The 140,796-nt window shown below is 49.2% G+C and overlaps 10 protein-coding genes across 11 annotated transcripts; 5 read left to right on the top strand and 5 right to left on the bottom strand.

Moving 5' to 3' along the window:
* Nucleotides 1-3,009: 3,009 nt before the first annotated feature.
* TBCB (tubulin folding cofactor B) lies at nt 3,010-14,877 on the bottom strand (the record flags this gene model as incomplete). Its single annotated transcript, XM_080704578.1, has 6 exons — nt 14,761-14,877; nt 14,254-14,397; nt 8,536-8,632; nt 5,566-5,757; nt 3,338-3,410; nt 3,010-3,124 (listed from the first exon to the last, which is right to left on the bottom strand). Exons 1-6 carry the CDS (start codon nt 14,872-14,874, stop codon nt 3,010-3,012), a joined length of 735 nt encoding a protein of 244 aa, XP_080560704.1. The 5' UTR covers nt 14,875-14,877.
* A 692-nt stretch (nt 14,878-15,569) lies between these two features.
* POLR2I (RNA polymerase II subunit I) lies at nt 15,570-16,690 on the top strand (the record flags this gene model as incomplete). The annotated part of the gene is made up of 6 exons (XM_080704253.1): nt 15,570-15,628; nt 15,704-15,758; nt 16,007-16,080; nt 16,172-16,246; nt 16,338-16,389; nt 16,628-16,690. The coding sequence occupies 6 exons, from the start codon at nt 15,570-15,572 to the stop codon at nt 16,688-16,690; spliced, it is 378 nt and encodes a 125-aa protein (XP_080560379.1).
* Nucleotides 16,691-16,767: 77 nt separating this feature from the next.
* On the bottom strand, nt 16,768-18,880 carry OVOL3 (ovo like zinc finger 3; the record flags this gene model as incomplete). The annotated part of the gene is made up of 4 exons (XM_080704163.1): nt 16,768-16,976; nt 17,581-17,782; nt 18,651-18,715; nt 18,787-18,880. 4 exons carry the CDS (start codon nt 18,878-18,880, stop codon nt 16,768-16,770), a joined length of 570 nt encoding a protein of 189 aa, XP_080560289.1.
* A 9,277-nt stretch (nt 18,881-28,157) lies between these two features.
* WDR62 (WD repeat domain 62) lies at nt 28,158-80,072 on the bottom strand (the record flags this gene model as incomplete). 2 transcript variants are annotated; one of them, XM_080703387.1, is made up of 32 exons in its annotated part: nt 28,158-28,421; nt 28,501-28,658; nt 30,212-30,883; nt 31,049-31,109; nt 31,189-31,330; nt 31,448-31,559; nt 31,871-32,005; nt 32,268-32,378; nt 32,694-32,794; nt 33,088-33,215; nt 34,510-34,728; nt 37,772-37,824; nt 37,956-38,089; nt 39,340-39,468; nt 40,091-40,154; nt 40,245-40,356; nt 40,882-40,957; nt 41,725-41,846; nt 41,927-41,994; nt 46,915-47,040; nt 50,550-50,641; nt 53,743-53,921; nt 54,482-54,619; nt 65,818-66,007; nt 68,043-68,203; nt 71,255-71,437; nt 71,781-71,918; nt 73,357-73,527; nt 73,737-73,794; nt 75,400-75,462; nt 76,816-76,907; nt 79,896-80,072. In XM_080703387.1, the coding sequence occupies 32 exons, from the start codon at nt 80,070-80,072 to the stop codon at nt 28,158-28,160; spliced, it is 4,629 nt and encodes a 1,542-aa protein (XP_080559513.1). The 2 variants fall into 2 exon arrangements, with proteins under 2 accessions (XP_080559513.1, XP_080559512.1); XM_080703386.1 differs by having other exon boundaries at nt 31,871-32,049; nt 32,297-32,378.
* A 708-nt stretch (nt 80,073-80,780) lies between these two features.
* Nucleotides 80,781-96,726, top strand: THAP8 (THAP domain containing 8; the record flags this gene model as incomplete). Its single annotated transcript, XM_080702938.1, has 4 exons — nt 80,781-80,863; nt 93,535-93,727; nt 93,969-94,346; nt 96,586-96,726. 4 exons carry the CDS (start codon nt 80,781-80,783, stop codon nt 96,724-96,726), a joined length of 795 nt encoding a protein of 264 aa, XP_080559064.1.
* LOC308267969 (ATP synthase subunit ATP5MJ, mitochondrial) lies at nt 83,747-83,923 on the bottom strand (the record flags this gene model as incomplete). Its single annotated transcript, XM_080702939.1, has 1 exon — nt 83,747-83,923. One exon carries the CDS (start codon nt 83,921-83,923, stop codon nt 83,747-83,749), a length of 177 nt encoding a protein of 58 aa, XP_080559065.1.
* A 3,920-nt stretch (nt 96,727-100,646) lies between the features above and the next one.
* Nucleotides 100,647-119,420, top strand: CLIP3 (CAP-Gly domain containing linker protein 3; the record flags this gene model as incomplete). The annotated part of the gene is made up of 14 exons (XM_080703300.1): nt 100,647-100,816; nt 101,119-101,348; nt 106,244-106,383; nt 106,466-106,559; nt 106,754-106,915; nt 107,169-107,287; nt 108,139-108,375; nt 114,937-115,072; nt 115,219-115,347; nt 116,882-117,025; nt 117,093-117,216; nt 117,412-117,476; nt 118,966-119,038; nt 119,366-119,420. The coding sequence occupies exons 2-14, from the start codon at nt 101,183-101,185 to the stop codon at nt 119,418-119,420; spliced, it is 1,644 nt and encodes a 547-aa protein (XP_080559426.1). The 5' UTR covers nt 100,647-100,816; nt 101,119-101,182.
* A 1,933-nt stretch (nt 119,421-121,353) lies between these two features.
* Nucleotides 121,354-128,122, top strand: ALKBH6 (alkB homolog 6; the record flags this gene model as incomplete). Its single annotated transcript, XM_080703572.1, has 7 exons — nt 121,354-121,397; nt 122,307-122,383; nt 122,686-122,754; nt 125,009-125,069; nt 125,422-125,573; nt 125,797-125,913; nt 127,859-128,122. The coding sequence occupies exons 2-7, from the start codon at nt 122,330-122,332 to the stop codon at nt 128,120-128,122; spliced, it is 717 nt and encodes a 238-aa protein (XP_080559698.1). The 5' UTR covers nt 121,354-121,397; nt 122,307-122,329.
* A 595-nt stretch (nt 128,123-128,717) lies between these two features.
* On the top strand, nt 128,718-132,400 carry SYNE4 (spectrin repeat containing nuclear envelope family member 4; the record flags this gene model as incomplete). Its single annotated transcript, XM_080703571.1, has 8 exons — nt 128,718-128,845; nt 129,031-129,169; nt 129,766-129,909; nt 130,102-130,296; nt 130,372-130,620; nt 131,359-131,436; nt 132,075-132,133; nt 132,223-132,400. The coding sequence occupies 8 exons, from the start codon at nt 128,718-128,720 to the stop codon at nt 132,398-132,400; spliced, it is 1,170 nt and encodes a 389-aa protein (XP_080559697.1).
* A 6,149-nt stretch (nt 132,401-138,549) lies between these two features.
* SDHAF1 (succinate dehydrogenase complex assembly factor 1) lies at nt 138,550-138,906 on the bottom strand (the record flags this gene model as incomplete). Its single annotated transcript, XM_080704577.1, has 1 exon — nt 138,550-138,906. The coding sequence occupies one exon, from the start codon at nt 138,904-138,906 to the stop codon at nt 138,550-138,552; it is 357 nt and encodes a 118-aa protein (XP_080560703.1).
* Nucleotides 138,907-140,796: the final 1,890 nt, after the last annotated feature.

Below are 140,796 nucleotides of genomic sequence, written 5' to 3'. Positions count from 1 at the left end.
TTAAGTTTTTTCTTTTCTTTTTTTTTTTTTTTTTGGTATTGGGGATTGAACTAGGGGGCATTCTACCTTTGAGCTATCCCTAGCCCTATTTTTTATTTATTTATTTATTTATTTATTTATTTATTTATTTATTTATTTTTGCGATACCATGGATGGAACCCAGGGGCATTCTACCTCCGAGCTACACCCCCAGCCCTATTTTTTATTCTTTATTTTTAAACAGGGTCTCACTAAGTTATGGCGGGCCTAATTAGCTGAGTAGGGAACCACTATCCTCCTGTCTCAGCCCAAAAGCTGGGATTACAAGCATGTGCCACCACACCCATAGCCTGGCTCCTAGTTTATCTTTAAAAAGGGTCTCAATAGCTGGGCATGGTGGCACACCCTTGTAATCCCAGCATTTGGGAGGCTGAGACCAGAGGATTGCAGTTCGAGGACAGCCTCAGCTACTTAGTAAGGCCCTCTGCAACTCAGTGAGACTCAGTTTCAAAATAAAGAATAAAAAATTGGGCAGGGGGTGTAGCTTGGAGGTCAAATGCCCCTGGGTTCCATCCCCAGACCGCAAAAAAAAAAAAAAAAAAAAAAAAAAGGGTCTCAATAGGTTGATAAGATACTATTTGCTGAGGCTGTCTTTGAACCAGCATTTCTCCCATCTCGCCTCCCAAATACTGGAGTTATGAGCGTGCGCCACCATGCCAAGCCTAGTTTTTATTTTGAAACAGGGTCTCACTAAGTTGCTGAGGTTGGCCTAAAACCTGTAATCCTTCTTTCTTAGCTCCCAAATACTGGGATCAGACATGCGGCACTACATGCCCAACGAACCTCATCCTTTTTTTTTTTTTTTGCGGGTCTGGGGTGGAACCCAGGGGCATTCGACCTCCAAGCTACACCCCCTGACCTATTTTTTATTCTTTATTTTGAAACAGGGTCTCATTAAGTTGCAGAGGGCTTCACTAAGAAGCTGAGGCTGTCCGTGTACTACGATCCTCAGGTCTCAGCCTCCGGAATGCTGGGATTGCAAGCTTGAGCCACCACACCCGGTTTTAGCTTCATTCTTAACCAAAGTTCTTTCTGCTGCTTCTTCCTCCTCTGGAGTTATAATTAAATAACTGCAACAAGCAAGCAGAAATCTCCCACATAATCACCCTACCAGGAATCCCTTCCAGGAGCTAATGAGGGCTTCTCTTTGCACATGTGGACACATGTGTTGTGACTCAGCCTCGCAGGCTATGTGGACTGCACACGTATATCACATACTGCAGCTACGGCAGTTTGCCAGGCTCTATGGTGCTATGAGGACCAGCTTCATGCTACTTCTAGTCTTTCTATTTCTTTCTTCTTTAAAATATGAAGTACGCCGGGCGTGGTGGCACATGCTTGCAATCCCAGTACTTAGGAGGCTGAGACAGGTGGATCGCAGGATTGAGGACAGCCTCAGCAAGTAGTGAGACTCATCAACCTAGCAAGACCTAGTTTTCAAATTAAAAATAAAAGAAAATAGGGCTGGGGAGTAGCTTAGAGGTAGAATGCCCCTGGGTTCCATCCATAATATGCGCCCCCCACACAAACACACACATCAAGTGAGCAGGTAAGGTGCCCCATCCACAGGGACTGTGGCAAGATAACTTGATGGATCCCAGTGGCCCTCCCTTCTCCCCTGCTTATTATTTGTGAACTTGTATGTGGCTGGGAACATGGCTACCTAGAATAAAGACTGTGCTTCCAGACTTGGCAGTTACATGTAACCACATTTAAAAAAAAAAAAAAATTCTAACCAATAGGTTAGGAATAGGTTTGTAGGTAGTTCTAGGGGACTGAACCCAGGAGCATTCTACTAGTGAGCTACCTCCTGCCCCTTTTTATTTATTTATTTTTTATTTTGAGACAGGGCCTCCCTAAGTTATCATGCGTTGGCTTTGAACCTGGAATCCGCCTGTTTCAACCTTCCAAGTATTGGGACCACAGGCATGCACCACCACACCTGATTCAGGAATAGTTTTGAGTTATACATCTTCCTTAAAGGCAAAGGGCATCTCCTCTTCTTCCTGGTGTCTGGAGCTGATGAGGTGGGAATCATGAAAAAATGGGAGACAACAGGACATGAGGTAGAGTGGCCCCTCATACGGGGGAGTCACTATATTGGCTCTTGGTGACTGCGTGAGAACTTAAACAAAAGAGAATTAACCTTTCAGTCGGGCGTGATGGCTCATCTAGTAATCCCAGTACTTGGGAGGCTGAGACAGGAGGATCACACAGGTTCAAAGCCAGCCTCAGCTACTTGGTGAAGCTCTCAGCGACTTAGTGAGATCCTGTTTCAAATAAAATATAAAAATAGGTCTGGGAGTGTAGCCCAGAGGTAGAACGCCTCTGGGTTCCATCCCCAGTACCACCAAAAAAAAAAGAAAGAAAAAAAAAAGAATTAAACTTTCATCTGCTTAGGATACTATCTTTGTCCTGGGTGTTGTGATTCACATCTGAAATACCAGTCCTTGGGAGCCTAAGACAGGGGGATCTCAGGCTCAAGCCAGAGTCGGTAATTTAGCGAGACCTCAGCAACTTGGTGACCTATTTCCAAACAAAAACTAAAAAAAGGGCTGGGGGTGTAGCTGAGGTAAGATGACTCTGGGTTCAATCCCAAGTAAAACACACGCGCACACGCGCCCTCCTATCTTTGTTATAGCAGAACATTATTAAGTAGCAAAGGACAAAAAGCTATCACATGGGCCTCCAGCTCTCATTTCAAGGATAAATCTTTTCCCTGCCCAAGATCTACTTTGTCAGGCCCTTGTTTCACCCTCATTCACACAGGTGCTCTCAGCTGCTCCCAAAAGCAGAGTCCTCTACACACTTCGGATTTAATGTTTCTGATATATTTAATGCATGAATCTCTTAAATCCATGGTAAAGTTGAGTAAAATCAAAACAGGGTCAGGGAAGAGGGCCGCGGGCGCACATACACGAGGGCAACGAGTGACGGAGTTGGGAGCCATGGCAGGGAGATGCTCTTCCTTCACATCTCATCCAGCCCATAGTCTTCCTCTGGGAAGTCCCCCACTGTCACAGCTGATGGCTTGACGAAGGCGCCGTACTTGGCCTGGCATTCGAAGTAGCGTTTCCCGTTCACGCTGCAGAGTGTGACAGGGAGGCCATGGTCAGAGGACCCCAGTGTGGGGTGTCCCCACTCTAGATGCCAGTATGGGCAGGCTCACCCGGCAACACGTGTGCAATTACACCTATGGTTACACATATGCATTGGTACACACACACACACACACACACACACACACGCATACACAGGCACACACAGAGGCGCAGACACTGGTGGGAAGACTAGTTACCTGCCATCATTTTTCCCTAATGGTTCATCATAGCGGACGCCAACCCAGTAGCCAGGCTTGAAATCTGTGAGTCCTGCCCGGAGGAGAAATTCCAATGAAAACTCTGGACAAAGCTCGCCCTGTACCCATGACTGCCCATCCGGTGAAAGCCTGTCCTGCTGCAAATCTGTCCTTCCTACCTCCACTGCTTCTACCCAGGACTCCCTCCATCTCCTGCTGGACCAAAATGGTAACCTCTTTACTAGCCTCCTTGCTCCCATCCCTGCTCCCATTCCCTCAGCATCCCCAGCTAGACAGGGCTTTGTGAAAACCTATGGGGATAGCACTGCCACGCTGCCACCAAGGGAGGCCGCAGAAGAAACCAGACCTGCTGGCAGTTTGACTTTGGACTCCCAGACTCCAGAGCGGTGAGAAATTTCTTTTTAATTTTTTTTGGTTTGTTTTTTTCAGTACTGGGATAGAACCCAGGGATAGTCTACCTCCAAGCTATACCTCTAGCTGTATTTTCTATTCTTTACTTTGAAATAGGGTCTCGCTAAGTTGCAAAGGGGCTCACTAAGTAACTGAGGCTGGCTGCAATCCTATGATATCAGCTTCCCAGGTACTGGGACTACAAGCATGTACCACCATGCCTGGAGAGAAATTCATTTCTATTGTTTTAGCCACCCCATGTGATATATTTCATTAGGACAGTTCTAGTAAACAAATACAACCAACAACAAAAAGAAAAAATCCAACTGAGAAAAGGGCAAGGGAGCCGGGCATGGTGGTGCACTCCCAGCATTCGGGAGGCTGAGACCGGAGGATTGCAGTTCACAGACAGCCTCAGCTACTTAGTGAGGCCCTCTGCAACTTAGTGACACCCAGTTTCAAAGTTAAGAATAAAAAGCAGGACAGGAGCTGTAGCTCGGAGGTTGAATGCCCCTGGGTTCCATCCCCAGACCTGCATAAGGAAAAAAAGAAAAAAGAAAAAAAGAAAAAGGCAAGGGATATGAACAGACATGTCTCCAAAGAAGATGTACCAATGATTAAGAAGGCATGAAAAGATACTCGTGAGCCAGGCATGGCAGCACTTGCTTGTAATCCCAGCATTTGGGAAGCTGAGACTGAGGATCGCAGGGCCAGCTTCAACTACTTAGTGAGGCCCTTTGCAACTCAGTAAGACATTGTTTCAAAATAAAGAATAAAAAGATAAGGCTGGGAGTGTAGCTTGGAGGTAGAATGCCTGGGTCCCATCCCCAGTACCGCAAAAAGAAGAAGAAAAAAAGATTGGAAATCACTGAAATTGCTGGTGAGAATGTAAAATGGAACAGTCGTTTTGGAAAAGGCTTGCAGTTCCTCAAAAGGTTAAGCACAAAATTACCATGTGATGCAGAGAATACTATCAGGTATAAAAATGAGAACATATACCCAGGCACAGTGGTGCACACCAGTAATCCTAGTACTTGGGAGGCTGACACAGGAGGATCACAGGTTCAAAGCCAGCCTCACCAACTTACCAAGGCCCTTAAGAAACTTAGCAAGACCCTGTTTCCAAATAATAAATAAAACAGGGTTGGGGGTGTAGCTTGGAAGTAGAATGCTCCTATGTTTAACCGCTAGACCACAAATCCATACACAAAAAAATGTTCACACAAAAATTTACTACACAAAAATGTTTGTAACAGCAATATTCATAATAGCCAAAAAGGAAATAACTCCAATGTCTACCAACTGATGAATAAGTTGTAGTATAACTACATAATGTGCTCTTACTTGGTAATAATAAAGTACTGATACATGCACAACATGGCTGAACCTTGAACTATATACTTCTTTTGTGGAATTAAGAATTGAACCTAGAGGCATTCTACCTCTGAGATACTTCCCTTCCCTTATTTTATTTTGAAATAAGGTCTCTCTAAATTTCTGAGGCTGGCCTTGAACCTGCGATCCTCTCATCTCAGCCTCTCAAGTACTGGGATTATGGGTCACCACTCCTGGCTATGAACTATATACTGAGAAGAATGAGTTGCATAATCCACAAATTGTATCTGTGCTTCCCACTTCTCTACCACCAATATCCTGGGTGGTTACCCACAGCTGTCGGGCCTCTACTGGACCGGGCTCTCCTTGAGTGCCAGGACCCCAGCGCCGCCCACCTCATGGAGAACACAAGGTCTCAGGGACTTTACTGAATGGATGGTATCGCTCAGACTTGAGACCCAGGAATCCTGTGGGCCACGTACCTACATACATGACGGTGCCCCGGCGAGGGGCCTGTCCGGGTGCCCGCACCTCACAGCGGCTGCCCACAGAGATGGCGCTGGCTTGGGCCTGCTCCTCGGTGAGGCGCTGGGTGGCCTCAGTCTCTTGCTGTGCCCGTTCCTCTTCACTGTATCGGCCGAGCTTGCTGCGCTTCAGGAAGGAGCGAATGGAGTCTGCGGGGGTACAGGGTTGGACCTGATCTCTGAGGCCATGCCTCTGGCCTTTCACACAATAGTCCACCCGTGAGGGGCCAACATTCTCAAAGGGGTTTTTCTACTGTCAAAGGGCTGTCCTCCAAACTCAACTCGCCCACCCAAACTTTGGTCTCCCTAGGACTCCTGGGGTCTTTCTACAATCCAGAAACTACAAGTATGATGCCTTACCTCCAGTCCTTCATAAAAACCTATCTTGAGTTGCTGAGGCTGATACCAAACTTGCAATCCTCCTGTCTCAGATTCCCAAGTATTGGGATTACAGGTGTGCACCACGTAGCCAGGTGTGGTGGTGCACGCTTGTAATCCCCACGCTTGGGAGGCGGAGACAGGAGGATTGCCCAGGTTCGAAGCCAGCCTTGCTGGCTTAACAGACCCTGTTTCCAAAAATAAAAAAGTATAAAATAGGTCTGGGAGTGGAGCCTGGAGGTAGAAGGGCTTCCAGGAACCCCAGTACCACAAAAAAAAAAACCCCAAAACAAAACAAAACAAAAAAACAGGTGTGCACCACCAAACCCAGCTACTTTTGTTGTTGTTTCTTTTGCTACTGGAGATTGAATCTAGTGTTATTCCATCTCTAAGTTATATCCCCAGCCTTTAATTTTTTTTTAAGGTTTTAGAGCTGGAAACTAGGCATAGTGGTGCACACGTGTAATTCCAGTACTTGGAGCCTGAGACAGGAGGATCACAGGTTTGAGGATAGCCTCAGCTATTAAGTGAGGCCCTGCACAACTTAGTGAGATCCTGTTTATTCAAAATAAAGAATAAGAGCTAGGCATGGTGGCACACACTTGTAACCCCAGCGTTTGGGAGGTAGAGGCTGAGACTGGAGGATCGTTGACAGCCTCAGCTACTTAGACCCTTTGCAACCAGTGAGACCCTGTTTCAAAAAAAAAAAAAAAAGACTAAAAAATAGGGCTGGGAGCTGGGCATGGTGGCGCACGCTTGTAATCCCAGCATTCGGGAGGCTGAGACCAGAGGATCACGATTCACGGACAGCCTCAGCTACTAAGTGAGGTCCTCTGCAACTCAGCCTCAGCTACTAAGTGAGGTCCTCTGCAACTCAGTGAGACCCTGTTTCAAAATAAAGAATAAAAATTTGGGCAGGGGGTGTAGCTCGGAGGTCGAATGCCTCTAGATTCCATCTGCAGACCCGCAAGAAAAAAAAAAAAAGGGCTGGGAGTGTAGCTCAGAGGTACAATAACCCTGGGTTCCTTCCCTGCACCATAAAAAATAAAGAAGAAGAAGCAGGGCTGGGGCTATAGCTCAGAGGTAGAATACCCCTGGGTTCAAATGCCAATATAAAAAAAAAAAAAGAACTGGGTGTGATGGTGCATGCTTGTAATCCCAGTACATAGGAAACCAAGACTGGAGGGTCACAGGTTTAAGGACAGCCTCAGGCTTTCTGCAACTTAGACCCTGTTTCAAAATAAAATAATAAAAAGGGATGGGGGTATAGCTCAGAGGTAGAATGCCCCGGGTTCAATTCCAGCACCAAAGGGGAAAAAAAGAAAAGAATTTTAGCCAGAGATGGTGGCATACTAGGGTGTTGCTCAGAGGTAGAATGACTCTGGGTTCAACCTCCAGTGCCAAAAAAAGAGTTAGCTGGGTGCGGTGGTACATGCTTGTAATCACAGTACTTGGAAGACTGAAACAGAAAGATCATAGGTTCAAGGACAGCCTCAAAAAGTATTGAGACATGCCAGTCGTGGTGGCGCAGGCTTGTAATCCCAGCGTTTGGGAGGCAGAGACAGGAGGATCGTGCTGGTTCGAAGCCAACCTCGCTGGTTTAAGAGACCCTGTTTCCAAATAAAAATAAAATAGGGCTGAAGGTGTAGCTCAGAGGTAGAATGCCCTGGGCATTTAAACCCCAGTGCCAAAAAAAAAAAAAAAAAAAGTTTAAAAAGTTTATTTATTTGTTTATTTATTTATTGTGGTACTGGGGTTGGAACCCAGGAGGATTCTACCTCCGAGCTGCACTCCAGCCCTATTTTTTATTCTTTATTTTGAAACAGGGTCTCACTGAGTTGCAAAGGGCCTCACTAAGTAGCTGAGGCTATTGGAGAACAGTGATCCTCCTGTCTTAGCCTCCCAAATGCTGGGATTACATGTGTGCGCCATCATGCCTGGCTCAGCCTCCCAAGTTTGAAGATAGAAGTATGTGCCACCACATCCAGCCGACCCCATTTTCTCTCTTTTGTTTGTTTTTGGTAGTAGGTGTTGATGTCAGGGGCAGTATATCTCTGATTTCTACCCAGCCCTTTTTATTTTTTAATTTTGAAACAGGGTCCCCCTACATTGCTGAGGCTGTCCTTGAACCTGTGACCCTCCTCCCAAGTACTATCCCCATGCCTGGATTGACCCTATCTTCTCTGGTGTCCTGTCTCACATTCGCCTTCATGCAGCCCCTGCAATCCCACATATTCTGATCTGCCTGTCCTGGAGGCCACACTCCCCATCCTCTTCCTAGCCCACCACGTTCGGTCCCTGTACCCTATGGGCTCCACCCATGCCTCCATCTCACCCTGACTGCCTCCCTAAACCAGCCTCCCCCCACAGACCCTCCCTTCCTAGCCCCCCTCCTGCCCCCTTTTCTACTCCATGCCCTGTCTGCTTCAACTGCCGCCCCAGCAAACTCACCCTTCCTCCACCCTCCAAGCCCTCTGCCCCCACTGCAGAACTCCCCGCGCTGGCCCCGTCCCCCCCACGCCTCGGCCATGCTGTCCCTTGCGGTCGTACCTTGCCTCTGGTCGTAGGCTTCTTGTGAGAGCTCATACTTCTCCACCTTGGACACATCCTCGTACTCCCCGAGGCGAGCCCCACTGTGGTCAATGACCTAGCGAGGGGAGGTTGGTCAGAGGGCCAGGGACGCCTGGGGTACCGCACTCTCACACTCTCTAGAGCCACTCTCTTCCTTTTGAAAAAATACACATTCTTCCACTTTCACCTTTGTCCCAGCTGACTCCCTTCCCCTGAGCTCAGGAGGGACACAGCAAACACCAACCCTGGCCATCCTCCCTCCTCACCCCCTTCCCAGCCCCTGGGGGTGTACCTGCCCCAGGTGTTCCCTACATGCTGGCATCAACATCACTGATGGCCCCAAAGTCACTGAACCCCACAGGCAGAGCTCAGACCCTGCTCACAGCCTCTGGGCGGCACTCCCACCCTCCCTGGTTCCTGGGGACCCTCCTGAGATGGCCCCAACTTCTAGGATCTGTCTCTTTCTGTGCTACCATCATTATTCACCCCGGCTATGGAGCTCATTCAAAGTGCCCTGTGCTGGGCACCAGAACATGAGCAAAAACAGACATCCTCCACTCAGGCGGTAGCCAGGCTTTTTATATGTACGGTACTGGAGATTGAACCCAGGGCACTCTACCATTGAGCTATAACCCAGCCCCCCCCCCTTTTTTTTCATACTGAGTATGAAACCCAAGGGCTTTCTACCTCTGGGCTACACTCCCAAACCTATTTTATAACCCCCCCCCCTTTTTTCAGTACTGAGTATGAAACCCAAGGGCCTTCTACCGCTGGACTATACTCCCAGACCTATTTTATATTTTATTTGGAAACAGGGTCTCACTAAGTTGCTGAGAGCCTCACTAAGTAGCTGAGGCTGGCTTTGAACCTGTGCAATCCTCCTGTCTCAAATTCTCAAGTACTGGGATTACAAGCGTGCACCACCATGCCCGGCTATTAACCTAGCCCTTTTTTTACTTTTTATTTCGGGAGGAGGGGGGTTGCTGAAGCCAGTGATCCTTCTGCCCCAGCCTCCTGCGTAGCTGGGATTACTGGTGTGCACCACCATGCCCAGCCGACAGCGCTGGTGGGTGAGACCAGCCACAAACAAACATATAGACACATGTACTAAACACCGGGTGATAATAAGGCTGGAGAGAAATAAACAACAGAGAAAAGGAGCAGGGGATGGTGGCCTGGACAGGCTTCCAGAAGGAAGGGACTTTTGCACCAAGGCCTGAGGGATGAGAAGGAGCGACAGGTGCAAAGACTGGAAGCAGGTGCCTCCCCTGCCTTCTGGAGGAGCATTACAGGCTGGTGTAGGTGAGTGGAGTGAGCGGGTGGAGAGTGGGAGACACAACAGATCATGGAAGACTTTGTGTGCTTTACCTGGAGTGAGATGCAGAGATGGTCTCATGACTCAGGGGTTCTCACGCTCCCTCCGGCTGCAGACTGTGGGGGCAGGGATGGAAGCAGGGAGGCCACAGAGGATGCTACTGGGCGTCCAGGTGAGAGGGGTGGAGGCCGGGCCAGGGTGTGGGCAGTGAGGGTGGGGAAAGAGCTTAGATTCTGGATAGGTTTTGTAGGTGGAGCTGACAGGGTTTGTGAAATACTGGATGTGGGTGTGAGGGGAAAAGGGGCTGAGGACAACCCTGAGGTGTACGACCTGAACTGTGGGGAGCCATTAAGGTTTTCCCCTACAAGAATATTTCTGATTCAGCTGACTGTCCTTCGCCCAGAGTCAACAAGGTTTGGGGTCATGGAAGGTTCAAAGTGAAAGGTCTGAGAGAAGATCAGGTGGTGATGGCACGAGGGTGCTGACTGACCTACCTATAATGTGTGTGCTTTGGATTGGTCTTTATTGTATTCTGATGGTGAAAGCACATGGATGTTGATTAACCTGTAACTCTATAAATACCCCAGGAGTGGAGAGGCCGAGAGAGATGATATTGACCCACAAGTATGACGGCCAGTAGGTCAGCCCAAGAGAGAGATGCTACTGACCCAGAAGCAGGCGTCGGCCAGTAGGTTGGCCAGTAGGTCGACCAGTAGAGATATTGACCCAGAAGCAGGAGTCGGCCAGTAGAGATAGTAGGCTGGTGGCCCCCCGACATTAGAATTTAAAAGAAATTCTTGGAATCAAACTCTTAAGAGTTTAATTCTTCATCCTCATGCCTCTCTTTGGAACCCATACTTTTGCCGGCTGGCTCTGACACTGAACCACTAGACCAATGGCACAATGCAAATGGACCTACCTCTGTGTCAGGACCACTAAGAATTTCTACTTCCCATGTCAGGGGCTTTTTTAAGTTTGAAGTGATTTTAAGTGATGAATGTGCCTGATATTTATTAACAGAAGAGGAATTTCAGAAAACCCTCCCCATATTCTCCAAGGTTCCAAATCTGAGACTTCTCTTGAATGGCCTGGGATGTCAGAGACCTGTCTGTACTTGAATCAATTGGCCACTGCCCAAGACCTGGGTCATCTCAAAGTCTTAGTTCTGCGGGCCCAGCAGAGCCCTGACCCATACCCATTATGGGCCCGGCCTTATCACCTCATCTGGACTCTCGCAGCAGCCTCCTTCCTGGTCTCCCTGCTCCTCCTGTCCTTCATTCTGTTCTCCACCTGCAGCCCAAGGGAGCTCGTGAACACCTGAGTCAGAGCAGGCCCCTCTGGCTCAGAGTCCTCCCCAGCCTCCCCTTCCTTCTGCCACAGTCCCTGACACCCTCTTGCCTCAGGGTGCTCACACACACCATGTCCTTCTCCTGGAGCACCTTTCCCCCTCTTTGGTTAACTTTCTACTCTTCAGGACTCTGCTCAAACAGCAGCTGCTTTAGGAGTCCTCTCAGACCCCAGAGGGTTCACCCTAGCAGCCTCTGGATTCATGATCTCCTACGTGGCCCTTGTCTCTATGGACATTTTTTTGGTACTAGGGGTTAAACCAAAGAGTATTCTATCTTCAAGCTACACCCTGGCCCTTTTTTTTTTTTTTTGGTGCTACTGAGAGTGGAACCTAGAGGCTTTCTACCTCCAGGGTATACTCCCAGACCCATTTTATATTTTTATTTTGAAACAAGGTCTAAGTTGCTGAGAGCCTCACTAAGTAGCCAAGGCTGGCTTCAAACCTGTGTGATCCAAGCACTGGGATTACAAGCGTGCGCCACCATGCCAGGCCTAGCCCTTTTTATATATTTTCTAAATTTTGAAATGGTCTCGCTCAGTTGCTGAGGCTGGCCTCAAACCTGTATTTTCTTGTCTCAGCCTCCCAAGTACTAGGATTACAAGCATACAGGACCACGCTTGTCTGTCCATGGACTTTTTCACAGGCCCTGTGATTATTTGGTGAACATCTACCTCACACACTGGACAGAGCTAAATGGGACCTTCTCAGATGTGGCGCACAGCTATATCCCAGGCACAACATGGATATTCAATTAACAGTTACTGAGTAAATGAAAGGGAGAGAAAAAGGACCAGTTCTCTGGGCACAGAGACTTCTGGAGTCAGGCAGACCAAAGTCAAAATTCTAGTGACAGTTCATCCTCACAAAGTAACTTCCATTTGAAGCTAGATTTTCTTCTGTAAAACAAGGATGATTATAACATCTCACTGGTTTTATATGATTCAACTCATCACTCAACAATGAATCATGGAGCGCTTGTTCTGTGCCAGGCATCATTCCAGCCACTGGGGACATAGCAGTGAACTAGAGTGAGAAAATTTCTGCTTTCCTGGTACTCTAATCAGGGAGACACAATAAACCAGGCCAGTGGGAAAAACCCAGAGTTGTCAGAAAGCGATAAGAGCTAAAAGCCAAAATTTAAAATACAGAAAAAAGCAGAAAGGGATGGGTTTACAATTTCAAACTGAGACCAGTGAAGGAGTCACTTAGAAAGTGACATTTTAAGTAAAGATTGGAAGTAAGGGATGAGCCATGCAGGCATATAAAAAGAACTATTCCACTTTATATGGTGGCACATGCCTATAATCCCAGTACTTGGGAGGCTGAGACAGGATTGCAGGTTTGAGGACAGCCTCAGCAACTTAGTGAGCCTTGTTTCAAAACAAAAATAATAATAATAATAAAGGGCTGGGGGTATAGCTTGGAGGTAGAATGCTTCTGGGATTAATAATCCCCAGTACCACCAAAAAAAAAAAAAAAAAGACAGAGAGAACTATTCAGACAGACAACATTATACAACATGTGCAAAGGCCCTAAAGTATGCCGGGCGTGGTGGCGCACGCTTGTAATCCCCATGCTTGGGAGGCAGAGACAGGAGGATCACGCTGGTTTGAAGCCAGCCTCGCTGGCTTACAAGACCCTGTTTTAAAATTAAAAAAAATATATATATAAAATAGGTCTGGGAGTGTAACCCAGAGGTAGAAGGGTTTCCAGGAACCCCAGTGCCACCAAAAAAAAAAAAAAAAAAGCCCTAAAGTGAAGCTCACCTGTATGTCTAAGGAGTAACGTGGCTGGTACAGTGAGGTGAGCAGGTTGGGGACAGAAAGAGCCATGTGAGCTGGTGCTCACAGTTCCCTGTGTTCTAGCTTCGCCACCCTGTCCAGCCTCATTGCTTATAGTGGCTTACCTCATGCTTTAGGCTTCTGTATACTTTTTTGACTACCTGGACTACTTTCCTACTTCTCTCTCTCCTCTTTCTTCTTCTTCTTTTTCCTGTGTGTGAGTGTGCGCGTGCGCGTGTGTGTGTGTATTTGGTACCCGGGATTGATCCTAGGAGGGGTTCTACCTCTGAGCTACATCCCCAGCCATTTTTATTTATTCATTTATTTATTTTTTGTGGTACTGGGGGTGGAACCCAGGGGCTTTCTACCTCCAGGCTATACTCCCAGACCTATTTTACATTTTATTTGGAAACAGGGTCTCACTAAGTAGCTGAGGCTGGCTTCGAACCTGTGCAATCCTCCTATCTCGGCTTCCCAAGTGCAGGGATTACAAGCGTGCAACACCATGATCGGACATTTTTATTTTGAAATAGCATCTCATTAAGTTTGCTGAGACTGGCCTTGAGTTTGCAATCCTTCTGTCTCATCCTCCCAAGTGTTGGGATTAGAGGTATACAACACCACATCTGGCTCTCCCTACCTCTTCTACTAGGGTGCCTTTGCTCATCTTTTAGGTGTCAGGTCAAACATCTTTTCCAGGAAGCCTTTTCTTTCTTTTCTGTGGCGAGTAGGGTACTGGGGATTAAACCCAGAGGCATGCTACATTCCATCCTGAGCCCTATTTTATTTTATTTTGAAACAAGGTCTCACTAAGTTGCTGAGGCTGTTCTGGAACTTGCAATCCTCCTATCTCAGTCTCCCAAGTACTGAGATTACAGGTATGTGCCACCATGCATGGCTTCTCTCAATCTCAATCAATCTCTTCCTCTCACTTTCTTTTGAGGTACTAGGGATTGAACCCAGGGCTTTGTGCACGCTAGGCAAGCACTCTACCACTGAGCTACATCCCCAGCCCCAGGAAGCCTTTTTTTGATACTCCCAGGTATATTCAGGCACCACTTCTGGTGACCCCATTTCCCTGGGTTTTCCCCATCTTAGCTCAGACCACTCTGGGCTGTCATTGTCTAGAGATGGGTGCATCCATGCTGAACTGGGGGCTCCATGAGAGAAGGTCATGGTTATCACACAGGCAAAGCACAACAAACATTTGTTGACTAGATGAATTAATGGGGTCCCAGATAGGGTGGCCTCACATGGATACGACAGCCATCATCTACAGGATACGAGCCCAGCAGTGCATCCTCCTGATCCAACTTGCTGTAGAACTTGTTATCAGCTCCATACAGCTCCAGTTCCATGCAGGAAGCAGGACTGCCCACCACCAGCTCCAGTTTACACTGCAGGGAAAGGCAGGGTGAGGAAAAAGGCTGTTAGGAGCCCCATCCTTTGCCCTAATGCCCCACTCCCTTCTTGTATCAGCAGTCACCTCATTCCCAGATTCTTCAAAATACCCAAGGGCTCTGCTCCTCCAGAGAGCCCAAGCTAGGCTTCAGCCCATGCCCTGGGGCGCATCTAATTTTCCTCCGGCCCCGCCCCTACTCTCGACTCTCAGGTTCTCTCAGGCCCCATCCCGCGGGGGCCGGGTCCGCAGTCTCCGCAACCAAATTTATGGCTCCGCCCCTACCTCGCAGGCCCCTCCCCGCACGCAGGAAGCCCCCCATTTTCTTTGCCCCGCCCCCGCCCCGCCCCCACGGCCGCACCTTGAATTCCGCAATGGTGAGGCTGCGACTGTACCGCTTCTCAGAGCGGAAGCTGTTGAGGGTGCTGCTGATTAAAACGGTCACGGTGGGCGCCGACAACCCCGTCACCTCCATCTCGCCGCGCCTCGTCGTGGCCACAGTCCCGCTCTACCGCCCCACACCGGCTCCACAGCCGCCGCCGCCGCCGCCGCTTCTGGGCTATCAGCCCCGCCCCCTGCTCCCAGGCCTGACCAATCCACGAGCGCCTGTGAAACGGGCCCGCCAATCGCCGCCGTCCCTTCGCCGCCTTTAGGCGGGCTCTCGCGTATTCCTGGGTAGGCCTAGCCAATCCCGGGAGGCCTTCCTCGGTTCACGCTCGTCCCAATAGCGGCACGCGAAGCGGCCTGGGCGGGCGCGGAGGCCGAAGCCGGGGCCAGGACTGGCAGGAGTTACGGCTCTCGGCCCAGGGTAGGCTCGGCGCATGTGCACTGGCTGAGTCCCCGCAAAGCGCAGGTCTCCTTCCGTTTGTGCTCAGCCTGGCGGGTTTCGTTGCGCGGCATATTCCCGGCTTTTGTGCTACATCTATACCATCCTGTCAACTGGGGAGGCGGAGCCCCGAACATGGAAGCAATTACCCTGGGATATTAAAAAGTCCTGTTTAGCCTCAGCCAAGCCTCCACGCGGAGGAAGTCCAGCACCAGGCCTCAGGGAACCGGCGTGCGCGTGCGCACTCGCCCGTTTTGGGCGCAGCGGCGAGGCGTGACCCTTCCTGCGACCTGTAGCGCGTCCGAGCAAGCGCGGAAGGCGGGCTTGGCGGGCCTTACGTCTCCATGGAGCCCGAAGGGACCTACGAGCCGGGCTTCGTGGGCATTCGATTCTGCCAGGAATGGTGAGGCCGAGAAGCAGGCGTGGAAAGGGAGTAGGAGTGGCTCTAGGGCTGACCTCTGACCTCCCCTCCCCACAGTAACAACATGCTGTACCCCAAGGAGGACAAGGAGAACCGCATTCTGCTGTACGCGGTGAGCGCGAGCCCTCGGGGCGCCCCCGCGGCCCCCAAGGGGCCCACCGGCTCCCCCCGCGGCCTCGGTGCCCCACACTCCCTGTTCGCATCCGACCTGTCCAGGTCTCGCCTCCTGTCACTCGAGTGAACTCGAGTTTCTTGTCGAGACCACATCCCGAGAGACCCCCCTCTGCCGATCACCCTGCCCTCCCGGTCCTGCGGGGGAGCCTGCGTGACCGCCTTCCCTCCACACTCGCCCTCTGGCAGTGCAGGAATTGTGATTACCAGCAGGAGGCCGACAACAGCTGCATCTACGTCAACAAAATCACCCACGAAGTGGAGTGAGTGGCTGGCGGGAGCAGGGCTGCGCGGCAAGGTGTTGTCTTAGGAGGCCCGGTCTGAGCCTATTTATTCACCTCCCTCTCTTTGCAGCGAACTGACCCAGATCATCGCCGACGTGTCCCAGGACCCCACGTTGCCGCGGACCGAGGACCACCCGTGCCAGAAGTGAGCGGCAGCTGGCCGTGGGGAGGGGGCGAACAGAGGAGGGAGGTGGGAAAGGTGTGCCCAGCCCCAAGTGACTCCGCCGTCCGCTCAGGTGTGGCCACAAGGAGGCGGTGTTCTTCCAGTCACATAGTGCCCGGGCTGAGGTGAGTGTCTGGCCCTCTTCCTGGGAACTTAGGTCTTTGTCCTTCCCCGGGGGAGGGGATGGGGTTTAAGGTATCAATTTTGGGATTACCCTGCCCTTCCCGGGATCTTGGGCTGGACCCCTACAATTGAGAGAGTTCCCTTAACTCTTCATTTGGGGTGAGGCCATGTTGGGTGGAGGGTTTCGTGCTATATACTTCCGTCTCTGGACCCTTCCCAAACATGCAATTTTCATGCCAGGATGCTATGCGCCTGTACTACGTATGCACTGCCCCGCACTGCGGACACCGCTGGACCGAGTGACATCTTCACCCCCCTCCTGTAATAAATGGCAGGTTCTGTGTGTGTGTGTGTGTGTGTTCTGTGTTTATTTGCCTTGTTCAGGCTGCGCGGTGCAGGGAGCGGTGCTGCGCGTAGGCGTCGGGCCGAGAGCTGGTGAAGCCGCAGTCCTCGCACACGTGCAGCTTCTCGCGGCGCTCGCGGTAAGCATAGCTGGCCGGCTGGCCGTGCACCTTGGCGAGATGCGCTTCCAGCGAGCAGCGCTGAGTGAAAGCTTTCCCGCAAGCTCCACAGCGGAATGGCCGGATCCCTGCAAAGATGGGGCCAGATAGGGGCAGGACAGTGAGACTCCTACTTTTTTTTTTTTTTTTTTTTTTTGCGGGTCTGAGGATGGAACCCAGAGGCATTTGACCTCCGAGCTACACCCTCTGCCCAATTTTTTTATTCTTTAATTTGAAACAGGGTCTCACTGAGTTGCGGAGGGCCTCACTAAGTAGCTGACACTGTCCACGAACGGCGATCCTCCAGTCTCAGCCTCCGGAATGCTGGGATTACAAGCCTGCGTCACCATGCCCAGCTGTGAGACTCCTACTTATGACCCACCATTTGCTACACCCTCCAGTAGAGACATGGTTAGCCCTTTGTGCCTTTACCATCTCTCGAAGGGAAGTTCTTTCCCTTGGAAAGGGAAGTGCAAGAGGTGATCCTACACGGCAATCTAGAACCTGAGTTCTGTAACAGGTAGCCAACTACTTTACCTCTTACCAGCGTCCTGCCTTATACCCACCTGCCCATCTAGCCGTGCCTCAAGCCTCCTGTTGCCCATGTCCCTGGCCACTGGAAACTCCATATCACACCCTCTTGCCACCATTTTATCCCATCACCACCCTGACCCCGTCCCTGCCACTGCTCACCAGTGTGAGTCCTCATGTGGCGCTTGAGGTCGAAGGCATCATGAAAGCCCTTTCCACAGCAGCGGCACACGTGGCGGCGGGCAGGACTGTGGCACTTGAGGTGCCGAGTCAGCATGCGCTGCAGTGGGAAAGCCTTAGGGCAGAGAGGGCAGCCGAGCCTCCCGGGGTCCCTGGGAGCAGTGGCCAGGGCTCCTTGTGTGGGCTGCCGGGGGGATGCAGGAGTTAGTCCCTCCAGCCAGGCCCTTCCCAGGATTCGTACTCTGCAAACAGGTGTCTAGAGTGCCCAGAGCCAGGGAGGACTAAGAAAACTGGAACATAGTGTTCACACATGCCACCCTATCCACCTTCCCCTAACCAAACCCCATCACTCTCACTACTGATATTTCTACATAGCAAGTACCATTTTCAACATACTTTCTGAGCTTTTGTTTTTGTTTTGATACTGGAGAATGAGCCCAGGAGCATTCTACCTTTGAGCTGTACCCCCAGTCCTTTGGGTTTTATATATTGTTTTGAAACGGTCTTGCTAAGTTGCAGAGGCTGACCTTGAACCTACAATCCTGTTTTAGCCTGCCAAGGGCAGGTATTGCAGCTGTGTGACACCATGCCTGGCTCATACTTTGTCTATTCCCCAGGCCCAACAGCAATAAGCTCCATAAAGTGGGGTTTTGCCTTACTCCTGCTATACACCCAGCACCTGGCTCTCACTGCATACCGAAAGAACTTCAAGTACATTCCCATTCTGGCTAGTGCTTCCAGAGGTTCCCATATCCCTCACCTCCCAGCCTGCACCTGTCACCTTGTCTGATGTTCTGACATACAGCTTGTCACCCCCACTTGTGGGCTGAAATCCTGTGCTGTCCCACTGGACATAGAGGTCCCTGGGGCAGGGTCTGCAGCTGCCCACCCTGGGAATAAGAGGCTTAACAGACCTAACTGAGCTCATGGCTAGAGGATAATAGCAGGTCTGGAGGCCAGAGGGCCTGCAAGAAGAGCAGGAAGGGTGGTCGGCTTTTTAGAAGTGCCGACGGGTGAAACAGCCCAGTGTTTGGGGCCAGCTGCAGACTCACCGTTGCCCAGGAGTCCTGGAGGTGGGAAGACTGGTGCGCTGGAGGTCCTGCCAGGCTGCTGCAGTCTGAGGAGAGAAGCAGGCGGTGAGGCCTTGCCTCTCCTGCCCCGCACCTCCAGGCCCAGTGAGGGGCCCACCTGGAATGTAGGTGTCTCCCCGGAGGTGGTCAGGCAGGTGGCTCCAGTTGGACGGCTGTGGACGCCGACTTCTGACCAGGAAGACACGGGGCATCACCTCGGGAACGGTGGGATGACTCCTCACACACACAGCTGCGGCCTCCACCTGCTGTCAGACCTCAAGCCCAGGATACTGATTCCAGGTGGGAAGGGAGGGGGAGCCATGGAGGAGCCTTGTCCTCTTTAGGCAAATTTTGTGACAAACCCTGGAAACTGACTTGACTGGCTCATTACCTCCGCCCTGGGGCCTGCCATTCATCTCTCAAGCCAGGAGCTGAGCGAGCATGAGGACCCCCAGGGAGGGTCAGGCAAGTGGAAGAGAGTGCAGGCAGTTCTTGGGGATGGGGAGAGGAAAGAAGCATGGCCTCAGGCCTCAGTGCTGACCCCCTCCCCCCCCAGGACTTGAAGGTATGTTTGCCAGGCAAATCAGTCACCACCGGACATCCAACAGCCTGCTTGGTTATTCAAATCACAGCAGCTGTGTGGGGAAGCAGGAGGAGGGGCAGCTGTGATTGTCCAGCTCCAGAGGGCACAAGGAGACAGTAGAGTCAATAGGTAAGGGGTGGGGGGTTAAAGATCCAGACTGTGTGCCCTCAGACAGAAGGTTCTACCTCTCTGGTCAACAGGTGCCGAAAGCTGATGTAGCCAGAAGCACTAGTGAGCATTAAAATACTGGTTAATGGTCAAGCCCCCTAGTGACTGCCTGGACAGCATTTCTCCCCTTTTCCACAATATGGAAACTAAAGGGGATCTCCTAATAGCCAGAGGCTCTGAGAACCCGTCCCTAGCACCCTGGCCAGGTTCCATTCTAGACTGGTCCTTGTCTGGTCCCTGACAAGACTTAAGAATTTTGGCTGGGTGTGGAGACACACACCTGTAATCCCAGTACTTGGGAGGCTGAGACAGAAAGATATTGGGTTTGGTGCCTGTGTGCTGAGCTTAGCAAGATCCAGTTTCAAATGAAAAATAAAAAGAGTTGGGGATAGAGCTTTGAGGTAGAAGCCCCTGGGTTAAGCTGGGCATGGTGGCATATACCACATGCATGCATACACACACACATGCACACACGCATGCACACACAATGCATACACACAACTATGCATGCACACATAAGAATTTTTGAACATTCCCCATGCAGTTATTTCTCATATATTTACCCAACAACTTTCTTTTCTTTTCTTTTTGCATTATCGGGGATGGAATTCAGAGGCATTCTACCTCTGAGCTACACCCCCAGCCCTATTTTTTATTCTTTATTTTGAAACCGAGTCTCACTGAGTTTCAAAGGGCATTACTGAGTAGCTGAGGCTGGCTGTGAACCACAATCCTCAGTCTCAGCCTCCCAAATACTGGGATTACAAGTGTGTGCTATCACGCGCAGCTACCCAACAATTTTCTGAGCTCCATTTCTAGGCTGAACCTAATTCAGCACCAAAAATGAACACTTAAGTCCACAGGGGAGCCGGCAGTGATGTCCAAAATGATCAGGACCATGAAGAACAGGGCATGATGGCTCACTCCTGTAATCTAGTTACTCAAGAAGCTGAGGTAGGAGGATCACAAGTTCCAGGCCTCAAGTTGGGCATGGTGGCACATGCCTGTACTTGAGAGGCTGAGATAGGAGAATGGCAAGTTTGAGACCAGCATCAGAAACCTAGTGAGATCCTGTTTCAAAACCAAAAGAAGTTAAAAAAAAAAAAAAAAAGCGGGGCTGGGGATGTAGCTCTGTGGTTCCATTCCCAGCACTTCAAACAAAACACAACAAAAAAGACTGTGAAGGGGAAGCGCAGGCAGTGACCCCAGATGTGAGGGGGGAATCCTGGAGGGCTTTGGGAGCTCAGAAGAAGCTCCTGATCCAATACAGGGGTTCAGGTGGCCTTCTGAATGTGAGACCTGAAAGAGGCACAAAGGCTGGGCAGGGTGAGAGGGGATATGTTTTCACACTGGGTGAGAGTCAGTCTTGCTGGTTCATTTGGGGGAGAGAGGCGGGCAGTGAGGAGGGTCTGCAGATCACTTCGCCCTGACCTCAGATTCTTCATCTGGAGAATGGGACCCAGGCGTCTCCCTGTCAAGAATTGTATTGAAGATGGCTGTAGATCACATGCAGAGTGCATGGGGTTTGGCAGGCACTTAAATAGGAGTAGTCAGGAAGGCTCAAGTAGTGAGGCGGCTAGGAATGTTCCGGTCTCAGCTGACCACCCTGTGAAATGTGCTTTAAGAGGTATCTCCACCGGGCGGGGTGGCTCACACTTGCAATCCCAGCATTCGGGAGGCTGAGACAGGAGGATCGTGGTTCACAAACAGCCTCAGCTACTTAGTGAGGCCCTTTGTAGCTTAGTGAGACCCTGTTTCAAAATAAAGAATAAAAAATAGGGCTGGGGGCATAGCTTGGAGGTAGAATGCCCCTGGGTTCCATCCCTAGTACCGCAAAAAAAAAAATAGTGTCTCCATCGCTGGGTGTTATGCAGCCGTGACCAGTGTGCCTGGCGTGGGTCACAGCACTAGGAGCTCTTGACAGCGTCTGTTCCAGGGAGGCCACGGGTAGCCATGGGCCATAGGGCCAGTAGCAGGAGAGGATGGGCTGGCAGACCGGGAAGTGCTCTTTTCTGTCCCTTCTCAGGTGCCCAGTTTGCTATCACCACATCTCCTTGGGGAAACTGTTTTCTCTGTTTCTCCTGGAAACACGCTGAGGAGGAAATCTGGTGCCTGCATCGTGTGTCCCCAGACCCCGCTGACCTGTAGCACCTAGCTCTGTGTCCTGGGCGGCTGACTGGTGAGGAGCCGTGCTCTTTGGCTTCAAAGAGGATTTAGACAATGTGGTGCCCTGGGAGGTGGGGAGGAGAGTAAAGTCGGGGTGTGGACTCCCCTAGCATGCGCCTGTGCAGTGGCCAGGACCACACTGCCCTTGGGCAGCCCTTCCCCGGAATTTGTTTTCCTGAGTTCTTGTTCCCTCGGGCCTTGTCTGGGGTGGTGAACGCTTCTGTCTGGTGCCAGCCCGGGCTCTGTACCAATCCTAGTGTTCCCCAGGCCCTGCCTGCCTCTGCAAATGTTCCCTTTGTTACATCTTTGGAATATCCCACACTAGCATGCATTGTCTCCCTGCTGGGACTGGTTCATCAGTCGAGAGCAGAACACACACACACGCACTTCTGCAATCCCCTTCCCTCCCTTCCCCTTCCTTCTTTCCTTCCTTCCTTCTTCCTTTTTGTGGGGATTGAATCCAGGAGCATTCTACCTCCAAGCTACACTTCCAGCCTGATTTTTTATTCTTTACTTTGAAACAGGATCTCACTAAGTTGGGGAGGGCCCTCAGTAAGTAGCTGAGGCTGACCGTGAGTCCGGATCCTCCTAGCTCAGCCTCCCAAGTGCTGGGATTACAAGCATGTGTCACCATGCCTGCTTCCTATTTTATTCTTTATTTTGAAACAGGGTCTCATTAAATTGCAGAGGGCCTCACTAAGTAGCTGAGGCTGGCCTCAAACCTGCAATTCTCCTGTCTTAAAGTCTCCCAAATACTGAGATTATAGGTATGCACCACAATGCCCAGCTCTTTTCTTTCTTTCTTTCTTTTCCTTTTTTTGTGGTACTGGGGATGGAACCCAGGGGGTATTCTACCTCCAAAGTACACTTCCAGCATTCTACCACTGAGCTATACCCCTAGTCCATTTATTTTTTATTATGTATTTATTTATTTATTTATTTATTTATTTATTTTGGTACTGGAGATGGAACCCAGAGGCTTTCTACCTTTGGGCTACATTCCCAGACCTATTTTGTATTTTATTTGGAAACAGGGTCTCACTAAGTTGCTGAGAGCCTCACTAAGTAGTTGAGGCTGGCTTCGAACCTGTGTGATCTTCCTGTCTCAGCCTCCCAAGTAATAGGATTACAAGCGTGCGCCACCACGCCCGGCCCTAGTCCTATTTTTATTATTTTTTTGAAACAGGGTCTCACTAAGTTGCAGAATGCCTCGCTAAGTAGCTGAGGTTGGCCGTGAACCTTTTATCCTTCTATCTCAGCCTCCCAAGTTCTGGGATTACAAGACCACACCTGGCTCACCTCTATTCTTATTTTATTCTTTTATTTTGAAACAGGGTCTAAGTTGCTGAGGCTGGCTGCGAACTTGTAATCCTCCTGTCTCAGCCTCCCAAGTACTAAGGTTACAAGCATACACTGTACATGACTCCTTTGTATTTATTTTATTATTATATTATTATTAATTTTTATGGTACTGGGGATTAAACCCGGGGGTATTCTACCTCCGAGCTATACCCCCAGCCCTATTTTTTTTTTAATTTTTAATTTTGAAACAGGGCCTTACAATATAGCTGAAGCTAGTTATGAAACTGAAATTCTCCAGTCTCAGCCTCCCAAGTACTGAGATCACAAGCATGCACCATCACATCTGGCTCCTTTTTTAAAAAAATTTTTGAGGGCCTCACTGAAGTTACTTAGGCTATCCTTGAACCTGCAATTCCTCTTACCTCAGCCTCCCATGTTGCTGGGATCTCAGGCACGCACCACCACACCTGGCTACCAGTGGTTTCTTTCTTTTCTTTTTTTTTGTGGTACTGGGGATGGGATCCAGGAGCAATCTATCTCTGAGCTACACCCCAACCCTATTTTTATTCTTTATTTTGAAACAGGGTCTCACTGAGTTGCAAAAGGCCTCACTAAATAGCTGAGGCTGGCCACAAACTGTGATCCTCCTGTCTCAGCCTCCCAAATGCTGGGATTACAAGCGTGCACCAGCCACCATGCCCGGCTCAACCAGTGGTTTCTTAACTGTATGGTTTCTTCAAAGAGAAAACTCTGGTCTTTTCAGGGCTTAACAGTTTGGCATTTAGCCATGATGGTGGCACACACCTATAATTGCAGTATTTGGGGAGGCTGAGACAGGATGTAGGTTTGAGCCCAGTCTCAACAACTTGATGAGCTTCTCAGCAGCCTAGTGAGACCATTTCAAAAAAAACCAAAGCTTGGCATTGGGGCCAGGCATGGTGGCATATGCCCCTAATCCCAGCAACTCAGGAGGCTGAAGCAGGAGGATTGCAAGTTTGAGGTCAATGTGGACAACTTAGAAAGACCCTGTCTCAAAACCAAAAATAAAAAGGGCTGAGATGTAGCTCTGTGGTAGGGCGCTCCTGGTCCATCTCTAGCATCATAAACAACCACGTAACAAACCAGGCGTGATGGCGCATACCTAAAATCCTAGTACTTGGAGGCTGAGACTGGAGGATCACAGGTTCGAGGATAGCCTCAGCAAGTAACGAGACTCTCGTCAACCTAGCAAGACCCTGTTTCAAAATAAAAATAAACAGGCTGAAACAGGAGGATTGGGGTTCGCGGCCAGCCTCAGCAACTCAGTGAGACCCTGTTTCAAAATAAAGAATTAAAAAATAGGGCTGGGGGTGTAGCTCAGAGGTAGAATGTCCCTGTGTTCAATCTCCAGTATTGGGGGGAAGAAAAAAACAGGGCTGGGGGCATAGTTTGGAGATAGAATGCCCATGGGTTCAATCCTGAGTACCACAAACAACCAACCTGTAACAAAACAAAAAACTTGGCATCTGGAAAATGGGCTGGGTCCTTTCTAACTACCCATCCATTTTTGGTACTGGAAATTGAACTCAGGGACATTTTGCCTTTGAACTAAACCACCAGCACTTTTTAGTTTTTTAATTTTGAAAGAGTCTTGTTGCTGCTGAGGTTGGCCTCCAACTTGTGACCCTTCTGTCTCAGCCTCCCAAATACTGGGATTGTAGGTGTGTGCCACCGGGCCCAGCTTGCCCACCCTTCTTTATTGCTGAGAACCCAGTTTGTTTCAGCAGCAACATGCCCAGGATGGGAGAGATGGTCCAGAAAAATTGAAGCAATCTCCATTCCTGTTGCCTGTGACTGATCTGAAGGGGAGCCCTCAGGGAGAATTTGTACTTCTCTCCTGCTATCCTGTTTCATATCTTTGCTCCTGGTTGGATGAGGACGTACTGCTGGGTGCAGCTTGCTACAAGTGAGGCCCTCAGCTGGAAAGTGTAACTGACCCAGAGGGTGATGGGCAGGAAAGGACAGGAAGGGGCCAGGCCCATGAGGACTTAATCAAGACTGACAAATGTCCCTAAGCTTGAGTTCCTGTAAACCAGGTGATTGAAGCTTAAAGTTGGAGCCTGTACTCTGATACAGAGTGGAGGGAGGCCTAATTCCATGAAGGACAGAGACCCGAGGTGGGCTCTTGGATATCCAGGGGTCTGGATAAAACTTTGCCTCATGGATCTTGGGAAATAGTGGTCAAATGGGCCACCATTCTTATGAGGGTGCTCTAGGGCCTGGAGGGAGGCCCTGGGCCAAGGTCAAGCCTGCCTTGGAGTTCTGGTCCCCCTGGGTTGCCAGAAGCAGGAGAGGGAGCCTTGATAAATAATACTGGACATCTTCCAAAATACCACGAGCAGAGATTCTATTTTTACTTACTTTTTTTGTGGCACTATCTGAGTTACACACCCTAGCCCTATTTTTTGTGGAACTGGGGATAAAACCCAGGGGAATTCTACCTTTGAGCTACACCCAGTCCAATTTTTTATTCTTTATTTTGAAGCAAGGTCTTACTAAGTAGCTGAGGCTGGCCACAAATCCAGATCCTCCTGTCTCAGTGTCCCAAATACTGGGATTATAAGTGTGTGCCACCAGGCTTGGCTTCTATTTGTGTGTGTGTGTGTGTGTGGGGGAGGTGCTGGGGATTGAACCCAGGGCATTTTCCCTCTGAGCTATACCCCCATCCCAATTTTTTATTCTTTATTTTAAAACAGGGTTTCACTAAGTTGTGGAGGGCCTAAGTAGCTGAGGCTGACCATGAACCCAGATCCTTCTGTCTCAGCCTCCCAAATACTGGGATTACAAGCGTGTGCCACCACACTCAGCACTGGCTTCTATTTTATTTTTATTTTGAAACAGAGTCTCACTAGGCTGATGAGTCTATTTGCTGAGGCTGTCCTTGAACTTATGATCTCCCTGTTTTAGCCTCCCAAGTATTGGGATTACAAGCATGTGCCCCCATGCTCAGCTCAAGAACAAGGATTTTAGGGGAAAAAGTTTTGGACTCAAATGAAGCAGCAACAAAGCCATGCCTGGAGGACCTCATTACTCCTCCCACCTTGCCTCCTCCACTCCCCTTGTTCCCTCTGTTCCACCCATCCTTGGTGTTTTTTTGTTTTGTTTTTGTTTTTTGCGGTACTGGGATGGAACCCTGGGCATACTACCTCTGAGCTACACCCCCCCAGCCCTGTTTTTTATTCTTTATTTTGAAACAGGGTCTCACTGAGTTGCAAAGGGCCTAAGTAGCTAAGGCTATACTGGAACCTCCTGTCTCAGCTTCCCAAATGCTGGGATTATAAGGGTGCGCCACCATACCTGGCTCCATGCTTATTTTGCTACCATTCCTATACATTCCTGGTCTGACCTCACATGGGCCTTTGCACTGACTATTTTGCCTGCCTCTGTATATTCCTAAAATGTCTTCTATCAAGCATCAGCTCAAATGTCACTATGAAAGGCCTTTCTTTGCCAGGTGTGGTGGCACAAGCCTGTAATCCCAGTACTTGTGAGGGTCAGACAGGAATATTGTAGACTTGAGGACAGCCTCAGTAAGTAGTGAGAGTCATCAACCTAGTGAGACCCTGTTTCAAAATAAAAATTAAAAATAAGGCTGGGAGCCAGGCATGGTGGCGCATGCTTGTAAACCCAGCATTTGGGAGGCTGAGACAGGAGGGTCAAGGTTTGCGGCCGGCCTTAGCTACTTAGTGAGGCCCTTTGCAACTCAGTGAGACCCTGTTTCAAAATAAAGAACAAGCCGGGTGTGGTGGTGCACGCTTGTAATCCTCGTGCTTGGGAGGCAGAGACAGTAGGATTGCGCAGGTTCGAAGCCAGCCGCGCTGGCTTAAAAGACCGTTTCCAAATAAAAATATAAAAATAGGTCTGGGAGTGTAGCCCGGAAGTAGAAGGGCTTCCAGGAACCCTAGTACCACAGAGAGAGAGGGAGAGGGAAAGGGAGAGGGAGAGGGAGAGGGAGAGGGAGGGAGGGAGAGAGAGAATAAAAAGTAGGGCTGGGGGTATAACTCGGAGGTAGAATGCCCCTGGGTTCCATCCCTAGTTTTGAAAAAAAAAAAAGGGCTGGGGGTGTAGCTGGGAGGTAGAATTCCCTGGGTTCAATCCCTAGTAACACACACACACACACACACACACACACACACACACACACACACCCCTTTCATCTAGCATGGTGAATCCCAGCCTCCCTATAATCCACAGAGTGGTTCTAATTCTGTGTCTGCTGCTTTCTGCCATGAGGGGGATGTTTTGCCTGACCTGGTCCTCACTCTTCTAAAGGGTGGGGAACAGCGACAGGCATGCAGGGCTGGCGGGAGTTCCTGATCCACTACATGATGGTTCCGATGATGTGTTACATGTTATGGGAGCACAGGGTCATGTCCTTATTTTAAAGGGTCCCGCTCTGCCACCAGGGAAACTTAGGTTCGCATCTCAGTTCAAGGACTCTGGCCAAGAAACTGGATCACTCTGAGGTTATTTTTGGTGGGCAAAACAGAGTAGTAGAGCAAGTCACGAGGCGGGGCATTAGGAAAGGGCTCAGCCTGTGTTGGCTTCCTTTTCACAGGGACTTGGGACTATGGGGCACTTGTGGTCATGAGAGTGGCCTTGACAGACACATCAGGTGGCCAGATACCTGCTGTGTGGGGAGCTGGAAGCCCAGGGAAGGCTGAAGCTGGGCTCAGTCCTTCTGCTAGAAAGGCATCTCTGGTCCCTGCTGCTGGGTGTGGCCTGGACAGGCTGCCAGGACTATCCAGTGGGTGAGCCTGCTTCTCCCTGTTGCAGATGGGACGACAGCAGTCCAGACATTGTAGGATCCAGTGTGGGTCTGACCCAGGGGCCATGAACCAGTGACATGGCAAGTGGGTAAGGCTGGGCAGCCCCATGGGTTTACAGGCATCAGTAGTGGGTAGAGGAGAAGGGCCAGCTCTTTTCTGAGACACAGCTGGGCCCTAACAGGGAAGGCCACACATGACACCTGCAGATGCTCAGTGGATGGAGACAGATGATGTGGGAGGCCAGGCTTGGGGGTTATTGTTACTGCTGGTCCCATGATCCCTGTTGATAGAATCCTGGAAGAGGGCAAATGTGGTCCCTAGGCAGCTCTCCCCTCCCTCCCTGCATTCCTGAAGAGGGCTTTGTGGATGAGCCAGGACAGATACCAGGAACCACTACTGCTCAAAGCTGTCAGTTTATTTGCTTAAAATACCAGTTTTTCCAGTATTGCGGGGCTGCTGGCCTCAGTCCCTCCATGCCTTCCTCCGCACAGCTTGCACCAGCAGCTCTGAGTAGTGTTCCAGCAGTGCATGTAGGTCCGGGTTGGCCAGGGGGCACAGTGTGGGTGGGGATGGGGGACCTGGGCTGGGCAGGGCCTGGGCCGAGGCCACGTGAGTCCTATCTAGCCAGTCGTTAGCTTCCAGCTGGCTGTGGATCCAGAGGAAGGTGGAGGCCAGCTCAGCCTGCGCCTGCTGCTGCTCAGTGCTCACCTGGTTGCTGGAGACCAACTGCAAGAGATGCCAACCTAGTCAGGGGCATCTGGGCCTGGCAGTCCTAGGCCCCTGGGCCTGAGGCTCATTGGCTTACCATGCGGTAAAGGTCGAGGGCTTCTTGGAAGGCAGTCTGCAGCCTGTGCACAGTGTTCCCCACGCTGCTCAGCTCAGGAGGAAGTGGGGGCAGGCCCTCAGCGGACAGCCTGGGCTCCCCCCAGTGTGTAGGGCTGCCCTGCGTCAGACCGGGTGCATCTAGGGGTAGAGGAGGGAAGGAGCAAGATGCTTTGACTTTTTAGCTGGTAAAAGAGGCCAGATGGCTAGGCCGATTCCAACTGCTGTCCCAGTCTGGAACATTTCCCCTGGTCCCCAACACTCTCCCGCCCTGCCCTTTGCAGGTCTCTGCTAAATGGAATCTCCCTGAAGCTTTTCTTCATCATCCTATTTATTTATTTATTTATTTTTGTTTTTTTTTTCAGCACTGGGGATAAAACTCAGGGGCATTCTATCTCTGAGCTATACCCTCAGCCCTATTTTATATTCTTTATTTTGAAACAGGGTCTCACTAAGTAGCTGAGGCTGGCTAAGAACCTCGATCCTCCTGTCTCCGCCTCCCAAGTACTGGGATTACAAGCATGGGCTAACACACCTGGCTCTCATCATCCTTTTTAAAACTGCAACCACTGCTGGGCGTGGTGGCGCACGCTTGTAATCCCCGCGCTTGGGAGGCAGAGACAGGAGGATCGAGCAGGTTCGAAGCCAGACTTGCTGGCTTAAGAGACCCTGTTTCCAAATAAAAAGTATAAAATAGATCTGGGATTGTAGCCTGAAGGTAGAAAGGGTTTCCAGGAACCCCAGTAACACCAAAAAATAAAAAATAAAACTGCAACCACCATCCTTCTTTTCACTGCTCAGCCCTTTTCCTTTCTCTTTTTAGCAGACATCACTTTGTGATGTGTTCAACACTTCCCTTACGTTTTGTCTGGGTAGCCAGGCGTGGTGGCGCACACTTGTAATCCCAGCATTTGGGAGGCTGAGACAGGATTGTGGTTCGCAGACAGCCTCAGCTACTTAGTGAGGCCCTCTGCAACTCAGTGAGACCTGGTTTCAAAATAAAGAATAAAAAGCCGGGCGTGGTGGCGCACGCTTGTAATCCCCACACTTGGGAGGCGGAGACAGGAGGATCGCGCTGGTTTGGAGCCAGCCTCGCTGGCTTAAGAGACCCTGTTTCAGGTATTCATTTCGAGTCACCCCCCCATGCCATTTTGGCATGGAGCTGTATTTCTATCTTTCTAATAAAACTTTTTAAAATCTTCTTAAAACAAACAAACAAACAAAAAAAAGAGACCCTGTTTCCACATAAAAAAGTTAAAAAAATAGGTCTGGGAGTGTAGCCCGTGCGAGTATATCCCAGAGGTAGAAAGACTTCCAGGAACCCCAGTACCACCAAAAAATAAATAAATAAATAAATAAATAAATAAATAAATAAATAAATAAAAAATAGGGCTGGGAGCATAACTTGGAGACAGAATGCCCCTGGGTTCCATCCCCAGTACCACCAAAAAGAAATGACAACATTTTGTCTGGGTATCTCTCCCAATTAAAATGTCAACACTCGGTTGCTTTACCACCATGCCCTCTGTCCCCAGGGCCTAGAACAAGCTTAACATACACAAAGTGCTCATTAAATATTTAAATAAACGAATAAACAGCCTGTAGCCAGGTCAAGTGCCCAACTTGGGGGCTGAGCCAACTAGTAAAGGGGACAAGCTTAAGGGCCAGTCCCTGGTTCCAAGGGTGACACTTACCAGAGGTGGGCTCCAGGGGGGAGGTGGTGCTACCAGGGGCCCCAGGCCTGTCTTCTGGAAGCTGAGGGCTGCTGGGGTGGATAGGAGGGGTGAGGGCCTCAGGGGATGACAACTTTGGGAGAAAGGCAGAGCTGTGGAGCCTTGAGGGGCTCACATCCCCAGGGCTGGGGGCCAGGGAACTGGCTGCTGTGACTGCTGTGCCAGGGTGGGCATCAATGGGCTCCTGGGACCAGACGCAGATGGTGGGTGGCTCCAAAGAGGGCGGGGGTAGGAGGAGCCTATCATAGACATTTAACAGGGTCAGTCTCAGGTTGGCTCGGGCCTCGTGGTTGCCCCAGGAGGGCAGGGCAGTCTTTTGGTCCTCACTGTTGGACTTGGGTGTTGTCTGGAGCTCCTGGCCCAAGGAAGTCAGCTCCCCCATGGACAAGGGCCTGTGGAGGGGCCTGGCTAGCTCGGCCATGACTGGGCTCTCGCTGTCTCCAAGGGAGACGCTGCGTAACATCTTGGCACGGGAGTTGGCAGTAGTCTCCACAAAGGAACAGGTCCTGGAGGAGGCACAGACACCCTGAGCCAGGCCTGAGGCAGGTACAGATGTGGGTGCTGGAGGCCTCCTGTCTGTGGGTGGCACTGTAGAGGAAGGGACACAGGGCGCCAGGCCTGCAAGGCAGGGGGCTGTAAAGGAAGCAGATGGCTTACTTTCACAGCCCAGTTACAGAGCTCAAGGATGGCACCCCACCCCAGGGGGCCACAGGGTCTGAATGGACGCGTCCTATAGTTCAGCTGGGCACCCAGGACCACTGCTGAGAAACCTAGGACACCATGGTTGGGGATACTCACTCAGTGGGCACCAGGCCTCCAGGGTCACTAGGGACTCCTTGGCCTTCCCTCCAGAGAGGACCTGCAAGTACAGCTGCGAGGTGAGGGTGAGGCCTTCCAACTCTCAGCCTCATGCTGAGGGAGGCGACTCTAGTACTCACGTTGGCCTCATCTGGGCAGGTGTGGCCAGTAGCTGCTCTCGGGGGCTCTGCTTTGGGCTGGCTTCCCTCTTGGCCTGTGGGCTTGAACTCTGGAGACGTCACAAGGTGCAGGGGCAGCCGGGGAGGGAAGGCATGGGTGAACCTGAGGGGAGGAAGCCAGGTGGGAGAGGGCCATCATGCAGCCTGCCCTTGGGTGTCTGAGGGACACAGCTCTGCTCGGGTTGCAGGGATGGAGTGGGTGGGGGTTCCTAACTGCTACCTGGATGTCTTCTGGAGACGTGAGAGAAACTGGGCTGAGATGCTCAGCCGGGGATTGAAGAAGTCCTCAGCCTCAGAGACCTTCAAGTCTCGTAGGGACCCAAGGAAGAGCTCTAGGGGAAGATAACAACAGGTTCTCAGAATGCATCCAGCCAACCAGCCCTGCATGTGGGGAGACCCACAGACCAGCCAGTGGGTCCCCAGAGACCCCCCATCAGCATGTTCAGACACAACACATATGCCTCAGGAGTGAACAGGGCAGGGAGAGAAACAAGCATGCAGTTGGTCCTTAAGAGGTCTGCTCTCCCACTGTACCCTGGCCCTCTCCCACCCTGCTAGGAAAAGCCCCAGCCCAGGGATGCCCACACTGTGCTCAGCACTAGACATACAGCCTAGGCAGGTTCAGTGCAGGGCTGGGCCCTACCTTCAGGGTGGGCGTCAGTAAGTGTCTCAAAGTGGTGGCGGAGAAACTTCTCCTGCTCAGGGGTCTGGGGCAAGGAGCTGTTGGTCAAGCCTGGTTGCTCAGGCCGAGATGACTCCTCTGCTGTACCTGGGCACTCTGGAGAGGAGATGGGAGGCAGGGAGGGAAGGGGAAGACACCAGCTGTCAACACCATGAGTCATGGCTGATGCCACTTGACAATGGAGAAAGCTAGACCCGCCTGTCACACACCCAGCTGCTAACCAGGTTGAGAAAGAGAGGCTTCCTCTTCCTGGCAGGGAAACTGAAGCTCAGGCTAATGTGGGGCCAGGGGTTGCTTGACGTTGTGCCTATCCCTTAGCCAGGTCCATACCCTGCCCTTCCCCATGGGTCTGCCTCACCTGGCATGTGGGGCTTCATGATGGTGCACGGAGGGCCTGGGTCAGGCCGTGGAGGAGAGGAAGGAATGCTGTCAAAATTGGACTCCAAGTCAGCCTCTGACTCCCTTGAGTCTGAAGGAGCAGAGCATGGGTCAGCAGCCTGCCGCAGGGGCCTTTGCTGGGTGAGTAGGGCCTGTGGCTCAGCTCCTCTAAGCCATAGGCTTGGGTTTCTCTATCTGAAGAATAGGGGTGATAATAGCTTTGCCCCCTGTTTTTATAAACTAGCAAGTGGGTTGCTGGGCTCCAGAATCCTTTGGGAAAGCAGAGACCGTATCTGTCTTCTGTGGCAGACTGAGCTTCAGAAGGATGGGCCAAGGGCACTATCAGTGTGTGGAAAAGGGCCTGGCTGAACTAGACTACTGCAGGATAGCGTCAGCCCTCACTCACCTTCAGGCAGGCGCTGATCCTTGGAGCTGGAGGAGGAGACCCTGAGGTAGGAGTCACCTTGCTGGTCTCCAGACCCTGCCTCTGCCTCCTCGCAGTACTCGCTGCAAATGCCCATGGGGTGAGGTTACACTGATAAGGAAAGCTACCTCCGACTCCTCCTCCCCTGCCTCCTTCAAATGTTCCTTCCTACATGGCCCCCTGAACCCCACCTGGGGCCAAGGAAACAGACTGCAGCTGAGGCCACAGGGCTGGGCTCCTCCTACCCCTTGTGGGCCTCACCCGTCCCTACTCCCACAGGCCTACTGGGAAAGCACAGCACGGTTCTTCCAGGGTGCCTGTCAGAAGGGGCTTACTCTCTCCAACTAACACTCCCCTCGATACAAGGGGTACCCACCTGTCTGTCTCTGTGACTGTCATTCCTGCCTCCAGGGAGTAGATGATGAGCCTGCTGGCCTCAGACGACTCCTTCTGTAGGGACAGGAAGGAGAGATGCCCACAGCCGTCCTTCTGGGGACTCTCTGACTAAGGGTGAAGAACACAGCCATTCTGAGGCAGCTGTGTCACTGAGGCCAGTTACACCAGCTGGGGCAGAGCGGGAACAATGCCTGCAGCGTGGAGCCTGAGCTCAAGCCAAGTGTGTGCTCCCACCCCCAGTATCCCATGTTATCTGTCTCTTTGCAGATGAGGAATAGGGATGCAACAAAAATAGAGGCAATCCTTGAAGAGTCTGTGTGGTATTCGAGAACAGGCAAACCAGTCCTAGAGGAACAGTCAGAATACTGGCTCCCCAGATGGGGTATTAACTGGAAGGGGAACAAGGTCTTCCAGGGGGGTAGAGAATGCTCTATATTTAGACAAGGGTGGCAGATGCATGTGAACTACACAGGTAATCAACCCAGCTGTATACCTAACATCTATGCACTTCTGTATACATAGTATACCACAATTACATATTAGAATAAAAAAGAATGTTCTAGGAAATAATAGGGTAAGTGTGAGAGCTGCTTGAGTATCTCTAAGGGTCCAGGCTCTGTTCTTTATATGTTCTACAACTGGGTTTTACTCCCAGCCCTATTTTTTTTGGTACTGGGGGTGGAACCCAGAGGCTTTCTACCTCGGAGCTATACTCCCAGACCTTTTTTATATTTTATTTGGAAACAGGGTCTCACTAAGTTGCTGACAGCCTCACTAAGTAGCTGAGGCTGGCTTCGAACCCGTGCGATCCTCCTGTCTCAGCCTCCCAAGTGTGGGGATTACAAGTGTGCGCCACCACGCCCAGCCCTATTTTTTTTTTTAAACAGTGTCTTGCTGAGTGGTTGTGGGTTTTGCTAAGTTGCTAAGGCTGGCCTCAAACCTGTGATTCTCCTGTCTCAGCCTCCCAAGTACTAGGAGATTTCAGTTCCTGTTTTTAGCACTGGATTTCTGTAAAAGTCCACTGAAGCAGTAAGTTTGGTTTTTTGTTTTTCACTAATTTATTCAGAGATCATTTTTTTAGAAAATGGAGGCCCAGAGAGGAAAGCCTCTTATTCTAGGTCACACAGCCAGGGAGGTATTAAATCAGGGCTCTATCTATTAGAATGGCCCTCTACTGAAGAACAGGCTTACTCCAGGACTCAAACTCTTAACCTCCAAGTGGCCTCCTTCCCACACTCTCTGCCCTAGGAAATCTGTGTACAGGCCTGGAGTTCACCCTCCTGCCCACCACCTCCCATAAGTCCTCCACAACCCTGGAATAGGACAGTCACCCCTGTTTTTAAAACGAGAGAGCCAAGGCCCCAAGTCCTAGGCAGTCATGGCTTGGGAAGGCAGGACGCACCTCGCTCAGCAAACCTGACAAGTTCTGTGGCTCCACTGTGTCTAGAATGGAGTCCTCCAGACTTTCAGGTTTCATGGGGGTAAAGTAGCAGTCCAGGTCCCGGGCATCCAGGATGGTCTTGAGGGGCTCCTGGTCAGCCCGCTCTGCCCAGCGACCATGTGGTTGGTAGCTGCGCTTGCTGTGGAAGGCCGAGCCATCTGCCACATCTTCATCTCCTAGCTTGGAGAACAGGGGACAGTCAGGCAGCTCACTTAGTGCTCATCCACTCCCAACGAGGCCCAGGGACACTGCCCAGACCTCATCCGGTCTCTAGGCTTTAACACCTTTTAGAAAATATCTTCGCCGGGCGTGGTGGGGCACTCTTGTAATTCCCGTGCTTGGGAGGCTGAGACAGGCGGATCGCGAAGGTTCGAAGCCAGCCTCAGCTACTTAGTGAGGCTCTCAGCAACTTAGACCCTGTTTCTAATTAAATATAAAATGGGTCTGGGAGTATAGCCCAGAGGTAGAAAGCCCCTGGGTTCCACCCCCAGTACCACCACCAATATATATATATATATATATCTGGGCGTGGTGACGCACGCTTGTAATGTCAGCATTTGGGAGGCTGAGACAGGAGGATCGCAGTTCGTGGACAGCCTCAGCTACTTAGTGAGGCTCTTTACAACTCAGTGAGATCCTGTTTCAAAATAAAGAATAGGGCTGGTAGTGTAGCTCAGAGGTAGAATGCCTCTGAGTTCCATCCCCAGTACTGCAAAACACACACACACACACACACACACACACACACATATATCTTCCAGAAGTATAGCTCTGGGTGTAGTGATGCACACCTATAATCCCAGTACTTTGTAGGCTGAGACAGGAGGATTAGAGGTTCGAGAACAGCCTCAACAAGTGGTGAGACTCATCAACTTGATGAGACCTTGTTCCTTTTTTGAAATTTTTTTATTTTGGGGGGGTCTGGGGATGGAACCCAGGGGCATTCGACCTCCATACCCCCTGCCCTATTTTTTATTCTTTATCTTGAAATAGGTTCTCACTAAGTTGCAGAGGGCCTGAGTAGTTGAGGCTGTCTCGGCAAACCGTGATTCTCCTGTCTCAGCTACTCAAATGCTGGGATTAAAAGCGTATACCACCACACCCAGCTGAGACCTTGTTTCAAAATAAAAATAAAAATAGGGCTGGGGGTGTATCTTGGACATGGAATGCCCCTGGGTATAATCCCTAGTGTCACACACACACACACACACACACACACACACACACACACAGCATAGCTCCAGCCCCAATCAACCAATTTGCCTACCTTCATTCCTTTTTTTTGGGACTGGGGATTAAGTGCAGGGGTGCTACCTTTGAGCTACCCTCCCAGCTCTATTTTTTATTTTTATTTTTATTTTTATTTTGAAACAGCACTACTTGCTGAGGCTGTCCTTGAACCTGTGATATTACTGTCCCAGCCTCTCAAGTAATGGGATTATAGTGTGCATCACCATGTTCAGCTACTCCCAGCCCTTTTTAATTTTGAAACAGGGTCTCACTAAGTTGCTGATGGCCTTGCTAAATTGCTGAGGCTGACCTTGAATCTGCGATCCTCCTGTCTCAGCCTCCTGAGATTTAAAAATCCCCTAGCAGGGATTTTAGGCACACACCAACCACCATGCCTGGCTATTCATTCCATCTTAACATTATTTGGTCTTTCTCTCTCCCTTGTATCCAATAGATTGGCTCCATTTCTGAAATGCATCTAGAATCCAACCATCTCTTCCTCCTGGGCCAGCCTCCAACCTCTCCTGCCTGAATTACTGCAGCAGTACTCTCCCCACTGGCCCTCCGTCTGCTTCACATGTGCAGCCACAGGGACCTCCCTCAGTGCCTGAGTTAGAGGACAGCCTTTCTCAGCTCTGAGCCCTCCCAGGGATCCATCGAACTCAGCACTACAGGGACAAGTAGAGCAGAACGGGTGTTGAGGGACCTCACCTTGGCCCACATGCCTTGCACGATCTGGCCCGTCACCTCTTTTGAGCCCTTCCCTTTTCTTCTCTCCCAACCCAGATACCTCAGCCTGCCTGTTCTTCTTTGTACTTGCTAAGAACAATCCTGCCTAATGGCCTTGGCATTTCCAGATTGTTCTGCCTAAAAGATTCTTCCCCAGTATTTGCATGTGTTACTTGCTTTGATTCTATTCAAATATCTAACTAGTGAGGCCTCTTGTTTTCTTTGTGGTACTGGGAATTCAACACAGGGACATACATCATACCTTTGAGTTACACCCATTCCTATTTTTTTAATTTTTATTTTGAATCAGGGTCTTGCTAGGTTGATGACAGTCTCTCTACTTACTGAGGCTGTTCTTGAACCTGCCATTCTTGAGTTTCAGTCTCCCAAGTACTGGGATTACAGGTGTATCCCACCATGCCCACCTATGAGGTCTTTTCTGTTTGCCCTAACATTGCCATCCCCAATACCTCTTATTTTCCTTCTCAATATTTTTTCCTACCTAATCCTTATTAGCTCACAACTTACTACACAATTTACTTTGTGTGTGTGTGTGTGTGTGTGTGTGTGTGTGTGTGTTACTGGGGATTAAATCTGGAGACATTCTACCTCTGTGCTACACCTCCAGCCCTATTTTATTTTTATTTATTTATGGTACTGAAGGTGGAACCCAGGGGCTTTTCTACCTCTGGGCTACTCTCCCAGACCTATTTTATACTTTATTTGGAAACAGGGTTTCACTAAGTTGCTAAAAGCCTCACTAGGTAGCTGAGGCTGGCTTCAAACCTGTGCGATCCTCCAGTGTCAGCCTCCCAAGCCCTGGGATTACAAGAGTAAGCCACCACGCCTGGCTCTTATTTTTTCTTGGGAGCAGGGTCTCACTAGGTTGATGGGAGTCTCATTACTTGCTGAGACTATCCTCCACCCTGTGAGTCTCTGTCTCAGCCTCCCAAGTATGGCGGTTACAGTGTGCACCACCACATTAGCCAGTTTCCTTATTTAATGTGGATACTGGCCCTCTCCCACATTAGCGAGGAAGCCTGCTGAAGGTGAGATTTTGCTTGCCTTGCTCACTGCTATGCCTGGCACAGGGCATACGTGTTATGTAAACCAAGGGCCGTCTGAGCTGACACTTAAAGGACCATGAGGTCCCAAGGAAAGAAAAGACTTTGGAAGGGGAAAGTGTTCCCAGAAGGAAGAATGCGGGGGAGGGCTCCTCCTCCTCTGCTAGCCCCTGCAAGTCCTGCTCAACTGGAACACTCACCAGCCGCTTGGCCCAGAGTGGCAGCTTGCCGTTGGTCAGCAGGCACTGAGGATCTGGAGATACATGGAATGCATGAATAGGACAAACAGCTCAAGAGAAAAGCAAGGCAGTAAGCAAGCCCCAGCAATGGTTCCCTACACTGACAGAGTTCAAAACGGGCCCCTCCAGATGGGCCCTTCCCAACCTGGGTCCAAGCTCTCCTTGGACGGCGTCTTCAGCAGCTCCTCTGGCTCACACACTTCTTCCAGCTCATCCTCTGTCTGCTCTCCAGGGTTCAGGGAATGAATCTCGCTGGGCATGGATGCATATGTCTCCTGCCTAAAGCCAGGAGGGAGGAGAGAAAGGAGAGAAACAGGTAATCAGGAGAGGTGGGAGAACCTGCCTAGCGCGGAGCCCTGAACTAAGCTGCACAGGAACATACTTCCAGCTTCTGATTGAGATGCGGCCGGAAGGCCTCTCACTGACACACCCTCTCCACTAGAAACCTATCAAAACAAATGAGACATGACAAAAGCCTGGTTCAACAATAAGCCTCTCCCTGAGCACAGCAATGGGACAGAAAGCAGAGCAGACAGTGAGGCTGTGGTAATGGGCGCTGCGCTCCTTCAGGTGGGAGCAATGAAGTTTTGGCTCCTTTGGAGTATGGGACACTAAATCATGCTTGACAAGTTGGTGCTGGAACCGGAGCCTGCCCACAGCCCCACAGCGGGGTGTGAGCCTTAAAATTAAGAGCCAAAGGGAGCCGCCCACTCCCTTGGTGCCTAGGCCTGTGACACACCCAACACCACCTCAGGAACAGTGGCCATGTCAAAGCCTGGTCTCCACGGGCCCTGGGGGTATGCAGAGAGGCAATGCTAAAGCTTTCAGGAGGACAGGCACAGAAAGGACAGACCCAGAAGGAGGAGAGAGGAAAATCCCCAATCCTTCGTCTCAAATTAAACACTCGCTAAACCAATATTTCAAATAAAAAACTGCTACCCGAGTTTGCTCCAAATAAGGCTGGTTTGTTGCATAGACTTACAAAATATACTTTTAGGAGACTCAAAGAAATAAGTAAAAGAATAGTTTTCTCTTAGAGAGTAAGAGGACATGCATCTCTATTGTACTTTTTTGTGTGTGTGTGGGTCTGGGGATGGAACCCAGGGGAATTCTACCTCCGTGCTACATCCCCTGCCCTATTTTGTATTCTTTCTTTTGAAACAGGGTCTCACTGAGTTTCAAAGGGCCTAAGTAGCTGAGACTGTCCACAAACCATGATCCTCTGGTCTCAGCATCCCGAATGCTGGGATTACAAACGTATGCCACCACGCCTGGCTTTCCACTGTACCTTCCCCCTGGCACCCGGCCTCCGGGGACTCCTTAACCACAGTGCTCAGAGGCTCATCAAGCACACTGCTTCTATGCTTCAAAACACTTCTCAGATGTTGCTGGAACTTTGTTTTAAAGGCCTGTCTCTCCCACTGGACTCTAAGTGCACTAAAGGCAGGCCTAGGGCTATCCTCGCCCTGGCCAGGTCCCTAGCATCACTCTTCATGGAGCTCCCGGGGGACAGAAGGGCCCACCAGGACCTGGGGTGGCTGCCCCATTTCCTGTCCTTGGGCTGCCGCTGCCGCTGCTGCTCCTGGTGGTCGATCTCCAGCAAGTGCTGCTTCATGCAGGAGGTCATCTCTGAGCCCAGGTGCCAGATGAACACACAGCTGCAGAGGTCAAGGAGACATGGAAAGGGGAGAGTGAATATGAGGGCCACTGCTACCTCTGATCCTAGTCACCCAGGTCACCACGGCCAAGACCCCATTCCACAGACACCCATCAGCTTACGTGCTACAGAATTTGTATATAAGTCATCCTATTCAATTTTTCTTTTTATGGGTCTGGGGATGGAACTAAGGGACATTCGACATCCGAGCTACACCCCCTGCCCTATTTTTTATTCTTTACTTTGAAACAGGGTCTCACTAAGTTACGGAGGGCCTAAGTAGCTGAGGCTCAGCCTCCCAAAAGCTGGGATTTACAAGTGTGCGCCACCATGCCCAGCTGGATCATACAATTTTCAAAGTAGGACTTGTCACCTCTATTTTCTTGTCACTTATTTTCTTGTGACCTTGAGCTGGTCAAATAAGTGACAGCTCTCAGGTCTGAACTCGGGCTGGGTGAGATGCCTCAATGCACACTGTCCAAAGTGGGAGGAAGTTGGAAAGCTCAGCAGTGCTCTCCGCTGGGGTGGGCTGAGCACTGCATGGGCAGAGCCCCACTCTCCCTACGGTATATTTGCCCTACACTCTCAGAGGGTGGCACACATAACCTCCAGGGCTGTCCCACCTGTCTCCAGATACGGTGATCAAGTGACGACAGTCATAAGTGAACTTCATGCCGGTGACAATTTCTGCAAGCAAAGCAGAGAAACTGCCCTCACCTCTGACTCAGAGAGGCTGTGGCTGGCTTGGGAGGTGGCTGAGCAGCTAGGCACACCCACCTGAGTGGCCAAACATCTTGGCGACGCACTCGCCTGAGTAAAAGTCGATCACTGAGATGCTTTTGTCAGAGCAGCTTGTGGCCAGGAAGGTGCCAGAGGGGTCCACGTGGACCTGCCGTGAAAGGGACCCGCAAGTCTCTCAGGCTGCCTGCTTTGTCCCTGCTGTGAGGCCTGAGCCAAACATCCCAGCCCCCCAACTGAGGACACTCTTTGTACTAGACGCCTGGCAAAAGGAACCATCGTCTCAAGAGATGTACCCACCCAAGGCTGCAGTCAGTTCAAGGCAGAAATGGGATATGCCTCTGGAGCCTGAACCCAGAACAACTCTACTTGGCCAGAGGCGCTAAGAAGTACGAGCTTGTCCAGTGTCCGGTGAGGGGCAAGCCCAGAGAGGAGTCCATGCCCCTCTGCTTCCTCCCACCATGCCATGTTTCTAGGGAAACCCAAACCCACCCAGACACTCCTGCCCCCTTCCCCACACCCCTCTTAAGCTTCCTTGGCTAACTAGGCCCAAGTGGGTGATACTCTGATTAGGCACCCAGGTCATAGGTCTTTGGAGGCCCATCAGGGCAGCAGACAGACTGGAAGTCCGGCAGGGGAATCTGTGCACTCTCATCCCAGGGCCCCCATTCCTCACCTTCAGCAGGGACCCTTCATCACCCTGGGAGCCCTTGTAGCACTTCTTCTGCTTCCCGTTCGCTGTGTTGTAGACCCTGGGGAGGCGGCACAAAGTGCAGCATAGGAAGACCCTGCCCCGCCCCCCGACTCCTATTGCTTTTTTTCCCCTGGAAGCATGCTACGACCTCTCGTCCCCATCTGATGTCTGGATAGAAACCCTGCCTCCATCTGAACTAGTGGGGGTTACATACTGGGTATCTGCTGCTAGTGCCCATCACCCTCACACAGCAGCTTGGTGCTGGCTCCTAATCTGAATGCACCCATGGAGGTGGAGGATGTGCCCTTCCCAGGGTCAATGCTGATGTTCCTTCCTCCGGGAAGTTTCGCTTGATCCCAGAGGGGCTGAATGTCCCCACAGGCCCCCACAACCCCCTGGGCTCCCTCCACCTCATCCCTGACCACTCTGCATATCATTGTCTGGTGAGATGGCTGTGTCCCCTCCACTAGACTGTGAGCTCCAGGAAGGAGGGCCCAGGATGCCCAGGCGACTATTATGACCCCAGCACTGTCTAGCCAAAATAGTCTCAGAGAAAGTGGTAAGTTTATGACCTCCCAGTTACTCCACAGAGGCTTCCAGGAGAGCCACAAGGGAGCCCTGTGCAGACCTGCTGGCTAAGCCCAGAAGAGCCCGGTTTCTTAGAAACACCTGCTGGATCCTTTGCCTCTCCCAGCCTCTCAGGGGCCAGATGAGCAGGGGAGGAAAACAGACAGCTGGAAGGAAGACGGATCCAGCAAGGTCTCATTCAGGCTTGTTCAGAAACCAGCCCAGGCCAGGCCAACGAAGGCACAGGCAGCTCCTTACCTCACATTACGGTCCTGGCAGGCCACAGCCACATACTTTTGTGTGATGTCAATGTCCATGTCATACAAAGTAGTTTTCTCTGCTACATGGTGCGTACGGACAAAGTGCAGGCCATCCGAGGCCTGGCAGGGCAGATAAGACTTTAGAGGAGGTCACTGACAAACCACCTCCCCCAGCCCTCAAGGAGGCCACCCCACCCTACCCGCTGGGCACTGCGAAAGTAGATGCTCTTGTCGGCCCCGCAGCTAATCATCTGGATGTCTCTGTTGCCTGGGATAGGAGAAGGCAGTGAGTTAGCCAGGGCTGGCCTGGTAAGGGGGTAGCTAGGGAAATATACCGCAAAAGCAATCGAGCAACTCTGCTTCTCCATGGTGAGGTGGGTACTGATCTGAGAATCTGCAAGACGTAAGCTAAATGTGTTGGGGGTACAGATGGAGCCCCGGCTGAGGCAGGCCTCTGCAGAGTCAGGGCATATAGGGAAACAGAGACCAGGGACAGCCAGGGGTGGCGGCACATGTTTGCAATCCCAGTAACTGGGAAACTGAGATAGGATGACAGTAAGTTCGAGGTCAGCCTGGACAAATGAGTAAGATGTTGTCTCTAAATAAAAGAAGGGTTGAGGGGGTATCTCAGTGATGGAATGTCTCTGAGTTCAATCCCCAGTATACCCCCCCAACCCCCCCAACACACACACGATGGGAGACACCAAAGGAAGACCATCTCCAATGTGGGATTTAGATGGGTGACTTGAGCAAAAGGCTGGGAGGTTCATGGCTTTAGGAATAATCAGGAAGCAGGGCATGGGTGCATGCCTATAATCCTAGTACTTGGGAGGCTGATACAGGAGGAGGATCTTTTTTTTTTTTTTTTTTGGTACTGGGAATAGAACCCAGGGGCATTCTACCTCCGAGCTACACCCCCGGCTCTATTTTTATTCTTTAAAACAGGGTTTCAAAATTGCAAAAGACCTCACTAGCTGAGATTGGACTTGAACCGTGATCCTCCTGTCTCAGCCTCCCAAATGCTGGGACTACAAGCATGCACCACCACACCCAGCTGGAGGATCACAGTTTTGAGGACAGTCTCAGCAACCTAGCAAGACTCTGTCTTGCTAGAACAAAGGACAGCTTCAGCAACATAGTGAGCTTATTTCAAAACAAAAAATAAAATAGGGCTGGGGGGGGTAAGCTTTAAGGTAGAATGTCCCTGGGTTCAGTACCATACACACACAAAAATATAATAAAATAAAAAGAACATGTGTGCTGGCACAGCCTGTAATCCCAGCTGCTCAGGAGACTGAGGCTGAGATCACAAGTTTGAGGCCATTCTGGGCAACCTGGTGAGATCCTGTCTCAAAATAAAAAGCACTGGGAATATAGCTCATTTGTAGCACTTACCTAGTATGCACAAGATTCTAGATTCAATTCTCAGTACCTCAAACACGAAAGAAAAGGACAACCACGTGAATCTTGGGCTAGGCCTTGTTCATGTGCCTGATCTTTTTTTTTTTTTTTTTTCTGGTACTGGGGATTGAACCCAGAGACATTCCACTTCTGAGCTATATCTGTAGCCCTTTTTGTTTTTATTTATTTGGTACTGGGGATTGAACCAGGGGTGCTCTACCTCTGAGCTAAACCCCCAGCCCTATTTTATTTTTTATTTTGAAATGGGCTCACTACGTCGCTGAGGCTGTCCTTGAACCTGCAATCCTCCTGTCTCAGCCTCCCCAGTACTAAGATTACAGGTGTGCACCACTACACCCGGCCTGATCTTCCTGAGTGCTCACTAGTCATGCCATTGTATCCATGTGAACACAGGGACTCAGAGACAGAGTCCTTGTCCCAAAGTACACAGAAGGCCAGGATGGGGTTAGGATTGAACACAGGCATTCTCTGGTGCAGGAGTCAAACTGTTCCACCCTGGACTCCAAACCTGGGCTTCCCTGCTCAGCTTCAGCTTCCTGTCCATACAGGATATACAGGGCCAGATAACATTCCCTCCCTTGTAAAGGTATGTGAAGGCTTTGCAACAAGACTGCCATGTAGAAAGTATTATAAGTGTTCTTGTTTTTAATATTCTCATGTCTTTTTTTTTTTCTTTGTATGTAGGAGGATGTACTAAATATTGAACCCAGGGGCATTTTGAACTATATCTCCAGCCCTTTTTAATTAATTAATTTATTTATTTATTTAGTGTGTGGTACTGAGGGTGGAATCCAGGGGCTTTTCTACCTCTGGGCTATACTCCCAGACCTATTTTATACTTTATTTGGAAACAGGGTCTCACTAAGTTGCTGAGAGCCTCAGTAAGTAGCTGAGGCTGGCTTCAAACTTGTGTGATCCTCCTGTCTCAGCCTCCCAAGCACTGGGATTACAAGCGTGCACCACAACACCCGACCCCCTTTTTATTTTGGTGGTACTGGGGTTCCTGTAAACCCTTCTACCTCCGGGCTACACTCCCAGACCTTTTTTTTTTTTTTTTTTTTTGAAACAGGGTCTCTTAAGCCAGTGAGGCTGGCTTCAAACCTGCGTGATCCTGTCTCTACCTCCCAAGTGTGGGAATTACAAGCGTGCACCCCATGCCTGGCCCCTTTTTATTTTGGAACAGGGTCTTGCTAAGTTGCTGAAGCTGGCCTTGAACCTACGGTCCCCCTGTCTGAGCCTCCAACTACTGGGATTACTGGTGTGTGCCACCATGCTTGGCTAAGACTGAATCCTTCTTTAGCAGGGCAGCTTCCAAAAGGTTCTAACTGGCCAGGGTCTAGTTCATACTGCTGATCAATGATTTGTGCATTGCTGGCAGGGGATGGGAGCGGGCCTCTAGTGAAGGGCTATGACCTTCAGATGATATGTGAACTTCAGAATATAGTCTTAAGGAATGATTCCAGCCATCCCCATGGCCAGTCAGTACCACTTCTGGATCTAGAACATTCATTAAAAGTAAGGCCACAGCCAGGCAGGGTGGTACCAGTCATTCCAGTACTGGGGAGGTTGAGACATAATAATCACAGGTTCGAGGACAGCCTCAGTAAGTAGGGAGACTCTTATAAACCTAGTGAGACCCTGTTTCAAAATAAAAAATAGGCCTGGGAGTATAGTTTGGAGGTAGAATGATGCCCCCCAGTTCACTCCTTAGTACCACCAAATTAAAAAAAAAAAAAAAGGATGCCTGATAGGCTTTTGTTAGGTTTTCATCAAAACCTGTCACATATGAATAACTATCTGCCCAGCTCCCCTACCCTCAGCTATAGAGATAGGGCAGAAAGCGAGAAAGACCAAGGGACATCAATACATTCTCATTTACAAGATTATACGTAAACAATCTTCATAGTCAGGAACCTAGAGTCAATGAACATATAATATCCTTGAACAGATTCTTTTTCAATACTGCTTTTCCTCCCTCCTTTTTTCCCTTCCCTTCCCTTTTTCTCCTCTCTTTATTCCTTCCTTCCTTCCTTCCTTCTTTCCTTTAAGCTACAGCCCAGAACTTTTCACTTTTATTTTAAAACAGTCTAAGTTACTGTGTGCTGGCCTCAAACTTAAGATCTCCTGTTTCAGCCTCCCAAGTAGTGGGATTACAGGTATATTCCACCATGCCTGGCTAGATTCGGGGGTTTTGTTTTTGTAGTACTGGGGATGGAACCTCGGACCTTGCATATGGTAGGTAAGTACTCCGTGATTAAGCTACACCTCCAGCTCCCTTGCATATAGTTTTAACATGTTCTTGGGTTTTGATCAGTTAAAATTTCACAGGGCCTGTCTCTCCTCCCCTGGGAATCCTTTTAGGGCCAGGGATCTTCATACTCAATCTCTCCAGTCCTTTGATTTCCTGGCTGAATGTGGCTTTGGAGAACAGCCTTCGGGAAGATCCTAGGCTCTGCACTTTCTCCTAATATGGCTGCAATTGTAAAGTGGGGGAGACAAGGAAAAGGATAAATGCTAGGATTCAGCCCAGGGGAGCGCTACCACTCAACTATACTACGTCTTTAGCGCTTTTCATTTTTGTTTGGAGATACAGTCTTGCTAAGTTGCCCAGCCTGGCCTTGAACTTGTGATTCTCCTGCTTGTGTTTTCTGAGTAGCTGGGATTATAGGTGTGCACCACTCAACCTGGCTAGTATTCTGCTCACTTTGGCTAATTTATTTTTTTTGATAGGGTCTTTTTGTGTTGCCCATGCTGGTACTGAACTCCTAGGCTCCTGTCTCAATCATACAAATAGCTGGTACTACAGGCATGTAGCACCACCCTTGGCCCTATTCATTTTGTAAAATAAATCTGAAGACATAAATTTTTCTCTGTGTGAACTGGGGATTGAACCTCGAGGTATTCTACCTCTGAACTACACCCCCAGGCCAATTTTACTTATTTATTTTATTGTGATACTGGGGATTGAACCTAGGGGGCATTCTACCTTCAAGCTATACCTCCAGCCCTATTTTTTTTTTTTTTTTTTTTTTTGGTGGTACTGGGGTTCCTGGAAGCCCTTCTACCTCCAGGCTACACTCCCAGAACTATTTTATATTTTTATTTGGAAACAGGGTATCTTATGCCAGCGCGGCTGGCTTCGAACCTGCGCGATCCTCCTGTCTCCACCTCTCAAGCGCGGGGATTACAAGCCTGCGCCACCACACCTGGCTCCAGCCCTATTTTTTTATTCTTTATTTTGAAACAGGGTCTTACTAAGTTGTGGAGGAACTCACTAAGTAGTTCAGGCTGGCCTTAAACCTGTGATTCCTGTTTTAGCAACCTCCTAAGTAATGGGATTATAAGCACGTGCCACCACATCCGGCTCCTATATTTATTTATTTATTATTTATTTATTAATTTATTTATTTTGTGGTATTGAGGATCAAACCCAGGGGTATTCTATGTCAAAGCTATATCCCCAGACCTTACTTTTTTTTTTGTTTTGAAACAGGGTCTCACTAGGTTGCGAAGTCTCCCTACTTGCTAAGGCTGTCCTGCTCTCCTCCTGTTTCAGCCTCCCAAGTGATGGGATTACAAGTGTGAGCCACCACACCTGGCTGAACATAATTTTCATAAGCAAACAAAGCCTAAAAATTTAGTCTTTGTGTTCAGCCTAATCTAGAGCTTGCTTCTCCTTTTCTGCTTAAGATAAAAGAGTTCTTGCTGTTAACTGGCGAAAGGGCCCATGTGAGCAGGTACAGGAAGCAGGAAGGGAGGGGCTCACCAGCAAACTTAATGGCCGTGATGGAGGAGGAGTGGTCATCCAGGGTCTGCTCCAGGTTGTAGTTCTTCTCCACATTGAGCACATGGATCAGGCGGTCCCTACTGGCCGAGGCCAGCAAGGTCAGGCCTGTGAAGGGAGAGAATGAACCTGCGTTCCCTAAGGCTGCCTGGATTTGTTGGCCTCCCAGAAAAGCAACATGACTGAGCATCCACTCTTTGGAGAAGGGTCTTTGATTCCAGACTTGGAGACTATGCATCCCAAACCCAGAAAGGGCCATGCCTCAGCTCTGGGGGTCTTTTCCCAGAGGCTTGATGTACACATGGATGTCCCCCCGCCACATGTCCACAGTAGTAATTGTGTCCCAGCACCCTTTCCTGCCCAGTCCAACTCTTCAGCATGCTATATGAAGTGCTGGCATCATTTCAGCCTTATCAGAAACTACTGTCCCTACCACCCAATCTGAGCTCTGGCCACCCAGGCCTCATCTGAACTCTATTAACTGCCTGCTACTATACTCCTTCTGCCACCAAGCCTTTCCTATTGGTCCCTCAGATAGTATCTACCCTGGTCATCTGGTGTGGCTGAAAGATTACAGGTGTATGCCACTATGCCCAGCTGGACGTAATTTTCATAAGCAAAGAAACCCTAAAAACTCAGTCTTTGCATCTAGAGCTTGCTTCTCCTTTTCTGCTTGCTAGAGATCTTAATATTAACTTGAAAAGAGGCCCATCTAACCAGGTACCTGAGGTGGAAAGGAACTCAAGAAAGGTGTTAAGAGGGATTTAAAGAAAATTTGGTGGGCCGAGGGTGTGTGTGGGGGAAACAGAAGAATAAAAGAAGACAGTGGGAAAAATCATTCAATGCATCAGGACATTAACTCCAGCTACATTGGATTCCTGTCAAAAATGTATTATCTGCATCAAATCATGAGGAAAACAGAAAGAAATTCCAAAAAATGACTGGCCTGCATTCTGTAGAAAGCCAAAGTCAAAAAGACAAATTAAAATTGAGAAACAGTCGGGCATGGTGGCACATGCTTGTAATCCCAGTACTTGCGAGGCTGAGACAGGAGGATTGCAGGTTCACAGCCAGCCTCAGCGACTTAGTGAGGCACTCTGTAACTTAGTGAGACCGTGTTTCAAAAGAAAAGAAAAAAATAGGCCTGGGGGTATAGCTCGGAGGTAGAATGGCCCTGGGTTCAATTCCCAGTATCACACAGAAAAAATGTGAACCCAGATTGGTAAAGCAAAGGTGCTATGATAGACAATACTGGGAGAACTGGAAAAATTTGAATAAGGACCACAGGATAATGACAGCACAACATCAAAATGAAATCCCCAGATTTGATAAACATGCTGTAGTCATGTAATCCTTCTTCCTAGGATTAAAAGCTCCCAGAACATCTGAGGAAGAGGAGGCATCACGCCTGCAACTTACTCTCAAAATAGTCCATCATAGCTGGTGTGGTGGTGCACGCCTATAGTCCCAGTACTTGGGAAGCTGAGACAGGCAGATCACAGTTTCATGGTCAGCCTCAGCAAGTGGTGAGACTCAGCTACTTAGTAAGATCCTGTTTCAAAACAAAAACTAAAAGTACCAGAAAACAAAAAGCAAAAATACCCCCCAAAACCAATAGTCCATTAAAGAAATATAATAATGTATATGCTATTTTTATTTTATGTATATACATATAGGTACACATCATATACAGAGAGAGAAATAGAGGGAAAACAGAGGAAGTTACATATTATTACAAGTATAGACTGGATTGATTGACTGATTGAATGATTGATTTTTGGTACTGGGGATTGAATCCAGAGGTGTTTTACTTGGGAGCTATACCCAAACCCCTTATTTATTTATTTATTTATTTATTGTTGTGGTACTAGGGATTGGGCCCAGGGGCATTCTGCTTCCGAACTATACAAAGCCCTATTTATTATTTATTTATTTATTTATTTATTTATTTATTTATTTATTTATTTATATATTTTTTACAGTACCAGGGATGGGATCCAGGGGCATTGTACCTCTGAGCTACACTCCCAGCCCTATATTTTAGTCTTTATTTTTTGAAACAGGGTCTCACTGGGTTGCAAAGGGCCTCGCTAAGTAGCTAAAGCTGTCTGTGAACCGCGATCCTCCTGTCTCAGCCTCCCAAATGCTGGATTTACAAGTGTGTGCCACCACGTCCGACTTATTTATTTATTTTATTATTATTATTATTATTATTTTTTTTTTTTTTTTTTTTTTGGTGATACTGGGTTTCCTGGAAACCCTTCTACTTCCAGGCTACACTCCCAGACCTATTTTTTTTTAAAATATTTTTATTTGGAAACAGGGTCTCTTAAACCAGCAAGGCTGACTTCGAACCTGCACTATCCTCCTGTCTCTGTCTGCCAAGCACGGGGATAACAAGCATGTGCTACCACGCCTGGCTTAGTTTTTATTTCGAAACAGAGTCTTACTAAATTGTAGAAGGCCTCTCTAAATTGCCGAGGCTGGCCACAAACCTACAATCCTCCTGTTTCAGTCTCCCAGTATTAGGATTACAGATGTGCGCCCCGATACCCAGTTCCCTTTTATTATTTTAAGACAGGGTGTTGCTAAGTTGCTTGGAACTTGTGATCCACCTTTCTCAGCCTCGCAGGTACTGGGATTATAGGTGTGTGCCACCACATCCATCTTACAGTGGATTTAAAAAGAAAAAAAAATAAAAGCCGGGCGTGATGGCGCATGCTTGTAATCCCAGCATTCGGGAGGCTGAGACTAGAGGATCGCGGTTTGTGGACAGCCTCAGCTACTTAGTGAGGCCCTCCGCAACTTAGTGAGACCCTGTTTTAAAATAAAGAATAAAAAATAGGGCAGGAGGTGTATCTTGGAGGTCAAATGTCCCTGGGTTCCATCCCCAAACCCAGACAAAAAAAAAAAAAAAAAAAGCCAGGTGTAGTGGCACACACTTATAATCCCAGTACTTGGAAAGCTGAGGCAGGAGGACTGCAGGTTTGAGGACAGCCTCATAAAGTAGTGAGACTCTTATCAACCTAACAAGACCCCATTTCAAAATAAAAATAAAATACAGGCCATTTATAGTGGCGCATGCTTGTAATCCCAGCATTTGGGAGAGTGAGACAGGAAGATCTCATGTTCACCACCAGCCTTAACTACTTTGAGGCCCTCTGCAACTCAGTGAGATCCTATTTCAAAATAAATAATAATAATTAATAATAATAAAAAAAGCAGGGCTGGAGGTGTAGCTCGGAGGTAGAATGCCCCTAGGTTCCATCCCCAGTAGCGCCAAAAAAAAAAAAAAAACCACAAAAGAAGAAAAAACAAAAAAAAGCTCAGCAATCAATCTTGTCCTCCAGTAGCAGACGAGTTATTCAGACACCCACCCATTCATTCACTCACTGACCTCCTCTTCAGCACAAGTAAGATGAGCTGAGCCCTACCTGTAAGAGTCTTGCTTTACGAAGACCCAGCCACCTTGGTCCCCAGGTCCAGCAAGTGGGGCCCTTACTAAACAAAGGACTCCCAGCTGTCAGCCATAATCCCAGTAGACACAGATTACCCCTTTCTGTGGCTCTGCCAGGGGGGATGCCCTCTCTTCCTCCCACCACCTGCCATGGGCTCACCTGTCTCAGGCTTGGAGTACTCCAGGCATAGCACCTCAGCATCATGGGCCTCCACCTTGACCAACTCATCCATGAAGTGCAGCTCGTGGATCCTGGGAGACATACAGGGCCCGCTCTACTCTGCTCGGTGCCCCACACCCAGCCCCATGTGCTTAGTCACTGCCAGAAAAGGTCTCCTGCCTGAGCCTCCCAAGTACTGGAATTATAGGTGTGTGCACCTATATTTTATTTTTTGTGTTACTGGAGATTGAATCCAAAGGGTATTCTACCTCTGAGATATATCCCCAGCCCTATTTTATTTTTTATTTTGAAACAGGGTCTCTCTAAATTGAGGGCCCAAGTTGCTGAGGCTGGCCAAAAACCTGTAAATCCTCCTGTCTCAACCTCCCAAGTACTGAGATCATGAGCATAATGCCACCATGCCAGTTTGGGACTATTATCTACTACTATTATTATTTTTTTTCAGTACTAGGAATTGAACCTAGGGGTGTTCTACTTCTGAGCTACACCTCAGTCCTACTTTTTATTCTTTATTTTTTGTGGTGCTGGGGATTGAACCCAGGGGCATTTTACCTCCAAGCTACATGCCCAGACCAATATGTTATTCTTTATTTTGAAACAAGGTCTCACTGAGTTGCAAAGGGCCTCACTAAGTAGCTGAGGCTGGCCACAAACCCGCCATCCTCCTGTCTCAGCCTCCCAAATGTGGGATTACAAGCATGTGTCACAATGCCTGGCTTATTCTTTATTTTTAAAACAATGCCTCACTAAATTGTGTAGGGCTTCACTAAGTTGCAGAGGCTGGCCTTGAACTCGTGAGTCCTCCTGGCTCAATCTCCCAGGTACTGGGATTACAAGTGTGTGCCACCATGCCTGGCTTGGGATTGTTATTCTTAAGGGGTCTCAACTCCAGACCTTCCTCATTCTTTCCAAATTAAATTAATCAAAAGGTCATCCCAGCTCCTCCACTGTCTACCTATATAATTTTAGGTTAGCCACTGGCCTTTTTAGTCCTAATTAACCCATCTCTGAAAAACAGAGCTTAAATAGATTTAAGTCAGTTGACACAATGCTCAAGCCAGCCCCTGGCATGGGACAAGAGTGCAGACCTACACTGGTTCTTGTTACTGTTTCCCCATTCATAGCAGAGCCACATTCACTTTGCTTCACTCAGTGGCTGACACCACAACAGCTGCCTACTTAAAAATCATGCTGGGTGTGGTGATGTGGGCCTGTGATCCTGTACTTAGGAGGCTGAGACAGGCAGATCACAGGCTTATGCCCAGCCTCAGCTACTTAGTGAAACCCTGTCTCAAAATAAAAAAATAAAGCCGGGCGTGGTGGCACACGCTTGTAATCCCAGCATTCGGGAGGCTGAGACCAGAGGATCACAGTTCGTGGACAGCCTCATCTACTTAGGCCCTCTGCAACTCAGTGAGACCCAGTTTCAAACTAAAGAATAAAAAATAGGGCAGGGGTTGTAGCTCGGAGGTTGAATGCCCCTGGGTTCCATCCCCAGACCCGCAAAAACAAAAAATTAAAAATAAAATAAAATAAATTTTAAAAGGGGGAGCTAGTGGTGTAGCTTGGAGGTAGGATGCCCCTGGGTTTAATTTCTCACTATAAGAAAAAAAATCACAAACAACAAAAGATCATAGAACAGGGGGAAAAAAAAAATCTGTACTTCCAACTCTCCTAAACAAGAAGCAGGACAGCTTGGAGCCTGTTAGCCAGGTGCTACATGGTAGTTTTCCTGTCTCTTTCATCTCCTAATAGCTCCAACACCCAGATGGCCAAGGGCTATCATCTGTCATCTTAAACCTGGTCCCTGTGAGAGGGCTCATGTTCTGTCAGCACTTACTAAAATACCACCCCAGGCCAGGTGTGGTGGCGCACACCTGTACTCCCAGTACTTGGAAGGCTAAGACAGGAGGACCACAGGTTTGAGACCAACCTCAGCAATTTACTGAGACTCTCAATAACTTAGCAAAACCCTATTAAAAATAAATAAATAAATAAATTAATTAATTAAGGGCTGAGAGAGAGCCGGGTGTGATGGTGCATGCTTGTAATCCCAGCATTTGGGAGGCTGAGACAGGAGGATCTTGGTTTGTGGACAGTCTCAGCTACTTAGTGAGGCCCTCTGCAACTCAGTGAGACCTTGTTTCAAAATAAACAATAAAAAACAGGGCTGGTTGTGTAGCTCAGAGGTAGACCGCCCCTGGGTTCAATTCCCAGCACTACACACACATACACACACATAGAAGAAAAAAAGAAAGAAAAAGAAAAGGAAGAAAGAAAGAAAAAGAAATACCCGCAGCAGGTAGATAAAGAGCCTGAGCCCTCAATGTCCCACCCTTTTGGCTCCTCTCAGGGCCAGTAGGACCACCCTTCTGCCACTGGCATTTTTCACTGATATTTTTTTTAGGGTACTAGAGATTCAGCCCAGAGTCATTTTTTTTATTTTTTGTGGTGCTGGAGATTGAACCCAGGGGATATAAATCTCCAGTTTATATCCCCAGCCCAATTTTATCTTATTTGGAAACAGTGTCTCACTAAGTTGTGAAAGGCCTTACTAAGTTGCTGAGGCTGGTTTGAAACCTGTGATCTTCCTGTCTCAGCCTCCCAAATACTGGAATTACAAGTATGAACCACCACACCCGGCTCTTCACTGACATTTAATTAATTAATTTATTGTGGTACTGGAGATTGAAGCTAGAGGAGCTATATCCCTAGTCCTATTTTATTTTTTTATTTTGAAACAAAGCCTAAGTTATGAAGGGCCTAAGTTGCTGAGGCTGGCTATTAACATGTGATTTTCTTGTCTCAGCCTCCCAAGTACTAGGATCACAGGTGTGCGTCACCACGCCTGGCTCACTGACATTTAGCTTTGGGCCACATGGCTGGTGAAAGTGTCACTTTGCCCTAGAATCACGACAGTCTGTCCCTTCACTCTGCAAGCAAATCGTGCCTGCTCCCCTGCTGAGGTCCTGGTGATGACTCTGATCTTAGCCTTTCTGGAAGCTTCTTCCCACCTTAACCTCCCAGGAGTGTCTGGTTCCAATGGTTGTTCCTCACAGCCCCTCATTCCCAATGAGCAACTGGAGGTGCCAAGTCGAGGGCTCCTCCTGTTTCCCTGAGAGCCCGCGCCAGGGCTAGAGGCATACACTAGACACTGCCAGGGCCCACTTGCCTTAGATTTCCACTTCGGTCGCCTGAAGCCAAGTGCTGGCCATCAGGACTGACCTGCATGACTCGCACCCCGGCCTTCACATCCACAGGTGTCCCGTTTTCGTTGCCTCGGTCTGGGAAGTGTGATGTGTCCTGCAGGTGCTGGAGGTCATTCTCCACATATATTACCTTCAGCAGGGTCTGCAGGAAAGAGAGGGCCAAGGTCAGTGCTACAAGATGCATAGAAGTGCCTCAGGAATTCTATGCCCCCACCATGCCACCATGCTAAACTATTATTTATTATTATTATTATTATTATTATTATTATTATTATTACATTATTATTTTTTGTAATTCTAGGAACTGAACCTAGGGGTGTTCTACTTCTGAGCTACACCCCAGCCCTATTTTTTTTCTTTCTTTATTTTTTGTGGTACTGGGGATAGTACAAAGGGGCATTGTACCTCCAAGCTACACCCCCAGCCCTATTTTTTAGTATTTTAATTTTTTGAAACAGTGTCTCACTGAGTTGTGAAGGGCCTAAGAAGCTGAAGCTGTCCGCAAACCGCCATCCTCCTGTCTCAGCCTCCCAAATGCTGGGATTACAAGCATTCGCCACCAATCCCAGCCTCAGGTTCCTGGTTCTTTTTCTCAGTGGAGCCTAACATCTACATTCCATAAGATTTCCTTCTGTCCTTGTATTCTGGTTTAAAGTAGGTCTTTATTCTTTCTAAAAGACAGATCACAATAATGCCACTCACATTGCTGAAGATGTTTTTCTGCCAGTGAGAGTCACAGCAGCTATCCATATTCCAGAAGCGGATGGTGTTGTCTGAGGAACAAGTCAGAAAAGATCCCAATGGCAAACAAGCTCTCTGATCTTCAAATTCAGGATATACCTACATTTCCCAGAGAAAAAGACAAAGGGTGACTCATTATGACCACCTCCATGACAGCCTGAAGACATACTGATGCCAAAAAAAAAAAAAAGGTAAGCTGAAGACAAACAGCATAGTTTAATATCTTCTATGTTAAAAATAAATAGGAATAGCCGGGCGAGGTGGCTCTCGCTTGTAATCCCCGCGCTTGGGAGGCTGAGACAGGAGGATCGTGCAGGTTCGAAGCCAGCCTCAGCTGGCTTAAGAGACCCTGTTTCCAAATAAAATATAAAATAGGTCTGGGAGTGTAGCCCGGAGGTAGAAGGCCCCTGGATTCCATCCCCAGTAGCACACACACACACACACACACACACACACACAAAAAAAAAACAAAAAAAAAAAACAGGAATAAAATGCAACCATATATCGTTCACCTGTCACCTTCAACCCAGAGCCTGAAACAACCACACAAATTTCCCAGAAGAATGAACAGTTCAGTCAAAAATCACTAAGCACAAGCCGGGCGTGGTGGTGCACGCTTATAATCCCAGCATTTGGGAGGCTGAGATCATAGGATCGCGGTTGGCGGACAGCCTCAGCTACTCAGTGAGGCCCTCTGCAACTCAGTGAGACCCTCTGCAACTCAGTGAGACCGTTTCAAAATAAAGAATAAAAAATAGGGCAGGGGGTGTAGCTTGGAGGTCAAATGCCCCTGGGTTGGCCAACGAGGTCAGGATTGGAGCCTGCCGTGAGGCAAGACCAGTGCTGGGGCCTCCGCAGCCGGGATTGGAGCCTGCCGAGGGGTCAGGCCGGTGCCAGGGCCAGCGTGGCCGGGATCGGAGCCTGCCGTGAGGCAAGGCCGGTGCTGGGGCCTTCGAGGCCGGGATCAGAGCCTGCTGAGGGGTTAGGCCGGTGCTGGGGCCAACAGCCGACATCAGAGCCTTCCGTGAGGCAAGGCCGTTATTGAGGCCTCAGAGGCCGGGATTGGAGCCTGCCGAGGGGTTAGGCCAGTGCTGGGGCCAGCGAGGCCGGGATTGGAGCATGCTGCGAGGCAAGACCAATGCTGGGGCCTCTGAGGCTGGGATCAGTGCCTGCTGAGGGGTTAGGCCGGTGCCAGGGCCACTGGCCGGCATCGGAGCCTTCCGTGAGGCAAGGCCGCTACTGAGGCCTCCGAGGCCTGGATCGGAGCCTGCCGAGGGTTAGGCCGATGCCAGGGCCATCGGCTAACATCGGAGCCTGCCGTGAGGAAGGATGGTGCTGGGGCCTCCGAGGCCGGGATCAGAGCCAGCTGAGGGGTTAGGCCAGTGTCGGGGCCAGCGAGGCCAGAACCAGGGCCTTCTGTGAGGCAAGGCCGCTGCTTGAGCCAGTGAGGTCTGGATCAGTCCACCGGGTAGCCAGGCCACAACTGGGGCTGTCAAGAGTGGGATCGGTATTTGCAATGCGGCATGCACAGAGAAATATCACAGAAAATTAAAACCAGATGCTTCCCCTAATCAGCAATAACTAGGAGGAAACAGGCAACAGGAAGTGGTCGAGCTATAGAAAGGGCCCTATAGTGAAGCAATTAAGGTGACCAATCAGAGGGTATGGAATAGGGGAGGATGGAGCCTCTTTAAAATGCAGGAGGTACATAAACACTTGTATCAAAGTTAATCACCAAACAAGCATGGGATCGAGGGAGGGGGAGGGAATGGGATGGGAACTGGATGAGGGCTAATTGGATGATGTGTGCTTGTATATCCTCTCAAGTCTTATATTCCAATGTGATGTATGATTACAATGCACCAATAAAAATAAATTTAAAAAAATGCCCCTGGGTTCCATCCCCAGACCCGCAAAAAAAAACAACAACAACAAAAAAACACTAAGCACAGCCGCGCGTGGTGGCGCATACTTGTAATTCCAGCATTTGGGAGGCTAAGAAAGGAGGATCGTGGTTCACGGACAGCCTCAGCTACTTAGTGAGGTCCTTTGCAACTCAGTGAGACCCTGTTTCAAAATAAATTATAAAAATAGGGTTGGGGGGTGTAGCTTGGAGGTAGAAGGCCCCTGGGTTCCATCCCCAGTACTGCAAAAAATAAATCACTAAGCACAAAAGGAAACAAAGTGTCACATGAGGAAGAAGCAGCAAAAACAGGTCTAACCTGGGCAAGGAGATGCACACCTATAATCCCAGTACTTGGGAGGCTGAAACATGAGGATGGCAAGTTTGAGGCCAGCCTCTATAATTTAACAAGACTGTTTCTTTTGCTTGTGTGTGTGTGTGTGTGTGTGTGTGTGTGTGTGTGTGTGTGTGTGTTTTATTGGGAATTGAACCAGAGGCATTCTATCTCCAAGTTATATCCTCAGACCAATTTTATTTCTTATTTGGAAATAGGATCTCACTAGGTTACTGAGAGCCTCACCAAACTGCTGAGGCTGGCCTCAAATCCATGATCTTCCTGTCTCAGCTTCCCAAGTACTAGGATTACAAATATGTACCATCATGCCTGGCTGTAAGATCCTGTTTCAAAATAAGAAACAGAATAGGGCTGCGGTGTACCTCAGAGGGAGAAAGCTTCTTGGCTCAATCCCGAGCCCCCCCCCCCATTACACACAAAAAGAACAAACATATAGCAAACCCTACAGCTCCTAGACGGCATTTACAATAAAATTAGGTGGTAAAATATTCCCATAACCTCCAAATTACAAGCAGGTAGAGACTTACCACTGCTACTCACAAGATACACATGTTACCAACATGTATGTGGAAGTAAGCACAGAGAAGCAAAGAGGTGCCTGAGACCCGGGAACAGGGTCACCTCAGAGCAGCCAACAGGCCCGCACTGGAAAGCACAGCAGCGAAAACTGGGCAGGTCTTATCCACTCCAATAGTGACCGAGTGAAGGGCCTGGCGGGAAGGCCAAAGGGCCATGGCTCTGTGAACTTGGAACTGGGCTTCCAGGGATCCCTTCCCAGACACAAGTCCCATACTGAAGGGGTTACACTGCCGGGAGTGGAACACAATGGGTCAACAAAGACAAGAGAGATACTGTAAAGAGATTCAGATCAAAGTACAAACTTAATGTATAAATAAAAACATAAAAAAGTAGTATAGAAGCCAGGTGTGCTCCTGTAATTCCAGTACTTGGGAGGCTGAGGCAGGAGGATAGCAGGTTCAAGGCCAACTTCAGCAACTTAGCTGAGTTAGAATGCCCCTGGGTTCCATCCCCAGTAAGTACCACACACACATGCAAAAAAATAAAAATAAAATAGAAAGGACCTGGAGGTGGTGGTGTATGCCTATAATCCTAGTACTTGAGAGGCTAGACAGGAGGACTGCAGGTTCAAGGACAGCCTCAGCAAGTAGTGAGACTCTCAGCAACCTAGTGAGACCCGGTTTCCAAATAATAAAAATAAAAATAAAAATAAAAATAAAAATAAAAATAGGGCTTTGAGTATAGTATGCCCCTGGCTAGGTTCAATCCCCCGTACTATAAGTAAACAAATAAACAAAGTAAAATAAAATAAAAAGGGCTTGGAACATAGCTTAGAGGTCGAATATCCCTGGGTTAAATTGTAGTATTAGCCGGGCGTGGTGGCGCACGCTTGTAATCCCCGCGCTTGGGAGGCAGAGACAGGAGGATCGCGCAGGTTCGAAGCTAGCCCCGCGCACTGGTTTAGGAGACCCTGTTTCCAAATAAAAATGTAAAAATAGGTCTGGGAGTGTAGCCCGGAGGTAGAAGGGCTTCCAGGAACCCCAGTACCACCAAAAAAAAAAAAAAAAATTGTAGTATTAAAAAAAAAAAAAAGAAAAAAACCCAGGAGATGGAGTTCTTTGTTGTGAACTTAGAAAACCTGTCCTGAGCTGGGCGTGGTGGCACACACTTGTAATCCCAGTACTTGGGAGGCTGACAGGAGGATCACGCAGGTTCGAAGCCAGCCTCAGCTACTTAGTGAGGCTCTCAGCAACTTAGTGAGACCCTGTTTCCAAATAAAATACAAAATAGGTGTGGGGATGTAGCCCGAAGGTAGAAAGCCTCTGGGTTCCATCCCCAGCATCACACACACACACACACACACACACACACACACACACACACACAAACTGTCCTGAAGCACATTAACTTCTAAAAATTCAGAAAAACTAGCATCATGTAAACAACAAAAGTACCAAGGTTAAATCCAAAAGGTTACTCTTAGAAGAAAGCACAACCAGGTCTGGTGGTGCACACCTGTAAACCCAGAACTTGGAAGGCTGAGACAAAATTATAGGTTTGAGGCCACCCTCAGCAACCTAGAAAGACTCCATTTCAAGCCGGACATGGTGGCATTCACTTGTAATCTCAGAATTTGAGGAGGTTGAGACCAGAGGATTGCAGTTCGCAGACAGCCTCAGCTACTTAGTGAGGCCCTCTGCAACTCAGTGAGACCCAGTTTCAAAATAAAAAGAATAAAAAATAGGGCAGGGGGTGTAGCTTGGAGGTTGAATGCCCCTGGGTTCCATCCCCAGACCCGCAAAAAATAAATAAATAAATAAATAAATAAAAATAAATAAAATAAACCGTAATCCTCTGGTCTCCACCTCCCGAATGCTGGGATTACAAGCATACGCCACTATGCCTGGCCCATAGCCTAGCATTTTATATCCAGCAAAAGTGACTTTCAAGTAGAAAAGAAAAAAAATATTATCAAAGCTGGGCGTGGTGGCTCACACTTGTAATCCCAGCATTTAGGAGGCTGAGACAGGAGGATTTGGGTTCGTGGACAGGCTCAGCTCCTTAGTGAGGCCCTTTGCCACTCAGTGATACCCTGTTTCTGAATAAAGAATAAAAAATAGGGCTGGGGGTGTAGCTAGGAGGTAGAATGCGTCTGAATGTCATCTTCAGTACCACAAAAAATATTATCAACATATAAAACTTCACATATTAGAAAATATTGTTCCTGACCAATCTACTAAAAAATCCCCAAATCTTCAGGTCATGTAGTAAAACTGTTAAAGGAGCCGGGCGTGGCGGCGCACGCTTGTAGTCCCTGCACTTGGGAGGCTGAGACAGGAGGATCGCGCAGGTTTGAAGCCAGCCTCAACTGGCCTAAGAGACCCTGTTTCCAAATAAAATATAAAATAGGTATGGGAGTGTAGCCTGGAGGTAGAAGGCCCCTGGGTTCCATCCCCAGTACCACCACCAAAAACAAACAAACAAACTGTTAAAGAAATTGGAGAAAACATACAAAAAGTTGTTGCAAATGTTTTTAGAACTGAATAATTATCATTCTTGAGTTTGAGTATGTGATGTAGAAAAATGCAAATGAATAATGGGATATTCTAATTCTATTATTCCGTGTCCTTGGAAACCAGGATTCTTAAAAGGATCAATTCAATAGCCATGACCATCCTTAGTACTCAAAGCATGTTTTCTTGTGTTTGTTTATGGTACTGGAGATTAGAGATTCTGGAATACCAATTTGCAGTTGGGTGTGGTGTATGCTTGTAATCCCAGTACTTGGGAGTTTTTTAAGTTTGCAGCCACCCTTAGCTACTTAGTGAGGCCTCCACAACTTAGTGATAGCTTGTTTCAAAATAAAAAATAAAAAATAGGGCTGGAGATGTAGCACAGAGGTAGAATGCCCCAGTTCAATCCCCAAATCCCCAGCATGGCAAAAACAAAAAAACATAAAAAACGTTGGAGGTGTGGCTTAGAGATAGAATGCCCTTGGGTTCAATACCAGGTACCTGTGATCCTCCTGTCTCAGCCTCTCAAGTACTGGGATTACAAGCTTGCACCATTACACTCAGTTAACAGGGAATTTTCAAGAAATGGCTGATTCCAGGTCTGGGACTGGAAATGTACAAATGAGGCTGAATCATCTTGGCATCTCAGGACAGCAAGGTAGCTATCAAAGGCTACATAGGATCATGTCCAAAGGACCCAGGGCAAATGTGAAGAGGCTCCCATTGGCTGAAGATGGATTTGAACCCCAGTAATATCAATAACTGCAATGGATTAAAACATCCCTAATACATCCAAACATGAGTTTAGAGTGATATAAACAACTGGTTACCTTTAGAGTATAGGGAACCAATTCATTATCTTGGAAACTGGTAAATAAAGGGAAAGACTCAAGCATTTATCCTGCCTTTCCTGTATGGGTGACCAAATGGTAGACTAGGGGAAGTGACTCTTCATATAAATGGTCCAACTAATAAAATAAATTATAGAATTAGAATATCACCATATTGCAAACCCCACTCAATAAATGGATCTATAGCTGCTAAAACAATGATAAACTGTACATATCTTTTGTGTGGTTTCCTTGTTCTGTTTTTTTTTTTTTCTTTTTTTGCGGTACTGGGGATAGAACCCAGGGGCATTCTACCTCTGAGCTACACCCTATTTTTTTTTATTCTTTATTTTTGAAACAGGGCCTCACTAAGTAGCTGAGGGCCTCACTGAGGAGCTGAGGATGTCTGCGAACTGCGATTTTCTATCTCAGTCTCCCAAATGCTGGGATTACAAGTGTGTGCCACCACGCCTGGCTCCTTGATCTGTTTTAAGAATGAAAAACAGAGATAAGACATTAGAGTTACAGAAAAGAGAAAATGGGTTAAAGTAATTCTCTTTTTATTCTTGTGGTACTGAGAATTGAACCCAGTGCATTCTACCTCTGAGCAACACCCCAAACCATATTTTTTAGCTTTTATTTTGAAACAGGGTCTCACTAAGTTGCTGAGAGTTCTATGAACTTACTGAGGCTGATCTCAAACCTGCAATCCAAGAGGATTGCAATCTCAGTTTCCCAAGTACTGGGATTACTCAGCAAGTACTAGGATTAGGCGTATGTGCCACCACACCCAGTTCTAAGCAAAAAAAAAATTTTTTTGTGGTACTGGGAATGGAACCCAGGAGCTTTCTATCTCTGGGCTATACCCCCCAGCCCTATTTTTTATTCTTTTTTTTGAAATAGGGTCTCACTGAGTTGCAAAGGGCCTCACTAAATAGCTGAGGCTTTCTGTGAATGATCCTCCTATCTCAGCCTCCCAAGTGCTAGGATTACAAGCATGCGCTACCATGCCCGGCTAAGCAATTCTTAAATCAGTATTGGGTGAGAATGTTGAAGAACTGATGCAAAGATCCATTCACAGATATTTTTGAGGAAAAAATACATACATATATATATACACACACACACACACACACACACATTTATATAATAGTATGTCATATATATGTATTTCTCCACCAGTTTACACATATATGGGTATATATATGTAGATGGAATATATGTTTATATATATGCAACTTATATATATGTGTAGATGTAAAGAAAATGAACTGAAGGAACACATAATAAACTGTTGATAGTGGGTGAAAGTGAGAGGGAGCAGAAATGAGGGTAGAGAAGTGACTAGCTTTATGTGTAGTATTTCATCCTTTTCCCCAAATTTAAAAAATCTTCATCCAAATTTCATATACAAATTTTAAAAGTTATTTTAAGTCAGGCATAGTGATGCATGCCTATAATCCTAGTACTTGGGAGGCTGAGCTAGGAGGACTGTAGGTTTAAGGCCAGCCTCAGCAACCTAGCAAAACCCCGTTTGAAAATAAAAATTAAGCTGAGCACGGTAGTACATATTTGTAATCCCATTACTTTGGGAGGTTGAGACAGGAGGATCCAGGTTCATGGCTAGCCTCAGCTACCTAGTGAGGCCCTCTGCAACTTTGTGAGATCTGTTTCAAAATAAAGAATAAAAAACAGATCTCGGGCTGTAGCTTGTAGAATGTCCCTGCATTCAATCCCCAGCACTGTGAAATAAATAAATAAATAAATAAATAAATAAATAAATAAATAAATAATAAATATAAAAAATAAAAAGAACTGAGGGTGTAACTTAGAATTAGAATGCCCCTGGGCTCAATATGCAGTACCAAAAAGAAAATTATTTAAAAACATTCTTGTAGGCCTGGCGTGGTGGCGCACGCTTGTAATACCAGCATTTGGGAGGCTGAGACAGAAGGATATCGGTTCGAGAACAGCCTCAGCTACTTAGTGAGGCCCTTTACAACTCAGTGAGACCTTGTTTAAAAAATAAGAATTTAAAAATAGGGCTGGGGTGCTCAGAGGTAGAATGCCCCTGGGTTCCATTCCCAGTACTGCAAAATAAATAAATAAATAAATAGATAGATAAATAAATAAATAAAATAAAATAAAAACATTCTTGCTAGCCAGGCATGGGGGCGCATGCTTGTAATCCCAGTACTTTTGAGGCTGAGACAGGAAGATCACAGGTTCCCAGCAAGTCTCAGCTACTTAGGTGACCCCTCTACCCCCACAACTTAGTGAGACCCTGTTTCAAAATAAAAGATAAAAAATAGGACTGGGAATGGTGCTTGGAGGTAGAATGCCCCTGGGCTCAATCCCTAGTGCTCCAAAACAAAACAAAACAAAACATTCAGGCTAAGTGAAAAAGTGCTGTCAACAAAAATGTCAAATCTACATATACAGATGGATTCAGGCAGAGCCAAAGGGCTGAATAGTGCCTATCCAAATGGGCAAAGTTCTTTCTCTCTCTGTGTGTGTGTGTGTGTGTGTGTGTGTGTGTGTGTGTGTGTTATGAGAGATTGAACCCAGAGGCATTCTACCTTCAGGCTCCAACCCCAGCCCAATTTTATTTCTTATTTGGAAAAAGGGTCTTGCTAGCTTGATGAGCATCTCACTACTAGTTGAGGTTGTCCTTGAACCTGTTTAAAAGTTCTTTCTTAGCTGGCGTGGTGGCACATGCCTGTAATCCCAGCGCTTGGGAGGCTGAGACAGGAGGATTGCATAGGTTCGAAGCCAACCTCAGCTACATAATTAGTGAAGCTCTCAGCAACTTAGTGAGACCCTGTTTCCAAATAAAGTATAAAAATAGGTCTGGGAGCATAGCCCGGAGGTAGAAAAGCCTCTGGGTTCTATGCCCAGTACTACAAATAAATAAAGTTCTTTCTTAGAGTCCTAAATTGGACTACTGAAAATAATAATTTTTTTCAGTACCAATGATTCAACCCAGGGACATTCTACCACTGAGCTATACCCCTAGCCCTATTTTTTAGTCTTTATTCTTTATTTTGAAACAGGGTCTCACTGAGCTGCAAAGGGCTTAAGTAGATGAGGCTGTCCGTGAACGATCTTCCTGTCTCAGTCTCCCAAATGCTGGGATTACAAGCATGTGCCACCATGCCCAGCTTATTTTTTTTATTCTTTATTTTGAAACAGGTCTCACTAAGTTGCAGAGGACATCACTAAGTAGCTGAGGCTGGCTGCAAGCCTGTGATCTTCCTGTTTCAGCCTCCCAAGTACTGAGATTACAAGCATGCGCCACCATGACTGGCTGGAAATATAATTTCTGCTAGTTGTGATGGTGCATACCTGTAATCTCAGCTACTTAGGAGTCTGAGGCAGGAGGATCACATGTTTGAGATCAGCCTGGCAACTTAGCGAGATCCTGTCTCAAATTTTAAAAAGAGATAAACTTGGCATGGTGGTATAACCATGTACTTTGGGAGGTTGAGACAGAAAGATTGCAGATCTGAGACCCAGCCTCATTTAGTGAGGCCCTCTGCAATTTAGTGAAACTCTGTTTCAAAATTAAAAAAAGAAGCCAGGCATGGTGGCACATGCTTGTAATCCCAGAGCTTGGGAGGCTGAGACAGAAGGATCGCACAGGTTCAAAGCCAGCCTCAGCTACTTAGTGAGGCTCTCAGCAACTTAGTGAGACCCTGTTTTCAAATGAAGTATAAAATAGGTCTTGGAGTATAGCCCAGAGGTAGAAAAGCCCCTGGGTTCTGCCCCCAGTACCACAAAAAAGAAAGAAAGAAAGAAAGAAAGAAAGAAAGAAAGAAAGAAAGAAAGAAAGAAAGAAGGAAGGAAGAAAGGAATCCTAGCATTTGGGAGGCTGAGACAGGAGGATTGCAGCTCACGGACAGCCTCAGCTACTTAGTAAGACCCTCTGAAACTCAGTGAGACCGTTTCAAAAAAAGAATAAAAAATAGGGCTGGGGTATAGCTTGGAGGTAGAATGCCCCTGGGTTCCACCTCTAGTACCACAAAATAAATAAATAAATAAATTAAAAAAATAAAATAGGGCTGGGGGTAGAGCTCACAGATAGACTACCCCTGGGTTCCATCCCCCAGTGCCACAATAAATAAATTAATAAATAAATAAGGGGTGGGATATAGCTCAGTTGTATAGCACTTGCCTAGCATGCATGAGACCTCTGAGTTCAATCTCCAGTACCAAAACCAAACAAACAAGTGCCCCATAAATTCTACAGGACAAACATTCCCAGAAGTGAGAAATTTCTAGAAAAAAAAGGTAGAATATAATTTTCTCTACATATTGTTCTTATACAAACAGGAGTACTTAGAACAGTTTTAGAGAATGAAAAATACATTCATTCTCAGAAAATAGAAAATACTTTTTAAAAATTCAGTAAAATATACACTGATTTACAGCAAGCTGATCTATAGCAAGTTCTCTCGGGTACACATGCTCCTGCCACAGGCCCTGCTTTCTCCCCAAAGGTCACTGCTTTACTCCCTCACTTCCTTGAGGTCTCTGCTCAATGTCACAGTCTTGGAGGGTCTCCTGGCCACTCGCCTTCACCTCCTTTGCCATTCACCTTTCTTCAGAAAGGCACTGCTACTTGGCATGTTATATACTAACAATGCTTCCAAGTTTGTTGTTCTACCCACATGTGAGCTCCATGAGGGCAGGGTTTTTTGTACTCTTCCTTCTCAGCTGTGTCTCCAGCACCTAGAAGAGGGCCTCTGGGCTGTACTCCCAGACCTATTTTATACTTTATTTGGAAACAGGGTCTCACTAAGTTGCTGAGAGCCTCACTAAGTAGCTGACACTGGCTTCGAACCTGTGCGATTCTCCTGTCTTAGCCTCCCAAGCGTGGGGATTACAAGCATGTGCCACCGTGCCCGGCTAGTATCTTTTTTTTTTTTTTTTTGGTATTGGGTACTAGGGATTGAACCTAGGGTTGTTCTACCTCCAGGCTATACCCCTGGTCCTATTTTATTTTGAAATAAGGTCTTTAAGTTGTTGAGGCTGGCCTTGATCCTCCTGTCTCAGCCTCCCAAGTACTGCACCCCCAAGGCATGCCTCAATAACTATCTTTTAAAGGAATAGCTGGACGGGTTCCCTAAATTTTGGAAGTTTTCACTAGCTAGAGTGGAAGAGAGAAAGAGGCTTACCTCCACATTCCAGACATAGGAGCTGTGGAAGAGTTCCGACCACATCTTGCCCACTCTGTTGATGTCCTTGACATCCCAGACGTAGATGCTGTGGTCCTTATACACGCAGGACAGCCACTGGTGGATGGGGTCGAAAGTCAGTGCCACTGTATCTGGGTAGACTGCTTCTGCCTTCCTGTGGAAAAGGAAGCTAACAAGACCACATGGGTCACCAATCACCATCAATGTCACTGTGAGTAGTAGTGACAGCCATGTCTGGCGACACAAGAACTGCCTCTTCCCTGGTAATGTCATCCCTTATGTATTTGTGGCATCCCTCATGTATCTGTCTCTCCTACTCCAGCTCTACTTCCTCTTCCCTCCTCCTCTGCTTTGCTTCCAATAAGGCTGCCAACTGGAAGCATCTACCTGGCCTCTGAGGGCATTTTGAGTTTTGTTTTTTTGTTTTTTGGTTGTTGTTTTTGGTTTCTTTGTGGGTCTGGGGAACTCGGGCATTTGACCTCCGAGCTACACCCCCTGCCCTATTTTTTATTCTTTATTTTGAAACAGGGTCTCACTGAATTGTGGAGGGCCTAAGTAGCTGAGGCTGGCTGGGAATCGCGACCCTCCGGTCTCAGCCTCCCGAATGCTGGAGTCACAAGTGTGCCACCACTTTTTGAGTTTTTGACTCCTATTCCATTCCACCCAAGCTCCTCCCCCTCTTTCCTTTCAAGCATGTGCCTCAGGCCTCCTCTCTTCCTTGGCCTCACCAATGCATGATCAAAAGCCCCTAGATGAAGAGACTGGGGAGCCTCCTGGTCTGGGGCTTCTCTATAAAGACCACAGCTTAGTGAGCACTTACTAGGTGCCAAGCTGAAAATTTTAGCTGCACTGAATTCTCGCAACCACCATGAAAGGTGGGTAGCATGCTTTATAGATGAGGAAAGTGAAGCACAGGGAGGTGTGCTAATCTGACTGAGGCTACACAGGGCAAAGAGATGGTGACGGAGCTGGGCAGCCTGCCTGTCATGGCCTGCAGGTGGCTCACCCATGCTTTCTTTCCTTCAGTGGCAGCCAATCACCCACTCCAGGATGTCTTGGGAAAGGCACAGCAATCCACAAAGAGGCAGCCCCAGGTACTCAGAATTTGCTGGCCATACTCCGTAAAACAAATTTCCAGCACAGGGACTAAGCTATAGCTCAGGCCTCCCCTCCACTCTGGACATGGCAGCTGAGGGACCTAATATGCAAGGCGTGGTCATGTAACCCCTGTGGGTGCCCAGTGACCTCAGGACAGACTCTAAGCTCCTCCCACTGGCCCCTCTCAATGCTTGACCTCCTCTCTCACCATCCTCCCACGCACGCTAGGCTCCAATCACACAGCCCCTTGCTCTTCCTGAAACAAGCCATGCCCAGTGTACTGTTCCCCCAAGGCCTTTACACTTGCCATTGGGACACAGCTCCCCGCAGAGCTGGCTCTTTCTGACTCAGTGGACAGTCTATACAGCACTCTCCTTCCCAAGTCCCTGCTTTCTTTTACCGTCTTGTGACTATCTGCCGTGATCCTGTTTGTGCACTTGTTCATTTCTGAGGTCCTTTGCTACCTTATACACTTCATGCTGGCAGAAATTTGTATGGGGGGTGCTGGGGACTGAACCCAGAGGCAGTCTGTCTGAGCTATACCCTTGGCCCTATCTTGTTTTTGTTTTGAAACAGGGTCTCACTAGCTTGCTGAGAGCCTCCCCAAGTTGCTGAGGCTGGTTTTGAACCTCTACTCTTCCTGTCTCAGCCTCCCATGTACTGGGATTACGGATGCATGCTTCCAGGCCTGGCTTGGTGGCAAAAATTTTGCTGCCGTATTTTCCTGCTTCTAGCTTAGGAGCTGCTTAACATATAGATTAGCAACATGGAGGAATGCATTCCCTTGTGTTCCTGCCTGCTCTGAGTTTTTTTCTTTTTCACAGCACTTATCACCTCAAGTTATTTTATTTACCTTTGTTTCTCCCCCCTCACTTCTTACCCTGGAGCTTGCCTTGGGAGGGTGGGACCTTTTAGCTTTCTTCACTGCAGTAATGCTCAGGGCTGGGAGCAATTACCAGTATTTGTAGGATGGACAGGTGGGCAGAGAGATGTAGAAGCAGGAATGGATGCCAGTGGACAGACTCTGGGTCGGCCCCTCTTTCCTTTCCCCTCCCTTCCCCTGCCTGAGCTCCAGGCCCTATGCCACATCTACCCCAAGGTAGTACCTGGGCTCCAGGCCCCGTGCCACATCTACCCCAAGGTAGTGTGGCTTGGGCAGGTTGGCAAGGTAGTGCAGGCTGTGGGCTTGGAAGATGCGGACTATCCCATCTGTGCAGCCGCAGAAGATGAGCTCCTCACTGACACAGAGGCAGGAGGACAGAGAGACCTGTGGGGACAAAGGGGTGGACCAAATTGGACCTAGTGCTTCATGTGGCCCAGAAAAACAAGAATGGCAGAGAAGCCATGGGCCTCCAGAGAAAATTTTTGGCACCTTGGGTCTAAGACACCCATTCTGGCACATTTTAAGATTTTTGAAATCAGGATGTATTGCATAGTCACTACTGAAGGAAATGTGCCAGCAGGTGGACAGAGGCTCAAGTTGGGACAGAACTGTCATTATTATCTACAGAGGAATATAGATGTGTGCAGAAAGTATCTGTTCAGCAGACTGAAACTTCAGATAGGTCACCTGCAATAACTGTATTAAAATTTGGGTTAAATTTTATTGTTGCCAGCTGTGGTGACACATGTCTATAATTCCAGTACTTGGGAGGCTGAGATAGGAGGATCGCAGTTCTCAGGCCGGTCTCAGCAACCTAGTGAGACCCTCAGCAACTTAGGGAAACCCTCTTTCAAAAGAAAAAACTGACAACTGGGCATGGAGGCACATGCTTGTAATCCCAGTACTTGGGAGGCTGAGACAGGAGGATCTGGTTCAAATCCAGCCTTAGCAATTTAGTGAGGCTCTCAGCAACCTTAGTGAGACCCTGTTTCCAGATAAGAATAAAGTCAGGCTGGGGTTGTCAGCTTGGAGGTAGAATGTTTCTGGGTTCATTCCTCACTAACAACAACAAAAAAATGTAAATCATAGTGGTAGTGAACACAGTCTCCCCCTATTCCCCCCACTTCCCCACCTAGAGCACTGAGATTCACACGGATATTCTACAATGTGCATAATGGTGATAAAAGTGTTTCCTTCATTGATCCTTTCTCCCCTCCCCACTTTCCCTAGACCACCTCCCTGGCTCCACTGGAATTTCTCCTGCATTATCTGAAGGCCCTCTGGTATCCTGATTACTCCCTAGCATTCCTATATGAGAGAAAACACGTGACTCTTTACTCTCTGTGACAGGCTAGTCTCAACATAGTGTTCTCCAGGTCCATCCATTTTCCTCCAAATGACATAATTTTGTTCTTCTTTATTGCTGAGTAGAATTCCATTGTGTGTTTATCCCATTATTTTGTGATCTATTCATCTGTTGATGGAAACCTAGGTTGGTTCCATAGTTTGCCTATTGTGAACTGTGCTGCTATAAACACGAATATGCATGTATTACTATAATATTTTGATTTCAGTCCCTTTGGCAAGATCCCCAGGAGTGGTATAATTTATTTATTTATTTATTTATTTATTTATTTATTTATTTAATTTTTTGCAGTACCAGGGAAGGAACCCAGGGGCATACTACCTCCGAGCTACACCTCCAGCCCTATTTTTTATTGAAACAGGGTCTCACTGAGTTGCAAAGGGCCTCAATAAATAGTAGCTGGGGCTGCCTTCGAACTGCCATCCTCCTGTCTCAGCCTCCCAAATGCTGGGATTACAAGCATGCGCCACCATGCCCAGCAGAATTTTTTTTTTTATACTGAGGATTGAACCTAGAGACATCCTACCTCTGTTCTACATTCCCAACCATTTTTATTATTTTATTTTGAAACAGGGTCTCCCTAGGTTATTGAGAATCCCACTAAATTGCTGAGGCTGACTTTGAACCAGTGATTCTCCTGTCTCAGCCTCCTAAGTACTGAGATTACAGGTGTGAGCCACCACTCCTCCTAGCTTTGTACTTTGTAATTTACTTATTTTGTTTGTTTGTTTGTTTGTTTGTTTATTTATTTATTGTGGTAATGGGGTTGGAAGTCAGGGGCATTCTATCTCCAAGGTATACCCCTAGCTCTATTTTTTAGTCCCTTAATTTTAAAATTTATTTTTGGAGGGTCTGGGGATGGAATCCAGGGGCATTCAACTTCCGAGCTATACCCCCTGCCCTATATTTTATTGTTTATCTTGAAACAGGGTCTCACTGTATTGTGAAGGGCCTCACTAATTAGCTGAGGCTATCCACAAACCACGATCCTCCTGTCAGCCTCCCAAATGCTGGGATTACAAGCGTGTGCCACCACGCCCAGCCTTTGTAATTTATTGATACGTCATCCTTCAGTTTAAAATTTTATGTATTTTTAGCCAGGTGCAATGATGCACAGTTGTAATCCTAGTACTTGGGAGACTAAGACAGGAGGATTTTTATAGGTTTGAGGCCAATTTAAAGTAAAACCTGGCACACATAATGAGACTCTGTTAAAAAAAAAAAAAAAAAAAAAAGCCTGCGGGTGTATTTCAGAGGCAAATGCCCCTGGATTCAATTCCCAGTACCGCAAAAGAATTTCTGTGTTTTGTTTCATGTTTTTTAGCTGAAAAATAATTAAGTCAATGGTACCTCATTAAAAAAAAAATGCAACCTTCTCACAAGCCAAAAGGATAAACAAAGAAGAAAAATGTGAACTGGGTCAATTAGTACTGTGCCAAGTGCCTTACATATATGATCTGTGACTCTTTTTTTCCTGCGGTATTGGAGATGGAACCCAGGGGCAGTCTAACTCCCAGCTATACCCACAGCCCTATTTTGTTTGTTTGTTTTTTTAATTTGGAAACGGTCTTGCTAAGTTCCCGAGAGCCTCATTAAGTATCTGAGGCTGATTTCAAAACTGCAATCCTCCTGTCTCAGCCTCCCAAGTACTGGAATTACAAGCATGTGCCACCACGCTCAGCTCTCCTGTTTTTTTGTTTGTTTGTTTGTGTGTGTGTGTGTGTTTGTGTATGTGTTGCTGGGGATGAAATCCAGGGGCCTTCTACCTCTGGGATACACTCCCAGACCTATTTTATATTTTATTTGGAAACAGGGTCTCACTAAGTTGCTGAGATCCTCACTAAGTAGCTGAGGCTGGCTTCAAATCTGCATGATCCTCCTGTCTCAGCCTCCCAAGTGCTGGGGTTACAGGAATGCACCACCACGCCTGGCTGGTGTTCCCATTTTACAGATGGGGAAACTAAGGCTCAGGGAGGGGAGTCACACCCCCAGAGTCATCCACGTAGGGCTTATGTGATGAGCCACCAGCAGGGATGCTGCTGAGTACTGCCAGAGGCAGGGGTGGGTACCTTCAGGTCGATCCACTTCTCCAGCACCCTCCTCTCATTGAACTGGCAGAGGAGGCCTGAGTAAGACACACAGAAAGTGCTGCCTGCCATCCGGCCCCGGCCACAGGCGACACCACAGAAGATGTTGTTGTGCAGTTCCCCCAGGATGCCTGAGCGCCCCACCAGCGGCACCGTGCCTGTTACCTGAAGACACAGCAGGGCACAGTGAGAGACTGTCCACATAGACTATCACCCAATGGGGCCAAGATGGGCCCCTCACTGACATAGTTAAAAACAAATTCCTCTAAGAAAGAAAAAGGAACGAAAAACAGCACACACACTTCTGGGAGAGGGGCTGGAAAGCTGGGTCTAAGAATGAGGTCTGGCTCAGAGTTGGGGTCCTGGCAGGGCCCGCCAGTCAGCACCTGGAACCCTGTAAGGGCAGACAGCCTCTGAGGCCACTGTGTCCGAGTCTCAGGCAGAAACCAGAGTTCATGCTGCCGCTGACTCCCCAGCACCTGGCTGAGGTGGCAGGATACAAACTGACCTTTGTTTCAGTGGAGACTTCCAAGAACCAGAACCTCACATGCCGGTTCCCAACAGTGACAAAATAGCTGCTGTCCTCAGAGAAGGAGAGGGCGATAACCCTGCATGATACCTTGTTGGAGGCCACCACAATGTCTTTCTGGAAGAAAGTACAGAGAAGCCCTGCCATCACCCACCCCATCAGACTCTTTGTGTCCTGGCCCTCAGCCTGGGGTCTCTCTGCTCCAAGTCCATTTTCCCTGGACTCTGCAGTGAGCTATTCTCTAGGAAAAACTATGTGTAGCTCTTGTCACTCCTAGTCTCCAGGGAAGGAGACTGAGACTTAGAAAGGGTCCCAGGTGACATCTACCCAAGGGTCCAAGCTCTGCAGCTCACACATGATATTACAAAGTCACAGCTGGGAGGTGAGGACAACATACCTTCTGGCTACCACAGACGGGCTCTAGCTCGGACCCTTCCCCAAGCCCTCCACAGGCTAACCCATGAAGTCCTCTTAATATCTTAACGAGGGAGGCGCTCCTCCTCTACCCTGCTGGGCTGAGGGGCGCACCATGGCTGAAGGTCACACAGCAGGTTGTGGGCGGAGCCAGAATTTGGTATCTGCCGGAGTGAGTGTGTGTTTGTGTGTGTGTGTGTGTGTGTGTGTGTGTGTGTGTGTGTGTGTGTGTGCACGTGCACATGCAACTAAGGATTGAGCCCAGGGTGTTCTACTTCTGAGTCCTACCCTCAGCCCTATTTTTTTTTTTTCTTTTTTGGTGGTACTGGGGGTGGAACCCAGAGGCTTTCTACCTCCGGGCTATACTCCCAGACCTATTTTATATTTTATTTGGAAACAGGGTCTCACTAAGTTGCTGAGAGCCTCACTAAGTAGCTGAGGCTGGCTTCGAACCTGTGCAATCCTCCTGTCTCAGCCTCCCAAGCGCGGGGATTACAAGCGTGCACCACCACGCCCAGCTCTCAGCCCTATTTTTTATTCTTTATTTTGAAATAGGGTCTCACTTAAGTTGTGGAGGGCCTCACTAAGTAGTGGAGACTGGCCTTGAACCTGCGATCCTCCTATCTTAGCCTCCCAAATACTGGGATTACAAGCAAGTACCACCACCACCACCCCCCACTGGTATCCACTTTTGTTGACTCCAAGTCCTTCCCCAGCCTCCGGTGAGAGTAACTGTTGATGTCTCACAAACCAACAAAGCAAATACACTGTAGACATTTTAGAGAGGTAAGTCACCTGTTCAAGGTCACAGCTGGTCCTGGTCAATATAAAAATAATTCTAATGACTCCACTTGTTGGGACTCTGTAATGAGCACTACAGTAGGGGTGCCTGACTCCCTACCTGTTCAGCTCCTGAGATAAAGACATGACAGCCAGAACTACACCTGGGCGAGGTGACCTCAGAACACAAGTGGCACACACATAAGCATGCAGAACAGAAAGACAAGAGGCAGTGGGTGCTCCACACACATCTGCTGGCTGAATGAGCACTCTAGCAGGTTATCTGTTAGTTCCCCACACCCGAGCCTCGGGGCGCCCTGGCAACTGGCTGCTGCTCAGGTGCCCACTGGCCAACTCTCACCTTCCAGTCCCAGACGTTGAGGACCATGTCGTGTTGATAGCCCATGGACACGATGTGCTTCATATTAGGTGAGAAGGCTACACAGGCCACGCCGTATTTGTGGCCCAACATCTCCGCCACCTGGCTTTTCTCCTCCACGTCCCAGATGCGCACGGCTGGCCTATGCCCATTCTGGGGAAGGTGAGGCTGTTACTGCTGCTGGGCTCTTGCCAGGCAGGGCTAGAGGTACTGTCAGGGCTGAAGCTGGCTTCACCAAAGGGTATGCCCCAAAGCCACTCCCCTGCTCACCACTAGGCTCTTCTGGGGATGCCCAGGCCTGCTGGGGGGAGGGGAACAAGCAAGCTCTGACCCTCCCCCCTGCTCAGCGGCTCACAACTCACCTCCCCTGTCACTATGTATTTCCCATCAGGAGAGAAGGCCAGAGCACTCAGAGATTTCCTGGGGACAAAAAAAGGAAGTGAACACGGTTCTACGGAGGACACTGCGCTCTTGAACCTTGTCTACTCTCGGCTCCCAAACCTGGGAAGAGGCCAGGAAAGGGGGTGTGAGAGCTCCTACACAGCCAGTGCTGCCTGTGTTCCCAGCACAGCACTTGGGGAGATGGAGTGAGGACAAAGGCTCCTCCTCAAACCCCAAAACCAAACAGGGCAGACACTTGTATGGGACTCTGCTTTCTTTTCCCTTTGCAGGGCTGGGCTTCCAAAGACCCCACCCACCCCGTAACGCTGAGAAGCTCAGAGGCAAGAAATGGTACAGGCCTATTCTAACTAAAGGAGTAGTAATGAGGGAGGGCCCCAGTAGCCATCACACCGAGGAAGCGTGTGCCGCACTGCTAAATCTCAAGATATTCTGGAAAGCCCAAAACAACCAAGATATTCTGATACTCCTAGTTAGCCTGAGCAAAGACCAAACGACTGAATTGGTTGGTACATTTTTTGGTAGCAAGCTTCAATGTTCCCAAGGTTTTTTGTTTTTTGTTTGTTTGTTTGTTTGTTTGGTGGTAGTACTGGGGGTGGAACCCAGAGGCTTTCTACCTCCAGGCTATACTCCCAGACCTTTTTTATATTTTATTTGGAAACAGGGTCTCACTAAGTTGCTGAGAGCCTCATTAAGTAGCTGAGGCTGGCTTCGAACCCGTGTGATCCTCCTGTCTCAGCCTCCCAAGCGTGGGGATTACAAGCATGCACCACCACGCCCAGCATGGTTCCTTGGTTTCTTTTTTTTCTTTTGGTGGTACTGGGGGTGGAACCCAGAGGCTTTCTACCTCAGGGCTATACTCCCAGACCTTTTTTATATTTTTTTTTATTTGGAAACAGGGTCTCACTAAGTTGCTGAGAGCCTCACTAAGTAGCTGAGGCTGGCTTCGAACCCGTGTGATCCTCCTGTCTCAGCCTCCCAAGCGCGGGGATTACAAGCATGCGCCACCATGCCCGGCTTTGTTTTTTTGATACAGGAGATTGAACCCAGGAGCATTCGACTTATGAGCTACACTCCCAGTCCTATTTTATTTTTATTCTGAAACAGTGTCTCACTAAGTTGATGAGAACCTCACTACTTGCTGAAGCTGTCCTTGAACCTGGGGCCCTCCTGTCTCAGCCTCCCAAGTACCAGGATTACAGGTATGTACCACCATGTCCTGTCTCCCCTCTCCCTTTTAATCCTATTTTTATCTTTGTTCCTTAACAGTCTGGTAACTACCTCCCTCATATGAATTAGTAAATTGCCATACAATACACCTAAGGAAATGTTTGGGTTTTTTTTAAGAAGGGGTCATGCTATGGTACCGGGGCAGGATTTCATGGTTTCAAAAAATCCTCCTGCCTCAGCCTCCCTGTAATACCAAAGATTCACTTGTCTTTGTTCACTGCTGTATCACTAGTACCTGAAGGAGCACCCAGCACAGTGGCCACTTGGTGAATGTGGCTGAACTGACAGGTGAGCGAATGAGTGCATCTCCTACCCACGAACACCTCCAGGCTCTGTGGGGAAGGCAGGGTGTACCAAGACGCGGTCTTCCCCTTCCCCGTGCCCGCCCCAGCCTACCTGGCAGTATTAAGGATGTGCTGCTGCTTGTTCTCCATGGGGTTCAAAATCACCACCACACAGCTGAGGAAAAAGAGGAAAATGTGCTGAAACGGAAGGAAAGGACCACTGGGGTCCGGGGATGATTCTATCCCAATGGAAAAAACCACACGTCAGAACCACAGGTCTCCTGTTCTAGATGTTTATGCTGAGACTTCTAGGGCACTTAACATTATTAATATATGCTTAAGCAGAAGCCAATACTGCTTCCATGGGAACTATCCTGTCATGCCCTAGGCTAATAAAACCTTTTATCCATAATCTTTTTAAATCCTCAGAACTGCCAGGTGAGGTCAGGACTCTTTAGGCCCATTTCATGGATGAGGAAACTGAAGCCCAGAGACTGGACATCCTTTGCAAGGCCACTGAGCAGATCAGGAAAAGAGTGGGAGTGTGAAATGATCCCTACCAGATTTAAAGCCCACCCTTCATCTCTATCCTGGACCACCTCCCCAAACCTCATAGTAGAAACTGTTCATCAGGAATTACCATCGGTCTGCCCCCTGACCTGACTGGCTGGAGGGGTTCCTTTGGTACCTAGAACAGTTTGCCAAATGATATCAGAATTTATGGAACTTCTTTCAGATCTCCTTCAGTCCTTTCAACTACTCAGGTAGAGGAGGTTATCCCAGTTCAGGTTTTCTGGCACTGGGGATTGAACCCAGAGGCATCCTACCTCTGAGTTACAACTCTAGCCTTATTTATTTATTTATTTATTTATTTATTTATTTATTTATTTATTTATGTGGCACTGGGGATGGAACCCAGGGGCTTCTACCTTCGGGCTACACTCCCAGACATATTTTATATTTTATTTGGAAACAGGGTCTCTTAAGCCAGCTGAGGCTGGCTTCGAACCTGCGCAATCCTCCTGTCTCAGCCTCCCAAGCGCGGGGATTACAAGCGTGTGCCACCATGCCCAGCTAGCCCCTTTTAATTTGAAACAGGGACTTGCTAAATTGCTGAGACTGGCCTCAGACCTGCGATCATACCTAATATTGGTATGATCAGCATGTGCCATTATGCCTGGTTCTAATTTAGGTTTAGAGAGGTAGAAATAGAGGTCAGAGAAGGGCACACACAGTGGAGCTGGGATACAAACCCGAGTTGCCTGAGACCAGTTGGTTTTAACCACAGGAATCCCCAGATGGCATCAAACTACCTCCCGCTTATAGTGATGACTAAGGCTTCGTGTTGCCCATTATATGTCAGGTACTGTTCTAGGCACAGAGGGGCCCATGGAATCCTCTCCAAAGCCCTGAGACACTGCAGCATTATCCATATTCTAGAGAAAGCTAAGCCCAGAGATTCACCAGTGACTTCAGGTCCCCATTTCTCTTGCAGTGATTAGATGCTGAAGCATACTCATGTGCTCACCCTGCCAGGTAGGCCACGTGGCCTGTGCCAGGGTCACAGGTCAGGCCGCTGCTATTCTGGGCTGTGATGCCGAGCACCTTCTCAAGTGATACCTGCAAAGAAAAGGTCCAAGTCAGAAGCCCCTGCCCCAGAGGCCCCACATGGCACAGCCACCTCGGCCACCCATGTACTTCCTGCTGCGTTTAACAAACACAGACTTCTGCAGTCACACTAGCCCCAGCAGCTAACACTTGTTCATCTCAACACTCCACTGACAGTGCTAGGTGATGAGCAGAGTGCAGGGGAAGACAGAGAAAAAGCCCTACCCTCTTGGAGCTTACGGGACATACAAAAGAAACAGAACATACAAAACAGATGTTACATGATCATAAAAGCAATAGGAGACTAATAACCAGGCGTGGTGGCGCATGCTTATAATCCCAGCATTATATGAGATAGGAGGATAGTGGTTCGTGGGCAGCCTCAGCTACTTAGTGACGCCTTTTGCAACTCAGTGAGACCCTGTTTAAAAAAAAAGAATAAAACATAGGGCTGGGGGTGTAGCTCAGAGGTAGAATGCTCCTGAGTTCCATCCCCTGTAAATGCAAAAAAAAAAAATACACACACACACACACACACACACACACACACACACACACACACGGGGGGGGGTGGTGGAGAGAGAGAGGACTAATAAAAGCAGGGAAAGAGACAGGGAGTACAGGGGAAGGGACAAAATAGTGGCCAGGCGTTGTGACACACACTTGTAACTCCAGTACTGGGGAGGCTGAGACAGGAGAATCTCAAGTTTAAGGCCAGCCTCAGCTATTTAGTGATGCCTTCCACAACTCAGTAAGACCCTGTTTCAAAATAAGGAATTTAAAAAAATAGGGTTGAGGGTGTAGCTCAGAGGTAGAATACCCCTAAGTTCAACTTCCACTTCTGCAAAAAGAAAAAGGATACCACATGAGAAGATGATCTTTGAATAATATTTTGTGGTACTGCAGATTGAATCCTGGGGCGTTCTAAAGCCTACACTGTATCCATGCCCCATTTTTAAAATTTACTTGTTTGTTCGTTTGTTTAGTGGAACTGGGGGTTGAACCCAGGGACATTCTACCTTCAAGTTACACCTGTTTCAAAATAAAATATAAAATAGAGCTGGAGCTGGGGGTGTAGCTTAAAGTTAGAATGTCCCTGGGTTCAATCCTCAGGACCTAAAAAAAAAAAAAAAAAAAAAAATAGGGCTGGGGATTTAGCTCATAGGTACAATGCCACAGGTTCAATCCCCAGTACACAATAAATGAGTAAATGAGTAAACAATAGCTGGATGTGCCGACACACACCTGTAATCCCAGTATTTGAAGGGCTGAGACTAGGATTGCAGATCTGAGGCCAGAGAGCAGGCCAGCATGACTGAACCTTGGTGAGAAGGAGGACATGTGAAGTAGAAAGGTAGGCAAGGGCCACTTGCCCAGAGCCCTGCAGCCAGTAGTGGGCCACATAATCAAAGGCAGAGAAACCGACCAAGCAGCCAGGCACAGAAGCATATGCCTATAATCCCAGTACTTGGGAGGCTGAGACAGGACGATTGCAGCTTTGCAGCCAGTCTCAGCAAACCTGTGAAGCCCTCTGCAACATAGTGAGAACCTATTTCAAAATAAAAAATAATCCCGGCATGGAGGTACACGTTTGTAATCCCAGTACTTGGAAGGCTGGGACAGGAGGATCACGGGATCATAGCAAGCCTCAGCAACTTAGGCCTTCCACAACTTCGTGAGAAGACCTTGTTTCAAAATGAATAAAAAATAGGGCTGAGGATATAGCTTAGAGGTAGAATGCCCCTGGGTTCAGTCCTACAAAATAAATAACTAAATAAATAAAATAAAAATGAAAAGGACTGAGGGTGTAGTTTAGAGGTAGAATGCCCCTGGGTTCAATCCTCAGTAACACACACACACACACACACACACACACACACACACACACACACACACTACCCACCAAGCAGGAACAAGATCCACCAGCAGCTACCAGGGATTCACCCTTTACCTAGACTTTGTGCCAAGGTCACATTCACAATATCATCTTACCATGGTATAATTTTATCTCCACTTTATAAAAACAGATTTGTGTATACAGAGAGAACATTTTTTTTAATTTGGTACTAGAAATTGAACCCACGGCTTTCCACCTCTGAGTTACACTCCCAGCCCTATTTTTATTTATTTATTTTTCCTTTTTTGCGGGTCTGGGGATGGAACCCAGGGGAATTCGACCTCTGAGTTACACCCCCTGCCCTATTTTTTATTCTTTATTTTGAAACAGGGTCTAAGTTGCGGAGGGCTTTACTAAGTAGCTGCGGCTGGCCCGGAACCATGATCCTCAGGTCTCAGCCTCCCAAATGCTGGGATTACAAACGTGCGCCACCACGCCCGGCTGAGAACCATTTTTTGAAATTGGTCCTGTGCTAATGGAATTCCTTTTACCTGCTCTAAAATAATTTCCTTCTGTATTTCTGTGCCTCAGATTTAGAGAACTGTTTTGCACACTCTCCTCCTTAGGCTTAGCTGCTGAAACTACAAATAATTACTCACATCTTCTCCGTGGCAATATGGAATAGGAATACCACCAGAGAAAAAAGGAAGAGAAGACGGGGGAGAAGGGTTCAAGGAAGGCATGGTAGAACTGAGAGAGTTGGGGCATGTAATTTTTAAAGGCCCAACCAGCTAGAACGAGGTCACCCAAAGTGGAAGGACCTGGGAAATGCTAAAGGCGACTGAATGGGGCTTAAGGTAGACCCAAGAAGGTGGGGCTACTCCGTGACTTATAGAAGCAAATGCTTTCCGCGGGGCTGGAACCCTGAGGAACCCCAGGAACGCACCAATGCACAGGGCTGATTGAGCCTGGAGACTGCCATACTTAGCGAAAAGGCGGGAAAGTGGGCGGGGCCTGGATGGGGGGCGGGGCCTCGGAGAGGAGACTAGGAAGTCACCTGGGCGGGCGAGCCGGGGCTGGGGGCGGAGCCAACCATCTGAGGGCGGGGCCAGGCCGGCCCCAGAAGCCAGGAGCAGGGGTGGGCTGGGCGAGCGGCTTCTCACCCGGTTTTGCACAGCGTCCTCGGGCGCCGCCCAGAGTCGCGTCCGCCGCCGGAGGCAGAACGGTGGGGCGGGGGGCGGGGAAGACTGGGTTCTCCGTGCCGGAACTCCCGCCGCGACAGATGGCGGCTTCTCGACCGCATCGTTCCGCGCGTAGCCTCCAGGGCCTACGGTCGCCATCGCCGCGCCGGAGACGGGCGACCGTTACGCCTTTTAACCGCCGAAGCCGACTCGACCCACTCGAATAGCGAATGGCCGCGGGAAAGCCGGCGCCGCGGCCCATTGGACGCTGCGGACCGGCAGTCTGGCCAATCTGGGGGCTGCCGGCGGCGCCTAGACCAATGGGGGCTAAGAGGCGGAGCGGAGTGTCCGGCCGGGTGGAGCCTAGGCCTGTCTCCTGGCTGCTCGCTGGGCGTCCGGAGTTCCTCGTGCAGTCTGCGTTTTCCTAATCCGTGGAAACGTACAGACTTTAGCTTTTACGAGGCAAAAGCCGTGCACTCCTCATCTCCCCTTTGGCGGCCACTCGCGGCGACTGTCCGGAGTCACCCGGATGTAGGCGTGGGCGGGGCCGTGGACCCGATTGGCGCAGGCTCGAGACGCCGTGACGCCACTTCTCCCCCAACACGTGACGGAGGCGACGGTGGCGAAGAGCTGCCTTTGCGCGGATGTGCTCGCGCCTCCCCGTCCACCGTGTGATCAGGGCTTAGCTGGGACAAGGCCGAGGGCTCGGAACCTGGCACTCCTGCGCTCGCCACATTCCCCTGCCACGTGACGAGACACCCGGGACGTCACGTGAGGCGGGTGGAGCGGGGCGGGGCGGGACCGCGGCCCGGGCGAGGACGAAAGTGTGATCGCTGACCCGGCACCATCCAACCGGGCCGGACCGCCATGCCCAAGTACTGCAGGGCTCCGAACTGCTCCAACACTGCGGGCCGGCTGGGCGCCGACAACCGCCCCGTGAGCTTCTACAAGTGAGCGCGGGGGCGGGGCGGGGCGGGGCCAGCGTGGGGGCGGGGCCAGGCGGGGCGGGGCCGGGCTGCAGGAGGCTGCCTTGGCGCCAGGTCCAGCTGGTGGGCTTGGAAACTGAAGACTGGTACTGGGGAGGCTGAGACGTGAGGATCTCGGGTTCGCGGCCAGCTTCAGATACTTAGGCCCTCTGCAGCAACTTAGTGAGCCCTTGTTTCAAAATAAAGACTAAAAACAGGGCTGGGGTTGTAGCTCGGAGGGAGAATGCCTCCGGGTTCAATCCCCAGTACCGCAAAATAAATAAGGACGGTGAAGAGACAGTTAACATGTAAAAGTGCAAATGTGTGAACGAGCAGGGGTAGACCGTTAACTATAGATAATGAACCGAATTTGAAGAGGGAGATAAACATGCAGGGAGAAGTGAGGTTTAATAACTGCAACTGCCCACTCATCCATATCTCTACTCATCTCAAACTGAAAACATCAGAAACTGAGTTTCTCGTCTTATCTCCTTTCAACAGTGTATCTTGTGTGAGTGAGTGTGTGTGTGTGTGTGTGTGTGTGTGTGTGTGTGTGTGCTGGGGATTCAGGCCAGAGGCACTCTTCCTCTGAGCTACACCCTCAGCCCTATTGCTAATTTGCTGAGGGGGACCTCAAACCTGAGATCTTCCTGTTTCAGCCTCCCAAGTACTGGCATTACAGACATGCACCAACATGCCCAGACTTTTTTTTTTTTTTTGGCAGTCCAAGGGATTCTGAATTTCTCAAGCAAAAAGAAGAGGAAAGGATGACTCTTAAGGCACATTCTACCTCCAAGCTACCCCCACACCCTATTTTTTATTTTTATTTTTTTGGTGGTACTGGGGTTCCTGGAAACCCTTCTAGTTCCAGGCTACACTCTGAAACCTACTTTTATACTTTTTTATTTGGAAACAGGGTCTCTTAAGCCAGCATGGCTGGCTTCGAACCTGGGATCCTATCTCTGCCTCCCAAGTGTGGGAATTACAAGTGTGCACTACCACGCCCGGCCACACCTATTTTTTATTCTTTTTTTTTTTTTTTTTCAGTTCTAGGGATGGAACTCAGGAGCATTGTACCTCCAAGCTACACCCCCAGTCATATTTTTTAGCCCCTTTATTTATTTTTGTGGTACTAGGGATGGAACTCAGGGGCATTCTACCCCCGAGCTACACCCCCAATTTCTATTTTTTATTATTTATTTTTGAAACAGAGTCTCACTAAGTTACAGAGGGTCTCATTAAGTAGCTGAGGCTGTCCTTGAATCGTGATCCTCTGGTCTCAGCCTCCCATTCGCTGGGATTACAATCGTGCGCCACCACACCTGGCTAGTCTTTTTTAAAACAGGGTCTCACTGAGTTGCGAAGAGCCTCACTAAGTAGCTGAGGCTATCTGCAAACTGCGATCCTCCAGTCTCAGCCTCCTGAATGCTGGGATTACAAGTGTGTGCCACCACGCCCAGTTTTATTCTTTATTTTTGAAACGGGCTCACTAAGTTGCAAAGGGCCTCACTAAATACCTGAGGCTGGCCATGAACCTGCGATCCTCCTGTCTCAGCCTCCCTAGTACTGGAATTACAAATGTATGCCACCATGCCCAACCAAAATTAAATTTTAAAATGGCCTGGGGATGTAGGTCAGTGATAGGGTGCTTAGCTAGATTTGTGCCAGGCCCTGAGTTTGATCTTCAATACTGATCACACACACACAGACAAGGCTGTAGTAGGCAGAAAGTAGGCCTACAAAGTCTTCCAAGAGCCAATCCCCCCATACCTGTACAATCTCATCTGCCCCTTTGCTCTACTGACATGGCCTGTTCTATGTTCCTGTAGCATCCCAGGCACATTGCTGCTCCAGGGCCTTTGCCTATGACATTTATTCTCTCTGGTTGGCAAATTCTTGCCTTTATTTTTTATTTTATTTATTTATTTTTGTGGTATTGGGTATTGAACTTAGGAGCATTCCACTCCTGAGCTACACCCTCAGCCCCATTTTATTTTATATTTTGAAACAGGGTCTCACTAAGTTATAGGTGGCCTTGCTAAATTGCTAAGATTGGCCACAAACCTGCAATTCTCCTATCTCAGCCTCCCAAGTATTGGGATTACAGGCATGCACTACCACACCTGGCTAAATTCTTGCCTTTGTGATCACCTTATGTATAATTGTAACCTTTCACCTGGGTGTGGTGGGGGTGTGGTGGAGCATGCTTTTAATCACAGCACTTGGGAGGCTGAAACAGGAGGATTGCACAAGTTCGAAGCCAGCCTCAGCTACTTAGTGAGGCTCTCAGCAACTTAGTGAGACCCTGTTTCCAAATAAAATATAAAATAGGTCTGGGAGTATTGAGGTAGAAAGCCTCTGGGTTCCACCCCCAGTACCACCAAAAAAAAAAAAAAAAAAATTGTAACCTTTCTACATGTAACTGTCTGCTTCCTGCTTTACTTTTTCCTTTTTAACACATCATTATCTGGCACATTATATATTGAAGTATTTACTCATTGTCTTTCCCACTAGAATGTCATTCAGCTTTGTGGAGCCCAGGAATTTTGTTGCTTTGTTGTGAATCTAGTTCTGGGAAACAGTGTCTGGCACATAGCCTCCAGTAAATATCTGTTGGATGGGTTTGTTGCTAACATTTTAGATGCACTGTTCAGGAAGCCCAGAAGTCCATGTCCTTGCTTTTTTTTTTTTTTTTTTTTTTTTTTATTTTTTTTTTAGTGGTGCATCTCGCAGAAACATTTATTTGTGCCACACAGTAAATGGCACTTATACGAACGCATAGCGATGCTCGGTGCTCCCATCTAACACGGCGTCTTTCAATGTACTGGCAGACTGAAGTTTCCTCTAATGTGTACTCAAGTCAGCTGGCTAATGATGACCATGAGCAGGAGCAGGACCTTTCAGTGCTTTACTTCTTTTATCAGCACTCCTGATTTTATAAATGATGAAGCTCATCAGCCCCATTCCCATCCAAATCTCTTGGTAAACCTGGGTGTAGTAGGGCTTCATAGGGACCCAGATTTTTTTAGTAATGGTTTGAAACATCTTGGCAGGACCAACCGCTCGGGCCGCGGCGGACCCCCGGACGCCCTTGCTCTTCTTTGAGGAACCCTGATGCGTAATAGAGGAAAGCAGGGAGCCTTTATACCTAAATCGGTATGTCCAAAGTCAGGCATGGTGGTGCATACCTGTAATCCCAGGATGTGGGAGGTTGAGACAGGAGGATCCCAAGTTTGAGGACAGCCTCAGCAATGTAGTGAGACTCTCAGCAACCTGGTAAGACTGTTTTAAAACAAGCAATAGCCAGGCATGGTGGTGCATGCTTGTAATCCCAGTACTTGGGAGGCTGAGACAGGAGGATTTTTGGCCTTAGTGGCCAGCCTTAGCAGTTTAGTGAGGCCCTCTGCAAGCTAGTGAGACCCTGTTTCAAGATAAAAAAATAAAATAGGACTGGAGATGTAGTTCAGAGGTAGAATGCCCCTGAATTCAATACCCAGTACCACAACATTTTTAAAAAATAATAAAAAGGGCTCAGAGTATAGGTCCCTGAGTTCAATCCCCATTACCACATACATAAATAAATAAATAGATAAATAGATAAATAAAATGGCTGGGGGTGTAGCTCCCTGGCTTCAGTCCCCAGTACCACAAAAATATAAATGTAAATAAATAATTTTTAATAGGGCTGGGAATGTAGCTCAGATCTCATACAGAGAGGTCATAGAAGCACCTTTATTGAAGAGGACAGGGGCCATGCTGAGTTTGGGGAAGGCAGTGAAGGGGCAGTCATGAGCTGTCCTTGGTGGCCAGGACCCATGTCCCCTCTGGACCTCTGAGGCCTTTCAGGTTCTCCAGACTGCTGGTCTGGCCCAAGTGCTCTGAGGTCCTTTGGGGCCAGTGACTCAGTTTGTTTATTCAGCAACTTTTTGAGAGTCTTCTGGAAAAGCAAGCAAACCTCTGTTGGGTACAATCAGCCTGACTAAGCTTATTCCAAGTGCCACAACAGAGCTCATGGTAGGGGAGGGTCAAACACTGAAGAGCTGAGTACACAGCCTGGATGTTATCTGTCATCAGCACCATTGTGCCCAATCTAGTTCATTAACCCATTCTTTTTTTTTTCTTGCAGTGCTGGGGATGGAACCCAGGGTCATTCTACCTCCAAGCTACAGCCTCCAGCCCTATTCTTTTATTCTTTTTTGTGTGTGTGGTACTGGGGTTCCTGGAAGCCCTTCTACCTCTGGGCTACACTCCCAGACCTATTTTTACATTTTTATTTGGAAACAGGGTTTCTTAAGCCCGCACGCACGGCTGCTCGATCCTCCTGTCTCTGCCTCCCAAGTGCGGGGATTACAAGCGTGCGCCACCACGCCCGGCTATTCTTTGTTTTTGAAATGGTCTCACTGAGTTGCAAAAGATCTCACTAAGTAGCTGAGGCTGTCCACCAACCCGATCCTCCTGCCTTAGCCTCCGGAATGCTGCAATTACAAGTGTGCGCCACCACGCCCGGCCCATTAACCCATTCTACCCATTCTTTAATTCTAACGTCAAAACACATCTGCATCCTGCCTGCAGTAGCCATAGCAAAATACTTAATACGTCGACAAGACAGCTATAATTGCAACTGTGAAAATCCTAACTACGTTACTCAGAAATAAGGGAAAAATACAATCCCTGATTTACTACTTTTCATCACATCAGTGGTCACCACATAGTCCAGACTTCTATCCTCTTAACTCTTTTGGATACGTGTGGCCCTGGGGATTGAACCCAGAGCATATTACCTCCAAGCTACGCCCCAGCCTATTTTATTTTTATTTTGAAATAGGGTCTCAGTAGTGTAATGAGGCTGTCCTCGAACCTGCAGTCCTCCTATCTCAGCCGCCCAGGTACTGGGGTTACAGGTGTGTACCACCGTGCCCAGCGAAAGTTGGAGTTTTGTTAATAAGGAAAAAGAAGAGTGACTATTGGAGGAGCCAGTTGGCAGTGTCTGCCAGGGACGGGGTGGAGTGGGGAGTTCTGCTGCAGCTCTCCTGGTGAGAACAGTTGGATCCCAGAGGGAGGCTGCAGACACTGCAGCATGCAGACTCCTGGCCGCATGCCGTGGGGTTCTGCTCCTGGGGTGCCGCGGCTCTGCTCTGACTCAGCTCTTTTGTCCTCTTTCACCAGTTGGCTGCCTTTTGTCTGTGCACACTTCTCCCTCAATCTCTATCTCGTCCACCCTCTCTCCGCTGCTCACCTCTTCAGCTACTTGTGTGCCTTTTCCATGTTGTTGTTTTTTGTGGTCCTGGGAATGGAACCCAGGGGCATTCTACCTCCAACTGACACCCCCAGCCCTATTTTATTTTTTATTTTGAAACAGGGTCTTACTTAATTGCTGAGGGTCTCACTAAGTTGCTGACGTTAGCCTCAAACCTGTGATCCTCCTGTCTTGGCCTCCCAAGCACTGGGATTTTAGGCATATACTACTATGCCTGACTTCCCATGGTTTCTTTATGCAAATTAATCAACTTTGAATATATGTTCTTATTTCTCCCTTGATTACAATATTAATTTTCTATGGTTGCTGTTGCAGGGGATACATTGGGGGGGAAAGGTGTGTGGTGTGAAATAATCCCCCCACCACCACCAGACACACAGAGACAAACAGAAAAACCGTGGATTCTTGTCCTAAGCTAAGAATAAGTATTCATCGCTTGGACAGCTGCTACAGATTTAAAGAAGTTTATTAAAAAGATAGGAATATAGAGATAGTTACAGCCCTGTGCCGGAGAGGCACAGGGGGGCAATTCGAACAAAAATGCCAACGAACTCCAGTTTACTGAATTTTTATCCTGTCTAAGTCCAGCAGGTCCCTTTGATTTTTGGAGATCATGTTACACCTTATTGCCAGCCCCGGCTCTGCTTCTGTTATCTCTCCAGCTGGGTTTATGGCCTGAAAGGGGGAGACATCTCTGTCTCCAAACACAGGCCCAGATTTATGGCCTGAGGGGGAGGCATCTCTGTCTTCAAACACAGGCTTTTACATTTCGTCTTCTCCCCCAAAATGTGTTAAATTGTTCTTAGGAATGCAAGGACATGTTAGCTAACCCTGGCTTTCTTAGTAAAGAAGATATGTTTGAAGGTTGGACATCTTTCCCCAGATTGATACATTAATACTTTTTAAACTCTCTTCCCAATACCAGTACAGTTGCTATAACAAACTTGGTGGCTTAGAACAAAAGTAACCGTTTTCTCACAGTTCTGTAGGTCAGAGTCTAAACCATTTTTTACTGTGTCCAGGAAGAATGGAAGTTGTAGGGGGAAATCTGTTTCTTGCCTTTTTTTTTTTTTTTTTTTTTGGTGGTACTGGGGATTGAACCCAGTACCACCAAATCAGGAATCAGGGTCTTGCTAGGTTGATGAGAGGCTCACTACTTCCTGAACCTGTCCTCGAACCTACAATCCTGTCTCAATCCCCCAAGTACTGGGATTACAAGTGTGTGACATGGGATTACCATGCCCTGCTATTCCTTGCCCAACTTGTTCTACTTTCTGGTTGGCCACAGGCTGTCAGTTTTGTCCACATCTCTTTTCGTGTACCTCCATAATCACACTGCCCTCTTGTCTGTGGTAACATCATCTCCTTCCTGTGATGAGGATGTTTGTGATGGTATTTTGGGACAATCCAGATGATCCAAGATCATTTCTCTATCCCAAGACCCCTAACTTCCTCACATCTTTTGTCTTGTTTTGTTTTTTATCAGTACTCAGGATTGAACCTAGGCCCTCTGATGTGCTAGACAAGTGCTCTTGGTCACTGGGCTGCAGCCCCAGACCTCATCACATTTTTTTGTCCTGTAAGGTAATACAGGTCTCAGGGGTTAGGACAGGCATAGCTTTTGGAGGCCCCTATTCAGCCTATTGCAATTACTAAAAGCTGCTGTACTCTCTCTTGGGAATCTTGCTTTCTGTGTGGTATGGGGATTGAACCTAGGGGCATTCTACCTCTGAGTTACATCTTCAGCCCTATTTTATTTTTTATTTTGAAACAGGGTAAGTGGCAGGGGCTTCAATAAGTTGCTAAAGCTGGCCTCAAAACCATAATCCTCCTGTCTCAGACTTCTAATTACTGGGATTACAAGCTTGCACCACCATATCTGGCTGGAACCTTGCTTTTTTCACATAATATAGGCCTGACAGCTGGGTGTGGTGGTGCATACCTGTAATCCTAGTACTTGGGAGGCTGAGACAGGAGGATTGCAGGTTCTAGACCCTGTTTCAAAATATAATAATAAAAGGGCTAAGAATTTTGCCCACCACAACTTGGTGAGACCTTGTTTCAAAATAAAGAATAAAAAGTGGGACTGAAAGTGTAGCTCAAACGTAGAATGCCCCTAGGTTCAATCCTTAGTCTTAAACACACACACACACATTTTTCCCAGAAGTAAAATCCCCAGTAACGCCCCCCCCCAAAAAAAAAAGCCGTGCCTGGTCATAGTATGTCAGCTCACAGCGTGCCTCTACAGGCTGTTCTATGGTTGCATAATATTCTCCTCTCTGGATGTGCCTTAGTATATCCATCAGCATTCTTGCAACTGTAATCTAATAGACTGACCATGTAACTTAGAGGAAAGATTTATTAGGGTTTTCAGTTCAGTCACTGTGAGGCCAGGGGCCATGGGTCTCAGGGCATAGCAATAGGAAGCAGAGAGAGGGAGAGCACGTGGACCAGGCTCACATCATGGAGGCCGGAAGCAAGAGAGTGAGAGGGGGACCGGATATATATACATGCCACACCCCAGGGACCACCTCCTCTAGCTGCAACCCACCAGTCTACTGGGTGCCACTCAGGAAAATCCATCACAATGCATTTATCCACTTCTAGGATCACAACCCTCATGACTCAATTATATCAACTCCAAACATTAATAAATGAGCTCTTTCGGGGACATTTTATATCTAACTATAACACTGACTTATTACCACCTATCTCCTATATGAGGTATTGTCCCCATTCTCTAACACTCATCACTGCCCCCTTTTTGGAGGTTCTGGGGCTCAAATCCAAGGCCTATGCCTGTACTCTTGAGCTACACGTCCAGTCCCACTGTTTCTTTGTGTGTGTGTGTATGTGTGTGGGTGTGTGCGCGTGCCCGCACGATGCTGAGGATTGAACGGAGGGTGTTCTACCACTGAGCTACACCCCCAGCCCTCCCTTTTATTTTTATTTTGAGTCAGAGTCTGGCTAAGTTACGGTGCAATGACCTAGAGTTTGTGATCCTCCTATCTCAGACTCCCAAGTACTGGGATTGCAGGCATGAACCACCACACCCAGCTTCCCGCTATTCCATTTTTTCATTTTGAGAGAGAAAGAGGAGAGGGAGAGGGAGAAAAGCAGAGCACAGGCCTCAGGACTCATAGGTAAAAGTTTCTAATTTATGGCTGGCTTCTGTTTATGTTTTTGATACTGATTTTCCATTCAGCTGTAGTATAAAATTTCTCCTTTATGTATACTTAAAAAATACTTAAAAGTTGATTAATTTTAAGAAAAATTAAGAAACATAGATAATGAAAAAATTCTGAAGATCTATGTGCATGACCGTCTCTATTACTTATCTAAAACTACATAATAACCCATCTCAGATTCAGCATTTTAAGATAAACATGTAAAGACAGGCACAATGGTGCATGCCTATAATTCCAGTACTTGGAAGGCTGAGACAGGAGGATAGCAAGTTCATAGTCAGCCTTAGCAACCTCATAAGGCCCTTCATAATTTAGACCCTGTTACAAAATTAAAACAAAAAAAACAGGGCTGGGGTATAGCTCAGTGGTAGAATTCCCTATTCCCTGGGTTCAGTCCCCAGTACCACAGGGGAAAAAAAGGCTGGGCGTAGTGGTGCACACTTGTAATCCCAGAATTTGGGAGGCTGAGGCAGAAGGATTGTGGTTTACAGACAACCTTAGCTACTTAGTGAGGTACTTTGAAACTTAGTGAGACCAGTTTCAAAATAAAGAATAAAAAGTAGGGCTGGGGGTGTAGCTCAGAGGTAGAATGCCCCTGAGTTCCATCCCCAGTACCGCAAAAAAAAAAAAAAAAAAAAAAAAAAAAAAAGATTTAACATCACAGTTTCTGGCAGCGGCCACAGGACAAACTAGCCAGAACTCAGCCATGTGGTCACACTTGGCTGCAAATGGGGCTGGAAAAAAGAGGCCTTTATTGTGGATAGCCTTGAGCCCAAGTTTAAATAGAAAATGTATTATTATCGAAGAGGACAAAAACAGACGCTGGGGACAAATGGAACCAGGAAACAGGAGCACCGGGGTTCCTTAGATGTTGCCTGGTAGATAATCCTCACCACTCCCACTGAGAAAGCTTTGGTTTAGTTCATTCTTTACAACTTCTCTTTTAGCTGAATGTGGTGGCGCACACTTGTAATCCCAGTACTTGGGAGGCTGAGACAGGAGAATCAAAGTTCATGGCAGCCCCAGCAATTTAGTGAGGCCCTCTGCAACTTAGTTGCAGAGAACCTGTTTCAAAATAAAAGAATAAAATAGGGCAGGAGCACAGCATGATGGTGCACGCTTGTGATCCTAGCTTTAGGAAGGCTGAGTCAGGGAGATCATGGTTCCCAGACAACCTCAGCTCCTTAGGCCCTTTGCAACTCAGTGAGACCCTGTTTCAAAATAAAGAATAAAAAATAGGGCTGGAGGTGTAGCTTGGAGTTCCCATCCTCAGTACCAAAAGAAAGAAAGAAAGAAAGAAAGAAAGAAAGAAAGAAAGAAAGAAAGAAAGAAAGAAAGAAAGAAAGAAAGAAAGAAAGAAAATAAAAGAAAAAAGAAAAAGTGAGTGGTAAAGCTAAGCATCATAGTACAGTTTGTAATCCCAGTACTTGGGAAGCTGAGATAGGAGGATCCCAGGTTTGAGGCCAGCCTTGGCAACTTAGTGAGACCTAGTTTCAAAATTAAACAAAGAAAATTGGAGAGCCAGGCATGGTGGTATGTGCATGGTGCTTAGACTCTTAACCTAGCAAGACCCTTCTTCAAAATAAAAATAAAATAGAGGCTAGCTCAGAGATATAATGCCCCTGGGTTCAATCCCCACTTACACACACACACACACAAAGTGAGTCCTAACCTGGATATGGTAGCATACTTGTATCCTAGTACTTGAGAAGCTCAGATGGGAAGATCACAGGTCCAGGGCCAGACTCAGCCATTTAGCGAGGCCCTCAGCAACTTGGTGAGACCCTGTTTCAGAATAAAAAATATCAGCCAGGTGTGGTAATACACACCTGTAATGCCAGTACTTGGAAAGCTGACCCAGGTTCAAGGACAGCCTCAGCAAATTCTGACACTCTCATCAACTTAGGGAGACCCTGTTTCAAAATAAAAATAAAATAGGACAGCCGGGCGTGGTGCTGCACACTTGTAATCCCAGCATTCGGAAGGCCTAGACCTGAGGATTGTGGCTTGTGGACAGCCTCAGCTACTAAGCGAGGCCCTTTGCAACTGAGTGAGACCCTGTTTCGAAGTTAGAATAAAAAAATAGAGCTGGGGGTGTCACTCGGAGGTAGAATGCCCCTGGTGTAGCATCCTCGGCACCAAAATAAAAATAAATAAATAAATAAATAAATAAATAAATAAATAGATAGGACTGGGGCATAGCTCTGAGGTAGAATGCCCTTGGGTTCAATCCTCAGTACCACAAAAAAAAATAAAAGTGAGCCAGGCGTGGTGGCTCACGCTTGTAATCCCTGCGCTTAGGAGGCTGAGAGAGGAGGATCGCACAGGTTCGAAGCCAGCCTCAGCTACTTAGTGAGGCTCTCAGCAACTTAGTGTGACCCTGTTTCCAAATAAAATATAAAATAGATCTGGGAGTATAGCCCGGAGGTAGAGAGCCCCTGGGTTTTACCCCCAGTACCACCAAAAAAAAAAAAAAAAAAAAAAAGATTTACTGGGCATGGTGACACACATTTGTAATCCCAACATTCAGAAGGCTTGAGACTGGAGAATCACAGTTCGCAGTCAGCCTCAGCTTCTTAGGCCCTTTGCAACCCAGTGAGACCCTGTTTCAAAATAAAGAATAAAAAATAGGATACAGGGTGTAGCTCAGAGGTCAAATGCCCCTGGGTTCCATCCCCAGACCTGCAAAAAATAAAAAATAATAAAAGTGATTCATAAGCCAGGTGTGGTGGCACATGCTGTAATCCCAGTACTTGGGAGGCTAAGACAGGAAGACTGCAGGTTCGAAGACAGCTTTATTAGGTAGTGAGATCCTCATCAACCTAGAAAGACCCTGTTTCAAAATAAATATAAAATAGGGCTGGGGGTGTATCTCGGAGGTATAATGCTACTGGGCTCAATCCTCAGTACCAAAAAACAAATTGGAGCTGGGTGTGGTGGTTCATGCTTATAATTCCAGTACTTGGGAGGCTGAGACAAGAGGATCAAGAAAAGCCTCAATAACCAGTGGGAATTTCATCAACCAAATGAAACCATGTTTCAAAAAAATAAAATTGGGTTGGGGATGTAGGATGGGTAGAATGCCCTGGGGTTAAATTAACAGTACAAAAAAGTAAAGTTGTTTTTGTTTTGTTTTGTTTTGCAGTACTGGGGATGGAACCCAGCTACTAAGTAGCTGAGGCTGTCCATGAACTGCGATCCTTGGGATTTACAAGCATGAGCCACTACATCCGGCTCTAGATGTATGATTTTGTATGCTGTTCCTTCAAATTCTTGTACAGAAACAATAGAGGGGAGAAGAATGGCTGTGGGCAAGGAGGCCAGGAAGGACACTGGAGGCAGGGTCCCTCAGGAAAAGGGGCCTCGAGAAGGAGGGGCCCTGAAGGTGGGAGAGGGGCTGAATCTAGATGTTTAGAAGGTGGAGCTCAAACCTGTAATCTCAGCACTTGGGAAACCGAGACCAGAGGATCTCCAGTTCAAGCTGCCAGACTCTTAGCAACCTAGTGAGAGGCTTTTTTAAAAAAAATCATTGTTATTAAAAGGGGGAGGGGTGCTGGGCGTGGTGGTGCACACTTGTAATTCCAGTGCTTAGGAGGCTGAGTTTGTAATTCCAGTGCTTGGGAGGCTGAGACAAGATGATCGCACAGGTTTGAAGCCAGCCTCAGCTCTGAGTGAGGCTCTCAGCAACTGAGTGAGATGAGACCCTGTTTCCAAATACAGTATAAAAATAGGTCTGGGAGTATATCCCGGAGGTAGAAGAGCCCCTGGGTTCCACCCCCAGTATCACAAAAGGGGGGAGGGGTTCAGGAGTGTAGCTCAGAAGTAGCAACACACACACACACACACACACACACACACACACACACGAAGAAAGTAAAAGACGAGAGCATAGCCCAAGTATGGAGTGTGAGCCAGGCAGTGGCGCATGCCAATAATCTCAGTATTTGGGAGGCTGAGACAGGAGGATCACAGGTTTGCGGCCAGCTTCAACTACTTAGGGAGACCCTGTTTAGGGAAAGGGGGAGATGGGAGTGTAGCTTAGAGGTAGACTGTCCCCTCGGTTCAATACCCAATACAAAACAAAACAAATACGGAATAGGAGGAAGAGCGAGCCTGTGCGGGAGGCAGCGCCAGTTCCAGGCTTGGAGCCCAGGGACCTCAGGGCGGGCCTGAGGCGGTGGCGCTGACCTGGCCTCCCCGCCACCCTGCAGATTCCCACTGAAGGACGCTGGGCGGCTGCAGGCCTGGCTGCGGCGCATGGGCCGTGAGCACTGGGTGCCCAGCTGCCACCAGCACTTGTGCAGCGAGCACTTCACGCCTGACTGCTTCCAGTGGCGCTGGGGCGTGCGCTACCTGCGGCCTGACGCGGTGCCCTCCATCTTCTCCCAGGCGCCGCCTGCCAAGGTGAGCGCCACGGTTCCCATGGGTGGAGTGCGATCCCCAACCGAGAAACGACTGAAGGGATCTATTCCCCAGCTCTCCCTCTCAGGGAAGTCCCTCCTTAAGTCTGCCCCTCGCCCTTCCCTCTGAAGTCTGGCCTTACCTGAAGGAAGCCCCTCTTGGACACAGCCCTCGAGCCCTTTCCACCTATGGAGGCGCCCTCAGGAGTCCAGCCCTGACTTCCCACCCGGGCCTTGTCTTCCAGAGTCAGCGGAGGACGCGAAGCTCGGAGGAGCGGGTGGCGCCTCTGCTTCCTCAACAGGAGGTTACGCAGCAGTTGACCCGAGAACCTGTGCACCTGGTGATGCTGGGGCCAGCATCTGCGGGCCCCGAGGCTGCGACCACCGTGCTCCTGACCCCCTTGTCCCTTCCGCCCTCTCTGGCAGAGCCACGGCCTGGAATGACAGCCCAGCACCCACGGGCTGGGCTGGGCGCGGCTCTGGGAGCGCTTCAGCGCCGGGTGCAGAGGCTGCAGCGGCGCCACGAGCGGCACGAGGCGCAGCTGCGGGCACTGGAGCAGTTGGCGCTGCAGCTGCGCAGGGAGAGCCGGCAGGCCCGAGGTGGCCCAGGCCTGCCACGCCTGGTGAGTGCCGCTCCGGCTTCGGAAGGGCAGCCTGCCTGGCGCACACGGAGTTTCCATTTACACAAGGCCTCTAAATTAAAAACCCCACCATTTCTGTTGGTGATTCAAGCCTGTAATTCCAGCAATTTGGAGGCTGAGACAGGAGGATAGGAGCTTCACAGCCAGCCTCAGCAATTTAGTGAGGCCGTCTGCAACTCAGTGCGACCCTGTTTCAAAATAAAGAACATGAAAGGGCTGGGGGTGTAGCACAGAAGTAGAATGCCCCTGGGTTCAATCCCCAGCACCACAAAAAGAAAAATCCTACCATCTCACCCAGATTTCCAAATTGCTAGTTTTTCTAAAAGGGGTGGGGGAATCAATCTCGGGCTGTGCCTAGCATTAGGGAGGCCCTGGGTTCTATTCCCAGCACTAAAAAAAAAAAAAAAAAAAAAATGCCCTCCACAGTAGCACATGGCTATAATACCAGTACTCGGGAGGCTGAGATAGATAGGCTGAGATATTATATATATATATATATATATATATATATATATATATATATATACACACACACACACACACACACACACACACACACACCCCTCCGGGCTACACTCCCAGACCTATTTTTATATTTTTATTTGGAAACAGGGTCTCTTAAGCCAGCACGGCTGGTTTCGAACCTGCCTGCCACCACTCCCGGCTCGGACAAAAATAATTTTTTTTTTTTGTGGGTCTGGAGTGGAGATGGAACCCAGGGTGACCTCCAAGCTACACCCCTTGCCCTATTTTTTATTCTTTATTTTGAAACCGGGTCTCACTGAGTTGCAAAGGGCCTCACTAAGTAGCTGAGGCTGTCGGTGAACCGTGATCCTCCCATCTCAGCCTCCTGAATGCTGGGATTACAAGCGTGAGCCACCATACCCGGCAGACAAAAATAACTTTAAAAAGGGCCAGGGGTACAGCTCTGAGGTAGAAGGCTCCTGGGTTCAATCTTCAGTCCCTCCCCCCCAGAAAAGAGAAACACCTCACTTTGATCTTGATCTTGACTCTTCTGTTGTCCTCATTTTCTATATGAAAACACTGTGGCATTGAACAGTACAGTGACTTGCCCAGAGTCAGGCAGCTAGTAAATTGCAGCACCAGAAACCAAACCCAGGTGTCCCAGAGGAGGCCTGTGCTGTCCTGTTGGATAGCTCCCTTCCTGGCTTCTTTTGAGCTTGAATTGTAACCCCTCTACTCATATCTCCCAAGCCCTATCAAAGCTCGTTTGCCCCATATTTTACTGTTGAATTGGGGTTATTTTTTTTGGGGGGGGGTACTGTGAAAAATCAAAGCTTAAACCTTTTTCCTCTGCTTTAAACCTAAAGGCTAGCCAGGCAGTGGCACAGGCCTGTAATCCTGGTACTTGGGAGGCTGAGACAGGAAGGTTGCAGGCTTGAGGCCAGTTCGCGTGGTAACTTAGCAAGATCCTGTTTTAAAATGAAAAACTTGGTTGAGGCAGGGCCATGATGCTACACTCAGGGAAGGGGCTCAGAGAAGCCTCTGTACCCAGTATTTCAAACTGACAGCCAGCTGGTTGTTCGCGACCCACAGATATCATTTATTTGGCCTCAGTAGCATTTTACAATGTGACAGTCTTTTCTGAAGGCTCAGCAGATCTAGCAGCACTGGGTTCATGTTCTCAGGTAACAGCATGCTGCCAGGTGGAGTTCTGGTATGGCTGCCCTTGGGAACTTGAGTTTGTGGCCTGGGGCCCAGAGGGACAGTGGGGCTGGGACAGAGCTCAAGCTCTCTATGGAGTCTGCTAGGGCCCTGGACTGACAGTGTCTCTTTCTACCTCCCCTGTCCCTGCTCAACCCCCGTCTCCTCCACGTCTGTCCCGAGTCTCTCCACCTCTCCCTTGTCTTTCTGTACCTCCATCTTTGTCTCCCCGCGTCTCTCCTCATCTGCATCTTCCCATATCCCCATATCTGCGCCCGTCTCTCCATGCGTGTTTGTTCTCACATCTGTCTCCCGCGTCCCTGTCCTTCCACATCTCTCTTCCCGTGTCCCCCATACTTCTTTCCTCTCCCATAAACATCTCTGCCCCCTATCTGCTCCCGTGTCTCCCCATCCTCTCCACTCATATTGCACTGTTTCCTCACACCTCCTCCTGCTGGCCTCTCTGTTCACCATTTGTCGGCCCCTCTGTCTTTTTCTCCCTACCCCTTACTCCCCTGTGTTCCCCATCTCTACTACTTTGCCTGGGATGGCCCAGCTGCCAGGATCTGAGGAATCTCAATCCTTTACAATCATCTGTGGAAGGCCTGACATAGCGGTGGTCCTTGCCCAGGGCCCCGCACCCCCCACACTGGATGCCAAGCCTGAGCTCCTGGACATCTGGATGCCCAGCGCATAGGGGTCAGGATGGACAGTGTCGAGGGATGAAGGTGGAAGAAGAGAGCCATCACACATGGACTGGTCAGCCCCACTGCCCACATCTGTGGAGGGGCAGTGCCTGCACTAGTCAGTAGGTTCCACTCCCTACTCCTAGGAGTGAATCATACCCCCTGGTACCTGGCCACTGCCATCCCCAGCTCGAATCTCTGCAGTCAGTAAAACAACCTTAGAGCAGAACAGGGGGCATTTGTTTGGGAACTGCTCTACCTGGTTCTGAAGAGCCCCCGGCAAGCTGTGCAGGCCTGCGGCCAAATGGAAAGTGTGCCGGTGAACACAGCCAGAGACCATTCCTGCCCTGTGGTTTTCACTTCTGCTTGAGTCGAAAATGAACTAGTAAACTAATAAACTGGATCACTTTACACTGTGATAAGTATTTGTGTGTGTGTGTGTGTGTGTGTGTGTGTGTGTGTGTGTGTGTGGTACTGGGGTGGAACCCAGGGGTTTTTCTACCTCTGGGCTATACTCTTAGACCTATTTTATACTTTATTTAGAAACAGGGTCTCACTAAATTGCTGAGAGCCTCACTAAGTAGCCAGGGCTGGCTTCGAACCTTTGCAATCCTCCTGTCTCAGCCTCCCAAGCACTGGGATTACATGGGTATGCAACCATGCCTGGCTCACACTGTGATAAGTATTATAAAGACTGAATAAAAATGGGATTGATGTTGAATGTGGTGGCACACACCTGAAATCCAGCTACTTGAGAGGCTGAGGCAGGAGTCTCAAGTTTGAGGCCAGCATCAGCAACTTAAGAAAACACCTGTCTCGATTTTTTTTCTTTTGGTACTTGGAATTGAACCCAGGGCATTCTACCTCCAAGCTACACTCCCAGCCCAATTTTATTTATTTGGAAACAGTGTCTCACTAGTTTGCTGAGAGCCCCACTAAGTTGCCAAGGCTGGCTTCAAACCTGTGACCCTCCTGTCTTAGCCTCCCAAGTATTGGAATTACAAGCATGCACCACCACACCTGGCTCAAAATTTTGGTTCAAAAATTTTTTTAAAAAGGCACAATAGCCGAGCATGGTGATGCACACTGGTAATACCAGTGCTTGGGAGGCTGAAACAGAAGGATCACAGGTTCACAGCCAGCCTCAGCAACTTAGTTTCCCTGTTTCCAAATTAAAAAAAAAAAAAAATTCCCAGTAAACACACACACACACACACACACACACACACACAGAGGCACGACAACAAAGGACTGGGGATATTCAGTGGTGGAGCACCCCAGGTCCCCCCCCCCACACACACACACACGATTGAGAGGAAGTTGGGGGAAGAGGGCTCTTTAAGGAGGCAGTGTTTGAGTAACATGAATGGTAAGAAAGAGCCATCCTGGAAGGCACATGGGCCAGTGTTCCAGGGCAAGACCAGATCTGCAGAAGTCTAACATCTAGGGCATCAGAGGAAGAAGAGCAATGTTGCTTAGAAGGTAACTGAAGTGGGGAAGGGGGGAGGCAGGCACAGTGTTAAAGATGGAGTCACTGAAGGCAAGGAAGCTGGGCATGGTGGCGCATACCTGTCATCCAAGTTCTTGGGAGGCTGAGACAGGAGGCTTGCAGGTTTGAGTCAGCCTCAGCAATTTAACCAGACCCTGTTTCAAAATTATAAGAAATAAAATAGGGTTGGGGTGTGGCTTGGAGGTAGAATGCCTCAAGGTTCAATGTGAAGTACAAAAAAATCTTTTTTTTGAAGGCACCAAGTAAAATCCTAAAAGGGGAGACAGGGAGCCATGCAAGTCCTGGGGTAAGAGGAGTGGCGTGAACAAAGGAGAGGATGAGAGGAATTGGAGAGAGGCCTGGAACAGCACACACGGCCTCGCAGGCCATAGCTGAGAACACTGGTTTTTACTTGGAGTGAGGTACAACTAGCAGATGCTTCTGTGTCAAGGAGGGCCCTGATGGGACAGGTGTTAGTAGGTCCCTGTGGCTGCTTGGAGGGAGCAGGGAGAACAGAGGGGAGACTGCTGCCATGCTCCAGGTGAGAGGAGATGACGGTGGGCCAGGATGAGGACCAGGTGTGGGGAATGAAATTCTGGAAATATTTTTGAGATAGAGCTACTGAGCCTGCTATTAGAAGGGCAAGAGAAAGCCCCATGTATTGGCACATGTTTGTAATCCCCGCACTTGGGCGGCTGAGACAGGAGGATCGCACAGGTTTTAAGCCAGCCTCAGCTGGCTTAAGAGACCCTGTTTCCAAATAAAATATTAAAAAATAGGTCTGGGAGTGTAGCCTGCAGGTAGAAAGCCCCTGGGTTCCATCCCCAGTACCACAAAAATAAATCAAGGTCTCACTAGGTTGATGAGAGTTTCACTACTTACTGAGGCTGTCCTCCAACCTGTGATCCTCCTATTTCAGCTTCTCGAGTACTGGAAGACTCTGTTTCAAAAAATAAAATAGGAAGCCAGGCGTGGTGGCACATGCTTGTAATCCCAGCATTTGGGAGGCTGAGGCTGAGACTGGAGGATCGCAGTTCATGGACAGCCTCAGCTACTTAACGAGGCCCTTTGCAACTCAGTGAGACCTGGTTTCAGAATAAAGAATAAAAAATTGGGCAGGGGGTGTAGCTCGGAGGTCGAATGCCCCTGGGTTCCATCCCCAAACCCGCAAAAAAAAAAAAAAATAAATAAATAAATAAATAAAAAAGACTGAAAAATAGGACTTGGATTGTAGCTCAGAGGTACAATGCCCCTGGGTTCCATCTTCAGTACCGAAACAAACAAACAAAAACAAACACAGGAGCCAGGCATGGTTGTGCACACTTGTAATCCCAGTACTTGGGAGGCTGAGAGAGGAGGGTCTGGGTTTGCAGCCAGCCTCAGCTACTTAGGCCCTCCATAACTTAGTGAGGCTCTGTTTCCAATAAAGAATAAACGCCAGGTGTGGTGGCACACACTTGTAACACCAGCGTTTGGGAGGCTGAGACAGGAGGATGGAGGTTCACTACTAGCTTCAGCGACTTAGACCCTTTTCAACTCAGTGAGACCCTGTTTCAAAATAAAGAATAAAAAATAGGGCTGGGTGTGTAGCTCTGAGGTAGAATGCCCTGGGTTCCATCCTCAGTATTAAAAAAAAACAAACAAGCAAATAAAGAATTAAAAAGAATAGAGATGGGGGTGTAGCTCAGAAGTAGAATGCCCCTGGGTTCAATATCAATCCCTAGCACTGCAATAAATAAGTAATAAAATAGGACAGGGGTTGTAGTCCAGAAGTGGAATGCTCCTGAGTTCAATCCCCAGACACACACACACACACACACACACACACACACACACACACACACACGGCGAGGGGTAGAGACAGTCATCCCGGCTGTGGTACTTTGGGGCAGAGCAGGAGGCAACAGCCAGCCCAGGTGTGAGGCTGGGCCGGGACCCTGGGCCGGCTTTAGGCTCGCAGGTGGGTCCACTGACAGATCTGTCCCCTAGACAGTGCTGGAGTCATGTGGCATGGCGATCGAGCGCCTCCACTGGTCAGCCACACAGCTCGGTGATTAGGCAGACTGGTTTCAAATTTTAGCCCCATCACCTGCTTGCCGTGTTCTCATGAGCAGTTTAAGCTCTCTGGGCTGAATACGTGCCGGGTGAGCCCTGTGTGATAAGGACGAGGAAACCAAACCGCGCCGCTGAGATCCCTTATTTAGGGCAGGCCTGGAGAAGGGGTCAGGGATGAGATCCCAGAGAAGCAGCGCCATGCCCGCCTCACACGGGCATGTCCCTGCCTTCCCTCTCTCCTCTCGCCGTGCCTCACATCCTTTGGGTGGCCGTCCTCGCTTCCTTTCCCGCTGCTCGGTGTGTAGCCCTTTCCTGTCGCTGCCTCCTGCGCCTGGGTCTCCGGGAGCCCCCTCCCAGCATCTCCGCCCCCGCGCCTCGCCAGGGCGCATGCGCCGTCAGCGCCCCTCCCTCTCCACCCCCATCCCCCAGTCGGCGTCTGGGCCTCGTCCCCTTCTCTCTGTCTGTCTCTCCTTCCCCGTCACGTCCCCCGACACCGACACCCCGTTACTCCGCGGTCTCCTCGTTCTCAGCCTCATTCTGCACCCCAGCCATCCGAGGTAAGATGGAAGCGGGGAGACCCGTGAGAAGGGGAGGGGCGAAGCATCCTGCATCCCGAGATAAACAAACCCCGGGAGGGGGCGGCGGAGACCAAGGGGGCCTGATGCTGGAGGAGAAGAATAGGGGCTAGACCCGGGGAGGCGGCAGACACTGGGCGCATACCTCGGTCCCTCTGATGAGTAACGGGGAACCCTATGGTTGTCCAAGATCCAGAGATGGGGGTGCAGGGGGGCTCTGGGAGCTGCTGGGGGCTCAGACCCTGAGGCTTGGGGGCGCCCTCCTAGCAGACCTCCGTCTCCAGGATTTGCCTGCGGACACCCCCAACTCTGCACCCGCCCACCTCCCGCTGAGGGCCATCCAGGACCATGACTAAGACAGATCCTGCCCCTCTGGCCCCTCCACCCCGAGGGGAGGAGGAAGAAGAGGAGGAAGAGGATGAGCCCATCCCCGAAGCCCCCAGCCCCACACAGGAGCGGCGGCAGAAGCCTGTCGTGCACCCCTCGGCACCTGCGCCCCTCCCAAAGGACTACGGTAACCATCGTCCCCACCCTGGAATCTGGCTTGGAGCCTTGGGTGGTTGTAGAGGGTGGGCTGAGTTCAGCTTCTGGCTGTGGTGGAGGATTCCGAAAGTGATCCAGAGGAGTCTTAGCTGCAGAGCTCTGCTCCCCACCCCTGATAATTTGATTCACTATTAGAGAATGGAATTGGAATAATCCTGATCTTCATTTAGTCATTCAACAAACGTTGATTGGAACCCGCTGTAGACCTGGCACTGTACTAATGCTGGGACCACAGTGCACAGCAAGGCAAGCCTGGTCTGCTCCGAGAGAGCTCACAGGCCACAGAGGCCAGCACACAAATAAGTATTAACTTGTAAGTAGAGTGACAGGACTTGAGAATTGTGTTTACCAGAAGTAGGATGCTACAAGAGGTGTGTGTGTGTGTGTGTGTGTGTGTGTGTGTGTGTGCGCTTTGCTGAGGATTGAGCCCTGGGCCACTATATCTCCAAGCTACATCCCCAGCCCTATTTTATTTTTATTTTGAAACATGGTTTCTGCTCAGTTGAAGAGAGTGTCAATAATTGCTAAGGCTGTTTTCAAACCTGCAATCCTCCTGTCTCAGCCTCCCAAATACTGGGATTACAGGCATTTGCCACCATGCCAGGCTTTAAAAGAGCTTTTAAAAAGATGGTTTCCCCTAGGAGAAAGCATCTGAGGGAGACCTGAGAGCAAGCCGTAGTTAATTAAAGAGAAGATCAGGGAATGGGGGTCCACAGGAGAGGTAACCACAGGAGTAAAGGGTCTAAGGCAGGAGAATGAAGGAGGAGCTCAGGGCAGCCTCTCGGAGAAACTGAGTGTCTGATCATTTAGCAAGCAGTATTTCTTTCTCTTTTTCCTTTTTTTTTTTTTTTCTAGTGGTACTAGAGATTGAAGCCAGAGTGTTCTATCTCTGTGCTACACCTCCAGCCCTTTTTATTTTGAAACAGAATCCTACTAAGTTGCTGAGGCTAGCCTTGAACCTGTGATCCTCCTATCTCAGCCTCCTGGGTACTGGAATGAGGCTTGCGCCACCACACCTGCTATCAAGCAATTTCTTGAGTGCTAGTCTCCTGTGATGAGCTCAGTGCTGGGTAGATGGGGAGTTGTGGTAAGTGATTAAAGTACAACCCTGCTCTCAGGAGAAGAGAGACTGAAGGAACAGGTGAATGGTCAGATGAGTTCACAGCAGAGTACTATGAAAGAAACAATGCAGAGATATAATATGTGACGCCAGAGATCTCCTACTTGAGACTAAGTAGTCAGGGTGGGTCTTTCTGACGGACGAGGCTGCGTTTAGGCTGAGACCCAAAGTGTGAGAAGGACTCAGCCATAGGAGAGCTGGAGAGAGTTCCAGGAAGAGAATAGCAAATACAAAAGCCCTGAGGCAGAACTGAGCTTGGAATAAAAATATCATGGAGCCGCATGTGGGGTGCAGTCGGTGTTACAGTGGCACGTGACAGAGCTGCAGAGGCTCTAAAGGCCACCCCGAGGACACTTGGATATATTCTAAGAGACTGGGAGATGCGTGTGTGTGTGTGTGTGTGTGTGTGTGTGTGTGTGTGTTCCTTTTGGTACTGGGGCTTGAACCAGGGAAGTCTACCTCCAAGCTACGCTCCTAGCCCTATTTTTTTTGGTGGTACTGGGTTTCCTGGAAGCCCTTCTACCTCCGGGCTACACTCCCAGACCTATATATATTTTTTAATATATTTTTGAAACAGGGTCTCTTACGCCAGCGCGGCTGGCTTCGAACCTGTGCGATCCTCCTGTCTCCGCCTCCCAAGCGCAGGGATTACAAGTGTGCGCCACCACGCCCGGCCACTCCTAGTCCTATTTTATTTTTTGTCTTGAAACAGGGTTTTCTCACTACTTACTGAGGCTGGCTTCCAACCTGTGCTCCTCCTGTCCTAGCCTCCCAAGTACTAGGATTACAGGCGTGCGCCACCACGCCCAGCTTGATTTATAGTCTTAAAAGCCCTCTGGCTTCTGAGTAGAGAGGGAGATGGAGCACAGCCAGAGCTGGGTAGACGAGGGAGGTTTTATTTATTTATTTATTTTGTGTGTGTGGTACTGGGGGTGGAACCCAGAGGCTTTCTACCTCCGGGCTATACTCCCAGACCTATTTTTGGAAACAGGGTCTCACTAAGTTACTGAGAGCCTCACTAAGTAGCTGAGGCTGGCTTCGAACCTGTGTGATCCTCCTGTCTCAGCCTCCCAAGTGCGGGGATTACAAGCGTGCGCCACCGCGCCCGGCTGAGGAGGGAGGTTTTAGAAGATGCTGGCTAGGAATGTTCAGAAACTAGGCACTAGGTGCAGAGAGTTGGCATTACTGGGATAGAAGAGATGGCAGGAGAGATGAGATGGCATCTATAGACATGTTACCCAGTAGAGGTACATCAGAGAGTTAGATTCATTTTTTTCATTTTGGCAGTACTGGGGGTTGAACCCAGGGGAATCCTACCTCTGAGCTGTACCCCCAGCCTAAATTTTTTTTTTTTTTTTTTTTTTTTTTTGGTGGTACTGGGGATGGAACCCTTCTACCTCCGGGCTACACTCCCAGACCTATTTTATATTTTTATTTGGAAACAGGGTCTCTTAAGCCAGCGCAGCTGGCTTCGAACCTGCGCGATCCTCCTGTCTCCGCCTCCCAAACGCAGGGATTACAAGCGTGTGGCACCACGCCCGGCTCCCCAGCCCCTTATTTTTTATTCTTTATTTTGAAACAGGGTCTCACTAAATTGCAGACAGCCTCACTAAGTATCTGAGGCTGGCCTGGAACCTGAGATCCTCCAAGCACTGGAATTACAAGGGTGTGCCACCACACTGAGCTGAAATCCTATTTAATAAGAGCCAGGCATAGTGACCCACACTTTTAATCCCCATACTTGGGATGCTGAGACAGGAGGATAGCAGGTTCAAAGGCAGCCTCAGCAACCTAATGAGGCTCTCAGCAACATAGTAAAAGTGGAAGTGTAATTCAGAGGTAGAATGCCCCTGGACTCAATCCTCAATACTACAAAAATAAGTAAATACATAAGTACATAGGACTGGGGTGTAGCTCAGGGTTAGAACACGCTGGATCAATCCCCAATATCATTTAAAAAAAAAAAAGTTATCTGGAGCTGAGTGTGTGTGGAAAACTAGAAAATCTCCTCGGAATGCTCCTGTCTGTGGCTGGGGCCTGTGCCCTGAGCCTGTGCCTCAGTGGGAAGCAAGATGGTCCAGGCTGGCCCCTCCAAGGATTCCTGCTTACGGAACAAGAAGGGTTTGCTCACACACTGTGAGCGCATCTGGAAATGTGGTCCAGGCCAGAGAAAAGGCTGAGGTGAACACTAGGAAAAAACTGTGTGTTTGTTTGTTCAATTTGTACATTAATTCAGCAGAGACAGACTAAGCATCTCTTGCAAACCAGCTGTGTGCCCAGCTGTGGGGATAGGGGGTGAGCGAGGCCGACCAGAAAACTGGCATTTACATCCCAGTTGACAAGAAGAAAGAAAAAGAAGAGGAGAGAGAAGAGCGGAAGGAGTAAACACATTGTACTAAGTAATATGTTCTATGATAAGAAAATGAAAATAGGTAGCTGGGCGTGGTGGTAAACGACTAATCCCAATTTTGGGTAGGCTGAGATAGGAGGAGCACACTTCAAGGGCAGCCTCAGCAATTTAGCTAGACCCTATTTCAAAATTAAAAATAGGGTAGAATGCCCCTGGGTCAATCCCCAATACGAAAGAAAGAAAGAAAGAAAGAAAGAAAGAAAGAAAGAAAGGAAAGAAAGAAAGAGAAAGGAAGGAAGGAAGGAAGGAAGGAGAGAAAAGGAGATGGATGGCATAGGGTCTGGGGAGGACCCTCTGTGCAAAGACCTGAAAGGCCTTGTGCAGCTCTGAAGGAAGACTGTACAGGTGGGAGAACAGTGAGCAGAGGCAGGAATCCTCCTGGCATGTTGGAGGGGAAGAAGGAGGCCAGTGTGGCTGGAGGGGATGTGGGAGAGATTAGAGAAAAGAGGCGGCCAGGTTGTGTGAGGCCTCGTGTGCCAGAGTGAGGATTTGGCCCGTACCCTGAGTCCAGCGGGAGCCAGCAGAGGGTTCTGAGCCAAGGAGGGCTGATGTGAAGAGGGATTGAACAGGAGCACAGGGACGGGTTTCCAAGACCACCTCTGCGGCACTCCAGGGGCTGTGTTGGTCGGCTCAGTGTGTTACCCATTCATCCAGCACACCCTGAGTTTCTGAGGAGGGGATGTCTCCTGCTGGGTGCTGCCGGGTTGTTACACCCGCTTAGTAGGGGTGATAGAAGGGCCTCTGGCTACCAACCTGCTCATTCATGGATACATTTTATATGGCGAGTACAATGTTTGAAAAGTTTGAGAGTTTTCCATTTTTTCTCAAGAAGTACTGGGACTGAACCCAGGAGCATTCTACCTCTTGAGTTACATCCTCAGTCCTTTTTATTTTTGGTTTGGAAACAGGGTCTTTCTAAGTGGCTGAGAGTCTTGCTACATTGCTGAGGCTGGTCTCTTGTCTCAGCCTCCCAGGTACTGGGATTACAGGCTTGCACCACCATGCTCTGTCCTGATATTCCAATTTTTCTAGACATACTGGATTCTAGACATTTTATTTGAAACTTTCTAATTTTGAAACCTTGTGCTGCCACACAGAAAATGCCTTTGGGTTGACTATGGCCCGCAGTCACCAGTTGGAGACCCTGTTTTAGAGGCTCTTAAAGGCCAAGACCTGGTCTGGGGATGTGACTCAGTGGTAAGGCATTTTCCTAGCGTGCACAAGGCCTGGGTTCCATCCCCAACACCCTCCACATACACGCACGCGCATGCACAAAGACTCAAATGCCTCAGGAGAGTAACCTCAGGGGAGTAACCTTGGACCTCTCTCCACCCAGCCTTCACCTTCTTTGATCCCAATGACCCTGCGTGCCAGGAGATTCTGTTTGACCCACAGACCACCATCCCGGAGCTGTTTGCCATCGTTCGCCAGTGGGTGCCCCAAGTCCAGCACAAGATAGATGTCATTGGCAATGAGGTGGGAACACCTGGGAGCCAGGGAGGGAGGGGCATGGGCCCCACGTGTTGGGGTAACCCTCCCCTATTCTCCGTACTCCCAGATCCTGCGCCGAGGCTGCCATGTGAATGATCGCGACGGGCTGACCGACATGACACTGCTCCATTATGCGTGCAAGGCTGGGGCCCACGGAGTCGGTGAGGGCCCAGATCCCCAAGCCAGGAGCCCCAAAGCCTAGGTCCACAGAACGGATCCCTCAAAAATCACCCAGAATTCAGGCCCCATCCAGAACCTCAGCCTAAGAGCCCCAAGTGCAGTCCCAGAGGCCCCAGGCCGCACTGGGCGCACGCTCTGGAGGAGGGCCTTCGAGCTGACCCCAGCTGCCCTGCAGGGGACCCCGCTGCGGCTGTGCGCCTCTCCCAGCAGCTGCTGGCGCTGGGCGCCGACGTGACCCTGCGCAGCCGATGGACCAACATGAACGCTCTTCACTACGCCGCCTACTTCGATGTGCCGGACCTCGTACGCGTGCTGCTGAAGGGCGCGCGGCCCCGCGGTGAGGAGGCGCGCCGGGTCTGGATAGGGGGGTGGGACCCCACGGAGGGAGGAGGGCGCCCAGGACCTGGGTGAGGGAGTCCAAGAGTGCGTGTGGCCGGCTCGGGGTGGGCGTGGCCCAGACGTGAGGGCGGGTCCCGCCGTGGGCGGGGCTTGGGAGCCTGTGGGGCGCCTGGGTGGCCTTGAGGTAGCTTGGGCAGAGGATGGCGGGGCTCCCACCGAAGCTCACGCGGAACCTCTGGCTCGTTCTCCAGTGGTGAACTCCACCTGCAGTGACTTCAACCACGGCTCGGCCCTGCACATCGCCGCCTCCAACCTGTGCCTGGGTGCTGCCAAATGTTTGCTGGAGCATGGTGCCAACCCGGCGCTAAGGGTACTGTCGCCCTGGCCCTGGTCCTCCTGCCCCCTCCTTCTGTCCATTTCACAACAGGCCCCTGGATAGGAGGAAGACTACTTGCATCTCTCCAATCCCAAACTATCTGTACCTTCAGCAAATGAAATAATGGCTGATGTTTCTTAGTATTCATTGTAGGTCAGGTGAAGTCTATTATAAGCCCTGTTTATAATGGGGAAACTGGGGCAGAGAGATTAAATGATTTTCCAGGGTCATTCAGGAGGAATAATCTTTCTGTTCAGCCCTGGCTGACCCGTGCTTGTGTACAGACAGCATTTTGAGACCTTAAGGAGAGTTAGGCCTTCAGGGAGTGAGAAGGTGGGACTCCTCATAAGCAAGCCCTCAATATGATCTTTGCTCTCCTTCCATTACCAGCTCCCATCCCCAGTACCAGTTACTCTGCAGCATCTCTGGTACTGATATCTTGGGAGTATGTGGCCTGGGTCCCTGAGAGCCTGCCCTCTCCTTATTCCCCACTGGCTCAGAGTTTAATGTCTGGCCCTGTAGAATAGGAGCCCATTCTCAATGTTCACAGCCCCCATGGCCCTGTTATGGACTTGGGGTCTCTAGAAGTATAACCTGCCCCAGGGTATGACCTACAGCACTGGCCTCATGCCCTGTTGGCTTCACCCCTAGTCAATCACTTGACTCATTCCCAGCACAGGGTAACTGGGGTGGACTTCCCTGGGGCCTGCCCCCTAATGGTGCACCCCTTCTTATTCCCATGTTGGCCCATAGTACCATCCCTGCTTCACCCAGACTGGAAACCTCTGTGGGTTTGTGGCCTGTGCCACTGACTCCCTGTCTCCTCTCTTCCCATTGACTCACAGAATCGAAAGGGACAGGTGCCAGCCGAGGTGGTCCCAGACCCTATGGACATGTCCCTGGACAAGGCAGAGGCAGCGCTGGTGGCCAAGGAGCTCCGAACACTGCTGGAGGAGGCCGTGCCACTCTCTTGCGCCCTCCCCAAGGTCACGCTACCCAACTATGACAACGTCCCAGGCAATCTCATGCTCAGTGCACTGGGCCTGCGCCTGGGAGACCGCGTGCTGCTGGATGGCCAGAAGGTCAAAGCCTGGGGTATAGGGGGGTGGGGCAGCCCCCTCAGCCACTCTCCCAAACTCTTCTGGCAGGGTCCCCTTCACGCCCCACCCTGGGCTCAACTGTTCATCCAGAGGGGGAGACAGACCCACCCCTGACAGTCACAGCCGAGGCAAAGGCAAAGTGAGCGGCAGGACGCTGTGCATCTCGTGGTCCCCAGTGAGCCTCCACATACCTCATAGTAGAGGCCGGAGTGCCCAGGAGTATGATGGGAGAGCACCTGATTTGAAGCCAGGGTGGGGTAAAGAGGGAGAAGAGAAGGAGAAAGGGTCTCAGACAGGGAAGTACATGTGAAGGGCTAGAGGCACTGGGCATGGTGGCACGTGCCTGGCATCGTCTTGGTATTTGGGAGGCAGAGACAGGAGGATCACAGGTTTGAAACCAGTCCCAGCAGTTTAGCAAGACTCTTAGCAACCTAGTGAGACCTTGTTTCAAAACAAAAATATTTCAAAAGGGCTGGGAGATGCTAGGCGTGGTGCACGCTTGTAATCCCCGTGCTTGGGAGGCTGAGACAGGAGGATCGCACGGGTTCGAAGCCAGCCTCAGCTACTTAGTGAGGCTTTCAGCAACTTAGTGAGACCCTGTTTCCAAATAAAATATAAAAAAGGTCTGCGAGTATAGTCTAGAGGTAGAAAGCGTCTGGGTTCTACCTCCAGTACCACCAAAAATAAAAAAGGGCTGGGAGTATACCTCGAGGGCAGAATGCCCCTGGGTTCAATCCTTATTACCCCTTCAAATCAAAAATAATTTTTGTTCATCCAGTATTTAAAACTTTATCCATTTGCCTGGTGTCTCTCAGGCTCCATGCTGAGTCAGTCTTTTCATAGGATAAGGGCTGCATCAGCCTCTGCTCTGCTTTTGTGGAATGCTATTGGTAATGAAGGAAAGACGCCAGTCAATAAAGTACACCTATGGTTAAAATTATATTTGAAAGCCAGGCATGGTAATGCATGCTTGTAATCCCAGCATTTGGGAGGCTGAGAAAAGAGGATTGTGGGTCACAGATAGCCTCAGATACTTAGTGAGCCCTTTGCAACTCAGTGAGACCCTGTTTCAAAATAAAGAATAAAAATAGGGCTGGGGTGTAGCTCAGAGATAGAATGCCTCTGAGTTTCACCTCCAGTACCAAACACACACACAGAGACACACAGAGACACACAGACACACACACACACACACACACACACACACACACACACACACACACACACAATATTTTTTAGCAGGGATGGCAGTACATACCCGTAATACCAGTAACAGTAACTGGGAGGCTGAGATGGGGATTGCAGGTTCAAGGCCAGCCTCAGCAATTTAGCAAGTCCTTAGCAACATAGACATTGTTTCAAAATAAAAAATAAACCAGGCATGGTGGCACATGCCTCTAATCCCAGTACTTGGGAGGCTGAGATAGGAGTGTTTCAGGTTTAAGGCCAGTTTTAGTAACTTAGTGAGGCCCTCAGCAACTTATACCCTGTTTCAAAATAAAAAGAAAGCCGGGTGTGGTGGCACACACTTGTAATCCTAGCATTTGGGAGGCTGAGGCAGGAAGATCCAGGTTTGTGGACAGACTCAGCTACTTAATAATGCCCTCTGCAACTCAGTGAGACCCTGTTTCAAAATAAAGAATAAAAAAGCAGGGCTGGGAGTGTAGCTCAGAGGTAGAATGCTCCTGGGTTTCATCCCTAGTACCTCAAAAAATAAGTAAATAAATAAATACATAGTTAATAAATAAATAAAAAGAGCTGGAGGTGTGGCTCACAGGTAGAATGTCCCGGGTTCGATCCCCAATATTAAAAATAGGTAACTAAATAAAGAGGGCTGGAGGTTGTATCTCAGAGGTAAAATATCACTGGATTCAATCCTCAGTAACTCTCCACCCACATAACTTTTGTCAGGAAGAACTGTGAAAACCACGAAATAGCTGGGCATGACGGCGCACGCTTGTACTCCCAGCATTTGGGAGGCTGAGAAAGGAGGATCGCAGTTCGCAGACAGCCTCCGCTACTTAGTGAGGCCCCCTACAACTCAGTGAGACCCTGTTTCAAAATAAAAAGTAAAAAATAGGGCTAGGGGTACAGTTCAGAGGTAGAATGTCCCTGGGTTCCATCCCCAGTATAAAAGACAGACAGACAGACAGACACACACACACACACTAAATGGGCAGATTTAGTAAATTGTCCCTGGTCAGAAGCAAGGGTAGTTTTAGCTGGGGTGTTCTAAGAAGGCTTCTCTGAAGGGCTCATGTCTAGATGGGGATGGAAAGTTCACCTGGCAAAGATATTGAAACAGCAGTACTAAGATCCAGAGAGGGGAAGGGGCAGTGTGACTGGAGAGGATTAGTGTGTGTTTAGGGGTGTGTGTGTGTGTGTGTGTGTGTGTGTGTGTGTGTGTGTGTGTGAAGTTATAAGGGGCTGGATTGTGCCAGACCTAAAGGCCCCTGGTAGAAATTTGGATTTTGTTTCTTGTACAGTGAGAAACCATACAATAGTTGCATTTTACTTGCTAGTCGAGAGTTCTGAGCCCCAGCTGGCATGGTGGGGAACTCCTATAATACTTGGAAGGCTGAGACAGGAGGATCCCAAGATCAAGGCCAGCCTTAGCAATTTAGTGAGCCCTCAGCAACTTAGAAAGATCGTGTTTCAAAAATAAAAAAAAGTAGCTGAGTGTGGTGATGCACGCTTGTAATCCCAGCATGTGGAGGATGAGACAAGAAGATTGCAGTTCGCCGACAGCCTCAGCTACTTAGGCCCTTCACAACTCAGTGAGACCCTGTTCCAAAGTAAAGAATAAAAAATAGGGCTGGGGTGTAGCTCTGAGGTAGAATGCCCCTGGGTTCCATCTTGGGACGCTGAGAAAGGAGAATCACAGGTTGGAATTCAGCTTCAGCAATTTAGTGAGGCTCTCTGCAACTTAGTGAGGCCCTGTTTGAAAATAAAAAATAAAATAGGGTTGGGGGTATAGCTCAAAGGTAGAATGTCCATCTCCAGTACTGCAAAAAAAAAAAAAAATTAAAAAGAGTTGGTGCCAGGCGTGGTGGCGCACGCTTGTAATCCCTGCGCTTGGGAGGCAGAGACGGGGATCACGCCCTGTTTCCAAATAAAAATATAAAATATGTCTGGGAGTGTAGCCTGGAGGTAGAAGGGTTTCCAGGAACCTCAGTACCACCAAAAAAAGAGTTGGTAAACTACCTTGATGGTAGGATGCCCCTTTGTTTAATCCCCACTTAAGAAAGAAAGTGCCACACCTTTAGAACAGAGCATGGTGTATACTAAGTGCTCACTGTGTGCACAATTCCAGCCCCCATATCAACACTCCAAATCAGCACTACCAACTAGCCCATTTTATTTTATTCATGTATGTTCATGGTACCGGGGATTGAACCCTGGGCCTCACACATGCTAGGCAAGCACTCTACCACTGAGTTACACTCCAGGCCCAGTTAGTTCATTTCAAAGACAAGGAAGTGAGGACTGGGGATGTGGCTCAGTGGAGAGCATGTGCCTACTATGTGCCGAGGACCTGGGTATGATCCCTTGCACCACACAACAAAAGACAAGGAACCAAGGTGAGAGCCTCAAACAGCACCAGCAACCAAACTCACTGAGGGCTCCCTGGGAGCATCTATACAACTATTAAAAATATGGGGTTGGAGCCGAACACATTGGCACTCACCTGTAATCCCAGTACTTGGGAAGTTGAGACAGAAGGATCACAGGTTTGAGGAAAGCCTCAGCAATGTAGTGAGACCCCATTTCAAAACAAAAATAACTTTAAAAAATGGCTGGGGGTATACCTTGAAGGTAGAATACTCCGGGGTTCAATGCCTAGGATCACCGCTCCCCCCCAAAAGAAGGTCACAAGTTCAAGGCCAGCCTCAACAACTTAGTGAGAGCCTATTAAAAAAAAGTACTACGTCGGGCACACGCTTGTAATCCCCGCACTTGGGAAGCAGAGACAGGAGGATCGCGCAGGTTCGAAGCCAGCCGCGCGCGCTGGCTTAGGAGACCCTGTTTCCAAATAAAAAATGTAAAAATAGGTCTGGGAGTGTAGCCCGGAGGTAGAAGGGCTTCCAGGAACCCCAGTACCACCACACACACACACACACAAAAAGTACTACTTACCAAGTACTACTATTACAGGCACATAATACAATGTCTGTAATGCCTGTAATACTAGTACATGGTAGGCTGAGACAGAAAGATCACAGGTTCAAAGACAGTCTCAGCAAGTAGTGAGGCTTTTACGTCAACCTAGTGAGACCCTGTTTCAAAAATATAAATAAGCCGGGCGTGGTGGCGCACACTTGTAATCCCCACTCTTGGGAGGCAGAGACAGGAGGTTTGCGTGGGTTCAAAGCCAGCCATGCTGGCTTAAGAGACCCTGTTGCCAAATTAAAAAAATATAAAAATAGGTCTTGGAGTGTAGCCTGGAGGTAGAAGGGTTTCCAAGAACCCCAGTACCAATATATATATATATATATATATATATATATATATATATATATATATATATTAGGGTTCAGGGTATACCTCAGAGGTAGAATGCCCTTAGGTTCAATCCCTAGTACCATAAAAAAAAAAAAATAGAACATAGGGTGTAGCTGGGAGATAGAATGCCCCTGGATTCAATCCTCAGTACTATTAAAAAAAAAAATAAGACTGGGAGTATAGCTTGGAAGTAGGATGCTCTTGGGTTTAACCTCTAGTACACCCCCCAAAGGAAGTTGTCCTCCAGACAGCTAGCCCCGTCAGGTTGCCGTCATCCCTGTTTTCCAGGTGAAATGGAGGCCTAGGAAGTTCCCTGACCAAAGTTCCAGTGTACCAATAGCCAACACTTGCTGCTCCCTGTTCTGAATTTAACTTCCCATGACTGCAGGAAATTTTCTGGGTCTGTGCTGTCCAATAAGTAACCAGAAGCCACATGTTGTTATTTGACACTTAAAATTTGGGTAGTGTGACTGAAGAAACAAATTTTTAACTTCTTTTTTTTAACCCAGGGGCAGTGTACCTCTGAACTCCACCCCCAGTCCTTTTTGTTGTTGTTGTTTTTTGTGGTGCTAGAAACTGAACCCAAGGATATTCTACCTCCAATCTACACCACTATCCCTATTTTATTTTGAAACAGGGTCTCGCTAAATTCTGACAGCCTTCCCAAGTTGCTGAGGCTGTCCTCGAACCTGCAATCCTCCTGTCTTAGCCTCCCAAATACTGAAATTATAGGCCTGCAACACCACACCTTACTAATTTAATTAATTTAGTTGTCAGCTGGGCATGGTGGTGCATGCTTTTAATCCTAGTACTTGGGAGGCTGAGACAGGAGGATTGCAGGTTCAGGGCCAACCTCAGCAACTTCCGAGGCCCTTTGTAACTTAGTGAAACCTGTTTCAAAATAAAGAATAAGGCCAGGCATGGTGGCGCACATTTGTAATCCCAGTGCTTGGAAGGCTGAGACAGGAGGATCGCACAGGTTTGAAGCCAGCCTCAGATACTTAGTGAGGCTCTCTCACACACACACACACACACACACACACACACACACACACACTCACTCTCTCTCTCTCTCTCTCTCTCTCACACACACACACACACACACGCACACACACGCACACACACACACAAATTTAAATTGTCGCTGGGCATGGTGCCACAGCTTGTAATCTCAGCATTTGGGAGGCTGAAACAGGACGATCGTGGTTTGTGGACAGTCTCAGCTACTTAGTGAGGCCCTTTGCAACTCAGTGAGACCTTGTTTCAAAATAAAGAATAAAAAAAGAGCCAGGCATGGTGGCGCACACTTGTAATCCCCACACTTGGGAGGCTGAGACAGGAGGATTGCACAGGTTCAAAGCCAGCCTCAGCTACTTAGTGAGGCTCTCAGCAGCTTAGTGAGACCCTGTTTCCAAATAAAATAGAAAATAGGTCTGAGAGTATAGCCCAGAGGTAGGTAGCCTCTGGGTTCCACCCACAGAGGTAGAATGCTCCTGGGTTCCATCCCCAGTACCACACACACCAAAAAAAAAAAAAAAAAAAAAAAAAAAATTGTCATTTGTGACTAGTGACTATTTACCTTTTTTTTTTTTTTTTTTTTTTTTTTTTTGCGGTACCAGGATGGAACCCAGGGGCATTCTACCTCCGAGTGACACCCCCAGCCCTATTTTTAATTCTTTAACTGAAACAGGTACTCACTGAGTTGCAAAGGGCCTCACTAAGTGGTAGCTGAGGCTGTCTTCAAACCATGATCCTCCTGTCTCAGCCTCCCAAATGCTAGGATTACGAGCGTGCACCATCACGCCCGGCTATTATTTACTATATTTTACATCACAAGGTGGGTGTGATTTCTCTTCCCATTTTTCAGATAGGGAAGTTGAGGCACAGGAAAGTTAAGTCACGTCCAGTAGATAGTGATGTTGAAGCTGAGATTTGAGCCCAGACCTCCCACGTCCATGCCTCCCTGCCGCCTGTGTGCCAGTGGTCCACCACAGCCTCGCAAGGCCTCTTTCCAAACCATACCCTATCTTGTCTCCCCAGACGGGCACCCTGCGGTTCTGCGGGACCACGGAATTCGCCAGCGGCCAGTGGGTGGGCGTGGAGCTGGATGAACCCGAGGGCAAGAATGATGGCAGCGTCGGGGGTGTCCGGTACTTCATCTGCCCTCCCAAGCAAGGTCAGTCTCTCCTGGGGACCAAGAGGGCAAGGTGGGGGGCCACTCAGTGGTTCCAATGCCGGCTTCTGGGTGGAGGACATGGGAGATGAGTGCATGGCCCGGGGCAGAGGCCCGGACAGCAGCAAGCCCAGGCTCTGTCCTCCCAGGTCTCTTTGCCTCCGTGTCCAAGATCTCTAAAGCGGTGGATGGACCCCCTTCATCTGTCACTTCCACTCCCCGGACTCCCCGGATGGACTTTTCCCGCGTCACCGGCAAAGGCCGAAGGGAACACAAAGGTCAGGAGGGAGTGCTGGTTGGAGGGGTGGGTAGCTCTGCTTCTGTGACTCGATTTCTCCTCAGGTCAAAACTCCCTTTTTAGAGGACACTCTCTTTGCTTCCTACTTCTCTGACTCAGTTTCTCTGTTGACTCACTATTGGCCCCACCTAATTCTTGGAAGGACCTGTGGGTTCCCTGCCTTCTGTGACTTAGTTTCCTTTCAGGCCCAAAGATCTCGCCCACTTTTAGGGAAGAATCTGTTTCTGGGAGTTCTTTTTCCAGGCATTCCTGGCTTGATTCACTCTCAGACACGATTTATTTTCAGATCCAAGTGTCCTCATTTGGTATTATTTATTTTTTGTTGAGATGAGGTCCTGCTATGCTGCCCAGGCTAGTTTTGAACTTCTGGGCTCAAGTAATCCTCCAGCTTCAATCTCCTGACTGCTGGGACTACAGGTGGCTTCTGTGTCCAGCAGCGATTTACTATTTATTTATTTATTTATTTATTTATTTATTTATTTGTGGTACTGGGAGTTGAACCCAGGTCATTCTACTTCAAGGTACACTCCCAGCTCTACTTTTTATTCTTTATTTTGAAGCAGGGTCTCACTAAGTTGTGAAGGGCCTCACTGAGTAGCTGAGGCTGGCTGCGAACCTGCGATCCTCCTGTCTCGGCCTCCCAAATACTGGGATTACAGCGTGGGCCACCATGCCTGGCTTCATGTTATGTTATGTTTGTTATGTTATGTTATGTACTTACTACTTACTTACTTTTTGGCTTTGGGGATTGACCCCAGGGCCTTGCATGTGCAAGATAAACAATCTACTGTTGAGCTACCATCCCAGCCCTTTTTAGAATTTTATTTTGAGACAGAGTCTCACTAAGTTGCCCAGACAATTTGTAATCTTTCTGCCTCCGCCTCCTGAGTAGCTGGAATTACAGGCATGCACCACCACGCCTGGCTTTCCCTTTATTTTAAAAGGGCATTTTCTGGGTTCAAAAGAACATTTTCTGGGTTCATGACTTCTGCCTCAATTTTTTCTTTGGCCTACATATCCTCACCTTTGTAAAGGATATTGGGATTCTCTAGATTCTGTGACTCAGTTCCCCCTCAGACCTAAAGGCCCCCTCTTAGTTCTTTGACATCTGGAATTGTTTCCCTTTGGACTCACCTCCACCCCCCAATTCTGGGGAAGGCTCTGTGATTGAAACCAGGACAGCCAGGCATGGTGGCACACGCTTGTAATCCCTGAGCTTGGGAGGCTGAGACAGGAGGATCGCACAGGTTCGAAGCCAGCCTCAGCTACTTAGTGAGGTTCTCAGCAACTTAGTGAGACCCTGTTTCCAAATAAAGTATAAAATAGGTCTGGGAGTATAGCCCGGAGGTAGAAAGCCTCTGGGTTCCACCCCCAGTACCACCAAAAAAAAAAAAAAAAAAAAAGAAAGAAACCAGGACAGAGTTTGTACTGTGGGGCTTTCCAGGTAGCATGGGGATGGGTCCCCGAAGCAGCATTTTTAGCCTCATCTCTAGCTCCTTACCCTCTACCCTCAGGCAAGAAGAAGTCCCCATCATCCCCGTCTCTGGGCAGCCTGCAGCAGCGTGAGGGGGCCAAGGCTGAAGTTGGAGACCAAGTCCTCGTGGCAGGCCAGAAGCAGGGGATTGTACGCTTTTATGGAAAGACAGACTTTGCTCCAGGTGAGACCGGGGGCTCTGGGTGGGGGAAGGCAGGGTCTTGAGGCCTCCTGACATCCTCCTGCCGCAGGTTACTGGTATGGCATCGAGCTGGACCAGCCCACGGGCAAGCATGATGGCTCTGTCTTTGGAGTCCGGTACTTTACCTGCCCCCCGCGGCACGGGGTCTTTGCGCCAGCATCTCGCATTCAGAGGTGAGTCCAAACACTGACCCCAACCAGGAAGCTGCCCAGAGCCCGGGCCCACCCTGGGTTGTCTTAGACCAGCAGGCCAGTCTGGTTGTCCCCACCCCCACCCCAGCTCTTTCCTCTAGGCTCCCCGGGGCTCAGCCCCAGCCAGGACCTGGTCTCCTGTGGCCCTGACTTCTCCCATTCCCCATGTTTCCTCAGGATCGGTGGATCCCCTGATCCCCCTGGTGACAGTGTTGGAGCTAAAAAAGTGCATCAAGTGACAAGTGAGTTGGGGCTGGGACATGGGGAGGAGTATGGATCTGGGGAAGAAGGGTAATGGGTTCTCAAGTATATACTGGTGACAGAGTCTCTGATATTTAACTGGGGACACGGAGCCCAGAAAGTGATGAACCAAGGTTCCAAAGAGAATAGATGGTGTAGGGGAAGGGGAAGTTAACAAGGCTCTGAAGGCTAGTAGCTCAGTGGTAGAAGCCCCAGCACAAAACCAAATCAAACTGCGTGGGCATAGTGGCACACACTTATAATCCCAGTACTTGGGAGGCTGAGACAGAAGGGTCACAGGTTTGCAGCCAGCCTCAGCTACTTAAGTGAGGCCCTCTGCAACTTAGTGAGACCCTATTTTAAAAATAAAGAATACAGCCGGGCGTGGTGGCGCACGCTTGTAATCCCCGCGCTTGGGAGGCTGAGACAGGAGGATCGTGCAGGTTCGAAGCCAGCCTCAGCTACTTACTGAGGCTCTCAGCAACTTAGTGAGACCCTGTTTCCAAAATAAAAAAATATAAAATAGGTCTGGGAGTATAGCCCGAAGGTAGAAAGCCTCTGGGTTCCACCCCCAGTACCACCACACACACAAAAAAATAATAATAATAAATAAAGAATAGAGCTTGTAGTTCCAGCATTTGGGAGGATGGAGACAGGAGGATCGCAGTTCAGAGCTAGCCTCAGTTACTTAGTGAGGCCCTTTGCAACTCAGTGAGAACTTGTTTCAAAATAAAGAATAAAAAATAGGGCTGGGGGTGTAGTTTGGAGGTAGAATGCCCCTGGGTTTAACCCCCAGTACCACAAAATGAATGAATGAATAAATAAATATTAGAAAATGGGGCTGGGGTTGTAGCTCAGAGGTAGAATGCCCCTGAGTTCAATCCCCAGTACTGAAAAATAAAAATAGGAAGTGGGGGAGAACAAGGCTTTGGGCAGGCCTTGGGGACATGGGTAGGTACTGGGGACATGGGTAGGTACTGGGGACATGGGTAGGTACTGGGGACATGGGTAGGTACTGGGGACATGGGTAGGTACTGGGGGACATGGGTAGGTACTGGGGGACATGGGTAGGTACTGGGGACATGGGTAGGTACTGGGGACATGGGTAGGTACTGGGGACATGGGCAGGCATTGGGGACATGGGTAGGTACTGGGGACATGGGTAGGTACTGGGGACATGGGTAGGTACTGGGGACATGGGTAGGTACTGGGGACATGGGTAGGTACTGGGGGACATGGGTAGGTACTGGGGACATGGGTAGGTACTGGGGACATGGGTAGGTACTGGGGACATGGGCAGGCATTGGGGACATGGGTAGGTACTGGGGGACACTGCAGGCATTGTTGACAAGAGGTCTAGATGGGTACTGTGAATGTAGGACCCAGGTAGGTCCTGGGGACATGGATATAAATGACCAGGATTCTGAGTAGGTATTGGGGACACAGGTAGGTCTCTCATCCCCTTACCTGAAACTCTGCCCTCCTCTCTAGTGACACAGCCCAAACGCACCTTCACGACAGTCCGGACCCCAAAGGACATTGCATCAGAGAACTCTATCTCCAGGTATGTGGCCAACCTTGGTCCCCTCTCCTGCAAGCTGTTAGGGAGAAGGGAGAGGCATCTACAAGATGACTGGATACTAGGGTCTGTGCCTGTAGTTGGGGCTGGAAGTAGAAGTTAGGAAAAGTGATAGTGAGCACAGCATGAACAATCTTTAGGGTGTAGGATCCGACACTGACTTCTGCTGATTTCAACTCTTAAGAAACAAGTAAAGGAAGTCGAAGAGGGGCACAGCTGGAGGCAGAGTCCCACCCACTGCAGGGGAGCTGGGAGTGGTGCAGGCCAATGCTCCTGCCTCCTGCATCACAGTGTGGCCCGTTCTCCTTTCAGGTTGCTCTTCTGCTGCTGGTTTCCCTGGATGCTGAGGGCGGAGATGCAGTCTTAGAGGCCCCCGGATACCCAACAAAGGACACACAGCATCCCTTCTAGCATCTCCTGACACAAGGAGCCCCCAGTCACCCTGAGATAGAGATTCCCAGTAATATATCCAGAATAGAGACCCCCATTAGCCAGTCCTCGATCACAGAGGTCCCATTATTAATGGATTCCCCCATGATAACTCCTGATACAGACCCCATATCACCCAGAGAGTCCCTGAGTAGCACCTTCAGGCCAGTCCCTGTCCCTAGCCCCTCAGAGCAGACCCCCAATTAACAGATTTCTACATCACCCCAAATGATGGTGATCCTCTCCATATAATGCTCCCCAACAGGGCATTCTTGAGTCACTCATCAGTGGATCAGAAGCTCCCCATTAACAGAGACCCCTTTCCCTCCATTCTCCTTGAAATAAACATAGGTCACGCCTCCAGAATAACAGACCATGTCACTTCCCCATTTAACATCAATCCCTGCAAGGTGTCATGACTCTACGGTCATCTGGAAGTCCTTACACTCCAGTCCTCCATTAGAGACTCCATTAACAAATACCCTTGTTCTTACTCCTCAACCAGCCCACTGTCATACCCAATTTATAAACACCAAAACAGTCCTGGAAGTGCTAATTACAGGACCCCCCAAGTCTTCCTACCCTCTGCACCCTCAAGAAACCCCCAGTGCCTTGTATGAAGCCCACCCCCCATGGCCCACAGCCCCTGTGCTGGCCAGGCTCCCCCCAAATTCTCTATTTTTAAGTGATGACTTCCCCTTTTGGGGGAACCCAAAATTTGAAGACCCCATTCTGGGATTCTGGAGATCCCACATACCAGAGTATACATGCCCCCAAAATCTCATGTTACCCCAATTCCTACAGCCCCTAGAAAACTCCCAAGTTTATAACTCCCAAGACCCTAAATCATGAAATCCCCAAATTCCCAGGGAATCCCAAATTTAAAAACCCAATCCCCAACCCCCAAGAAACCGCAATCATGAGGTCCTTGTGCCTGGCATGAAAGAGACTGCAGTCCAGATACACATTCCAGGTTCCCAAGACACTGCAAGCTCAATCACAGGCACCAAGAGACCCCAAACAGGAGTGCCCATCTCTGGAGACTAGAAGACTTCTATACCCTAAGTCCACGGATCTCAAGAAACCCAAATTCAGCAAGCCCCAACCCCAAGAGAAACCCAAATCACAAGGCCTCCATTTCTAAGACGTGGAGGGCCGCCAAGGCCCTGGGGGATTCCAAGTCTTGGAGTCCCCATTTCAATCTACCTTCTGGTCACAGGTCCAAGACACCAAAACTGAGTCACTGGCCCCAAAGGACCTCAGAGCACTTGGGCCAGACCAACAGCCTGAGGGAGAACCTGAAAGGCCCCACAGGTCCAAGATGGACCTGGGGCCCTGACCACCAAGGACAGCTCACGACTGCCCCTTCACTGCATGTCCCCCAACTCAGCATGACCCCTATCCTCTTCAATAAAGAAGTTTCTATGGCCACTCTGTATCAGGTCATTGTTTGGGGGGTTACAACTCTCTCTGTACCCTTGAAGAAAGAGGATTGGAGAGAATGGCCTCTCTTTAAATTCGCCTCTCAAAGGCATGGGCGTTGGATAGCCTAGCCTGCGGTAACAGTTCCTCACATTTCCTTCCTGTGGCCACGAGGGCTGCGCATTCCTCCGAGCCCCACGCTGCAGCGTGGACCGGTTGGGTTCTGGAATTCTGATTGGTCGGCGTCAAGCGAAGCCCTTCCTCCACTGGCTTCCTAGTGGCTCGGAAGCCAGGAGGCGCTGCCTATCCCTGAGCGCGGGCTAGGGGCGGGCGAAGACTGAGTGAGCGCGTGGATTGGCTTAAAGGTGGACCCTTAAGGCCTCTGAGAGTTCCCATTGGTCTGAGGACTCTGGCGTCAGTAATGTGGGGCGGAAGTGGCTGGGAGGGGGATGAGGATGTTAAATCTGAAAATTGGAGGGGACGCTAGTGGACGGTCAGTTTTGGGGGCCGCAAACAGAGATGGTATCCAAAAGGGGGCGAAGAGTGGGGATCCGGGGAAGCTCAGAGTGAGAGTCTGAGAAGACAGTCTGGGGTCTGAGGGGCGCGGAGGGAAGGAGGTTGGAGAGGACTCAGGCTCAGGTCCAACGGTGCTGGAGTGAAGGGGCTCTCGGGAAGGGAATCTGAGGAGGACCAGAGTGAAGAGTCCGAGGAGGCTAAGAATCTGAGGAGGTTCAGATTGGAGGCACAGGGTATTCAGAATGGAGAATCTGAAAGGGCTGAGGCTGGAGGAGGGACGATGGGCTCTGGGAGAGCTGCACTCATCGTCGCAGATCTGAATTAGGGTCAGACTAAGGTATTTATTTTTTGTGGCACTGGAGATTGAACCCAAGGGCATGCTACCTCCGAGGTACACCCCAGCTCCATTTTATTTTATTTTTTATGTTGAAACAGGGTCTCACTAGGTTGATGAGAGTCTCACTTTTTGCTGAGATTATCCTTGAATCTTTGATCCTCATGTCTCAGCCTCCCAAGTACTGGGGTTACAGGCGTGTACTACCACACCAGGCTCAAACTAAGGTATTAAAGGAACTCTAGGATGCAGCCATGGGGGAGCTTTTGAGGAAGGAGTCAGAGAATGTTTTCTTATCAGAGGGCAAATACATAGTTTGATGGGCCCTCGGTGGACGGAATTTTGTGGAGTGTGCTGGGTGTTCATTGTGTCCAGATGGGAGACTGGGGCAATTGTGTGAGATACTAAAGACTCGGGTTTTAGAGACGGAATGAGTCTTCAAGGAGGGCCGAGGTAAGGCCCTGGCTGGTGATGGCAGGGAGGGGAAAGGCTGGTTTCCAGGCTGAGAGTGGGGAGTCTTAGGAACTTCAGCATGTCCTCCCTTCCCCACAGGACTGGGCAAGGAGTTGGTGTTGATGGAGGAGCAGGACGTCACGGTTCCAGCCTTGGAATCATTCAGAGTGGAGCAGGTTGTTGGGACTGGGGGTGCAGAGGGTAAAGGTGGAGCTAGAGGGTGGGAGGTGGGGCAGGATAGGCAGGCGATTCCTGGGTCTGTGACTTGGGACTACCCACTCCTTCCAAATTAATTTTTACCCCCAGTGTCCAGCCCCACCCTAACCCTGCCCAGAAGGGGCATTGGTCCCCCGACTTCAGACCCTGAGCTGTCTGAGGACATCCTGAGCCTCTCTCCAGAGGGAGAGGCTGCTCAACGATGATAGGGCCTCTGTGTGGGTTGAAGGATCACATATTCAGGGGAATCTCTTCATCATAGGCACCGCCTGTAATCTACTATGTCCCTGACTTCATCTCTAAGGAAGAAGAGGAGTATTTGCTTCGACAGGTGACCACAATGTCTTTGTAGCCTTTATTTCCCCTCTTCTTATGTTCTTTCCAACCCCCATCCCCTGCATGAGAGCCTCCAAGACTAGTAAAGACTGACAGAAAGGAAGGTGCCACATAGCACCCTCCCCGTTCCTCTCTTGGGAATTGCCAGGACCTGTCAGAAAGAGCATTTTTCTAGGAGGCTTAGGCAAAACTAGCCTTATTGTTAGAAGAGGTGGTTATTATCAACTCAATCTTCCTGAGATCGCCTACTCCAGCTTCCAAAACAAGGATGTTATTGAGATCAGAGGCATTTTGCAGAAATAGCCCAGTGCAATCCCAGAGTTTCAGGACCATGGAAATTAAAAACTCATACAACCTGTGTTGATATAGCCCAATCCCATTATCTTGAAGGAGGTCATAGACTGAGATAGCCCAATCAGATCCATGAGATGGAGAATGAAGAATTTAGTGTTCAGATTTCTGTGTTAAGATAGCCCAGGAATCAGAATGCTCCAGAGTACACTCTGTCCTGTGCTAAGATAGCTCAGCATAGATACAGACTCTTAGGAAATCAGGAGCATTCTATCCACAGCCCCTTTTTATTTTTATTTGTGTGTGTGTGTGTGTGTGTGTGTGTGTGTGTGTGTGTAATTTTTTTGTTGTTGTTTTGCATTAAGGATTGAACCCAGAGGCATTCTACCTCTGAGCTAAACCCTCTCCATTCTCCTTGAAATAAACATAGGTCACACCTCCAGAATAACAGACCATGTCACTATCCCATTTAATATCAGTTCCTGTGTCATGACCCTGTGGTCATCTGGAAACCCTTACACTCCAGTCCCCCATCAGAAGCTCCATTAACAAAGACCCTTGTTCTTACCCCTCAAGAAGAGACCCACTTTAACCATCCCACTGTCATCCCCAATGTATAAACACCAAAACAGTCCTGGAAGTGCTAATTACAGGACCCCCCAAATCTTCCTACCTGCAGTCCTCCTGTGTCTCAGCCTCCCAAGTACTGGAATTATAGGCGTATACCACCACACCTGGCTCCAACTCTTCTTACTTTTTATTTTGAATCAAGGTCTTGCTAAATTTCTTAGGCTGGCCTCGAACCTGCAATCCTCCTATTTTAGCCTCCCAAGGACTGGGATTACAGGCATGCATCACCACATTTGGCTCCATATGCTATTCTATTCTATTCTACTCTATTCTATTCTATTCTATCCTATTCCTCTTTCTTTCTCTTTTAAGTATTGGGAATCAAATCCAAGGGCATTTTACCTCTGGAGCTACACCCCTAACCCTTTTTTTTTTTTGAAGCAGGGTCTCACTAAGTTGCTGGGGCTGACCTAGTACCTGCAGTCCTCCTGTCTCAGCCTCTTAAGTACTGAGATTACAGGTATGTACCATCATATCCAGCCTCCATGTATTCTATCCTTCAGGTTTGGGGAAAGAAGAATTTGTAAAGCTCTGGAATAAGCCAGGTATGGTGGTACCTGCCTGTAATCCCAGTACTTAGGAAGCTTGAGAAAGAAGTACTTTCCCAGTACTTGAGAAAGAAGAATTGGAGGTTTGAAGTCAGACTTAGCAACTTAGCGAGACCCTGTTTCCAAATAAAAAAGGTTGGGGTGAAATTTGGAAGTAGAATGCCCCTGAGTTCAGTCCTTAGCACCATACACACGCACACACGCACACGCTCTGGGATATGCCTGGCACAGATTTAGCAATTTAGTAAGACCCTATTTCAAAATATAAAATAAAAACTGGTCTAGGGAGCCAGAAATGGTGGTGCATGCTTGTAGTACTTGGGAGGTTGAGAAAGGATGTGTTCACTGCAAGCCTCAGCTACTTAGGCCCTCTGCAACTTAGTAAGACCCTGTTTCAAAATAAAGAATTAAAAATGGGAATAGGAGCCAGGCGTGGTGACACACGCTTTTAATCTCAGCATTTGAGAGGATGAGACAGGAGAATCCTGTTTCGTGGACAGCCTCAGCTACTTTGTGAGGCCCTTTGGATGTAGCTTGGAGGTAGAATGCCCCTAGGTTCCATCCCCAGTACCGCAAAAATAAGGGGTGGGGGGCTAGGGCTATAGCTCAGAGGTAGAACTGGTTCAAGCCCTACTATCGCAAAAAAAAAAAATAAAGGTCAGGGGCTATAGCTCAGTAGAGCACCCCTAGGTATGATCGCCAGTACCATTAATAATAATAATAATAATAATAATAATAATAATAAAAAAAAATATAGAATGACCCCTTCCCCCCTCATAGGTTTTCAATGCCCCAAAGCCAAAGTGGACCCAGCTGTCTGGGAGGAAACTGCAGAACTGGGGTAAGTGTCCCTAAGAGGCATGGGTGATTCTGGAATATGTGCTGGGCAAGGGGTTCAGGTTCAACAGTCTTAAGACATGGGGGTATCCCTGAGTGTTTAAAGGGTCCCAAGGGCCAAAAGGATTTTGAGGAGTCTGTGGGGGTCCTACAGGGTTTGGGATTTCCTGATGAGTTGGGGATATCTTGCACGGTCCAGCACGAAAACCTTTGAAGGGCCCAGTGGTGATCTCCAGAGGGTCAGGGGTCCTTCAGGGGGTCAGGGTGCTTCCTACCACCAGGATGTCCCTGATGAGGGCTCCAGATACTAGCTAGGGTTCCTTGGTTTGGACCTTGGACCCCATTGTTCTCCTCAGGTGGGCTCCCCCATCCCCGGGGGATGGTTCCTGAACGACTGCCCCTGTGGCTCCAGCGCTACGTGGACAAAGTGTCTGACCTCAGCCTTTTTGGGGGTCTCCCAGCTAACCATGTCCTCGTGAACCAGTATCTGCCAGGGGAGGGCATTATGGTAATCACATACCCTCACCCCAATCCCTATAGTAGTAACCCTCCCCTAGACCTTGAGCCACCATGGGGCATGGCACTGCATTTATCCACCCTCACGTAATGGAGAAGCCACCTACCCCTCTCAGGCACTCACCTCTCTGCCCAGCTTGGGAGCCCCACAGTGACCCAGAGGGTGTTGGGGGGATGGGCCCCTGCTGTGCCCAGCCCTGGTGCACACTCCCTAGCCCCATGAGGATGGACCACTGTACTACCCGACTGTCAGCACCATCAGCCTGGGCTCCCACACCATCTTGGACTTTTACGAGCCACGGCAGCCAGAAGATGATGACCCTGCAGAACAGGTGAGCCCCAAGACGCTGCTCCAAGCGTGCAGGGCATGTGTACATCCCACATCTTCATGGTGACCGCATCCTACCTGCTTTCGTGGTGCTCCTGACACCTTCCCAGGCACCTTCACTTTCCTCTCATGGGGTATGCCCACTTTCTCTCAGACACCCAGCCCATCTGCCATACTATCCAGATACCCCATTTCTGCTGAGTGGATGCCCCTGTTACTCTCCTGTCCCCCTGATCCTATGCTATACTCATTGTTCTAACAAACCAAAGTTCACATATACCCCATGCAGGGATTCCCCAGTGCTCTGAAAGTCATGTTTTTGTGTGTATGCTTGGTACTGGGACTGAACCCATGGGCATTCTACCTCTAAAATACACCCCCAGTCCTTTTATGTTTTGTTTTGAAATGATCTCACTAGTTGCTGCAGCTGGCCTTGAACCTGCGATCCTCCTGTCTCAGCCTCCCAAGTAGTGAGATTATAGGCCTGTGCCCCCACACCTGGCCTAAAAGACATTCTTAATCTCAGAAACCCTGTTGTCCATCACTTGTGATTGTGCAAATATCCCCCCAGATGCCCTTTCTGCCCACTGTACAGGGCACCCCAACACTGGTATCTGCCATTCTAGTAATATAACTGCTCCCAAATTCTCCTTGTCTCTCATCACAGGACTCTACTCAGCTCTCTGCCCCATGTCCTGTCAGCACCAGCTCCTCTAAGCTATACCTCAGCCCTATTTTATTTATTTATTTGTGGGTACTGGGGATAGAACCCAGAGGCATTCTACCTTCCAATCACAGCCCCCCAACCTCAATTTATTTTTATTTTGAAACAAGATCTCCCTAAGGCTAAGTTGTTGAGCAGCTCACTGCTTGCTGAGATTGGCTTTGAACCTGTGATCCTCCTGTCTCAGCCTCCCAAGTAGTAGGATTACAAGCGTGCGCCACCATGCCCGGTGCACACTTGTAACCCTCAGCCCTATTGTTTTTTTATTTTTTACTACTTTTTATATTTATTGTTTTAGGTATTGGGGATTGAACCTAATGGTGTTCTACTCCCGAGCTACACCCCCAGCCCTGTATTATTTTTTTGTTTTGTTTTCTGGTTTGTTTTTGGTGGTACTGGGATTCCTGGAAACCCTTCTACCTCCGGGCTATACTCCCAGACCTATTTTATATTTTTATTTGGAAATAGGGTCTCTTAAGCCAGCAAGGCTGGCTTTGAACCTGTGCGATCCTCCTGTCTCTGCCTCCCAAGCGCGGGGATTACAAGCGTGTGCCACCACGCCTGGCCCCAGCCCTGTTTTTATTTTTTATTTTGAAACAAGGTCTCACTAAGTTGTGGAGGGCCTCACGAGGTGCTGAGGCTAACCACGAACCAGTGATCCTCCTGTCTCAGCCTCCCAAGTACTGGGATTACAGGTGTGTGCTACCACACTAGCTTATGAGATATATTTGACATCCCAATGTTCACAGAAATGTCCCTGGACACTGATCAGCTGCTCCTCCAGGCTTCCCCTTCAACCCTAATGCTCCTAGACACTGACACATCTACTGCCAGTGTCCTCGGATGTCCTCCGATGCCCCACCCCTCTCACTTGTGCCTCACTGTCGGCACTCGACATTTCCCCCCTAGCTCAGCTCTGCCCTGGTGTCCTGGGGACTGCTTATCTGTGTCCCTGCCCCTGGAAGATCCCAGCTGCAGTGCCCACAGCCTGCTGACTCTTTGAGGCCCCCTCTGGAGGAACTGCTGACCTCTAGCCCCGCCTTCCCACCCCAGGAGCTCTGAACCAGGCACCCACAGATTTTCACTCCTCAGTCACCAAAGCCTCCATCCCCCAGGGGACGTTTATCCTCAGCCTTTGTCCCTGAGACTCACTGGCCCTTGGCCCCTGCCCCCTGAAGCATGATTTTCACCCACTTCCAACCCTGACCATCAACTCGCCCCGCAGCCCCGGCCGCCACCCCAGCCCACCACCTCCCTGCTCCTGGAACCTCGCAGCCTGCTGGTGCTCCGTGGCACTGCCTACACACGCTTCCTCCACGGCATCGCAGCCACGGACGTAGACACGCTGGACGTCACCTCTCTTCCCCCAAATGCCGCAGCCTGCCGGACAGCGCTGCCGGGAGCCCGCCTGGTGCGGGGCACTCGAGTCTCACTGACCATCCGTCGTGTGCCCCGCGTTCTGCGTGCTGGCCTCCTGCTCAGCAGGTGACCCCTCTCGGATTCCAGGCTCCAGCCCTCCAGGTCTGTTGGGACTCTGTGACCTTGGAACCTGGAGGCAGAGGCAGCTCCTCAGGGTTATCTCATAATGGAACCATGGGAGAAAACCCCATTCCAGATAAACCATAAACATCTTTCCTTGGTTTTAGATGTTTTTATTGTGTGTGTGTGTGTGGGGGGCAGGCAGAGGCTTGGGTTCCTGAGGGGCACTGCACCTGGGACATTGGATGGGTTAGGCCCTGGAGGTCAGACATGGGTTACTGAGGGGGACAGAATCCAAGGCTCTTGAGGGTAAGGGAGTGTTTCTAAATTTAACCTCCTTGAGAGTGGTGAAAACCATGTTGCAGGAGATTGAGCTACTGGTTTGGCCAGGAAGGAGTTAATTGGTTCCACTGTCACCTGAGCTGGGCATTGAGTTACTTGGGTCCAGGTTCCTGTGGGAAGGGGTGGAGCCAGGCCTAGCCCTGGGCCTCTGGCTGCCTAAGGTCTGAGTCAGTCTTGCTGAGGAGGTCTGGGAGGGCACCATTGGCTAGGGAAAGGGCTCTTAATGGTGCCTGCACCTGACTTTCCACCCCCCAGCCCCAGCTATGGCTCAGTCCCCACCTTTGGGCCCTAGATTCTCCTCAGAACCCTTCAACCACCCCCCAGGAGCCCCTAGGGAGCCAGACATTTCTGGATACACCATCTGCCCTGCTTCCGGAGAGGAGACAATCAGGTGGGGGCTGGGGCTTTTATAACTTGGTCACAGACCATGGGGAGATTGGTGGGGGCCATTTGAGGGTAGGAGGTGCGGTGGTTATGATCGCCTGGGGACAAAGGAGAGGTAGATGGGGTTCAGGTGGGTGGGAAACGAGGCACAGTCACTTACCCGGGGGTCTGTCAACATCCCCTGCTTCCCAGGCCAGAGCAGGCCCAGGACTCCTTGGGCACCCCTGACCAGGTCCAGGGTGGGCTGAGGGGCACTGAGCCAACTACCAGTCTTCCAAGAACATCATCACCCTCTTCACATGATGACCCAGCTGGAAGCAAACACCATGAGGTGAGCCAAGGTGACCGGACCCCTTGTGTCAGTCCTCTGACCCCCAGAATCTGGCATTCACCCTGGGAGTGGGGATGATTCCAGAAAGGTGTGCGACATAGGTGAGGAGAGGGAGGGACACCTTAGAAAATGTTTCTTTACCAATCAGTATAAAAGTTTTTCAATATTGCTGGGCATGGTGGCCTATGCTTGTAATTCCAGTACTTGGGAGGCTGAGACAGAAGGATCTGGGTTCATAGCCAGCCTCAGCTACTTAGGCCTTCGACAACTTAGTGAGCCCTGTTTCAAAATAAAGGAAAAAAAAATAGAGCTAGGGGTGTAGCTCGGAGGCACAGTGCCCCTGGGTTCAATTCCCAGTACCAAAAAAGAAATCATTTCATTATTTTTCCAACTAGGGAAGTAGCATTTCCTCATTAGCTCTGGTGCAGTGCTGTTCTCCTCAGAGGTACCCAGCTCCATCACCCCCTTCCTATCCAGACTCCGATGCCCCACATATCTAAGTTTCAAGAAGAATCTGGAAGGCAGCAGCCTGCAGAAGGGTTGATGATGGGCATGCACTGGCCCCTGGGTCTGACCCAGCCCTCCATGTTCCCCAGCACCTTGGCTCTGGCCTGGAGGTTTTGGAGGCTGAGCAGGATAGCCTGCACCTTTGCCTGCTGGGGCTGGGCCTCCAGCTACAGGACCTGGAGCAAGGCCTTGGGCCCTGGACACTGGCCCAGCGTGGGATGGTCCAGCTACAGGTGGGCAGTGGGGGGCCAGGATGCAGGAGGGCGGGTGGGTCTCAGGAGTGGGTACCAATTTTCTCAGGTGGGATATGAGTTTGTTACATGTTCCAGGTCTCTGGAGAGGAATAGGGGAGGGGGTAACCCCGGGTCTTGGATCTCTGGTCTTTCTGGTGTATGTGTGGCATGATGTCCAACAATGTGTCCCAGGCCCTGCAGGCAGAACTGCGTGGGGCAGCTGAGCGTGTGGATGCACTGCTGGCGTTTGGTGAGGGGCTGGCACAGCGGAGCCAGCCCAGGGCTTGGGCATCTCTGAAGCAGATCCTGAGGGCCCTTGGGGCCCACCGAGACACCATCTTCCGGCGGCTCTGGCAGCTGCAGGCCCAGCTGGCCAGCTACAGCCTGGTATGGCCTGCCCTGGGGGGTCCCTGGCCCAGGTCCCAATCCCTCAACTCCCTTGACCGCTGTCCTCCAACCCAGGTGTTCGAGAAGGCCAATACGCTGGACCAGGACTTGGAGGTCGAGGGGGACTCAGATGGGCCAGGACCTGATGGGGTCTGGGGGCCATGGGCATCCAGTAACCTCCCCACTCCTGCGGAGCTGGAGTGGGACCCAGCAGGGGACGTTGGGGGGCTTGGACCCTTGAGGAAGAGGACAGTTCAAACATCTGGGGCTCCTTGTGAGCTATGTGGCCACAGGGGTGCTCAGGGCCGGGGACAGGGCCTTGAGGTAAGAGCAGTCCCTCTTGAGCCCCCCCCCCTTCCCGTTCAGACAGGCACCCCACAGGGTGTCTGTGTGTCTTCTTGCCGGTGCTCCATCTCCTCCTCTATCCCTCTCAGTGTCTCCATGGTCTATTGCCCCCACCAGCAGCGTCTGGCCCTGTGAATCCCTGGAGCTCCCTCTCCCTCCTTCCCATCTGTCCCTCTCGGCCTTAGTCTGTTTCCTCTCTCTCCGCCCCTCACCTTTTGCACCACAGCCGCCCCGCTGCCCTTCTGCACACACACCAGCGTCTCCACCCGAAGCCCCGCGCGCCCAGCTCGCCTCCTGACTTCACTGTCCCTCCTCATGGGTCCCCGCCTCAGAGGCCTCCCCTGGCCCCATTAGCACTTCTCATCTTCCTGCTGTAGTGCCCACAGAGTGACATTATGTATTTATTTACTCCCTTTTGGCCTCTCCCGCTAGCATATAAGCTCCACGGGGGCTAGGACTATTTCCATCCCCACTCTGTCCCCGGTTCCTAGAACTGTGTCTGGCATGTAATAGATACTCATCAAATATTTGTTGAGTGAATAAATAAATAATGTCCCTCCCCTCTTGGTTTCTGTGGCTCTGCTTCTTTCTTTTCTGTGCTATCGCTTTGTTCCCCCAGAATTTCATTCCTATGACACTCCTCTTTCCAGACCCTTCCCCAGCTATGGTATTCTTTGTTGACATTTCCAAGAACCACATACCCCTCTCCCCCCATAGGACATGCTTGCACTGGAGCTCAGCCACCGGAAACACTTAGCAGGTCACCAAAAATGCTCCCTGCTCCAGAAGCCTCAGGTGAGCTGGTCTTCAGCCAGGTGTAGCACTTGGGGGCCTTGATGGCAAGTGACAGAAACCCCAAAACACACAACTGCAACTGTAAAGTCCAGGTTTTGCTGAATTCAGGACCTCAAGTGCTGCCAGGGATGAGTCCCTCCCTCTCTTGGGCTCTGCTGCCCTAACGTGGCTTCCATCTTAGCAAAGTGGCTGCTGTAGCTGCTACACGCCCACTTCCCACCTGTTTACCCAGCACAGGGGCAGGAGACTGCAGCACCAAGGTCGCAAGGGCCACCTGGCTAGAGTCATGGGACCAGAGTGCTCTGATTGGCCACGTCTGGGTCACATGCCCAATTATCAAAGTGGAAGAGGAGGTCAGCTTCACTTGAACCTGAAAATCTAAGAGTGGGGAGGCATGATCACCCTTCCTCCCTAATTGAGCCACTGTTGAGGAAAAGGAATCGGATTGCATAGTGGACAGCACAGTCAGACCTCCACTGCATGTGGAGATAGTTTCAGTCCACACTGGGCCCTGGGGCTAGAGGGGTACCAGGAAAGGAGGGGACACAGACTAGCCTTTTAAGTCTGTAGCAGTAAGGGAAAGGCCGTGATAAGTGTCCTTTCTATCCATTCTGCTTCTGGCTGCTGGCTGCCCGCAGGACAAGAGGAGGCAAGCATCTCCCAGTTTCCAGGATGTGATGCTGGAAGTGGACCGTGGGTGAGACACTTGAAGGTGGACCTGTGGGTGCAGGAGACGGGCTCCTGGGGGCAGCCCACCAGACATTTAACCTGTGTTTTCCTTCTCAGGCACTTTGCTCCTGCATCCAGGTGGCCCCTGACCTTCCTCCTTATCCTCCTATTCCTACTCCTGGTGGGTGCCATGTTGTTCCTGCCCATGTCAGGGGGCGCCTGCTGCTCTCACACCCAACTAGCCAGGAGGTCCTACCTGGCGCTCACCTACGTCAATGGCCTCCCCCCACTCTGAGTACAACCCAGACATGTGCAATAAATAGTTGGTGTCAAAGAATGTGTGAGGCTGTTTGGCACACAGGGAGGCAGCCCTGACATACCAGGGCAACCACATACCTCTTTGTCTTGAGCACAGAGCACAGAACTGGATGGGCCCCTCTTGGGTTGGGTTCCCCCAGATCCCAACACAAAGATTCAAGCAAAAGGAATTGATTTGGGAGGTGATTCTAGGGAAAGTGGGAGGAAGGATTGAGGACATGAGCCAGGGAAGGGAGAAGGCCAACCCTGGGGGAGTGATTGAACTGGTTGCTGCTGTGGGTACCTGAGACACCATCCTGCTAGGGCCCGCTGGGAATTCAGGTGGAACACTCTTGGAGCCATGGCCTTTATATACTAGCTTCCATCTCTCACTGTGAGGCTCACCTGGAGACAGGGACTCCCCAGCACTTTCGGCCTGTGCTGCTGGGAAGGTCTTTCCCTCAGGCAAAGAAGCACAGGTGCTTGCCCCCAGGAAGCTGCAGGCAGGTAGAGGAAGGGAGCCGTTGACTGGGGGACCCACCAGTGGCAACCACTATAGCACCGACTTGCATCCAAACAGGAGCTCTGTTCAGACATTCTAATGAGGGCCATCCTGCTGGGCCACCACTAGCCCAGGACTGTGAGAGGCCCTTTTCCTGCGTTCTTGACACTAGGCTAAATCCTAGGGTCCAGTCCTGGAGTTCGTTCTCCTCAAACTTAAGGTATAGGGAAAAGAGGTGGGAACAGAATCAGACTCAAAAACAGAGGCATGAACCCTCTGATCAGGTGTACACTAAACACGGATCCCCTCTCCTTGAATTCTCACAACTACCAAATGACGTGGGCCCACTGAACCAGGGTGTCACCAGCCAGAGCCTCGCATAGACCAAGTGACTAAAGCCCAGCCTTTACTGACTTTAAACAGAAATCAGAGTTTGTTTGTTTGTTTGTTTGTTTATTGTTTTGGTGGTACTGGGGGTGGAACCCAGAGGCTTTCTACCTCCAGGCTATACTCCCAGACCTATTTTTAATACTTTATTTGGAAACTAAGTTGCTGAGAGCCTCACTAAGTAGCTGAGGCTGGCTTTGAACCTGCACGATCCTCCTGTCTCAGCCTCCCAAGTGCAGGGATTACAAGCGTGCGCCACCACTCCCGGCTTGGAGTTTATTTTTATAGGTAACTGAGTTGAGGACTTCAGGCATAGGTAGGTCCAGGGACTCAAATAATGTATCTCTCTTACTTCTCATTTTGTTTTGTTTTCTGTGGTACTAGGAATTGAACCCAGGAGCATTCTACCTCTGAGCTATATCCCCAGACCTATTTTTTACATATTTATTTTTTAGAAACAGGGGTTAAAATGTGGAGAGCCTTGCTAAGTTGCTGAGTCTGGCCATGAATATGTAATCCTCCTATTTCAGCCTCCCAAGTACTGGGATTATAAGCATGTACACCTGGCTTTTCTTCTATTTTTTTTTTTTTTTCCAGTACTGGGGATTGAACTCAGGGGCATTTCACCTCTGAGACACACCCCCAACCCTATTTTTTTTTTTTAATTCTTTTTCTTGTGGTAATGGGAATTGAACCTGGAGGCATTCTACCTCCAAGCTACATACCCAGACTGATTTTATTTTTTGGAAAAAGAGTCTTACTAGGTTGCTGAGAGCCTCACTAAGTAGCTGAGGCTGGCTTTGAACCTGCGCGATCCTCCTGTCTCAGCCTCCCAAATGCTGGGGATACAAGTGTGCGCCACCATGCCTGGCTTGCTGTATATATATATATATTTTTTTTAACAATTTACTTAGGAAAAGGGGTTGAGAAGTGTTGACTGTGGGCCTTGGCAGAGGGAAAGAACAGAACAGCAGCCAGCCCCCAAGCATCAGCTGCATGCCTGTGCTTTACCCAACTCATGTTGAGCCCTGGACTCAGATGGAGAGGCCAATTTGGGAGGTGATCCCAGGAGGCAGAATGGTGACATGTAATTTCACTGGATCATCATAACAGACACAGGGAGGCACTTTTTTTTTGTACTGGCAATTGAACCCAGGGGTCTTCTGCCCCCAAGCTACAACCTCAGCCATATGTGTGTGTGTGTGTGTGTGTGTGTGTGTGTGTGTGTGTGTGTGTGTGTGTGTGTGTATTCATTCTACCTCCGAGCTACACCCCCGGCCCTATGTTTTCCCTATGTAGTCTTTATTTTTTGTTTTATTTTATTTTTTTGGTGGTACTAGGGGTGGAATCCAGAGGCTTTCTACTTCCAGGCTATACTCTCATACCTTTTTTTAAAAAATATTTTATTTGGAAACAGGGTCTCACTAAGTTGCCAAAAGCCTCACTAAGTAGCCGAGGCTAGCTTCAAACCCATGCAATCTTCTTGTCTCAGCCTCCCAAGCGCAGGGATTACAAGCGTGCGCCACCACGCCCAGCCTTAGTCTTTATTTTTGAAACAGGGTCTCACTGAGTTGCGAAGGGCCTCGCTAAGTAGCTGAGGCTGTCCGAGAACCTCATTCCTCCAGTCTCTGCCTCCCGAATGCTGGGATTACAAGCATGCGCCACCATGCCTGGCTCCTATTTTATATTGTGAAACAGGGCTTTGCTAAGTTAGCATATGCTGGTCTCAAACCAGTGATCCAGTCCCAGCATCTCATATTCTGGGATTACTGGCATGCATCACCACACCTGGCAGGGAGGCACTATTACTCTACCCATTTCAATGATGAGACATAGAGGCACCAAGCGGTTAAATCACTTGCCCATGATTATACAATCAGTAACGGCAGGAACTGGGATTCCAACACAGCAGTCTAGTTCTTTAGTTATTCCTAACCACTTCTTACCTGCCTGTCTCCTTCTCAAAGCAGACAGTCCCTCCCCATCTTCCCTACCTAGCAACCCTGTAACACCCCTGCCTGTGAAGATCTCCTCCCTTCTTGGTCCAGGATGCTCAGCCCCAGTGGGAACTCATGCACTGCTGGTAGCTCCATCCTGGAGCTTGTTGGGGCTCAAGATCATGGAACCAGGAGTGGGAGAAAAGGTTGGAAGACATAATAGAAGCCCATTAGCAACTTTCAGGATTTTGACTTTGACTGAAATGGAGCCGGGGGTAGCATTAACAGGGTCACTTGGAGCTGGGGTGAAGTTCAGCGGTAAAGAACTTGCTTGACATGTGCAAGGCCCTGGGCTCAATCTCCCACACTGCAAACAAACAACAAAACCAGGGTTAGCTCCTTGATGAAAAAACTAAGGCTAAGGTCCCAAGGTGAGGACTAATTAGACACAAGCAAGTAGTGCTACAGCCTTGCTCTCTGGGGCACTCCAGGCCCCATCTGGGACTCTGCATTTTTACCCTTGGCCCCTACTAGCCCTTAACCCACCTGATCCTCCTGCTCAGAAATCTATTACTACCTTCTGAAAAAACAACTCTTTACACTGAGTCCACTTTTATCTGTTTGGGTGTCTGGGGTCCCCACTGGGATTAGGGCGGTGACCATGTTTCTCTTGTGCCTGCCCTCTCTTCAGTCGAGGTCTGGGCTTCTGTCCTGAAGAGCCCTGTCCTGAGGAGCTCCTGTCTGCATCTGCAGGAATTCATCTGCTTTCCACTTACTTGACGTGGTGCAAATATAGCTCAGGGTTGCGGGTACTCTAGGGGATGTCCTGGGTGGGTCTATACAGGGACGTGGATGGGTATGATTATGGTCTGTGAGTCTATCTCACACCCTGCTCCAAGCCTTAATAACAAAATTCCCAGCTCGCAGCTGAGGCTGAACTCCTCAGCCAGGTGTGAAGAAGAAAATTTCAGGTTTATGAAACACTGAAGAGTCTGAGATGCTGCCTCAGGGGTCACAGCCAGGCCTCCTCAGCTCTACGTTTCCCTCTCCTGACCCATTACTCCCCATTAAGAGGTCAAATGGGGTGTTTTAGGGGTAAAGCTAGGATGGGTCTCCTTCATGAATTTGCCCAAGAGAAAGAACTATACTTCGCCCAATTTGCCAATCTAGAGGGCCCCAGAGAGGAAGAGGGCTCCATCCTCCCCAAGTGGCCTACTTCCTTTTGTGGGTGTGTGGGTATGGCAGAGGTGGCGCCATTCCTGCTGTAATGACAGGGTTGCAGCTGGGAAGAGAATTCCGCAGGGCTGGAAGACACTGGCCAAACTGAAGCCATTATCCCTCTTGATTTTAGTTATAATAATGAAATTTGAAAATTGCTTTGAATGGGGATCGCTGTTTTGTAATAATCAGAAAATTGATGTGAATATGACTGGAAAATGCCCTAAGACTTGTTCTAGGAATAGCACTAAGAAGAATATGACTATGGGGAAACTTTCAAGAAGCTACATAGAAAAGAGCTCTTTGCTCCTCTATTTACAACACCTAACTCACTTAATGTTTTAGCCATAAAAGGAAAAGTTAACTTTAGGCCAATTATATCTACTGTGCAAGGCCCTCCATATGTTGCTTATAAGTTAGGGGTCAACTGTGATATCCTCCTCAGGGAGCTAGTGCTAGTCAGAATACTTTTCCACCTCCAACCAATCCTCCACTTTCCTATACAGGAGTGTATGATGAATGGAAAGCAGGGTTAATATTACTGGAAAGTGGCTTGACATCAAGACATTGCCATTCTTGCAGAGGTTGGGTAGGCAGGGACCTCCTTGGTGCCTGCTCACAAAAGCACAAAGGAATTCTTTTTGTAAACAATTTAATAGAATTATAAAAAATTAGGTGAGAACATTGTATGTTAGAGAAATAGAGTAAGTTCAGCGTGGGTTTGGTAGTTGGGTCAAAATAAGTTGATAGAATACCTAGTGGTCAAAATAGCAGACAAAATTAATAGTATAGAAGTGGAGACAGTTAAGTCTAACACTTAATAGGTGAGAGGATAAGTTCAGTTAAAAGTTTATTATGTATGATGTAGACTAATAGTAAGTTTTTAGGTCAACTCATTACAAATTAATAAAAAACAAAAAACAGAAAAAACAGGCGGCTTTGAGGTGTGCCTGCTACGTAGAATTCAGGTTAATGAAAAACTAAATGAAAAACAATGTATGTATAATGTTGTTTTAAAAAACTAAACGAAAAACAAAATGCATATGATGTGGCTTGCTGTAATTTGTTAGATTCATGTGTAAATAAATTATATTCTAGGGCACAGGAAGAGATGCCTTCCCTCTACTAAGCACAGCGTCTCTCATTCTTCAATTGTGCCTTCAAGGCCCCTGGACTGGCTGAGGCTGGACCCCAGCATGGGTAGGTCTTCAAAAATTCCCAAATACCACCAAAAGGAGCCAGGCGTGGTGGCGCATGCTTATAATCCCAGTACTTGGGAAGCTGAGACAGGGAAGATCGCAGGTTCACAGCCAGACTCAGCTACTTGGGCCCTGTTTCAAAATAAAGAATAAAAAATAGGGCTAGGGGTGTAGCTCAGGGGTAGAATGCCTCTGGGTTCAATTCCGAGTTCTGAAAAGAAAAAAAAAAAAAGACCATCAACAGGGAAGAAAAACATCCCCATTTTTATTCCCTTTGTTAACAGTAATGACGGGAAAAGGGCACAGAAGACAGTGCTGTCCCACAGAACCATTAAGTAGGGAGTCTTAGGAAGTCTTCAGTTGATCAGCTGGGGTGAGAGACCCCCTAGGCTTCCGGTTTGTCACAATGAATGGGGCGCGTTTTCCAAAAGGGATTCCAGGCTCCTCACCGTTCATCAGAGCGTCTTCCCAAACTCCTTGGCAAAAAAGTCTGCTCTTCTCAGAACTAAATACAGGGAAAGGTAGTCTCCTTGGGAAGCCAGGGATAGCTGTGTTCCAGAAGAGAAGGGGCTCAGCCTCTCTGTCCACGGGCAAGGGGGATGCATCCCGGCTCCCATGACTTGGAGTACGCAGATCTCAGCGTGGGGCTGTCCGGCCCCCAGGCCACCCCAAGCACTCAAGGGGTGGGGGCGTCTGACTGTCACCAGGCATCCTGAAAAGCTGGGCAGTTCTCACCGTCCATTTCGGGCTCTCTAGGTCCAAGTCGCCAGAAGGGGTCTCTGTTTCCTCAGTCTGTGGAGCTAGCCTCTAAAGACGCCTCATCATCCACCCAAGGGGCTCCGGACCCTCGGGGCAGTGAGGCGGCGCCCCCCCCCCGCGCGCGCACCGAGAGCGCTTCTGCCGGTCACCGTCCATCGGGTGGGATCTCTGCTGCCCCGGGGCCGTCGTGAGGGCTCCCTGGCCCCTGGCTGTCGTTAGGCGGGGTCTCGGGGGCCGCCCCGCCGCCAGGCTCCTCGGCCGGGCCCCGCGGGCGCACGAAGGCACCCATGGCGGTGGCGTGGCCCGAGCGCAGCAGCTGCAGCTGGCGCCGCCCGCGGCGGTACAGGTATTCTATGCGCAGCACGTCGGAGCGAGGCAGGCTGGCGTGCTGCCGGAACTCGGCCCGCACCCGCGCCTCGGCGCCCGGCTTCCCGCGCCCGGCGCGCAGCAGGTCGCGGTACAGGCTCAACACCTGCCTCTGCAGGCGGCTGGGCCGGCTCATGGCGGCGACTGGCCGCCGGGCGCAGCCCAGCCCGCCGCGCGCTCCGGGGCCCAAGGGCACGCCGCGGCCGCTTCCGCCCCGGGCCCGCGAGGCGCCGCCCCGCCCCGCCGCCGCCACGCCCGATTGGCTGTTCCGCACGACGTCACGCGGCCTGGGAGGAGGGGGCGGAGTCGCTGGCGCCGGGCACACCCCAAAGGGAATCCTTGTCCTTGAGCCGGCGGCTGTCCTGGGGATCCAGGCTCCAGGGCTGGGCGCTCGGACTCAGGCGGGGACAGGACGTCCTGACCACCCATGGGTTTTGGGAGGAGAAGGATCTCCGGGAGGAGAGGAGTTTGCACCCTCGAGTCCCCAAGGGTACGGGGCACTGGGAGGAGAAGACTGGCACAAGTTTTATTTATTTATTTATTTATTTTATTTTATTTTTATTTTTTATTTTTTGCGGTACCAGGGATGGAACCCAGGGGCGTTCTACCTCTGAGCTGCACCCCTAGCCCTATTTTCCATTCTTTCTTTTGAAACAGGTTCTTACTGGGTTGCATAGGGCCTAAGTAGCTGAGGCTGTCCGCAAACCGTGATCCTCCTGTGTCAGTCTCCAATTCCTGGGCTCCAGCGATCCTCCTGCCCCAGCCTTACAAGCAGTTGGGATGGCGGGCGTACACCACCACGGCTGGCTACAGCTTGTTTTTGTCATTAGTTTTGAAACCCGTTTCGGATGGGCGTGGTGGCTCATGCCTACAACCCTACTACTTGGGAAGCTGAGACAGGAGACTCAGCTTCCAGGCTAGCCTCGGGCAATTTAGTGAGACCCTCAGCAACTTAGTGAGACCCTGCTTAAAAAAGTAGAATACCACTGGGTTCAATCCCCAGTGTCTGTCTGTCTGTCTGTCTGTCTGTCTGTCTCTCTCTCTCTCTCTCTCTCTCTCTCTCTCTCACACACACACACACACACACACACACACACACACACACACCCCTGAGGAAACTCTCAGTGTTCCTTCGCGTAGGGCAGGTATATGTCCGAGATCCCAACCCTGGGGTCGGGTCATCCCAGGACAGGATTTGGAGTGAAAGACTGGGTCGTGGCTGGTTGGACAATCTCTGTGCTGTGGAACACAGAGAGAAGGAGAGGGTGGCTCAGAGAATTGGGCTGGTTGCCCCTCTGCAGGCACAAATATGGTCCTGGGGCAGCAGTGAGAGAGTCTTTCCAGGTGATAAAGCTTAGTTGGAGTCCCCTACACCTAGAACATGCCCAGAATACATCAGCTGGGCTGACATTTTTGGGCCTCCTGGAAGCGCCAAGTCCTTGGCTGTATTCCCATGTAGTACCACAGAGGCCATCCAGAGGCCTGTTAGCAGTGCCTGGAAGGCTAGCAGGAATTCAACTCCCTGAGTGCCACTGTCACCCTGAGCAAGGGGGACCCTGGTTAACCTGGGAACCCTCCTCCTGAGCTCCATGCACGCATACACACACATTGGTCAGAAGCCGCTGGACATTCCATCTGCAGAGGGAAGAGATAGTTCAGGGGCAGAGGGAATTAGGGCTGAGTCCCGGAGTTAAGAGGGGCTGGGAAACCACTGTTATTCCTGACAATGTATCTCTGTCAGAAATATGCACTGGAGCCCGGTGAGGTGGCTCATATTTGTGATCCCAGCATTTGGGAGGCTGAGACAGGAGAACTGCGGTTCACAGACAGCCTCAGCTACTTAATGCGGCACTTTGTAACTCAGTGAGACCCTGTTTAAAAATAAAAAATAAAAAATAGGGCTGGGGTGTAGCTCAGAGGTAGAATGCCCCTGGGTTCCAAAAAGACAGACAGACAAACAGACAGACAGAAATGTAGCTGCACTGGAGCCAGGGGTTCTAGCTCATGCCTATAATCTCCGTACTTG

The sequence above is a fragment of the Muscardinus avellanarius genome, assembly GCF_963383645.1.
Source record: "Muscardinus avellanarius genome assembly, chromosome: 10".
NCBI lineage: Eukaryota > Metazoa > Chordata > Mammalia > Rodentia > Gliridae > Muscardinus > Muscardinus avellanarius.
This window is presented reverse-complemented; position numbering and strand designations above follow the sequence as displayed.